This window comes from Odocoileus virginianus, chromosome 32, assembly GCF_023699985.2.
Source record: "Odocoileus virginianus isolate 20LAN1187 ecotype Illinois chromosome 32, Ovbor_1.2, whole genome shotgun sequence".
In the NCBI taxonomy this organism is placed as follows: Eukaryota; Metazoa; Chordata; class Mammalia; order Artiodactyla; family Cervidae; genus Odocoileus; species Odocoileus virginianus.
Genome location: NC_069705.1, coordinates 32697040 through 32841218, shown reverse-complemented (window position 1 = coordinate 32841218; position 144179 = coordinate 32697040). Strand labels below are relative to the sequence as shown.

General features: G+C 37.1%; 1 long non-coding RNA gene across 1 annotated transcript; it reads left to right on the top strand.

Moving 5' to 3' along the window:
• The first annotated feature begins 46415 nt into the window (after nt 1–46415).
• On the top strand, nt 46416–137323 carry LOC110133430 (uncharacterized). Its single transcript, XR_011485175.1, has 3 exons — nt 46416–46572; nt 125129–125234; nt 137113–137323. It is a non-coding gene; the product is annotated as an uncharacterized lncRNA (long non-coding RNA).
• Nucleotides 137324–144179: the final 6856 nt, after the last annotated feature.

Genomic DNA, 144179 nt, shown 5'->3' with positions numbered 1-144179 from the left:
AAGTCCTTGTCAAGGAATATATACTTTCTCCTTTACTCTTCCTAGATAAAGTAGCTGTAGTGTATCTTCAATGAACCCTATGTTATTCTGGAATAAGTAGAAATGACTGAAAAAAAAAAACCTATAAAAGGCAGCTTGAAAAAGTGAACTGAAACTAGAACTCTTCAAACCTTTGTACATTACAAGGTCCTTCTTCTCTGGCTAATATTCTGCTTTATATTCAGATTAAATCTAAAGTGATTAGTAGCACTTAAATGAGAGAATCTTCCTGCGATGACACTGTGAGCTTGAGAGAAAATTAGGTTAGTAAAAAGAAGCTTGGTTTGACGAAGTACAGTTGCAAAATTATACGTCAGTGTCTGTATCAGTTTATTACTCTGAAAATGACTGGCAGAAAGCAGTATCATAACAGTATTTTCATTCAAGGCTTTCATACTGGAAATGTTCATTCACTTATACAAACTAGAGCCATAAAATCCTTACACAGCTTGATTTCAGTTCAGACTCCTTTAAAAAAAAAAAAAAAAAAAAAAACCTTTCATTGTGCCTATTTCTGATCCAAATGCAGAGAACCACAGTGTCATTTCTCAAAGGTAACAACCCCACCACTGCTCTGCCTGAGGACTTTATTAGATTTAATACTGAGAGCTCACAGTCAGCCACTGCCAGTGAATCCCTTGAAAGCTGGAAACTTGGATTATCATTTGTCTACATTTCTGTTACACAGACTGTTGTTAACCTTCCATTCCCAACTTGAACCTACTTAATGGCTTGCCAACCAGCAGCTGCACCTCTGAAAGCCTCCAGCAAGAGAAATGCTGTCTTTCACATCTTAGAGGTGGTGTCGATTTCCGAGAAGAAAGACAACCTGATCTTTAACATGTCATTTGTACTTGCAAAATATAGTACATCTGCATGATGATATTCGTTCTGGGAGATCAGCATGTGGATTATTCTGCAACATCGGGAAGTGATTGAAAACTTTCAATTTAGTGTCCTATAAAAGGGATGGTGAGGGGAGTGCCATCACGTCACAGAGTAGAAAATAAGGTTTACTAATTACTAAATCATTAAAATAATATAATTATCTATGAATAACTTAGGCAACCTTTATGGACTCTTTTGTTTTCTTTTTTTCTTTTATTGGCTTGCTTGCTATTTAAAAGATAGTAAGTATGCAAAAGCTTAACTCTTCATATTGGTGTGGGTATGCATGCCCAGTTGTGTCTGACACTTGGTGACCTCCTGGACTGTAGCCTACAGGCTCCGCTGTCCATGGAGTGGGTTGTCATTCCCTTCTACTGGGGATCTTCCCGACCCAGGGCTTGAACCCAAGTCCCCTGTGTCTCCTGCATTGACAGGTGGATTCTTTACACTTGGACCACCTGGGAAGCCCTAACTCTTCATATTACAAGTTAAATTTTCCTGGTTCTTTATATACTGGAAACATAAATAGCAAATGCTCCAGGTTACATCAGGATCGTCATAATTGTCTACCTATGTCACATATTAAAATTAAAACAGATGTTTATTAGTTTTCTCTCCCAGACATATGTGAATTAAGAAAAGAATAGTTCTTCTCAATGTAACAGAAAATAATGAATTTTGTCTATGGATAAAATGACATAAGTCATTTAACAGAATAGCTCTTTATTATGTATCCTAAGGCCATGTACTTTTAATTAAATATGTAAATCAATATTTCATTATTAATAATATTCTGATTAGTTCTCATGAAGGATTATTATTAAGCAAGAGTTTTGTTGCATGGAATTCAACATTCTTATTCCACATTTAGAGATCATGGTTAAGGAATTATTCTATGCAGGACATATACTTAATATGAAGGAAACATAAGCAAGAAAACAAAAAAAGACCAGACTATCCAATTTCCCTATAAGTGCTGAAAGTTTTTCACAGTGACATTCCATGTTACAAATATCTTACCAATGAATAGGACCATTCTCTCCTTTCATATCATGTTATCCCAAAGTACATATTATCTAAAGCCATCATTCACAATGAGGTTGACCTGTCATTCATAGCCTTGCCAAGAGAAGCAGAAGCAGTCTTTATGGACTCTAAAGACTAACTAACTAACCAATCAAAATATTTATAGAATTCATGACATGAAGACTGATGCTTTACAAATACAGAAACACTAAGGCTTGTTGACTGTAGTCAAAATGGCAACCCACCCCAGTATTCTTGCCTGGAAAATCCCATGGACAGCAGAGGCTGGAGGGCTATAGTTCATAGGGTAGCAAAGAGTTGGACACGATTTACGTGACTTAGCACACATGCAAGGTTTGTCAATAATCATGATCAGAGTATAAATGACTAAAATACACATTCACCCTATGTTTAAAATATAATTTTTATAGGAAGCTAATGTTACTCATAAGGCACATTCCCAGCATTCTCAGTGGCCATAGGACAACAAGAAATATTAATGCTTCTTCTACACAGGACATACATCAGTTCAGCTCATTTCAGTCGCTCAGTTGTGTCTGACTCTTTGTGACCCCATGGACTGCAGCATGCCTGTCCTGTGTGTGGAAGGACAGGCTTCTCTGTCCACCATTCCCCAGAGCTTGTGCAAACTCATATCCATCAAGTCAGTGATGCCATCGAACCATCTCACTCCTGTCATTTCCTTCTCCTCCTGCCTTCAATCTTTCCCAGCATCAGGGTCTTTTCTTATAAGTCAGTTCTTTGCATCAGGTGACCAAACCATTGGAACTTCAGCTTCAGCATCAGTCCTTCCAATGAATATTCAGGACTGATTTTCTTTAGGATGGACTGGTTGGAACTCCTTGCAGTCCAAGGGAATCTCAAGAGCCTTCTCCAACATCACAGTTCAAAAGATCAATTCTTTGGCACTCAGCTTTCTTTATGGTACAACTCTCACATCCATACATGACTACTGGAAAAACCATAGCTTTGACTATATGAACATTTGTCAGCAAAATAATGTCTCCACTTTTTAGTATATTGTCTATGTTTGTCATAGCTTTTCTTCCACGGAGCAAACATTTTATTTCATGGCTGCAGTCACCATCCGCAGTGATTTTGGAGCCCCAGAAAATAAAATCTCTCACTATTTCCATTCTTTCCCCATCTATTGCCATCAAGTGATGGCACCAGATGCCATGATCTTTATTTTTGAAATGTTGAGTTCTAAGCCAGTTTTTTCATTCCGATTTTTCACTTTCATCAAGAGGCTATTTAGTTCTTCTTCACTTTCTGCCATAAGCGTGGTGTCATCTGCATATCTGAGGTTATTGATATTTCTGCCAGGGATCTTGATTCCAGCTTGTGCTTCATCCAGCCCAGCATTTCAGATGATATACTCTGCATGTAAGTTAAATAAGCAAGGTGACAACATACAGTCTTGACATACTCCTTTCCCAATTTGGAACCAGTCCATTGTTCCATGTCCAGTTCTAACTGTTGCTTCTTGACCTGCATACAGGTTTCTCAGGAGGCAGGTAAGGTGGTCTGGTATTCCTATATGACATACATAATAAATCTTAAAACAATGGAACAACAAATACGAAATTTAAAGCCAGAAGGAACAAAAATCAGATCATGGACCCCCCCACATTTTGTGCATAAAGAGGCTGAAGATGGGGAGGTCAGTGTTTTGCAAGCTTACTAAAGGCCATAACTGAGCCTGACTTCTAACTCACAATCAAATATTGTTCTGCTGTATGATTAAAAATATAAAATTACTGTGTAACATCTGAGCCTTATTAGAATTGTTGAGTTTTGCTAATTACTCAGATAAGGTCATATGGAAAAAGTTTGTCCCATCCAAGAATCTCATTTAATGAGTGAATACTATTGTATTTATTTAAATACTTAGTCAATTTAATTGCTTCTATGAAACATGTTATATGACAGTGGGTGTTGGATAAGTTATGGGTCACTTCTATGACTGCTATATTTGGAGGAGAGTTGATTTGGGAGAACACTGTTGATAAGTCAGTATTTCTATTTGTACTGCATTAGAAAGAAGCATCATTTTTTTTCCAGGTTAGAGATACTTAAGACAATTTTACCTAATAATTATAACACTGTGTACTGACTTCATGTTGAAGTGAAAGAATTTGGAAATATTTTCAAAATTGAATTGTCAATCCTACTTTTGAAAATTTGCAAATGTCATCTTGTGATTTTTTTTTTAAAATGTCTTATATAGAGTTTGGTACATATCATCCAGCTTAAAATATGTTGACACTGAAATTCTAAGAATGTATTGAGAATATTTCTAATCTGTTTCATTAAGTAGTGTGCAAAAATTTTGCATTATCTATGAACACTCTCCATTATAAGTACATTTACCTTATTTTTAAAATTTGTTATAAAAGAGTGTTTTCAAAACTTTAGAGGGCATTGAAATCACCAAGAAAGTTTGTTAAAATACAAATTGTCATCAGTAGGTCAGGTTTGGAGTCAAAGAAATATCATTTCTAACGAGCTCCCACATGATGTTGATATTGTGGTCTCAGAGCACAGTTTCAGAACCACTGGAAAGTTAATTCCCCACAAGAGTATATGTGGCAATAAATATTTATGATCATAACATTATTTTTTAATTATCATTCAAAATGAGATACTTTGATTTCTCATATTAGCTATATCACATTAGTTATTGAATTGAATACTGACATGGTATTTAAAATGGAAAATTTTAGATCACCTCAAACTCCCCACTACTTCTCATACTAAAGAATCAGTGAATTTTTAATATTTTAATATTTGGGAAATGGTACACCTAAAATTAATTCTGTAATTAGGGTGGAAGATATGTTTAATAAACCATAAGTTCCAAAACATAAAATATGACACTGGTCTCCCCAGGATAGATTAGTGATGATAGAATACCTAGAATTTTTACCAGATGTCTTGGTCCACTCACCTGTTTATACCATCCTGTGTGTTATAGAAAAGAAAAAGAAAGCGGTTAAGTTATTAACCATATAGACAAACTTCTCAAATCAAATAATATTTCTTGGTATATGATCAGGAAGGACAAATTACAGTGGAAAGGTTCAGAAGTACTTGATTCTGTTTCTCAATGTTTTATTACTGTGCATGGAGACAAATTATGTTCTCTATGCCTAAATCTTCTGTTTGTGAGATGAAAAGATCTGGTTGAGCACTAAAATCTCTTGTATTTCGGTAATACACTGATCCTATGCTTTTGCTCCTATAAATACTTTTCAACTCACTTGCTCAGAACACCCTGGTGTTCTGACACTGGTCATGCTCACTTTTACTTATTTAGTAAAATAAATTAATTAGGTGCTCTCTAATTGAGGTAGCCATAACAAAAATCAATTGGAAGTTATTAAGAGATCATAATTACATTTGAGCGAGCTCTACAATAATTCAAAATTCATGTTGCTTAAGTAAATGGGAACTTCAATAAACTCTCTTCCATTAATTTTAGAAAGATTTAGCAATTAAAATGATCATAGTTGTATCCACATATTTGCCACAAGAATGCAGGGAAACAGCAAGCACAATGATTAAGCAGACAAGAGCAGAAGAACTAAATATAAACTTCTGAATATTTTATATACATGTGCACATATCTAATTTTTTAGGTTGCAAAACGTAACACTCAGATGAAGCAATCAGAGAGAGAAAATTGTCCTCTCAAATGTCACTTAATGTTTGATCAAGTGTAAAGTTGATCTATATGTGAGGAAGAGTCATTGGAGACCCAGAAGGCAACCAAATCATAAGCATATTCAGGTGACTGACCATGTAAGATGTTTTAGATTAGGGTCAGAACCACAAGTCTAAATTAAAGATTTTGCTTAAAGAAACACTTATCAATTTTCAGTTAGTGTGAATATGACCCAGAATCTAGGAAAAATCTGCTGATGTGAGTATGGAACATAAGTCTAAAAATGACATTTACTGAAAGAGCGAAATGACAACACAGATAAAAGAAATTACAAGAGTAAAGAGACGGGATTTTTAAAAACTCAAGTCATTCTATGTAGAGCAATAATTTCAAGATCCACAGGCAAAAAAAAAACCAGTTTATCAAACTGGAAGACTTGGGAGAAACATTCTGATTTTCCTGCCTATTGCATTTTTAAGGATGAAACAAGGGTTACTGGAAGAATATATCTTTTTTTTTTTAGGTAGAGCAAGCTTATTAGCATCACAAAGGATTCCCTTTCCCCCACCCTATCCAAGCATCCAGTTCTGGGGTCCTTGGTCTTTTAGTAGGTTCAACATGGAGGTCATTGGAGCTGTGGCCCCAGGTACCTGAATGTGTAGGTGATACACAGATTGTACCCCCAACTGCCCACCGTTGTTCACAAGATTGATCCATCTCCCAGCCACTCATCCTTCGGTGTCTTCTTGGCCACAAAGAGAAGGTGTCCTAGAAGCTACAGGGAAAGGGGAGGGAGACGGGTGGCTATTGGTTGTCTTCAACCTGGCTAACCTGAGAAATGGACTTCTTAGGAATTACCAGAAAGATCGCAGGAGCCTAAGGGGCCACATCACAGAACATGAGATACAGCTGGTCCTCATATAAAACGCCAGCTGGGAGGCTTTGCTCCAAGATCCGGGAGAAGAAGGTTGGGGCTACTGCCCCAGGGCCTGTGTGCCGGCCCTCGGCCACTTGACTGTGGCGAGTCACACCTGCGGCTCCTCCGACGGGCGCCCCCTCCCCACCCCTGGCCCCAAGACTGCCACTGCCCAGGGCAGTGATGCAGGGCCCGGAGGCCAGCACCGTCCAGCCAGCAGCCAGCTCCAGGGTCTCTGCCATGGTCTCCTCTGCCCACCCCCGCGACTATAGCTATTACTTTGTTCCAACCTTCCAGTCATTTGATTTTGAGATATTCTGATAAAAAAATATTAATTCTTTAACTTTAGGTTTTGGTAATATATTACTATTTTCTTGTTATTGGCATTTCGGTTTACCTGGTTTGATTGAGATTAGTAATTTTTTAAAATCATTTAATAAGAAACAACAGATTTAAAACTTGGTTACAATCATAAATCTGAAAATTTGGTTTAAAATGTATCTGAGTGCATACATATCTCCAGTGTGTTTTCCATAAGGAAGTAAATCACAAGCAGTTTCAAAATACTAAAATGTGTGAGAACAGAAAGAGAAGTCTATCATAACCTATTTTAAGAGAGAAAGCTGATTAGTGTCCGTGTTCACTAAATAAAAATGTGTACACTAAATGCATACAAGCAGTGTGCTGTTTTACTGACTGAAATAATTAAGAAATGAAAATGATACAATTTTAAGACAATAAAAATATAAAGCAGTTTATATACCAGCCATAGTCTTATTGATGGAGAACTTTTAGGATTGACATAGATAATGAAAACAAATGGCACAGGTATTGAAACTGACGTAATTTGTGAAGCAAATATGAAGATAGAGATAATGGAGTTAAATGACTGGAAAAGGGATAACAGTGAGCTCATAAATGTGTCCCCATTCCTGTAAAGAAACAACTCAGGTAATGGCATGATTTTATATGACTTAAAAAAATAATACATAGTAAAGAGTAAATAAAGGAGGGTCCCAGTATCTTAAAGAAATTAGACAAGACTAGGATATAAAATCAGAGAAGGCAATGGCACCCCACTCCAGTACACTTGCTTAGAAAATCCCATGGATGGAGGAGCCTGGTGGGCTGCAGTTCATGGAGTCGCTAGGAGTTGGACACGACTGAGCGACTTCACTTTCACTTTTCACTTTCATGCATTGGAGGAGGAAATGGCAACCCACTCCAGTGTTCTTGCCTGGAGGATCCCAGGGACGGGGGAGCCTGGTGGGCTGCCGTCTATGGGGTCGCACAGAGTCGAACACGACTAAAGCGACTTAGCAGCAGCAGCAGGATGTAAAATATAGCCAGGAAGATAGATTCAGAAATATATAACATTATGGGATAAAATGTAATAATTATCTAAACTAGTTATGAAAGGAATTCATGATAATAATTCATTTAAGATAGAGAATAAGATCATTAATTTGAGCACTATTTACTATTTAAATGAATCTTTCAAACTGGAGCGTGTACACTTTCTTTATACAAATTCAGGAAAGGAAAAGAATGTAAAGGACAAATCAGCGAATTTTGAAGCCTAGTGAGCTTCTTGAAGTTTTAATAAGAAATGGACATTTCATGTTTAGGACCTTTTAACTTTTTTCTGCAGGGCTTCCAAGGTGGGTGACTCCGTGGTAAAGACGCCCCCTGCCAGTGTAGGAGAGGCAGGAGCCCTGGGTTAGATCCCTGGGTTGGGAAGACCTCCTGGAGGAGGAAGTGGTAACCCACTCCAGTATTCTTGCCTGGGAAATGCCATGGACAGAGGAGCCTGGTGGGCTGCCGTCCATAGGGTCGCACAGAGTTGGACACGACTGACCAACTAAATATGCACAGCCTTTTTCCACAATGTCATGAATTAGTTGAGAGGTTGTTCTATGTCTTTGCCTTTGTGATTCCTTTGTGTACCACTGATATAAAGTTATCTAAATTACATAGGATTATGTCAGTTGTTCCATGGCTAAAAGTCAGTATGTTCTAAAAGACAGACTAATTACCCTCTACCAAGTATATACTTACATGATTCAAGACCAGTGTTGTTTTAAGTGAAATATGGTAGTTTCTCTTCATTCGGATTAAAAATACCCCTCTGACTTTCATTGGACAATTCATAGACCATCTGGAAACTACATCTGGAGAAAGAGGCTTAACAGATTTTTTTTCTTTTGAAAAGCAAGTGAATATTAATAAACCCTGTTTGTTTTCAGTGAATTTAAAACTTCAATCTTTAAAATATAAAACAAAACAAAAACTGGGTTTGAACTGAGATGACTTGTTTCTTAGGTAAATTTTCAGGGAAATAATCATTCCATTAATTATGTCAAAGGCAAGAGTAGTTTCATAGGGATTTCAGGAAGTGTAAAAGGGAAACTAAATGTTTTTATATCCAAACTTCTTAATATGATTTATATTGAAAAAAGAGTAAATGATCTTTGTAAACATATTCAAATATTGTAAATACATTTAAGTTTTTGTATTTGTGTACTGAAAAATACTCTAATCCAGTAAAGATTTATTATGACAAATCTATTTCTTTTATCAAAATATTTAGATATTTTAAAAATCACATGCTCCTACTAGTATCTATATTATTTCAGCACAATTAAGAAACTTGGAAATTAACTTTAAGAGCTATTCACCTTGCATTCACAAATTAAAATAATAGGACAATCAAATTATAAAAAATAAAGTGAGTAAAATTTGTTATTCTTCATCTGAAATGTACACTATTTTGATTTTTTAATTAGTTAAAATTAATAAACATAGGAAAAAATTCTCAAAAAAGATAATATTTTTGGTAAAGCATAAGTCAGAATCAATTTGAATAATAGAGAATATCTGATTCGAGCAAAGAAATTCCACTGGTTTTAAAACTATTCATTTCCATTGAACATATTCTCACTATCTATTACATGTAAGGAAATATGTTAATCATTATAAGGAATATAGATAAAGATGAAGTAGAGCCCCTACACTACTCTAGTTTTCTTTTATTCAGTGAAAACAACAAAATATTTGCAAACGTCAATCATAGAATCCCACTAATTATAACACATTGCCAACAAAAATGAAGATAGCAGTGATATCATGTTTCATAGTGTTAACACATAAATTTCACATGAAGACCATGAAAAAGGAGATGGTGAAAGGAAAGTCATAAAAATACAAAATATTCATGAATTTATATAAGATAAAATCCAAGGTACATTTTTGTTTTTATAAGCTATTGAGTTTATTTAAGGCAGGTATAACATATTCAACAACTTATTAAAAGAACTCAATGTCAAAATGCTTAATTATAAAAGTGAAAGAACACTACATTATATGTGTTGTTTTCATACAGATTCTTTACAGTGTAATTTTGTCCTAAGGAAACTTTAAAGAGATTAAATAATAATTGCTGAACCCCTGATTACTTTCCTCCTTCACTTTTATAGGCTATAATGATTCAAATATAGATGACTGTAATGGGTAAAATAGCCTCATTACTAAAATTAGTAATACTATATTCAAATAGTATTATATATTTTTAAATATATTCATATTCTCTAATAATATGTTATTAAATAATATCCCTGAACATAATTGTATTAAAAAAATACATTTTCTCCAAGTAAATAATACCCTTGAGCATAATTTTATTAGAATAATAAATTTTCTGTAGATTAACATTTAAACCACATATATGACATATATATGTATTATTGTTTAGTCTCTTGAGTCCAACTCCTTTGCAACCCCTGGACTGTAGACTGCCAAGCTCCTCTGTTCATAGAATTCTCCAGGCAAGAATACTGGAGTGGGTTGCCATTTCCTACTACATCCTTTGTTGTTTTAGGACACTTAACATGGTCAGCAATTTCTTTCATTTTTATGTATGAATATGAATGCAGGAGCTATCTCTCTGTCTTATCACTGTGCACGCACGCTGAAAGCACTTACCTACATTTAGTGAGTAAATTTGTTGCTGTTATTTGAAAGATCCATGCCTAGTCATACCTTTGAGCAATTATGCATTTCCTGAAGAAAATAATTGTATTTTCTGAGAGCAAAATTGTTTCTGAGAGCAAAATCAGTATGACAAGTCTGTTTCAAGGGTCTTTGGGAGCATTCTGGAGGGACACCTGAACCAATTTAAGTAAAACAAGAAAGGTGTCATGAGAAAAGTGAGCTGTAAGTAAAAACAAAGTTAGCACCACAGGGAAATGGGAAGTAAGAAATGTTTCAAGTTGGGAAATGGAATAGACAAGGAGAGAGGCAGGTCCCTACAGATAATGTAGCATATATTGTAAGGAGAAGAGTGCAGGGATCGGAAATGACAATAAGTCTGCCCCAAAGTAGCAAAAGCAAGCCATGGCACTAGGGTACATATTTTAGCAAAGAGAATATGGACTAGATAAATGACTATATATTGGCCATTTCAATTATAATCAAAGGCATAACTACTCTCACTATTACCATGTTTGAAAATGAAAGACATAATATATCATCAATTTCACTTCCTTCAAATCTGTTGGGGATGCTATTTTTCTTAGATAAAGAGGATTTTGAGCCACTTGCTTTTCAAGACAAACTATAAAATACTGTAGTTCAAAACTGTGGTGCTATTTTTAAATATCATTTATTTTATACCTGATTTTAAAAAATGATCCTCTAAAGCATTGTTTTACCATATACACAGCAAATAAGTTAATTTATCAAGGATAACATTCTGAAGATTCTGCCATATTTCAATACTCTATCTGAAAAATAAAAAAATTTACAGTCTTTCACGCTGCCTTAGGAGATTTACTCTGAGTTAACTGGTATACGGAAGCATTTTGAACAGAAAAGAAAGCGTCATTGTCCTAATATACAGTTGATAATCATTCTAGCTTTTGGATTATTGAAAATTCTGATACATTAATGCTCAGAAAAATAACATTATAGTTGCACTATAGAATATTACTATGGGATTTTTATGTATTTATAGTCTGCTTGGAAAGATATAATAAGTACTGCAAAGACCTAATGGATGGTCTTGGTGACACATTTATGTGTCTACTTGGCTGGGCTTATGGTGCCCAAACACTAGTGTTTGTCAAACACTAGGATGGGTGTTGTTGTGAAGGTATTTTTTTAAGTGTAAAGCAGATTATCTGTCATAATGTTAATGGGTTTTACCTAATCGGTTGAGGCCCTGAATTTAAAAGACTGAAAAAGAAGGAATTCTGTTTCCAGACTGCCTTTGGACTCAAGACTGCAACATCAACACTTCTCTGGGGTCTCTAACCTGACAGCTTGCACTGCAGATTTTGGACTTAACCTTCCCTCAACTGTGTGAGCCAATTCCTTCAGCCTCTGACTGTCTCTCTCTTTCTCTCTCTCAGTGTGTTGGTTCTAGTTCCTTTTGAGAGCAGTGGCTAATACAGTCTCTCCTATAAAATCCTTGTTTATTATTGTCTATTTGACAGATGTTTACTGACCTTCTACCGTATACTTTGCCCTGTACTTAATCTTGAAAATACAATAAGAAGAGAAAGCTAACACTGACTTCACCCATATGGAGTTTAAACATGGTGGTTAGTCAGCATCTCACAACTAGTCATTATCAAAAAAAAAAAAAAAAAAACCTAATTGTAACGTGGGCTCCCAACTCTCCTGACTTCAAGCAGATCAGTCCTTATTTTCCACAAATATCATTGTGAATTCCCAGGTTAGAGTCTATCTATGGAGAACTGACAATTCTTCACATTCACACATTATCTTCTTCTGGGAAATCAAGAACACACTTCTTGGTGGTGAGTGCTGTTGGAATCCTAACCAGATCACCTTCACCCAGCTGCAAACATATTTCCAAGCATTACCCTTCAAGCAAGCCTAAAGGAAATCACTTTCCTTCCCAGACACACTCTTTGTAAGTCAACAACAGCTGAAAAATCATGACACAAGAACACAAAAGTACAGCCCCCTTTACTTGGTGAAATCAGTGTTTTGGATGAAGGTCATGCTGCAGAACTCACTGTGAGAGGAGGCTGGAGCTTTCAGACACGTTTGTTTGATGTTCTTCCACTTCCCTCTCTTGTGTCCCCCATTTTTCTTTTCGCCAAAGTACTCCCTCAATAAGTCATTTTAATAAAAATTTGCACTTCAGTTCTACTTATAGGGGTCATAACCTAAGATGCCCCTTCTTGAGAAGAATTTTTCATACTGTTGGACAAGTGCCAGGACACATATTCTAAAAACCTGGGTGTCCATTAGAGATGGTTCCTGTCTGTACCACATGTTCTTAGGAACACTTCAAGTATGAAGGAGGAGACTGTCCCTCACGGTGATTTTTCATCAAGGACTTGTAATGGAGAAATGTATAGATTTCAATAGCTACAGCTTTAATTACAGCATATATAACTTACCCACATACTGTGCTTTCCCTTAAATATTCACTTGTGACCAGGGCACCAGGGACATAATCAATACTTCTCTGCTAAGATCTAAACTTTGGAGTGGAGGCTTGGCCCCCATCCAAATGTCCCCTTTATGTGTGATCCTATCTTGTTACCTCAGTGAACTGCTCCTAACCAGTTTCACTCTTTTTTGTCCTATGTATTTTGATTAATGAATTTCAAACAGAAGGGATCACAATGTGGATGCACAATTATCCATGTATCTAGTTCGTGATTTGTAACATATGGCTATAATTAACACATGAGGGAGGCACACAACCATAGTACATTCAGTAGAACAAAGACCCAAGGATCCATGATATATTGGAATACCAGTGGTATGCCATTGCCATGCTAAAAAATGTTATATCACATTTCATCAAAAATGTTAAATCAGGACTAATTTTAAAGCTCTTATTCAACACTAGTCACCTCAGCTGATGATGAAAGTGAAAATAGCAAGCAAGGTCTATTATAGACATATTAGCGAGTAAATTTAAGAAGTAACTCTAAAAGACTGCAATGTTTACATGAAAATTTATGAATTAAAACTGTCATATAATTTTCAAAAGATAAAAATACCAAATGAAAAATTATAAATTGAGTAGCTAGCTGGAAATTTTATTTGTAAGGAGCTTCAGGCATTTTTAGCATCAAGGTGATAATACTGTGCATATTTATACTTAGATGCATTGACGTGGGTAAAAAAAAAAAAAGGAGATTGTGTTGCAAGTTATAAGGTCACAGAGTTTATTATACAAATCAATCAACCAATCAAAAAATATTGAGTTCTAAGAGGAGAGAAAGAAAGCATATAAAAGATGACCTTTTAGTAAATTTCTGAATTATTCTAGTTGCAGATTGATAAAATGACTTGTATTTTATGGACGTGAAGCTTATTGCCTCAGTGTTCAAGTATCATAAATTTTAGTCTGAGTTCTTCTGAGAGGCTTGAGAAATGACTCACAGTCAGATTAATCGTTAACTAAATCTGAAAGGGAATGTTATGTGCAACAATAAGGATGTATGAGAGAACAGATTTCCTTAGGAAAAGAGAAATAATTTAATATGACTGCAATAGGGAATGTAGGGACATCCTGAGAGGAGATGAGGCACAGAAGTGACACATTATAAAAGGTATACATGCCTTCTGAGAAGATTTGTCAGTTGATTAATATTTCTTCAAAGTGGCATAAGAATCATATTGGGATTTCTTTAAGAATGCAAATTGTCCCAACGAGAGACTTTGTGGTCACTAATGATCAAAAATCATTAGGTAAATGTTGAAGAACCTAGAGGGGTTTCAAGAAGTATATTACAGAACTGAAGGAAAAAATAAGAGATAAGGAAGAATGGAAGAGACATTAACAAATGCAAAGAAATATAGCATATATGGAATATAATTAAGTTCTAAGTTGGAGGATACGGATTCATTATTGGAATTGTAGATATATTTCATCCCTTTTTTCTAATCTGTGTTGGATTAAAAAACTACAAAAATAAGGCCAGAAAAGCATATTTGGAAAAATTCCCCTAATGAAATGAAGAATCACATCAGTAACTTTTCTGCTTTCAAATAGCCCTCTCAGGAGGCATATTATCTTCTAGCCAATTTTGATTTTATAAAATTGCAACTTGATTGAAATTAATGTTTACTTCCCTTTTGTTGACCAGAGGAGGCAGTTATACTGCCAATATATTTTTGGAGGTGTGATTAGGAATAGAGAATTAAGTTTTGGTTATTCAATAGCTAATACTCTGAGCATACAAGATGAAATTAACTTTTGGAGGATTTTATCTTTTTAAGATTGATTTTTAGAAATCCCAAAAGAACAAATGTAATAAATCTCAGTGTGTTCCTAGTGGAACAAATAGCTACTAAAAATACACTTTTAATTGTCATAGAAAACATACATTGCAAAACCTTTGTCTCAGATGGAGGCCAAGTTAAAACTAGAACTAAACAGAGAATTTCTGTACACAAAACATCTTTCCAGCAAATAATATCAGTTCTTTAGTTTCAAGAAATTTGGGGATATCTGGGCAGCTATGTTTCCAATATTTAAATATATATATTTGGTTAATATGATATAAAGTGTACTTCAATTTGTCTTATTAAGTTTCTACTAGTGTCAGATGATCTGTAGAGTGTCAAGATTGCATAAAAGCACTACATTTTAACAAGAACCATGAAAATCAAATGTGTAATAGTATATTTTCAAGGGAATTAAACTTAGTACTCCATTGCTTAAGAATGTTTAAAAATGACTTGGGCAGCTATTTTTCCTGATAAAAGGAGTTGGTAAAATGCATTTCTTGAAATTCCTTACTATGAATTAATTTGACTTTTCATCTAATATGGTATGCAGACTCTAAGATTACTCTCTACAATTCATATCTCCTTTTAGTCACACCTTGTACTTTCTTCTCTTGAGTGTAGTCTGTACTTACTGGTTTTGTTAGTATATGTTAGAAGAAAGCAACCAAAGTTTAAGAAATATGTTGCTTTTCTTTGCTGCCACAACAAATTAGCACAAACTTGATAGTTAAAACAATTCAAGTGTATTATCTGTATTTCCATGGGTCAGAAGTCCTTGGGTCTCACCAGACTGCAATCATGGTGATATTCAGACTACAGTTCTCAACTGGTCCTCATTCAACTGGTTGGCAAAATTCAATTTCTTGCAGCTTATGGCTGAAGGTTCCTGTTTTCTCCATAATAATTGATTTAGCAAAGTCTTACCAGAGCATCTTAGGAATTCTAAAGTCATTCTTTCATTATCAAAACTCAAGAACACTTTCCAAAATATGAAGAATAGCATGATCCTACAATTTCAATCTTCTAAGTAGCCATTCTCTTATTTTGACATAATTTAAAATGTACATATATTTACCAAAGGAAACTAAAGAAGGACTTTGATTTTGCTTAATAGAAAAGCCCTTACTTTTCAAAAATATAAATTCACATAACTTTACAATAAATTTAGGGTAAATACTTTTTTATTTCCTAAAAATATAAAGGAATTTTACTTAGAGGAAAGTAACTACTTCTTACTAAATCCAGTAATATGCATACATCTGTATATTTGTGGTTTACTACAGTAAAATTACAGATTTATATATAAATTAGGAGTGAGTAATTACAAGTGATTACAGTATTCTCTGGTCAAACTCTTACCCTGAAAATAAAGCCGGTCTGATTTAGCCAGATGTGTCCTTGCATTCAGCTACCTAGATAACTAGAATGTTAGAATACCAGCTAGGCAAGTGTGACTAAGAAAGCAGATGTGCTGACTCCTTGCCTAATGACTTCTTAAAAGTCCCTCTTGGATGTGATACTATCATTAGTGGTCTTGTCACTTTACTTTCTTATTGATTTTCTGAATATTATTTTCTTTAATTTAAAAGGTCAGTGAGAAACACAGATTACAGATAATACTGAATGAGTTAGTGGGTGTGCCCATGTGTGTGTGTTGGTCATACAGCATGTAACTATTTGAACAAAATGCCAAAAATGTTTTCTTAATTTGAATCTATCATTTGGCCAAAATAAAACACTTCTCCTTGTCTTTGAATTGGTATTGCTCATAGGAGTTTGAATTTAAATCTAGTATCAGGGAAGACAATAATAAGGCTCATGAATGTTTCTACAAATTAGTGGGGGGTGGGAAGCAGAGTTTGACTTATTTAAGCCATAATTAGCTTATGTCTCTGATTAAATGTTTCTGTACATAAAGAAAATTAATCCTTTGTAACCAAAGCAGTTTCAGTATTGATCACATGTGAGAACATCTTGGCTTGTGGAGTGAACATCATTTCTGTCATAGAGCTCAATACTTCTAATCCCAAGCTTGCTTGTTAAAAATTGAATTAAAAAGTTGACACAACTTTTATTTTTAGCACCTATTCTTTCAACTTACCTTCACAATTTGAGCATTGTGCAAAAAAGCACAAAAAAATTTACCTGAATAAATGAAATTTTTCAGTAAATCAGTTAGGAGGGCTGTTTCCTAGTCTCCTTCTATGCACAATGACACCTAAGTCCTGGTGTCAATAATATAGTAGTCCCCTCAATAAAACCTTAATAGTATAGAATGACTAGGGAGAGGAAGTGAGTATATATTCTTCTGAGCTGATACTGGTTGTCATATGACATGAATGTCATGCAGACCTTTCTATTTCCCTCCAAAGGGAAGGTGCAGGTTAGCTGAGATTTTTGGCTAGTGATTATGCCAGAAAGGGGCAAATACACTTTGTGACCTATAGTTGGAAGTAATCTACCAAAGCTAGGATCAGGCATGGCTTCTTAGGTAGTCCGCGGCATGGGCAAGGGCAGAGGTAGGCTGATTCAGCTGAGAAATTTCTTGAACCCTGTACAAGGTGTCAGATAGGGCTGTGCATAATTCACCTATTTCCGTGAACTTTATTCTCATTTCCTACGCAAGGTTGAGGGATGTCAATCACTGATAAGACTGGGAAGACAATGTTTGTGTGGGTCCAGTCTAAACATCTTGGCTGTCTTTGTGCAATGGGCTTGCTCCAGATTGTATTGCTTTCTCTTCACTTGATTTTCTTTATGAAATATACCAGAGAAGGAGGCTCTGCCTCATAGAAGAATCTGTTTGTCCATGATTCCAGGGAACTTCAACTAAAGAGGTTAAAGAGTCAAAAATTTGACCCTTGGACAAAAAGTCTCACTGGATAATCCATTTTCCCACAATTTGCTGGTCTTATTCCACTCCTGGCATATATTATTTTCTTGTTTCATAATCTAGGAATCTAGGGTAGAAGCAAGAAGTGGTTATCAGTCTAAAACACCAAAGCTCAGTAATGGATAGCTATTGATTCATTCATTGATTCACTCAACAAATTTTTATTAAGCACTTAATACTTCCTGGAGATAAAATAATAAACAAAAACTTACATGATTTTCAATCTCATCCTGTCTATGGCTTAGTAGAGAGGATTGATATTAATTAGTAAAATTGCCACAATAACACATGAGTTTCAAATTGAGATCATATATTGTCAGCACATTATGAAGGAAATTGACCTTGATTGATTCTTAAGGGAGAAGAGTGTAATTTCAGGGAAGATTTTTTTTTTTTAATAAACAAATGATCCTTGAGGGTATTCCCTGGTGGTCCAGTGTTTAGGACTATAGGCTTACTTACACTGCATGGGGCACAGGTGTGATCCCTGATCCAGAAACTAAGGTCCCACAAACTGAGGGGCATAGTCAAAAAAGAAAATGAGCCCTGAGGAAATTTTCAAGATGGGTAGGAAAAAAAGTAAGAGACTGGAGGGACAGAATTCTAGTGAAAAAGATCAGCAAGAGTTGGGTCCTGGAAATAGCTCCTGTTTACAGGTTTTAGGCAGTTTGTGTTTACTAGGGGCCTTGAAAATATTGGTTTTCAGTGGAACCCAAAGCTGTGTTCTGTGGCCCTATGATTTGAAAATAACAGGATTCTCAAGGAACACAGAGATGGCTGATATGGCTGAAAACCAGAGACTTAGCAAGAAAGTGGGAAAGAGATATGAGAGTTAGAAATAGCAGAGATGAGCAACGCCTTCATGAGAAATATGTTTTTTTTTTTAATTATGTGAACAGTTGGAGGTAGTTGAAGAATTTTATTATCAGAAATGTGTTCTGAAAATGTCATTCTAATTGCAGTGTGTACACCAATATGGGAGGTGAAGAGTCATAGTTGTTTAAACACTAAGAGATTAGGGTACAGTCCACATGAGAGATGATAACAAACTAAGATTATAGCATATATTTTAGAGAGATATTTAGAACTTAAGGAGCTTCAAGATTGGGAGACAGCTATACCATGTATAATAACAATGCATCTGATTTGGGCAATTTAAGTAATGATTTTAGCTATTAATTCAGAATCTTAGCTATAGACATGATTTAAAGGAAATGATGTCAATATGGTTTTGAATATATTTAGATTTAATTGTATCTATGATATGTAAGATCAAATTTTATAGAGAGCCAAAGCTCACAGGAGAATATAGGAGTTTGCATATAAAACTGAGTTATCATATAACAATACAAATGAATATGAATGTACATATGAGTTTTCTTATGGAAATTCCTTCAAGTCAAAAACTGAGTACTTCCAAAATTTAGTGGTCAGGAGATGACGGAATGCAAAGGAGAAAGAAGGATTCAGCAGAAAAAAATGCAGGAAGAAAGTAAGGGACACGTGGATGGAAAGTGCTTCAAAAGGGTTATGGTCAATATATTTGAATGATTTTAGATTTAAAAGATGAGAAGTGAAAAATCTTCATTGAATGTAATGGCATGAAAGTCATAGGAATTCTTAGTAAAAATTACTCTTGGAGAAATTCTAGAGGGTATAGAAGACTGAGAGGGTGAAGAAGTGAGACATCAACAAGAGGTAAAAACTCATATACAGTGAGTACAGACAACTCTTTAAAAAAAGATTGGCTAAAAATTGGAGGAGAGTAATGACGGGGTGATAGCTAGAGGGCAAGGCAGAGTGAAGTTGGAGTAGTTGCTTTATTATTGTTGTTGAAGATGTAGTGTGGATTAATTTCACAAAAGGGAACATACATTTGATTCAATGTTGAAGAGAAAGATTGATTTCCCAAGTGGTTGTTGACTATTGAGATAAAGAGAAAAGGAAGTACAATTCCAAGAGGAATGAGTCACATAATCATTTTCTCAGACATTAAATGAGCACCTACTTAATAAGCATATCTGAGAAATGGGACCCCCAGGTATTGGTGAACATTTCTACTGATAGTAAGCTTGACTGAGGCCACAGAAAAATAATCTGTCATCTGAGAACAAACTTTATAACCTTTTCACATTCAACTTTTAGAAGTTGCATGTTTATTATTCTAAAGCTATTTACTAAAGTTAACTCATCTTTCATTTATAATCAGATTCATTTGAAACATAAAACCCTATGTGATATAGCCTTTGCTAAAATGTTTCTTCAAAACAGCAGACGAGCCAAATGTATAAACAGACACCTAATTGAACTGTGAAATTTTACTATCGCTGTTGTGCTCAATTTACTTTGTTGAATTTTAATATTAGAAGACTATCAAAGCATAGCCACAGGAAAATGCCCTGCATTACAAATGTATATATGGAATTCCATGAATGTTCATTATTTTATTCATGCCAAATTCTCTATTCAGTGAAATGCTTGACTTTTTTATCTTCATAACTGTTTTCTATAAAAATGTATTAAAGCACTATAGATATTTACTCTGATCTCAAATTGTAATACAATTATCTTTGTATCTTACTGAAGGATTAAAATGACATTATTGCTCAATTTATTAACCAAAAAAAAAAAACCTCTAAGTAACAATAAAGTTTAGATTTTTTTTTTTAATTTCAAGTGCATTTAGACTTATCTGTCAGTAGAAAATCCAGTCGATATTCACAGAAACTGCTGTCCATTATATACTGAGAATTATGATGAAAGATCTGGCTTTTAGCAAGTGCAAAAGGGAAAATTTAAATACCACAAAATGTATGAAACTTGAAGAATATGAATTCTAGCTTCATTTGACAAGGGAAATTTGTCAAACTCTCTATTATGCTTATTATCCGTGTGACTTCATAGTATGCGACTTTATCTCTTCTTCTAAGTTACATAATAAATTTGTCTTTTTGTTGCAGGGAGGGGCACCCCTTCCAGGGCCCGAAACTGGGCTCTTGTCTAACACTCAGAAATGAATTGTCCAAGGAGACACATGTGCTGACAAAGCAAGAGATTTTATTGGGAAAGGGCGCCCAGGTGGAGAGCAGGCGGGTAAGGGGACCCAAGAGAACTCCTCTGTCTCATGGCTTGCAGTCTTGGGTTTTATGGTGATGGGATTAGTTTCCGGGTTGTTCTTAGCCAATCGTTCTGACTCAGAGTCCTTCCTGGTGGTGCACGCCTTGTTCAGCCAAGATGGATGCCAGAGAGAAGGATTCTGGGAGGTGGTCGGACAGGTGGTGTCTCCTTTTGACCTTTTTCAAACTCTTCTGGTTGGTGGAGGCTTATTAGTGTCCTGTTCTTACCAGGACCTCCTGTCGTAAAACAAATGGTTACTATGATGGCTGGCCAGGGTGGGCGGTTTCAGGCAGTGTGCTTCCCCTAACATTTTATTTAAGAAAATATCTTGACACAATAAAATTGTACACTTTTCACTTACTAGTTAAGACTCACTTTAAGTATTTAGCTTTAATTAGTATTATTCTTATTATACTTACAAGTTACTGAAAACAAGCTTAGTTCCTAAGGCTAGAGTTAGTTAGGTGTCATCTAGATACTCATTTTTGAACTGTGTGTCATAACTGGGAAATCTGGAAATGCCAACAGAAACAGGTGGTATTTTCAAACGGAAAACAGCCACCACTGAATTCATTTATATTAGGTAATTACGCTTCTCATTAACTTTTCCTGTTGATGCCAGATTGGTTGTTACTCTACAGGGAATACATAAGTAAAAACTGCATTTTCACAATTACCTGACACATATTTGGTGGCAAAATTGAAGCCAGGATATAAAAATTTGCAGATTGTGATCAGATATGGTTTTCTTGCATCTAAAACTGTGCGTGAAAATTTAAATATTCTTACTCAACATGTGATCACTCTTTTTTTCCCTTAAGCAATAAGAATGCTCTTAAGTAGTAAGAAACAGCAAATTCTAAAGAACCGAACATGTTTCTAATACAAATTATGTGCTGTTTTCTTAAAATGAAACTTTGAATAGCACAAGCAAATATTACACTTTTTGATAGAGATAGATCGATATTTTGATTGATCTATCAATAGATATTCAACTTCAGCTAGTTAGTGACTCTGAGCTTTTCTCTTCACTAACAATAATATAAGGTATTTTCTTTTGAAAGAGCAAAGTGATGGAGATCCATTATATTGAGAGTGGATAGACATGTTTCAGGAAATAATATGAGACCGAACTGGGCTTTACCTTAGACACATACAGACTCATCATCAGTTAATGTGTTGTTCTCCATTTAAAAGCTATTGAACTAAAGATTATTGTTATTCTTAAATTTCATTCTTATATTATCATTGTATATTCGGTTTTTATGAGAAAATCTAGTATATTTAATTTGAAACATTGTGGAAAATAATCAAGAGAGAAAGCACACAAAAAGAGAGGATATATATGCTGGCAAAAATATCATTTCCCTCTCCCACATAAAAATGCCAACTCTTTCCCATTTCTAACTCCTTCCAATACTCAAACTCGGTTAGATTAGCTCTGTAACTAATTAACCAATTGCAGGAATCATAATTTTTCTCCCTTAACACAAATTTCCTCATATCGCTCACATTTCTATTTCAGATAGGCATGCATTTCTTACACATCCAGACAGCTCACAGAATTAATGCTTTCAGTATTTAAGGAAGGCTTTTTGTCCTGATGTCTAGCAGTCTTGACTACTTCATGTCCAAAGGCAGCAGCTTTCATCCATAAAGCATCATTTTGCCAGCAGTACTGCTCTTTGTTCAAAGTTATGCACACTCATTCTCTCTTCAAACTTAATTATAACTATTTTGTTTACCTTTCACAGAAATTTGGAAAAAAAAAATAAAAGATTTTCCATTGTATGACTTTTTCCCCTCTTCCTAGCAAACTGTTTTTCAAATGTTCTACCCCATAGGCGCTTTCCTTCATTTCTATTTCTATTCTTGCTTAAGTCACCTGTCAGTTCATTTAATATTTTCTATTATCTCTTCAACAAAGGGGCCTCAGGCTGTATAGCTTGGCAAAGGTACCCAAAGGTATTGAAGTCTCAAGGAGGCTCCAGCTGTCACCACCTCCCCAGTTCTCTTGTTCTAAACAGGAAATGATTGAAGTGTTTGGTCTAATGATGTTTTAACATTTATTTAGGGCTCATTTTGTGTCAGGTCTTTAACATGTAAAAGATACAGGTCCTCCCTCCAAGGAGCTTACATTCCAAGGCATTCAAAGAAGAGGAATATGAAAAGGGACTCTTTGTGAAATGTATTTTCCCCAAGTGTAAGAGAACACAAATGAAGAATAAAAAAAGAGGGAAACATTAAAGGAGAACTTTTCACAGAGCAGAACAGATTACTCTCTCTCTGTTGCCATTTTAATTTTAATGACACATAGCCTTAAACAACAGAAATGAATTTATGTTAGAGAATCAAACTGGTTAAAATAAAACTCTACTTCAAGTTTGTATTCTTATTTCTCTATAATTCTCAGTGTAAATATTGATTTGGAGATAACATATGATGGCTTATTTCAGGACAAATCTAGGTTGGAAGCAATTTGTTTTTTGAGCAGTTGGGAAGATTTCAATGTTGTTTCACTTTGGAACGAATCTTTAAAAAAGATAAATATTGGGATTTCTGGTGGCTTTGAAGTCTGGAAAGCAAAACAGGGGTGGATTTTAACTCTTACTTAACTTGTATTCAGATTATAGAACAGAAGGCAGTATGAAGAGCTTTGGCTCTTAAGATAGCATTGAAGAGCAAGCCTCTGTTGTGTTCAGGGCTCATGATTTATGATAACAGATTTATAGGTAATATACAAGATTTTTCCCCTACACCAGGGGAGAATAGTTGTCAGAAAACTCTACTATCTGTAAAGAGAGCTAGAAAAGAAAATATGAAGTACAGGGAAAAAAATCTTGATAAAAACCATAAGAAGAGAGAGTATGAAAAAAAAATGTATTGTGATAAAATATAATTCTTGGGGTTAAAATAAACAAAAGAGGAGGAATGAAATTAGTTCCTATAGCCTACTATATTTATAGATATATATATATAGAGAGAGACTCAAGTCTCAAGTAGGCTTCAGCTGTCACCACCTGCCCAGTCCTCTTGTTCTAGACAGGAAATAATTGAAGTGTTTGGTCTAATTGTTAGCAGAAGCACACTGATTGAAACCGCCCACCCTGGCCAGGCACCATATTAACTATTTGCATGAGTTGTTTTACAACAGGAGGTCCTGGTAAGGAACTGGGAACTAATAAGCCTTCACCAACCAGAAGAGTTTGAAAAAGGTCAAAAGAAGACACCACCTGTCCGACCACCTCCCAGAATCCTTCTCTCTGGCATCCATCTTGGCTGAACAAGGCCTGCACCACCAGGAAAGGCTCTTGAGTCAGAACGATTGGCTAAGAACAACCCGGAAACTAATCCCATCACCATAAAACCCGAGACCGTGAGCCATGTGACAGAGGAGTTCTCTTGGGTTCCCTTCCCTTCCTGCTCTGCACCAGGTGCCCTTCCCTTTCCCAATAAAATCTCTTGCTTTGTCACCACATGTATCTCCTCAGACAATTCATTTCCGGGTGTTAGACAAGAGCCCAGTTTCGGGTCCTGGAAGGGGTCCCCCTTCCTACAACATAATGAAGTTTTAACATTTATAGGGCTTATTTTGTGTCAGATCTTTAATATGTAAAAGACACAGGTCCAGCCTGATAGATATATATATATATATATATATGTGTGTGTGTGTTGTGTGTGTGTGTGTGTGTGTGTGTGAACACACAATTTTTGTTTAAAAATCCTCCAAAGATAGAATTTTAATCTAGGGAAGAAAATATGATGAGGTTATCTAGAACAGAGATTAAGAAAAATTTTCCCCTTTGTGGCCAGATTGTGTATTTTTAAGATTTGCTAAACATAGAGGTCTCTTTAGCAAATCCTCAGTTCTTCCCTTAGAGCATGAAACAGTTATAAACAAAACATAAATGAAAGTGACTGTACCAAACTCAATCAATTCCTTGACTCATTTATCCCCCATTGTGAGAAGAGGTTATTAGGATACACAGGCCAATAAGTCTGCTTGCCTTAGTCTGGCATTCCTTCCAAAGTCATGGACAAATACTTAAACAAAAAACATGCACAAAATTTATCAGTAACAGACAAGGTATTTAAAACTCTTCACAGGCTAAAATCATATTTAAGAGAGAAAAATAGATCCCCAATATTTCAGAGGCATGGGTCTATTATTAAACCTGATTTGAGTTACTAAATTCAGTTTAATGGTGACCTTACACTTTCATGTAAGAACAATGAAGCTACTGATTTTTCTATCTTTGCAACAAAAGGAACCCTAATTTGAGATTTTCCTCAAACAAAAGGAAATCTGTCAAAGATACATTGACTCTTTCTCTGCCTCCAAAGACAGAAACTGTGGCAACTTTTAAATACATGTGGTTTAGCTCCATAAAGATTAAGACTCAGTATTCACCAGGCACCCAGTTCCAATACAATTAGAATAAACAAGTATTGACAGCAGATTTCCTAATGTAATCTCCGACGACAAGCAGAAAGCTTTCAAGGGAAGCTAGAATCGAAGCATCTGGAAGCAATCACTGTAGTAATTCCTTTAAAAGATGAAAATGCCTTACAGAAAGCCAAATGGAACTAATAAATAGTTTAAACACCTTTTCAAACAAAATCTCATGTTTACCCTTGCTGTTCCCTTTGCTTGAAATTCCCTCCATCCCATGATATCTGCAGGGTTCACTCTCTCACATCCTCCAGGTCTCAAGTGACTCCCTGGTGAAACCCTATCTATATGCTTCTGAGCTGAAATCCTCCTCTCACTTTTCCTCCACACTCCATTCCTCGGCCTTATTTTTCTTATTAGCATTTATCATCATCAAGTTTTACTTTGTTTAGTATGTGGTTTCTCCCACAACCCTGCAGGAAAGCAAGGATTTCCATCTTACACATAACAGATGTGCAATAATTATCAGTAAATAAATAAATGATAGAGTGAATGAATGCATAAATAAGTAACTCTTTTTCACACAGAATCTAAACCATTCCATTTCCCTTCACCAAAATTTAATTGAAATTTAGAATTTGTGTAGACATGCAATTAAGAAATAGACGTTTCTTCCACTACAAGTTCATATGCTGTTTTCTTCTCTTGGCTGATTCAGATTTTTCTGAAGCTTTCTTTAGCATTTAGTGCTTGATAATGATACTACAGACCACCACTCAGATATAGTGGTATTATATCGGAGGTCCACAAAAGTTATGTAAAAATCAGCTTTGCCTAATGGCATGGAGAGAAAGAAGAAAATATTTTATTATCCTAAGTCATTCTACCAACATTACCTTACTCTATCTCAATCTTTGCACTGCCTATAATATATGTATCTCATCTTTAAGTGCAGAGGGTATTGGCAATATATCTAGCTATATCTGTATATCTGTTCTGTTACATATTATGTGTAACAATATCTTAATATAACCTAGAAATGAGAAAAAGCATTGCAATAAAATGCTTTAAAAATATAAAACACTTCAGGATACATTTAGTATGAAAGATCAGGAACTATATTATAAAAGTATATTGAATATCTCAAAATATCTGAAGAAATGGAAAAGTATTATGTGTCTTTTTTGATGGAAAGACTTAAAATAATAAAAATGTCAGTTCTCTCAAAATTAATATAGGAATGTGATCCAAGTTTAATTAGCACCCCAATAGTTTTTAATTGGATAAAGTAATCTGAAAAGTTGTATAAAAAATTAATGCCTAAAATTGTCAGGGAAATGTATAAATGAAGAACAGTGAGAAAGAATTTCCTCTGCTTTTTCTGTTGAGGAAAAGATGTCTTCATATATTATTATCTGAAATATACAGTGCTATAGCTTTGGAAAGAGAATAGACAGTATCTGTTAAAATTAAAAATATGTGCCCTTTGATTCAACTATACTTTCCTGGAACTCAGCCTGTATAAGGACTTTGGTATATGGAATATATGTACAAGGATAGTTATTATAGTATCATGCAAAAGAAAAATAATTAATACTCTTTCTCACATCTATAGATAAGGCAATGTGTGGGAAAATTATGGTAAATTCAAACTATGAAACATCATGAAGAGACTAAAAATAATGGGCTTATTCTATATCAATTGACTTGGAGAGGTTTATGTTAGGAATCATTTAGTAAAGAAAGTAATATGCAGAAAAGCATATATACACGTGTTTGTATATAATCATACAAACAAATATGTATGTATATATACTTTTATGTGGACATATCAACAGTTAATAAATATGGAAGGATATATTCTAATAGGCAAAGCTGAGCTATCTGACACTGGGCAGGATGAGTAGGCATGGATTTGAGGGCAGAAATAGGGGAATAGTGGAACAATGTAAAGGGGAAAACAAGATGGTATCAAAAGTGAAACATCTATAACATGAATGCCGTCACACATTCATATAAAATTGCATGCACACTCATTAGCTACCAGGGAAATGCAAATCAAAACCATAATGAAATAGCACTTCATACCCTCTGTGTGTGAGCATAGTTGTTCAGTCATGTCCAGCTCTTTGTGACCCCATGGACTGTCACTCACCAGACTCCTCTGTCCCTGGAATTTTCCAGGCAAGAATACTGGAGTGGGTTGCCATTTCCTCCTCCAGGGGATCTTCCCCACCCAGGGATTGAACCTGCATCTCTCGCATTTCCTGCATTGGCAAGCAGATTCTTTACCACTGAGCCACCTGGGAAGGTTGGCTATGTTCAGAAAGACTGACAACAAAATGCATCGTCAAGGACATGGAGAAATTAGAACCCTCACATACTGCTGATAGGAATGCAAAATAGTATAGCTGTTTTGAAAAACATCTCAATGGTTTCTCAAATAGTTAAACATATAGTTAAACATATAGGTCCAATTTTACTGCTGAGTACATACCCATAAAAAATGAAAATATGTCCCCCTAAAAAAGTTCATAGTGCATTATTCATAGTAGCCAAAAGTTGAAACAAGATGAATGTTCATCAACTGATAAATGGATAAATAAAATGTGATATAGCCACACAATGGAATATTATTCAGCTTTAAAAAGGAACAGAACTGACACATGCCACAACATGTATAAGCTTTGAAAGCATGCTGAGTGGAAGCAGTCAGTCACAAAGGAACATCTTGTATAATTTCATTTATATTTTTAATGTCCACAATAGGAAAATATAGAGAGACAGAAAGTGGATTAGTGGCTGCCAAAGGTTAGGGGAGATGGGGAGATTGGGGTTATCACTAGGGGAACAGAGTTTGCTCTAATATAATGAAAATATGCTAAAATTGATTGTCGTGATGGGTGCACAAGTTTAGATATGCTAAAAGCCATTGAACTGCATTTTAAATGGCTGAATTGTATGGTATATGAATTCTAACTCAATAAAAGCTATTCCATTACACACATAGCATGTATAAATCTTTGTTAGGCCAACCACAGGCACAGATTATGTTAAATTACTATTAACCAACTGTAGAATTCTTTGTTTTACTCGCAAGAAAATAAAAAAAAAAATTGCTGTTCAATCTTCAAATTGTTTTTAGTTTTAAGTAAAGAAATGCTAATCGAAAACTTTAAGATCCTAAGCCATGAGCAAACACAATATTAGTGTCATTGAATGAAACATCTTGGTTTGTTCATTGGAATCATTTTTCACTGGACATGTAATATAACTGCACATTTTTGCTGTCCCACGGCTGCAGGCAATTGTAAAATAGCGTTGGCAATTTCTGGCTTCTAAAGCCAATTGTGCATCTCTTTCCCCAACTCTGTTTGGTGACATCAACTTGATAGCCCCAAATAGGCTATATATATATATATACCACAAAAATCCACAAATACTACAAGGCTTTTCCCCATACTGGTTTATCAGCACAGCACTGGGTGTAATTAAAGAGGCCCAGGGTTAAGAAAGAAAAGCCATCGAGGGCCATGAAGAAACCAGTTGCATGTGCAGTCCCCTGGATCGGTTTGCTGAACTCACTCATTTCTCCAACTCTCACTCCACCACTTCCTTCCAGCGGAAGGAGACAATGGCAGTCTTTTAGGAAAAGGCAGAGGGCCTCACTCTTCTCAGAAATCAACTGAAGGAAGTCCCTAGAGAACCACTGGAACACTGGCTGTGCCTCTGCTAAAAGAGGAGACACAAGGCTTGTTCTATGGTGAGAGCTGGCAGACCACGGGGTGCTCATGGCCATCCTAGCACCACCACTTGAGCAGAGTGTGTGCAGAGGATCTCGGGAAGGTGTTCTGGAAGGCTCTGAGTCTGGCACAGCTTCCTTTCAGGCATTCCCTGAATATAAGACAGATGCGGGGTATTAGTCCCTGGATCTCCTAAATTTTGGGTGCATACTTGAACATAAGAATGGAAGCCTATTTTGGTGGAGATGTCTGAATTCAAGCAGCCTTGTGCTATCATAACTGCCAGCTGACCTTTAAGGCTTCAGGACTAAATGCTTGGAAGGAGTTAGGCCAATCGCTGCGCCATCTTCCTCCTATGTAACCATCTAAGAGTGCAGGTGAAGAGCTCAGAGTTGCTTCCCATTTCCTGGACTAGGACAATGAGCAACAGGTGACCATGGGCCCAAATGATGGCATGCCCAACCAAGGAGGGGTTGAGAGCATATCTTTAGCAGGTTAAGGGGAGTCGTGACTGGTCCTCTGCAGGGATCCTCAATATTTAGGGTGAGGAAAGTTGAATACCACTCCAAGACCACATGGACACGACCTAAATAAGACACATCCATACAAGCACAGTCCTCTAGCACCGACTAGAAGGATGCCTCCCCACTACTGTAATAGCATGTAGGAGTCCTGTAAGGGGACAGTGTCTCTTCTATGCCTCCTGACTTCCCGCCCCTTAGCAATAACAGAACTAAATGAAGGAGGAGACGACGGCAGCAACAACCAGCCCACAGATGAGCTTGGCCAGGAGGAAAGCAAAGGCCAGAATTTGTCAAGTTTGTAATTGAAGTTTGAGAAATGAATAGGACTGAGGTTTAATAGTAACTGAAAGTGGCAGGAAATGTATAGGACCTCTCTGAGAAAGTTACCTAAGTTAAGTAACCTTCGACCCAGTGGGACACCTAGATTCCTCATAGTTTAGTAAAAACAGGCATTGCCTGGGCAAAATAAAATGAATTCCTATTTATATCCCAGTGAGGTTTTCAATAAACTGACCACATTGTTTGTTATTATTCTCTTTCCCTGTTGGATCCTTTCCATCAGCCCTTAAAGGTGCTTGATTCTTTTTTCTTCTTTTACTAAAAACACAACAAAATGAACAAAACCTTTATTTTTTTCTTCTTTGGCGCTGAGAGTTTTATTGAGAGTTTAAGTCTACTTGTCATTTTTAGTTATTTTTTCTTTTCATTTTTTTCCTCCTACTCCAACATCTTTCTCTTCTCTCTCATCATTCCACCAAATCAGATCTTGAGCTCTCTGTTGTTGAACGCAAAAGACACTATTCAACAATCACTTAACTCAGACTTACAGCAGAGTATGATGTAACAGTGCATCCCCTTAATTTAACTTGTTTATTTTATAATATAATGTCCTAAAATACCTTAAAGCACTCATACCAAGATATTCCATAGTCGAATCCTTAAGCATGATTCTTTTTTGGGGGGCGAATTTTTTTAATTAAAATATAAATTGATTTATAATGTTCTGTTAGTTTCTGCTGAATGCTGTTAGTTTCAGCAAAATGACTCAATTATTTATACATATTATTTTTCATATTCTTTTCCATTATGCTTTATTACCGGAGAGTGAATAAAATCCCTTGTTCTTTATAAGAGGCCTTGTTTTTATCCATTCTTTTCTATTGGAATAGAATTGCTTTACAATATTCTGTTAGTTTCTGTTGGAAAACGTTGTGAATGAGCTATTCACCAAGTTATTGTATTCACAAGGTGTAAGTTGCTCAGTCATGTCTGACTCTTTGTGACTCCATCAACTGTAGCCCACCAGGCTCTTCTGCCCATGTAATTCTCTCGGCAAGATACTGGAGTGGGTTGCCATTTCCTTCTCCAGGGGATCTTCCCAACCCAGGGACTGAACCTGGATCTCCCACACTGCAGGTATATTCTTTACTATCTGGGCCACCAGGAATCAGCTGTACATACACATATATCCTCTCCCTGCTGAGTCCTCCTCCCACTCCCACATCCTACCCACGTAGGTAATCACAGAGCAATATTACTAATTATATGGAGTGCTACAATCTTGTTTTAGTTTTGTAAGGATTTGTATGAGTTTGTATGTATAAAAAAATCATGCCGTCTGCTCTGTAATGATCTAGACAGCATGATTCTTTATACATACAAACTCATATAAGTCCTTACAAAGCTAAAACAGGATTGCAACACTCCATACAGTTAGTAATAATGCATGAATTATATAATACTTTGTCTATAATCAAATCTCTACAATTGATCTTAAAATATTCTTTATGATTAAGCTTTTTCTCTAGAAATACTCTTTTCTCAAAACTTTCAGGATTCAAGTTTCCCCTGATATTCCCAAGGTCCCTCAGGCCAGAGTTTTTCCCTAAGTCCTTTCAGGACATTACATGTAAGATTCCTTAATATACTTCCCTCGAGATTTTTTTTTCATCTGGTCTGTGATCTTACCCACATCTATGATTTTATCACCTTATATTATATAACACTACAATTTTCATCTTCCAATATCCAATCCATTGAAATATATGATATTTACTTCCTAAACAATTTTTCCTTTCCCACTTTTCTTATGTCTCCAGTCACTTCATTACATATCAGCTTATATTTCTCCTTGACCTCTGCTATGAAACCATCTCCCTGCCACACTGCCAACTGGCTTTTTAGATTTTGCTTACCTATTTATTTTCATATTTGATATTTATAAACTATATTTTTATTAGCACTTGGACAGTGTTTGCATCTTTTCACCAAGTGGATAAGAAATTGGTAGTTGAGAAACTGCGAGTCTGTGGGTATATGGAGCAGGGCAAGGAAGTTTGAAGAGAAGCCATGTAAATGAGTCTGTTTCATTGCTAAATCCTGTCCAACTCTCTTGCAACCCCATGTACTGTAGCCCACCAGATTCTTCTGTCAATGGGATTTCCCAGGCAAGAATACTGGAGTGGGTTGCCATTTCCTTCTCCAGGGGCTCTTCCTGACCCAGGAACCGAACTTTCGTCTCTTGCGTTGGCAGGCGAATTCTTTACCACTAATCCACCTGGGAAGCCCGTGTAAAGGAGCATGGAAAATAAATGATGCAGGCAAGAACAGACTTAGTAATTCCCCAAGAGTTCAATGCTGAGCAGGAGAATGATGAAAACGGGTGTGGGACTTTCTAGGGGAAGGGGCTTGTCAAAGAGAGGGATAAAGCTTCAGTGACACCCAGCTACTGAGACAGAACAGAAAGATAGAGAAGATTGCTCCTTGAAGATGTAGCAGTGAAAGGAACAAAGGAATAAAGGAGGAAATTAAGAAATCTGCAGAAATCAAAGAAAAGCAAGAACCTCCCAAACTCCTCTTATTTCTATCACCACCATCAACTGCGTCTATTAAGAAGACTGAACACCACTACATCAGATAAAGGGCCTTCTCTCTACCACATGTGTAGAAATGGAAGAAAAATTTAATAAAAATGAAAAGCAGTATAGTGCTACTTTAAAAAGAAAAATAGGAAATATAAGTCATAACATTTCAATTGATAAACATCACCCCATATAACCTTCCAAAGAAATATAACAGGAGTAAAAGAAAATTGTAAGATCACAGACTGAATCAGAACCTCCAAACAAATGTACCAAGATAAAGAAGCCAACACAAATAAAGTCAGATGTACAAAAAAAACAAGATAAAAAATGGGCCAACAGGAAAAATAAATCAATGAAAGCTGATCAAAGTGAGGAAAGAAATTAAAGACAAAATTATCTCAGACAAAGAGCAAATTAAAATTGACCAGGAATGATCAAATATGAGATATATCATTGCAAAATTATCAAATTTAATGACAGATAATATCCTCAGGTGGAGAAGGAAATGGCAACCCACTCCAGTATTCTTGCCTAGAGAATCCTGTGGACAGAGGAGTCTGGTGGGCACGACTGAAGCGACTTAGCAGCAGCAGCAATATCCTCAGGGGCTACAGGAAAATGTTTCAAACCACTTGTAAGGGTAAAATAAACAGGCTTCATCACTACTTCTCTGTTTTCTGCTTCTTCGGTGCTGCTGGGGGTCCAATCCACTGGGAAACTTGTCCTTCTTTGGGCACTCGAAGCTGAAAAGACTGTGATGCTTACCATAGCCGATGGAAAGCAAGGGAGGGCTCAAGACACAGGAAACCATCATATTAATTTACAGGTGTCAGGGTAGAATGGTTCCACGGCACAGTTTAAGACTAAGAGCCACACACCACTTAGTAAACTAATGAGACTATTGTGAATGATAGTTTGCCAGTGAGACAGATCAGATTCAGACTGGATGGGCAGCAAATCAATGACACAGACACACCAATACAGCTGGAAATGGAGGATGAAGAAAAAATTAATATAGCATACTGGAGTGGGCTTCCAGTTCCTTCTCCAGGGGATCTTTTCCATCCAGGGATCAAACCCGGGTCTCCTGTATTGCAGGCAGATTCTTTACCAACTGAGCAACCAGGGAAGCCCGTGTTATAGAAACAGACAGTTTCGGATACTGACAAAACAGGAACCTGATATTTTATACTTTTGTTCCCGCAGACAAGACATATCCTCAATTAGCAAATATTTTTGCACCACTACATCCTTACCACTTTAGTAAATCCCCTCCCAATTATTTATTTCTTACAATGTAACTGATGTATAGGCAAAAGCATAATGATTTTTTATTGTTTTTTACTACATGACCTATGGCATATCTTGATGTACATCACATATAAATTGGATGAGAAGGAAAAGCAACCTGGCTCTATAAAAATGTCTCTCTTTCTCCTTTAGTGCCTTCAATGTGGCCATCAGAGATTGTTCTTCCTTCTCTGTAGTAGATATAGAAGTTGGCAATTTGATTTTCTCTGAAGGGTAGGTCTTGGTATACTCCCAACCACTGGAATGAAGATGACTTTACTGAAGTGACTTTTCTGAATCTTCTTGATCACTACTGTCCTCTGAACTCCTATGTCTTAGCAAGCTTGCAGCAAACAAGCCTCCTCTTCCTCATCCTACACAATCAGCATGATGTCATCAATGTAATGACTCAATATGAAATTCTACATGGTGTCCAGGTGACCTTGACACTTCATGTTTTATTAGAACACAGGAGAGTTGATAAAGATCTGGGTAAAACTCTGAGTAAACATCTTTGTCTATATTCCAGGACATATTCCTGTCTTTTGATTGGAATAGAAAAGAACTTTAAAACATGAAAATGTTAGTCTCTCAGTCATGTCTGACTCTTTGAGACCCCTTGGACTGTAGCCTACAAGGCTCCTCTGTCCATGGAATTCTCCAGGCAAGAAAACTGGAGTGGGTAGCCATTCCCTTCTCTGGGGGAATCTTCCTGACCCAGGGACCGAACCCGGGTCTCCCACATTGCAGACAAATTCTTTACCATCTGAGTCGCCAGGGAAGCCCATAGAAAAGTATATGTTCATTCAGTTGATGATCATAATACCAAGTATCTGAAGCCTTGTGAATTTGCTCCAGCAATGGTACCATATATAGTGTGGTAGCTATAATCAGGAATACTATTTGGTTGAGTTTGCAGTAATCCATAATCATTCGTGATCCATCTAGACTTTTCTTCTGGTGTCAAACAAAAGTGAATTGCACAGATATATAAGGATCACCCACCCATGTAATGCATCCTAGATCTTTAAGGATAGCAATTACCTGTTCCTCTCTATATCTCCATCTGCCAACACACACACACACACACACACACACACACACTGGTTTGCAACATTGATTTTATATTAGTGTTTAGTGTTAGTTGCTCAGTTGTGTCTGACTCTTGGACAAGTACATATACATAGTTATGTTCATACAACCTTCCTCTCATAGTGTCTCTTTTCAGTGAGAACATCTCAGAACAGGTTTATAAAGCAAAAGTTTCCATTTCATTCATATACCTGATAATACCCTTGACTATCTATATATTAGAAATAGCTTATGCTAAAGATACCATTTATTATGCAGTTTCTGTCTTTTTTTAAAAAAAAGAAATAGCAATATGGAGCCTCTGAACAAAAACACCTCAAACATATTGTAAAGATAATTTTTATTTTTTTAAAGATAATTTTTAATGTATGCTGTACCTATAAAGTTGTATCTATATTTATACTACTATACGTACTGATTAGATTAGAGAATCCTCCTGCCAACGCAGGAGACAGAGAGATGCGGGTTCAGTCCCTGGGTTGGGAAGATCCCCTGGAATAGGAAATGACAACCTGCTCTGATATTCTTGCCCGGAAAATTCCAGATGAGCCTGGCGGGCTGCAGTCCACAGGGTCGTAAAGAGTCAGACACGATTGAGTGCACAAGCATCCAAAATATATCCAATAAATGATGTTCTAAAGATATATTAATAACTTCAACATCCCTACATCAGAATAGGATTATATATGTATATAAAGAACACATATATTAAGGTAATCTTATAATTGGTTATACTGTTAGTCCTTCCTTCATGTTTCTATACCCACCTCAAATGTGAGATTAAAAATAGAAATATAAAAATTACACATTGTTAAATATTTGATTATAATAATAAGAAAATGGTATACCATGTTGACATGCAACATTTCAATCACTAGTTTTTATTATTATTCTGAATATGCAAATAAAAGAATGATAATCACAGAAGATTCTTTTGGAAAAACAAATTCCAAAATGAGGAATAAGTGTTTGTCCATCTGTGCATTTTGTAACCATAATGACAAATTGTTGAGTTCATACCATGGGCATTTTTAAACTTCAAATCAAAAAAAAAAAAAAAAAACAAAACTCCAAATCCTGCCAACCCAGCTTTCATACTTAATAGATTATACTAATTATCTATTGGGGCCAAATTCACAGTCTTGCTATTAACTCTTATTTACCTGAGTAGATAAAATCAAGTACATGAACTATAAAAGCAAGTAATGTACAAAAATAAAAATAACTGTAGCAGAAGATGCCATTAACTGATAATATAAGTAAATTGAAACAACATTGGGTGACTCTGAATGAGCTTTTCTGCCACTTTTATCAAATTATTTCTAACACACCTGAAACTGTCTGGATTTAAAAATTTTTACTTCTCCAGTAATATTCTTTCATTTGTTTTGATGATTTTACCCCAGTTAGATTTCTCTGCTTTCTGGGTGAAATTAGAAAAGGATAGATTAAGCATTCTCTCAGGGATCAATTAATGACTCTTTTCCTTTAACAACCATTTACCAGGCATCTACTACTTGTCAGATAATCTCGACTTTATTCTTTACACAATTTATTTAATTATTAATGAAATCAGCCTATCCTGAAGTCCCATGCTCTCTGTTGTAAGAAGTCCATTGTTTCACTATTACTCTTATCCAACTACTTAATATGTTCCATGCATGTTGCATTAAGAAATTACAGAAGGTCCCCAACTTAAAACTGATTTATAATTTTTATGACTTTATGACTGTGTGAAAGTGGTACTCACTTACTAGACACCTTACCTAAAATTCTGAATCTTGATCTTTTCCTCAGCTGATGATACGCAGTAAGATAATTTCTCATGATGCTAATGCAAACCATTGCTCCTGGTCAGCCTCATGATCACAGGGGCAAACAATCGATACTTCAGTGTCCTGTGGCTGGAGCATGATGAAAAAGAGGGTAGAAAAGAGAAGATTAAGGTGATAGGCTTGGACCATATCATGCCAAGTTTCTTAGACCATGAAAAAGAGTAAATCTCCTTCCAACTGAAATGTAAAATTTTGATGTGTTTTAAGTGGAGGCCATCACAAGATAAGAGTTAGACTGTTACTGCTTTTCTTCTGAAGGAAAATAAAAAGTTTAAAAGGACTGAAGAAAAGAAGACAAGTCAAAGGCTATGCAATAATCTAAGAGGATGATAGTTTAGATTAGGATGGTGGCAATGAAAATGTCAAGATGATGGTAGATTTAAAATACATAATAAACAAAGATCTAAGAGTAAACTGAAGCAAAAATCATGTGCTATTGTCTTAAGTGGGGTTCCTTAGAAAGTCTGATATAGAAATTTGTATTCAGGTAATTTTCTTGGAATGTGCACTTGGGAAAAATAACTCTGAGGAAGTAAAGAAATCAGGATTGGACAAAAAGAGAAGTTGAATTTTAATGCAGTTGGCACCACTGATGTTGTTCATTCGCTAAGTCATGTCTGACTCTTTGCCACCCCATGGACTACAGCACGCCAGGCTTCCCTGTTCTTCACTATCTCCCAGAGTTTGCTCAAACTCATTTCCATTGAGTCAATGATGCCATCCAACCACCTCATCCTCTGTCATCCCATTTGCCTCCTGCCTTCAATCTTTCCCAGCATCATGGTCTTTTGCAATGAGTCAGTTCTTCACATCAGGTGGCCAAAGTATTGGAGCTACAGCTTCAGCATCAGTCCTTCCAATGAATATTCACGATTGATTTCCTTTGGGATTGACTGGTTTGATCTCCTCACGGTCCAAGGGACTCTCAAGAGTCTTCTCCATCAGTTGCCACAGAGACCTCAACAGATTTCATGGGTGCCCCCAAGCTGGATAACCCTTTGGAATTGTCCAAATGGAGATGGTTAGAACTGACATGCTTATCTCTGATTGACTGGTCATTTGAAACCCTGCTCTGTGGACAGGGTTTCACCTTGGGTGAAGCAGCTACCTTGGCTGGAAGTCAGTTCACAGAAAGAGATTCATCTGTAGCTGTCAGCAACAAATACTGCAAATAGAAACCAGGGGAACAAGTGACTCAAAAGGGTTTGGAAAAGGGGATCAGGATAGTCCATCACATCATCCACTATATATCGGTAACAAAAAAAAAAAAAAAAAAAAAAAACTGTGGCTAATACAAGCAAGGTCTATCTTTTCAGAAAAATTCTTAAATGTATGTTCTAGCCAATGCTTCTACATGGGTCACCTCGGAGAGATGTCCTTTCATTAGTGGATACAGGAGGAGAGCCTGAAGGTGTCCTGAATCTTTATACTTGGGACAAATTCCTTTGATCATTTTCTCAGAGTCCCTTTCACTCTGAAAATTTCTTTGATTTCCGATATCATTTGTGGCCACACCTAAAATGCGTATTGGAGAATATGCCCTTTTTAAGGGTTTTATAGCTTTCAGAACCTAATTCCTGCTTGGACAAGGTAAAAGTTTAGGTAATGAGGATAGTTTTTAGCCTTGAAGAGTCAAAAGGTTTCTGAGTTCAGGACCATGTCAGTTTAATTTATTCAGAAACAGAATAGACATCTAATTTACTCCACATTGGTGAGTTCTATGTGCTAGTAATCAGCACAAGGTTCATTCCCAGAAATTTTTCTCAAACCTACTTTATTGTACTTCCTGCTTTATTTTACTTTTCTAGTTCTCTCTCTAGTTAGTGGTGATTATCCTGAGACTATATGAAGGAATAGGAAGAAATACCTTATTCTGAACCTGACCTACTGCTTGAGTCACTTTATTTTACTGAAATGTTTTCCTGGGCCCTAGTCACTAAAATCAAAATCCCTATTTTTTAGAATTTATCACCTGTCACCTTTTCCTACTCTGCAAGGCTCTGAATTTCTGGGTTCACTTACAATTCCTTTACATTTCTGCCTGCAAGCTGGCCAATTCTTCTCTAAGCTCCTCTCTTTCTGTTAAAATAGAACCAATAATAACCAAACAATAAGCATACTTTTAAAGTCTTCCTACTTTCGCTTTATAGATGCTAGCAGTAGACGTATGTCCAGAAGTGACAGTTTTATAAAACACTGCTGGTGACCTAATGGTCATCTTTTCAGGTTTTGATATTAGCAGCTACTTTGCCATCTACCACACAGCAAAGTCAGTGTCATATAAGTAGTTTTGTTATATTTACTGTACTAAAGTGAGTACAATAAACTACATTTTCAAGGGACCAACACTAGCTGCTATAATAAACAGCACTCAAATTTTAGTGCCGCAATACATTAAAGGTCTATTTCTTGTTTGTCAATGAATATGCCTGTTTGGATAGAGATCTATCAGAACTTGTATAAATTATAACTGAAAATTCTAGGCAGTTTCCTTTTGGGAGTTTTAATAGTACTGAGATACTGATATTTATTTAATAAATGAATAAATGATTCAGTGAATAAAGTCAAATGAGTGATAAAAACTATATATGTGTGTGTGTATGTGTGGTATACTATATGTACTACATATTTTGGAACAATAAATGGAGACTGGAACAGGAAATGCATCAAAAGCAAAAAAAAAAAAATCTCATTGGTAAATCTTACAAAGAGATGTCACTATAAATTTGATAGATGTGTTGGTATGTTTGACAACTCAATATATACTTATTCCCATGCATCTTCAGGCTTTTTTGGAATTTGTGATTACCAAAAGGGAGGAGGTATTGATCTCATCAAAGCCATTCTCCAAATATATCTGTGAAGCATAGACACCTCGAGTCCATCTAGAGGACTATGATGGATTGGATTCTCTTAAAATCCAGACATATCAGGTCCTTCCAGACATAAGTAAAAAGCAGAGGGAGTTTGAGAGGAAAGATAAATACAATGAACATACAGAAACCAGAATCTTATAGTTTACCTGAACTTTCTTCCTGCTTTTTAAACCTCACTAGACAATGACAAATTGAAAAGAGGTGCATGAAAGGGAGGAAGTGATGGGACAAAGAAGGGAACAATATGGTTTGAATACCATGACTATGAAATTAGACAAGCATTATTTTCATTTTGTGGGACTATTTTCAAAAAGTGTAAGAAAATCATAACAATGTAAATGAAAATGACAATGATGGTGATGATAAAAGTTAACCCTATATAGTACTTACTGCATAATAGGCATTGTTCTAAGTGGTTTAATTTTAGCAATCTATTTAAATTTCACAGTATCGTGAATGAAGTAGACTACTACTGGCTTCACTTTACATGGGCAAAAACTGGATTACAAACATTAGAATTGTGCTTCATCCAGCCTGGCATTTCAATATTGAGAAATATCAATAACCTCGGATACACAGATGACACCACCCTTATGGCAGAAAGTGAAGAAGAACTAAACAGCCTCAGATGAAAGTGAAAGAGGAGAGTGAGAAGGTTGGCTTAAAACTCAACATTCAGAAAACTAAGATCATAACATCTGGTCTCATAACTTCATGGCAGATAGATGGGGAAACAATGGGAATGGTGACAGAATTTATTTATTTTTTTACTCCAAAATCACTATAGATGGTGATTGCAGCCATGAAATTAAAAGATGCTTGCTCCTTGGAAGGAAAGCTATGACCAACCTAGACAGCATATTAAAAAGCAAAGACATTACTTTACCAACAAAGGTCCATCTAGTCAAAGCTATGAATTTTCCAGTAGTCATGTATGGATGTGAGAGCTGGACTATAAAGAAAGCTGAGAGCTGAAGAATTGATGCTTTTGAACTGCAGTGTTGGAGAAGACTCTTGAGAGTCCCTTGGACTGCAAGAAGATCCAACCAGTCCATCCTAAAGGAAATCAGTCCTGAATATTCATTGGAAGGACTGATGCTAAAGCTGAAATTCCAATACTGGCTACCTGATGCAAAAAACCATCTCATTGGAAAAGACCCTGATGCTGGAAAAGTTGAAGGCAAGAGGAGAAGGGAACAACAGAGGATGAGATGGTTGGATGACATCACCGACTCAATGGACATGAGTTTGAGTAGGCTCCTGGAGTTGGTGATGGACAGGGGGGCCTGGCATGCTGCAGTCCATGCGGTCACAAAGAGTTGGACATGTTTGAGCGACTGAAATGAACTGAAACATTAGAATTACTTTACCTAGAGTAAAATAAATAAATAGAATCTTGACAAAGTCAGTCTATGGATCTTGAGCAAACATTTTTAATTGCAAAAATCATAGTATGTTTAAATAAAAATAAATCAAATATAATGAAATTGAAAGTATTAGTCACTCAGTCATGTCCAACACTTCACGACCCCATGGACTGGAGCCTGTCAGGCTCCTCTGTCCATGGAATTCTCCAGACAAGAATACTGGAGTGGGTTTCCATTCCTTTCTCCAGAAATTGAAGTGTGTTCTAGCTGCTCTTTCCCTTTAACACAGAATGTCGTGGAAACTTTACAGTCCCTTGAAAATCTTACTTGGCAAAGGCCGTACGTGTTAAAATACTGCACCTCTAACCTCTCAGAGACAAAGTTATTTAACCTTCTAAATAAATACCAGTATTTTTTTGTAGTACTGGGCATTGACACATCTTTCCTGTGAATGTATAAAATCAGAGAATCTTAGACTTGAGATAATTCAGCTTTCTGCAGGTTTAAAAGGCTAAAGGCATAGAATGATTTAAGTAGCATTTAGAAGGGTAAAGGAGTGATTTCTAAAGCAAAGAAATCACTCTGAGTTATTCAAAGGTTTTCTTCTCCTCAGGGCAGCTTAAATAATTGGATTCATGGGTATCTGAATTACTGGAAGGTGGTAGAAAGTACTCAATGTCACTTCTTATATTCATCTGAAAGTATTTGCTTCATTTGACTATGTCATTTAAGAATAAATTCTTGACATAATTTTTAAACACCAAATATGTGTACAAGGATCTCAGGCAAGCTATTTTGACAACAATGTAAAGGAAACTACATAAATTCATAAACTACATAAACATATTGCTGTTTAACAAGACAAATATCATATTTAACAAAATTCTGAGTTCTCTCTCTTTATGGATGTCCCACTAAGTTAGATGCTAACTAATGAAGAACATTCTAGTTGTCATAAGATATAATGAGAACTGGGTAAACAATTATAAGATTAAGCTGAAATATTTCAATAACAGAATAACAGGGGAAGATATCCAGATTTCTGAGTTGATTCACATAATATGTATTTTTGTAAAGGTTATGTTAATATATTAGGGATTGTTGATGAGATTAAAAAGAAATATGTTGAATATCGACTTTTTCATCAGGAATAAAATCTGTATAAAGAGGTAGTTCGCCTCAGTGACAAGAGATTCTCATTGATTAGTTCAGTAAAATATTAGTTGGTACTAATTGTCAAATGGAAAAGATAGGTTAAATTGATTTTTTAAAAAAGGATAACATGAAAGAGTTTATAAATCCCCCTTAAACTACTGAATAGACCAAGGGCTCCTTTGAGATGAATGTCTGTGCATATTAAGTCATGTCAGTCATGTCTGACTCTTTGCCACCCTAGGAACTATGACCCACCAGGTTCCTCTGTTCATGGGATTCTCTGGGCAAGAATACTGGAGTGGATTGCCATGCCCTCCTCCAGAGGATCTTCCTGACCCAGGGATCGAACCCACATCTCTCATGTCTTCTGCATTGGCAGGCAGGTTTTTTTTTTTTTTTTTTTTTACCACTATTGCCCTCTGGGAACCCCTGGAATGAACATATGGCATAGAATAACTGTTCATCCTATTTTTTGTTATGGTCCAAGATAAAATTACAGAATCAAGTTGACATAGATTGAGATTTGATGCAAAGATTGAAATAGCAAATCCTTTTGGCAAACCCCAGGGAATATGCACTTGGTTCTTAACAGTAAAAAGTCAAAGTATTTGAGCATTATCCAGGGAATACGCTTAGTAGAGAAAGAATCTCTTGGGCTCAATATTCTATGATATAACTTCCACTCATCTAAACATTTGAGAAAAATTTAACTTAAATTTCTTGAGACAAAGCACAGTTTTAAAACTTATGAATACAAGTCAAATATAATTGTAACCCTAAGGATCTTGAGAGAAAAAAAAAATTCCACTCTGTTCAAGATTCCAACCATTAACTTGAAAATTATAATAGTAATTGTCCACAATAGTTAGAAGGAAATTTTGTCAAAATCAACTACTTTGAAGAGTACTACTTTGAGCTGAAGTTAAGTTCAAGAGGTTAGTTAGGGATGTGTAATATATTTGGAAAGCCAAAATGCCTCCAACACAACATATAAGCTAGTTTAAGATCTGTGAGAGATTTTATTCAGAAAAAAAAAAAGAGATGTGTGGGCTGAGAGCCTAGAAATTTGACAGACGACATCAAGGATCAAAGAATTGTTACCAAAAAAATAACAATTTTTTAAACATTGTCTTTATTGCTCATATTTTGGTCTTGTATATATAAAAGTTTACCAAAGTAAAAATTTTAAAAAGACTTAAATAGAAACAAAAGTATAGCTTAAATATTCAAATTTATATTTTGTCCATAAAACATAAATAATTATGGGAATTCTTAACCATACAGCTTGATTTTCAGGATATGGCAATTCATATACTTTTGCGGTTTTTGTTGTCTCTGGATTCCACAACACAGCTCAGTTAAGAAAAGAATATATTATGGAATAATTAACAGATCACAACATAGACAGTAGGCATTAACTGCTAAGATGGCAGACACAAACAAGTTACTTTAAGTTACATTGTATTTTAACTTGTTACTTCAGTTTTATTGATATTAGAGTAACTGTATACTGGTATTCTTCTGCTGATCATTTACTTCCTTGGTTTATATAATGCTATTCTACAAGAGCATTTAAATGTTCTATTCAAGTGAAATGATTCCAATTCTTTAATAATAAATTAACTTTTTCTTTTAAAAAAAGAATTTTTTTCCTGTTCATTATCTTTGAAAGTTTCTAATACTATAATCATAAGTGTGGTTTAATCTCCCACATAGTAACCCGTCCATCCTAAAGGAAATCAATCCTGAATGTTCACTGGAGGACTGATGCTGAAGCTGAAACTCCAATACTTTGGCCACCTGATGGGAAGAACTGACTCATTGGAAAAAACCCTCATTCTGGGAAAGACTGAGGGCGGGAGAAGAAGGGGACGGCAGAGGATGAGATGGTTGCATAGCATCACTGACTTGATGGACATGAGTTTGAATAAACTCTGGGAGTTGGTGATGGACAGGGAAGCCTGGCGTGCTGCAGTCCATGGGGTCACAAAGAGTTGGACACGACTGAGCGTCTAAACTGAATTGAACTGATAGTAACTTAAAATAATATTTTAATCATGATAAGCTTCCTTTTGATCCAGTAGTAGATCTTTATTGGCTCTTATTTTCTTGAAGTCTTTGAAATTGAATACCTATTCAAAAGTAATTTTGTTTTCTAGAAATTGTGAGATTCAAAGATTAAAAATATCTAATTAGATGATGGGCAGCAATCAAAAGTCCTTTTGAGTCTACTAAGCCCTCATTTAAGTACAAGAACTTTCCACCTTTAAATAAAAATATAACTCATTCTGTTTGAAGAAGGATTAGGATTTATAATATTAAATTTTAGAAAAAATAAGAATGGAAGTGACTATAATATTAGAATATGTTATTGTATCATGACATATGGATATAACATGAATATAAGCATTGTTTCAGAATAAAGGTTAAAAGATGTCTATATAATTAAAAATTACAACCTGGAAACAGATTGAAAGTTCAAAAGCAGATGTTAATTTTTGGTGTGTTTGCTGAATGAATTATCAGATAGTCATTAATGAAATTCCATGAAGTTATTATATTTGAATACTGAGTGACATTTTTAATTCCTCTGGATTTAGAGACTAGGAGCTAGAACAAAGCAATATAAAGTCACTTCATATTCTAAATGAGCCTCAGATCAATGGAGCCAGTCCCTAGATGGTGCAGTACAACATTTCTCTGGGATTACAGATGAGGGGAGAAAGACTTGTTTAGAAAGTGGATTCCAGAATGCCAAGACATGACTTGGAATTTGGAATTGATGGTGGGTAACCAACAGTTAGGGCTTACCTGGTAGCTCAGCTGGTAAAGAATCCGTCTGCAATGAAGTAGACCCCAGTTCGATTCCTGGGTTGGAAAGATCCCCTGGAGAAGGGAAAGACTACCCACTTCAGTATTCTTGGGTTTGCCTGGTGGCTCAGATGGTAAAGAGTCTGCCTGCAGTGCAGGAGACCTGGGTTTGATCCCTGAGTTGCAAAGAGGGCATGGCAACCCACTCCAGTATTCTTGCCTGGAGAATCTCCATGGACAGAGGAGTCTGGCAGTCCATGGGGCTGCAAAGAGTCAGACACAACTGAGCGACTAAGCACAGCACAGCAGCACAACCAGCAGTTAAGCCGATTATGCATGGTCTACTCTTTCTAAATTTGAGTACACATGTAGCTTTCTGCACTTAGCATTGAAACATGTATAATTATCATATGTGAAATAGATCGCCAGTCCAGGTTCAATGCATGGGACAGGGTGCTCAGGGCTGGTGCACTGGGATGACCCTGAGGGATGGGATGGGGAGGGAGGTGGGAGGGAGGGTCAGGATGGGGGACACGGGTACACCCATGGCTGATTCATGTCAATGTATAGCAAAAACCACTACAAGATTGTAATTAGCCTCCAATTAAAATAAATAAATTAACTCTTAAAAATGAATAGTTAAATCACTTCACCCTCAGTTTTGCCATTTAAGATGTCCAGTGGCTACTTATTCAAATATTTACCCTCACCACTATTTAAAAATAATGAAAGAAGACAAGATAGGTGATGTGTGCTTAGCCACTCAGTTGTGTCCGACTCTTTGCCACCCCATGGACTGTAGCCCCCCAGGTTCCTCTGTCCATGGGATTTCGCAGGCAAGAATACTGGAGTGGGTTGCCATTTCCTCCTCTAGGGGATCTTCCCAACCCAGAGACTGAACCCACATGTCTGGCGGCTCCTGCCTTAGCAGGCAGATTCTTTACCCTGAGCCACCTGGGAAGCCCAATATAGGTGACGAAGCAAACTTTTTTTTTAATTTTTTTTTTTTTTTGATCTGCTTTCCAAATAATCTTTCTCTCAGTATTTCCTTCTAAGAGTTGGACTCAATTTACAGAACAGTTGTTTTTAATTCCTCAAAGAATTGGGCTGCAATCTGAATGCTATACAAGGTACTGACACACCCATCCAATTATCTTATCTTCAATTGCTTCTTTGTATCAGGGAGAGGATCTTTAGGTAAGATGAAATTGAAAACTTCCCATGTTCTAAATTTAGGATTGTCTGTTTATGGAATGTTTTATTACTTTCCCTCTGAGTTTATAGGGAAGAAGGCCTAAGAAAGTTCCTAACTGGCTCTGAGTGTCTGCTTCTAATTTGGCCAACTTCTGGCCACAGGGCAGCTGCTTTGAAAAAAGGGAAAAAAAAATAGAATAATCCTGTTCAATATCCCATCAGCTTTCAGCTTAAGGACAATCGGTAAGCATTCCTGGTCATACTTACGAATTAAAAAAAAAAAGAAAGAAAACCCCTTGCGTAACACAGAGCGGCTGTGTTGCTGCAGTTAGCCTAAACCCGTTACCAGGCAACAGTTACCAGTGGCCAGTTAGTGGTCCTGCTCAGCCATTGGTTGGTGCCAGTGTAGGCTCCACCCCTAAGTAAGCAACTGCCAAAGGGCTACCGTTAGTTGTCCTGCTCACCCATTGGCCGGCTCTGTAGTAGACCCCTCCCCCAAGCGAGCAACTGTCACTGAGCGACCGTTAGTGGGAGATACAGCCAACTGTCAGTGGAAAGGTGGTTCTCGGGCAGAGAATGAGGTAAGAAGTGGATCCCCGCCTTCGTCCCCCGGCCCTCCAGGCTTGGGCCAGCCAGTGAGCTCACAGACCCAGGCTGAGGGCTGTGTCCTACAGGGCTGCAGAGCCTTCCCCAAGGTGGCTCACTGACCTGGCTCAAGGCCTTGAGGAAGCAATAACCCTCTCCTGCTTTCCCCCGCCTCCGTGGCTTAATGGCAGCAGATGCAGTCTGTGGGGCCTGGGATACCGCTGTCAGGGCAGCCTGAGAAACCTGAGGGCCAGTTGGCTCTTGGACGCCTGGCTACTTCACGGATGACAGCTGGACAGGATTTCTGGGGACCCGGCCCTGAGGGAGCCGCAAACTGAGCTTTGCCTCCTCTCAGCAGGACTTGGACCTCGGAGGATTTGGTTGAGCCTTGGGAACTTACTCTTTTTTATCAGATGGAGAAAAATACTTATTTGATAGAGATTTATAGGAACATGGTTACCTGACCATGACCTGACTGAAGAACAAAGGCTCTGAAACCAAGAAGTTTGCAACAACTCACCACAACCCTCCCTCACCATTCCTAGAAAAGGGCATTGCTGAGAGCTTTTGGGGAGCTTGGGGTTTTTAAGACATGTGCTACCCATCTCTTTGGTTGGCTCTCAATAAACCTTTCTCTGCTCCACACTCTGACATTTTGGTATTGTTTGGCCTGACTGTGCTTCAGGCACGTGGACTTGCATTTCACTAACACTTTGATACAATAGGAGTCCCCAGAGAAGGTGTAAAAAGCCCCGGCAAGATCCACAGCCTCTCCCAAAGGCAAGCAAAGGAAAGAAAGACCCAAACAATTCCTCTGAAAGCTGGCAACCCTGACAGGACCTGAGCTGCAGAAAATGAAGTGGGAGCCTCACTTCTGTCTATCATTTTGAGGCCCCCAACTTCATGATTGCCGAGCCAGGTTCTCAGGATACAAAACAAAACAGACGAGAAGGCAATAGCTATGTATTTTGGGAGAGAAAGGATCAATAACTACTGGGCCAGAATTTGTAAAGAAACAGACAATGCACAATTTCATTTTATGCACTTGATTGAGCACTGCAGACAGAGACCCAGAACTACTCTGATAAGAATTTCACTCTTCAATAGCTCCTGTCCTTTTCCCCAGAATCCTGAGTAAGTGGGGTTTAAAGTAGAGCATGTAGCTCCGGTATCGATCAGAATTTGGAAAGGTTTCCCCTTCATTTTAATTTTCCCTTGGCCCTTGAAGGGAATGGCTGGTGGCACTTGAGTTGGAGAATCCCTTGGTGTCCTGTGGACCCTGGAAAGAGCCCACAGGGGCACTCTCCTTGGAAGGTTGGACCTGGGGGTGTCAGTAAGGCCACTAACTTGGTGGACTTTTGGTGATGGTTTTGTGGTTTATTTAGAGTAGAAAAGCAATTTAGAGAGATGATTAGTACTCTAAGCGCTCAGGTAAAGGAGGACAGAGGGGAGTCAGAGGAGCCATGCCAGTATTACAGTGTTGCACTGGGTTCCTCCTGTCTTTAATTTTTCATTACCTGTTCAATCTTCAATAAAGCTATTTCAGAATTTTGAAGGGTTTTAGATGCTTCTGCATCTTGTCTAGTTAGAACATTCCCCATAATGACCATTGGAATTCTAGTAAGATTTGAGTAAGATTTTGGCCATTTTTATAGATACCTACACAGCTTCCTGGACCACAGTTCTTAAATATAAAGTAAGTGATTACTCTGGAAAGATGGTGTGCTCTATTCTTTGAAACTTCAGGATTCTATTAATTTAGATAAACCTTAGATTTCTCAGAACCAAATTAATACTTGAGAGCTGTGCTTCTTGGTTGTGGATTTTGCATTGCTTTACAGTGTACCTCTTACACAGAAATGTTCTTGAAGTTGGCAGGCAACTTAGTGTCAATCCAACACAATTCATGGCGAACTCATCGTAGCATGGGAGTCTTAGAGTTAGGGGAAGAGCTCTAGAAGCTTTCAAGTGCTTGAGCCAGCCATGCTCATCAATTCTGAGGCTTTGATTTCTGACAGTCTCAGTAGCAACAGATGTATTATTGTTTTCATGAGACCATTTCTTTATAGCTGTCCTCTCTTGATTGTGTTCAACATGAATCAGTAAGTCAGGGTTTTTTTCCTCCTCTTGTGTGTGTGCTCAGTTGCTTCAGCTGTGTCCAACTCTTTGCAGTTCTATGGACTGTAACCGCCAGGCACCTCTGTGTGTGGGATTCTCCAGGCAAGAATACTGGATTGAGTTGCCACACTCTCCTCCAGGATATCTTCCTGACTGAAGGATCAAACTCATGTCTCCTGAATCATCTGCATTGCAGGCAGATTCTTTAACAATGAGTCACTGGGGAAGCCCCCTTTACCTCCTTAGTAAATATATCAAAATTATCCATTTCTCCATGCTGCATTGCCAGCCTCCTCGTTATAGTCACTGTTGCTATTCACCTGGGCTATATTATAGTTTGATGATTTATCACTCACATCTCCTCTTGGTTCTGCTCTAATCATTCTCCACATACACTGAAAGAAGTAATTTCCCCTCAGGAATTTATTCACCATGTCACTTCTACTAGAGCTTGTGATTCCAAGCATTCCCTTTTCCTATGGGCTACTCATCACATATGCAGGTCAAGAAGCAACAGTTAGAACTGGACATGGAACAACAGACAGGTTCCAAATCGGGAAAGGAGTTCGTCAAGAATGTATATTGTCACCCTGATTATTTAACATATGCTGAGTACATCATGTGAAATGCTGGGCTGGATGAAGCACAAGCTGGAATCAAGATTGAATTAGAAATATCAATAACCTCAGATACACAGATGACACCACCCTTATGGCAGAAAGTGAAGAACTAAACAGTTCTTGATGAAAGCGAAAGAAGAGAGTAAAAAACTGGCTTAAAACTCAACATTCAGAAAACTAAGATCATGGCATCCGGTCCCATCACTTCTTGGGAAATAGATGGGGAAACAATGGAAACAGTGACAGACTTTATTTTGGGTGGCTCAAAAATCACTGCAGATGGTGATTGCAGCCGTGAAATTAAAAGAGCACCTATACAGTATACTAACGCATATATATGGAATTTGAAAAGATGGTAACAATAACCCTATATGCAAAACAGAAAAAGAGACACAGATGTATAGAACAGACTTTTGGACTCTGTGGGAGAAGGCGAGGGTGGGATGTGCTGAGAGAATAGAAACAAGTATACTATCATTGAAACATTGAAACAAGTATACTATTAAGTGTGAAACAGATCGCCAGCCCAGGTTGGATGTGAGACAAGTGCTCAGGGCTGGTGCACTGGGAAGACCCAGAGGGATGGGATGGGGAGGGAAGTGGGAGGGAGGCATCGGGATGGGGAACACATGTAAATCCATGGCTGATTCATGTCAGTGTATGGCAAAAACCACTACAGTATTGTAAAGTAATTAGCTTCCAACTAATAAATGAAAAAAAAAATCCTGAAGTGAAAGGAGCTAAAAAATAATAATAAAAATAATTTTAAAATGTATTAAATGATTAATGATTAATGTTATATCCTGTATCTAATATAAAGCCCCATAGGTCTGGCCATTATCTAATATCAGTGCATGTCTCTAGATCCATCCTACTATAGTCACACTGAGCTTCTTTCATTTGCCTGGAAGGTTTTCCCACCTCAAGATATTCCAAAGCATGTTAACTTCTACTTGAAATCCTCTCTCTATAGTTCTTTTTAAATTTTTAATTGAAGTATAGTTGCTTTACAATGTTGTGTTAGTTTCTGCTATCTGGCAAAGTGAATCGGCCACACATATACATGTATCTGCTCTTCCTTGAATTTCCTTCTCATTTAGGTCACCACAGAGGTTTGAGTCAAGTTCCCTGTGTTATACAGTTGGTTCTCATTAGTTATCTATTTTATGCATAGTAGTGTATATATTCCAGTCCCCAATCTATGGTTCCTGATATAATAGCTTCTCCTCATGTTTCAATAGAGGATGAAATGTAACTTTCTCAGATTTCTATCATCTGACCTCCTTTGTGATTTGGTAAGTCTACTTTATGATTCTAAATTATTGATAAATTTTTAAATCTTTTTCATATTATTTTTCATAACAATAATTCATATTTATCTGTTATACATATATAATTCCCACCAGTAAGAATATTTTATTTGCCAACATATATTCAGAATCTAATAGAGTCTCAAGCACAAAAGAATTTAATAAATACTCTAACCAGAAGGTTTCTGCAGTAAAACACCTGCCTACAGTACAGGAGACCTGGGTTCAATCCCTGGGTCAGGAAGAACCATGAGAGAAGAAAATGGCAACCCACTTCAGCATTCTTGCCTGGAAAACCCCATGGACAGAGGAGTCTGGTGGGCTACAGTCCATAGGGTCATTAAAGAGTCAGACATGACTGAGCAACTAAATAACAACAAAAAAGAAATAACAAATGATAATCATGTAAGAACACATGTATTTAGGTTCAGGATTTTCCTCACCAAATAATATAGGATGCACGTTATCTCATGTTTGATTGGTCAAATCTAGATAACAGGTCACAGTTGAAATATTTAAACCCAAATAATTTTCAAAGAAGTTACAGCAAATACATTAGCCATATAAAAAAGTACATCCAACATTAAGGCAAATAAATTCTGTTGAACTTTTCAACACAAGTTGAGTGGGGGGAAAAGTGCATATTTAGTTAACTGAATATGAAAGCTAGCAGTGTAGGGTTTTTAGCTATAAACCAGTTCTGTATTTTGAGAAGTACTATTTATTCTGAATAGTTTATCTGAGGCCTTTCTTTCTAGCAGATTTAGATGACAATACTTGCTATTTCTTAATGCCATTTGGAATCCATAGAATATCCCCTTTTAAGAGCGTTGGCTGTAGATTCAGACATACTAGGGTTTAATCCCATTTCTATACTAAAAATGGGCTTCCCTGGTTGTTCAGACAGTAAAGAATCTGCCTGCAATGCAGGAGACCTGTATTGAATCCCTGGGTTGGGAAGAGCCTTGGAGAAGGGAATGGCTAACTACTCCAGTATTCTTATCTGGTAAATCCCATGGACAGAGGAGCCTGGTGGGCTATAGTCCATGGGGTCACATAGAATCAGACAGGACTGAGCAACTAACACTTTCTTTCAATTTCTGTGAAATAAGTTAAGATTGCTTGCAGCATTTTCATCATCACATCCAATTTCTAACCATAGCTATTGTCCTCTGCATATAGAACACATCTAAACTTTTACTTCTTTGTAAAGACCCAGGTAGAGGAGTAGATTATGAGTCAGTTAAGTTCCTAGAATGCCAGGCTACAAATGGTACTGTTTCTCTGGGTTTCCAAATACTATAGTGTAGATAGTGTAGAAAACTGATTTTATCAGAACACATCTCAAGTCTGAACCCTCTGTGCCAGAAAATGTTAAATTTTTCTTTTTATTTTTATATGTACTATATTGCTTAAATTCCTCTGCCTAAGGAATACAAAAGTGATATACACTTTGCTTAGCCATCTGATGCCTGCCGAAGAGCCTTCTGAATAAAGCGTCCAGCAAATTGCCAGGTTTTGTTGAGGTTGAGGGGAATATGCAAATTTAGGGCGAAAAGGGAATTTCTAGGGACAACAAATTAAGAGAGTACTGACACCAGTGGTCCTATTCTACCCTTCTCTTGCTATGCCATATTGTAAATTTATTATGAAAGCACCATTTATTAAAGTATTATAGCACTGAGGAAATTTTGTAAACTATATTCTTATTTCTAGATATAATGTGTAGTAAATATATTTGTGCTATCAGTTCAGTTCAGTTGCTCAGTTGTGTCCAACTCTTTGTGACCCCATGGACTGCAGCATGCCAGGCTTCCCTATCTGTCACCAACTCCTGGAGCCTACTCAAACTCATGTCTATCAGTGATGCCATCCAACCATCTCATTCTCTGTCATCTCCTTCTCTTCCTGCATTCAATCTTTCCCAGCATCAGTTCTTTACATCAGGTGGCCAAATTATATATAAATATTTATATTACTTTTATTCATATTTACATATCTGATCCTTCTTAGTAATTTTGTTTATTTTATAAGTATGTGCTGCTGCTGCTGCTGCTGCTAAGTTGCTTCAGTCGTGTCCGACTCTGGGCAACCCCATAGACGGCAGCCCACCAGGCTCCGCCGTCCCTAGAATTCTCCAGGCAAGAACACTGGAGTGGGATGCCATTTCCTTCTCCAATGCATGAAAGTGAAAAGTTAAAGTGAAGTCTCTCAGTTGTGTCCAACTCTTTGCGACCCCATGGACTGCAGCCTACCAGACTCCTCTGTCCATGGAATTTTCCAGGCAAGAGTACTGGAGTGGGTTGCCATGCTAAGCACATCCAAACTTCCAGCCACTCTGCTTGTTCTTATTCTCATGCTTTTTGAGAATAAATATATTCTATAAACTCAGAAGATACTTTTTTAAACATTTGCTTGATTAAACTTGTGAAACATTTTTTTAGCAAATACACTGAAACATCATTAAACTATTTGGGTGGTTGTTGTTACAAGGCTGTCTAAGCACGTAAGTTTTGTGGGGAAAAGTATTCACCAAAGTTTCACTGCATATACTATCAGGCCATTTGTTTATTTTTTGCTACTCCTTGTTTGTTTTCATTTATAAGTAACCATCTAAGCAAACTAGAGCAGGCTTATAAGATATGCATTATAAATTAAAGTCATCTGTTTGAATCTCCAAATATTTAGATCAAGGCAATATTCTCTCTTGACATATGCAGATAGAGCAAAATTGTCTTCCTGTGCTCATCATGAGCCCTGCTTTGCAAATGAGAACTGTATGCTTTAAAATAAATACAATTGTGACCTTAAAATTACAAACTGTTAGCATCAAGAGCTATAATTATAACCTCTTTATAAAGGCTCTTGAATAACCTCTTTAAAGTCCTCAGCATTTCTGGGCATTATCCAGATAGCCAACTAAAAATGTCATACGCAGGGGTAGGGAAATAAAATGCTGTTAAAACCTTGGCCATAAGGATGGGAAACATTGGCTACACTGAATAACCTTACATGTCCTTAGTACAATCACCTTAGAAAATCCCCTTCTTAAATGCATAATAAAGAAAATGTTCCATTTTCATTGTTGTTAATTTCTGTTAATTCATCATTGCATTGCTTTTGAGAGTTTTGGTACACTAATTGAAGTCCTAGAATTATAGAAATTAAAATTGTTAAAAGCCCATCAACCCATCTTACTCAATTCATTAGTGAAGGATTACTTGGTGTGACTTATTCTTAGTGTTTAGTCAAATTTTAAATGAGTTCATCAATAGTATTTTTAGGAAATGACCTCAATGATAAGAAAGCTTGGTACATGCATTTTCATCATTATCACTTAAAAAAAAAAAAGTGTTTAGCCACATCCTAGTCATTTTAGCATCAAAAAAGTGAGTCCATTTTTTCCAGTATTTGAAATTCTCCCCTAAAACATGGCAATGCTGTATAGTATGCATGTGTGCTAAGTCACTTCAGTTGTGTCCGACTCTCTGCAACTCTGAACTGTAGCCTGCCAGTCTCCTGTGTCCATAGGATTCTCCTGGCAAGAAGACTGGAGTGGGTTGCCCTGCCCTCCTCCAGGGGGTCTTCCAGACCCAGTGATCCAACCCATGTCTCTTGCATTACAGGCAGATTCTTTACTGCTGAACTACCGGAGAAGTCCCATGCTATAGATATTTAGTACTAAATGCTTAAGACAGGTTAAGAAACATTACTGGAGTGGTGAGGACTATGTACATTTTAATTTACTTCCAGGAAAAAAAAAAAAAGATTCAGTGTTTAGAATGTAGAATATAATATCAAGAAACTTATTGTGGGAGAACTTAAATTTTCTTAGTCCCGCCATGACTTTTTGAAATACCTGACCTAAGTCGAGATCTTTCCATTACTGTTTCCTCACCTTCAGTTAACTAACAATCCCCGTAATCCATCATTTCACTTTTTCATTCAGGCAATTCTTCATGTCTATCTTTGGATTATTTTTTTAAGGTCACAGAATATTCAAAATATTTCAGTGCAATCACCATAGGTTAATTTTCTGTAGATGACATATTCAAGAACATCTTCTTCAGTAAGATGGAAGTTGAATAAATCCCTTGATCCCTCATCAAACTCTAAGTCAGTCTATGTTGATGAATATTCTGTTACAAACAATTGTGTCTGTTTCCTAGATTTAGCATGGTGTCTGAAACAGGGAAAATGAGAATTACTCTTAAATCCAGCTACAATCAATCATCTTAGAATATACTCTGGTCCCTATGAGTGACACAGCAGAATAATTAAAGTACTCCTCTGTCAGAAATTGAATATATTCAGAAACATTTTAGATAGAAATAGACTTTTTAACTTTTAATTTTCAATTGTTCCTAATGAATTCCCATAACTATGATTTAACTCATCTAATTTTTTATTCTTTCTGACAGACGTGAAACCCTTCGAGCAATAAGAAATTCTTTTTTTCCATTTTTATTTCCCCCTGCTCACACATTTTATTATATTTATGTCATGTACTAATGGTTTTGAAAGAATCATGCACTTAGGGATGTTCTTCTCAATGTCTCTCCACTACTCACATGTATCCACCTTTAGATATAAACTAATCTTGATGCTGTTTAAAAATTAATTTGATAGTGTTCATTCCAAAGTAAATTAATTTTTACAAGCATCTTCTATTTAATGCCATCATTCTCATGATCAGTGTATTAAAATTCAAAATCATCTCTGTACCAATTCATTTCTCTCTTACAGTCAGCTACCTCATTCTTTTCATCTGCTCTTTTTCAATGATTCTAAATCTAAACCATTTAGTTGAATAGCTGTTTTTTCCTTTTGATGTAATCTAATTTTCCTTTTTTTTTTTTCCTAAAGCTACTTTGAAGAAATGTAAGAAAAACAATTTCTTACTTTGGTTGAAAATAGGTTCTCTTTCACCTCTCAAATATCCTAAAACCATTAAACAATTAACTCAGTAGTAACCTCATCACAGTATCTGATCACTCACTTCTTTCAAATTTTTAAGTTTAGCTATTCAAGGGAAATTAACATTTAATGAATTTCAGATAAAAGTAAATTTTTGTGAAACGTGGAAACTCAGTGTAAGCGGGAGTGAATGAGAAGTTTTGACAGAGGGTTCTGAATACACCCTTTAATCTGGAGGATGATTTAGATCGCCTAAGAACAAAGAAGCAGAGGAAAATGCCTGAAATGCAACTGCTGACAAAGGAAAATGTTGTTTAATTCACACATGTCCTTAAGGATGCTCATTAGTACCCTTTAAATATTTCATTAAGTGGTGCCTGAGCAGTTAGTATATGTAACAGACTAAGCTATTATACAAAACCATTTCCTTTAACATTAAGTGAATGCGTATATAAGGTTTCTGCTGAGATATTCAATAGTTTCTATGCAATGAATAGTTCCTTCAAATTTTTACAATCTATTTAAAGAAGGAAGCAGTAAACACCAAGAGCACAATTGTAATTCAAGAGTTTAATAATAGAATATCTCATAAAGAAGACTGTGACTAAGTCAGAAGTGATTTACATAGACACTGTGATCCCATGGACTGTAGCCTGCCAGGCTCCTCTGTCCATGGATTTCCCAGTCAAGAATACTGGACTGGGTTGCCGTTTCCTTCTCCGGGGATCTTCCCCACCCAGGGATCAAACACAGGCTGTCTGCATTGCAGGCAGATTCTTTACCAACTGAGCTACTAGGGAAGCCCATTTTCATACACTATTGAGGGCTTCCCTGGTGGCTAAGTTATAAAAAATCTGTCTGCAATGCAGGAGACCTGGGTTCAAACCCTGGGTCGGGAATACCCCCTGGAGGAGGACATAGCAACCCACTCTGGTACTCTTGCTTAGAGAAGTCCGTGGATGGAGCAGCCTCCCGGGTTATAGTCCGCAGGCTCACATAGAATCGAACACGACTAAAACGAGTAAGCAGCAGCAGCCTACACCATTGAGTGATACAAGCAGCATAAGGCTAGCCATCTACTGAATTTTATGTCCTTGAATCTCTCATCTATAAAATCCTAATAATAAACAATACAGAGTTAGGGGATAATTTTAGGGAATAAATACCTTACATTATTATAACTTGTATGTATAATTAAAAAAAAAAAGCCTCAGAAAATATTCGGAGCTATACAAAAGCAGTGAACTTGTTTTTTCAAAAGACTATTATTGTTTTGAGCAGTGATTCCCACCAAGGACAACTTAATCCCCCAGAGAACATTTAGCAACATCTAAAAGTAATTTTCATCTTCACAGCTTGGGAGAGGAGAAGCTACTGGTATCTCATGGATAGAGATTGGGGATACTATAAAACATCCAAGGTACAAAAACAGCCCCTTCCCACAGCATTGAATTGTCTAGCCCCAAATTGGCTCTTCTACTGAGGCTGAGAAACCTTGGTTGACAGCATTTAGGAAGTGACTCATGAGTGATATATACAAGTGCACAAATCTTAAAGAATGGACCTTAAAGTGGAGGTGTTCTTAGAGGGAGAGAAAAAGCAAGTGATAATGTACAGTAGTCCACGCTTATCCATAGTTTCACTTTCTGTGGTTGAATTGCCTGTATTCAATCACAGTCTGAAAATATTAAATAGGAAACTCCAGAAATAGACAATTTGTAAGATTTGAACAGCACACCATTCTGAGTGCCATGATGAAATCTCCTGTAGCTTCATTTGGCTCCACCCAGGAAGTGAGTCACCTCTTAATCCCCGAATCACTCCGATTAGTCACTTAGTAGCTGCCTTGGTTATCAGATTGCCTGTCACGGTATCTCAGTGCTTGGGTTCAAGAGACCCTTATTTTACTTCATAGTGGCCCCAAAGCTCAAGAAAAGTGATATTGGCAATTCAGAGATGTCAGAGACAGGCTGTAAAAGGCAAAGGTAAAAGTTTTCCTCTTAATAAGGAAAGAAAAAATTATATTCTGAGGTTGTTTGTTTCTACATAAGAATAGATCTTCATTCACATAAAATTATGAAGGAAAAAAATTTGCAAAAGTTGTAGCTGCAGTGTTGTAAGTGTTTAAAGATTGAAAAGGCATTAAATTTAAACAATAAGATATTTTGGAAGAGGAAGACAACATTCACATAACTATCATTACAGCATATTGCTATCACTGTTCTATTTTTATTAGTTATGGTTGTTAGTCTTTTGTTGCACCTAATGCTGCAGTCCATTGGGTTGCAAAGAGTCGGACATGATTAGCAACTGAACAATAACAAAAATTTATAAATTAAACTTTATCACAGGTATATGATAGTTATATATCACAGGTATGTATATAAACTTTATCATGTGTGTGCCGAGTCACCTCAGTCATATCTCTTTGCTGCCCTTTGGACTGTAGCCCACCAGGCTCCTGGAATTTTCCAGGCAAGAATACTGGAGTGGATTGCCATGTCCTCCTCCAGGGGATCTTCCTGACCCAGGGATCTAACTCGGGTCTCCCATGTCTCCTGCATTGGCAGGTGGGTTCTTTAATTAGTGTCTCCAGGGAAACTTTATCATAGGCATAGGGAAAACACAGTATAAAAACCAGTTTGACCATATCCATGGTTTCAAGCATTCACTGGGGGTCCTAGGAAGTATCCTCAACAGATATGGGGGAACTACTGTAGTTTCTAGAAGGAATCTTGTTTTCAAAAATGGATTTGAAAGGCAACAATAGAGCAATGAGGTAAAGCACGTTTGTTGGTTTAAATGTAAGCAGGTCTTTAATAAACAAACTGTGATTGAGAGAATAATTATATAGTTAACATGGAGAAATTTAAGACTAGTAGAATTGGGGAAATTTTATACATGTAAAGGTAAGCAAATATTGAGACAGAAAAGAAGAAAAATAAGGAAAATAGAAGACTGTTAGAGTATATCCTATAATAAAAACCTAGCAATGAAAAAACTGAATGGAAAAAGTAATTGAAAATATGAAATTGCCAAAGATTGTAGGATGGGTGGACTGAGCCCCAAAGGAAAATATCACTAGTTTACTTCAGAAAAGAATATTCACTACTTTGGGCACTAAAACACTGTAATATGTATTGATTGTCTAGGAAATTCCACATATTACAACTATCTTGCTGAGGAACTGACACTTTACTTCTCAGAGATTTTCATTTCAATAAGGTAAACAATGCATAATATCTATTCTATAATGTGCATGATACCATAAGAGTTAAAAGAACTCCATGGTTAAGTAAGTATTTTTGAGAGGAAAGAAAATTAAAACTGCCTTAAATTAGCAAGAATTCATTAACTCTAAGACTCATATAGATAACTATTTCTAACACTTTTGGCTAACTTCTGCCTCCCCAGGGGTAAAGAAACTGTAGGATTTTCTCTCCTCTGATGGTAGGCTGCAGAATATTTGGGGTTGGTGCATTAATTTTTCTTTTTCCCTTGGCAGTTCAAACAACCATGTTATTCCTGCCTTACATCCCACAACCCAGACAAGAGCTGGGACTAAGCATTCTTGGCTCTCATATTCTCACAATACTCTGAAAATAATATCCTCACCCTTGGCCGTTCAAATCTACAACCCTACCCCATCCCACAGTCCTGAAACACTTGCTTTCTTGCCAGACACTACTCTTCTCAAACCACAGCTTAAAGGATTTTTATCTTGGCAGTGAAAAATATTATGTGGGAGGCAAGGAGAAAATTGTTCTGTCACATAATATGTACTTTCAAATCTTCCAGTCTTCACCAATTAAAGGCTTTGATATTAAAGCCCCATATAAAAAGGGGCAACCTCTTGCTCTGTGAGAGATTCTGTATACCTCCTAAGACAAAAGGAGACAGGTGTTCTTGGCGAGGAGATGACAGGGGTGATAACTGTGAATACCTCATACACCACCTCACCCAAACACCTATACCATCAATTTGAATGAGATCCAGCATTCCTGACTCCTTTTAGGAATGCTATCATAAAGGTCAGGGGAAAAGACATTTAAGTTATTAAATGCTTTGCTGCTTCCTGGTAGGTTCTGTCAGAGAAAGTCATTTAGTAAGAGTTTAAATAGTTTATCTCGGTTTCTTTATATTACCATTTATGCCAATCACCTTGTCATTCTTCCATTTTACCAAGTTGGGAATGTGTTAAGTCTTTCATAATTTTTATCTTACTCCATTGTGTAATTTTCATGTCCTTCTGGTACTTTCCTTATATCTTTGTTTTGTTCTAATTCCTCCAGTTTTTTATATCCCTACTCAAGATAAAGATTTTTCAATCTTTGGTCTCTCCTAGTCTACCATGCAAAATAGGAACCAACCAATAAAGTGGATGTAATTTGAACGTTCTTCATGGTAAATAGATGGAGAAACAGTGGAAACAGTGGCTGACTTTATTATTTTGGGCTCCAAAATCACTGCAGATGGTGACTGCATCCATGAAATTAAAACACGCTTGCTCCTTAGAAGAAAAGTTATGACCAACATAGACAGCATATTAAAAAGCAGAGACATTACTTTGCTAACAAAGGTCAATCTAATCAAAGCTTTGGTTTCTCCAGTAGTAATGTATGGATGTGAGAGTTGGGCTATAAAGAAAGCTGAGCACCAAAGAATTGATGCTTTTGAACTGTTGTGTTGGAGAGGACTCTTGAGAGTCCCTTTGACTGCAAGGAGATCCAACCAGTCCATCCTAAAAGAAATTAGACCTGAATATTCATTGGAAGGACTGATATTGAAGCTGAAACTCCAATACTTTGGCCGCCTGATGCGAAGAACTGACTCACTTGAAAAGACCCTGATGCTGGGCAAGATTGAAGGTGGTAGGAGAAAGGGATAACAGAGAATGAGATCGTTGGATGACATCACTGACTTAATGGACATGAGTTTGAGTAAGCTCCGGGAGCTGGTGATGGACAGGGAGGCCTGGCATGCTGCAGTCCATGGGGTCGTAGAGTCAGACACAACTGAGCAACTGAACTGAACTGAACTGAATATTAATATATTCTTATTTATGATGTTTCCAATCAGTACACAGTAGATTTGTTGTTGTTGTTCAGACACTAAGTTGCATCCAACTCTTAGCAACCCTATGGAATGCAGCATGGCAGTCTCCTCTCTCCTTCACTCACTCCTGGAGTTTGCTCAGATGCCTGTCCATTGAGTCAATGGTGCTGTCTAACCACACCATCCTCTGCTGCCCCCTTCTTTTTGGGTTTCAGTCTTTCCCAGCATCAGGCTCTTTTCCAATGAGTTGGCTCTTTGTATCAGGTGGCCAAAGTATTCGAGCTTCAGCTTCAGCATCAATCCTTCTAATGAATATTCAGTGTTACTTTTCTTTAGCATTGACTAGTTTGATTCCTTGCAGTCCATTGGACTCTCACGAGTCTTCTACAGCACCACAGATTAGTGAATATAATTAAATGTGTGTGTAAAACACTATTTTTGTAAGAGTAAAAGCAATTAAATAAACAGAAAATTTCTTCTTTACTTGACAGAAAAAGCTTTAATTAACATGTATTCAAAGAAATTTGCTACTTCAAGAGGATATTTGTAATTCTTCGTAGTGACATCCTTCCTTATAAATTCTTCTTACAGAGAATTTCCCATATTGCTAGTCTGCACTTTTCCAGGCTCTCTTGTTGCTAGGGTAGGGGAAGGGACTTTGCGCTTCAGCCACAAAGGTTTGTTGACACCTGGGTATGGAGTGGCAGTCGTTTTAGCAGCAGAATTCCGTGGCCAACTCAGCAGCAGCGACAGAGACACAAGCTTCAGTGAACTGCACTGTGGTGACTCCATGTGAGACTGCAGCCTGCAGGGTGTCCTGGGCTATTATTACTGGCGATGTGGCCTTCATCATCAGATTGTGAGCCTTCTCAGAGGTGACGTGGGCTATCTGTAATTACTTATTAGATTGATTTTCTGTGCTGCCAACAGTGATGGATGCAGTAACTCATCAAACTCAGTTCACTGGCAGCAACAAATAATCCAATATGTCGATATGAATTAAAAAATTGACTAGGAGGCCCAGGGAATGGAAAGGGATAAGAACTTAATGGCTTCTTATAGCACAAAAAAGTGAGCAAAAATCCTTATTTCTTAATCAAAACTTCATTTATATAAAACATACTTTTATAATGTATTTATAATGTATAATCTATTTCCCATCTTCCTGACATCTAAAACTTGTCCAGATATAAAAAGAATATCTTTATTTTTGTAGTCTATTAATCTGTATGGAAAATACTAAAATAATAAAGAAACCAAAATGTATCTTTCTGTGATAAAAATGTATATACACATAGATATATAGAGAAATTAGGTACAAGACTAATACCATTGCCCTTGTTACTGCTTTTATTCTTATCATTAAGTATAAAACCTCCTGGTGATCTCTCATCCTAAATAAAATTTTGTTCATTTTAAGTCCTTTTTCACAATAATACACAAAACCAGCATAAACATTTTTTTTTAATTTCTCTCTAGGAAGTTCTTTATTTTGTTATCAGTGTTGTAAAAAACAACAACCATTTTAAGAATCTAGTATCACATAACATGAATTTAATAAACTTTATAAAAACCAACCAAAAACAACTTTTTTTTTAACATTTGAAATAATTGTTTTAGTTCCAAACAACCAACTCGTATGTGAATTTTTGTAACATAAGTATTTGAAAGCTGAATTTATTAATTTTCTTTTGAAATAATATGAAGCAAATGTGATTAGAAAATGTCCTAATTGAAGATGAGAAATAAATTTTAAATAGTAGAAAGAGTGAATGTTTAAAAATAGATTTTCAGATGGAAAAATTTGCTTCCATTTTACTTGGTGGTTTTTGAGAAACATCATGCAAGTTGCTTTCATAAAAACTATGGAAATAAAATAGTAAAATATCAAGTAATTTTTTCAACCAGTTCAGTTCGGTTCAGTTCAATTGCTCAGTCATGTCCGACTCTTTGCAAACCCATGGACTGCAGCAGGTCAGGCCTCCCTGTCTGTCACCAACTCCCAAAGTTAACTCAAACGCATGTCCATTGAGTAAAAAAAAATAAACTTCTATTTAATTTAAAACAAAGAAAATAAGTTATGTGATGAAATCAGCAAAGAAAAATCATGCCTCTGAATCTATCCATAAACCTATAGTGTCAGCAGATATACGAGTCTACTCTGCATCTATCTGAATCAATGACTCATTAAGAACCTTTTAAGAAGAAATCAATGTATTTTAAACTCCCTCTACACTGAAAATACATAGGGACTCAACAGGCACTTAGAATAAATTTCCTCCATAAACACTCTTATTTACATATTTGCTGGGCACCATGTCATTTATTTCAATCTTTTCCTACTGCCAATTCTTAATGAAGAGAAAAATTCCACAGATTCTGTATTTGGATATACTTTTCTTACTTATTTTTCATATTTTTTAACCTTGATTTTTGAAGAGGGTTGGACTAAAAAAGATTGATATGTATTCACATGTTAAGAGATGAAACAATAATTTTGCTTAATCAAACATTTAAGAGTAAATCTTATCTTTTATAGATACAAAAAGAGAAAATGCATCTATGGTTGATATAAATGAAGGCTTTTAAATTTAAAAATATTTCTGGAATTTAAATAATTTATAAATTCTAAGTTAAAATTTTATCTCTTGGATACTACTTTTCAAAAATTTCTAAAATAAATGATGAAATTTCAAAGTGAATATGAAAGTGAAGGTCTCTCAGTCATGTCCGACTCTTTGCGACCCCATGGACTATAGAGTCCATGGACTTCTCCAGGCCAGAATACTGGAGTGGATAGCCTTTCCCTTCTCCAGGGGACCTTCCCAAACCAGGGCTTGAATCGGAGTCTCCTGCATTGCAGCTGGATTCTTTACCAACTGAGCTATGGGGGAAATTTCAAACTCTACTACTAAAAGCAATTTGATGTTTATTTATTGATATATAAAGATATTCCATGCAAATAAAATTACTGAAGAAATAATCCTGATTAATGCTTTATTGTTTCTGAAATATTAATAGTTAAGAAAAGGCAGAATGTAAAAGCTTAATTACAAATAATGTGGGTAATTTTATTAAATTTGTACAAAGTTGAGTCACAGGCTAGAAGAAAATGGCTAATAACAACTATATCTCAAAAACATGTTTTTAAAACAAATATCGACAAAGTAATTAGTAATTCAATAATTAAATGAAATTTAAGGAAATAAATTATAAGAAGGGGGTATAGAATATGTAGATACAGAGGTATAAGATGGTATGTTTTGAACTACAGATCCTTTACTAGTGCTAATGTGAGACAAATACACCACATTGTATTTATGCTAATTTTTTATTGATGTAAGTTTAATGTATCATAAAACTCACCATTTTAACCATTTTAATATGTAAAAACTTAATGGGCTCTGTATGTTCAAATATTGTGCAGCCATCATCACTAATTCTTGAACATTTCATTAACTCCTAAAAGAAACTCATACATATTAGCAGTCAATCCCAGTTCCTCATTCAGCTCCTGGCAACTAGTTATCTATTTTCTGCCTCTAGTTTTGCTTATACTGGACATTTCATATAGATGGAATCATACCATATTTGACCTTTTGTTTCTGGCTTCTTTCACTTACCATAATGTATTAAACACCCATCTATGTTGTAGCATGTATCAATACTTCATTCCTTTTTTTCTAATTAACGTTTCATTGTATGGCTATACCACCTTTGTTTATCCATTCATCAATTGATGTATGTTTGAGGTATTTCCACTTTTTGTCTATTGTGAATCATGTTTCTTCCTTAGGCACAGTTACCAGAAATGCAAATTATTATTTTCAAGTCTACTGCTGATCCAAGTAGTAGAGAATGGGAATAGAGTAAATTAAGACACCATAAAGTTTACTCTTAAAGAGAATCATCTATTTTTTTAATCTAAATTTTTGAATGTATAGACTTTGAATTGTTCATAAATTATTATTCAATTAATATCTGAAGGATCTATATTTAAATTTTTCACTCATGATGTTGATAACTTGTGTGTTCAATTATTTTTCTTGATGAATATGACTAGAGGTTGATCAAATTTATTATAAATTTTCTTGAAAAATAACATTGTTTCAATTATTTTATATTATTTTCTATCTTGCATATATTTTGACATTTTAAAACCAGTATTGTTTATTTTTGCTCACTCTGCTTTTAATTTGTTCTTTTTCTAGTTTCTTAAAATAGAAGCTTAGACTCCTGATTTAAGACCTTTCTCATTTTTTAAATTTTAGCTAAATGCTAAATGCTACTCTGTCTCACAAATTTGACATATTTTCATCTTCATTTGGTGAGAAACAATTTTTAATTTCCCACTGACTTCTTCTTTAACCCATGGGGTTTTTTAGAATGTGTTACTTAATTTCAAATTGGAAACTTCTAAATATCTCTCCACTATTTAGGAGTTTCCAAATATCTTTCCACTGTTGGTTCCTAGTTTAGTTCCTTTATGAGCCAATGACATAGTTGATGCTATTTATAGATTTTTCAAGTTTTTTTTTTATGGCCTAGATTGTAGTCATATTTGATGAGTGGTCCATGCACTTGAAAACTATGTATATTCTACTGCTGTTGAGCATTCTATTAATATAAATATCAATCAGGAGAAGTTATTTGTTGGCATGTTCATATCTTCCAATATCCATACTAATTTTCCACCTACTCATTATACTGATTATTGATAGGAATGTGAATTCTCTCATCTTAAGTGTGGAATTGTCTATCTTTTCAGCATTGTCAGTCTTTGTCCTCTTGTATTTTGAATATTTATTATTAGATATGTATATACTTAGGATGTTTAAATCTTTATTGAAGAACTGTTTTTCATTTTGCAATGTTCTTTTTCATCACTATTAATATTCCTTGCTTTGGAATCTGCTTTATCTATATTTCTTTGGGTTAGTCTTTGCATCATATACCTTTATCCATCCTTTCACTTTTAATCAATGCTTATCTGTATATTTAAAGTGAGTTTCTTATAGATAGCACATACTTGGGTTTTACTTCTTTATCCCATGCATCTCATTTATCTCATGTTTTCTCTGTTGTTTCTCACTGAGATGTCCTTACTTATTTGCATATATTTTTATAATTATGGAATGCAGGTTACTGAGAATATGAATTCTGTAATTCTGAACTATCCTTAAATGTGGAGAATACTTTTTTTGATAATTTAAATGCATTGCTGCATTTGTTTTATCAATATTTTGCTTGAAATGTCACTAGTAAATAGTTTTATAACTATCATTTGCTTAGTTTAAGCTTTCATTTTACTCTATTTTAGGATGCCTTAACATCATAAGGTTTATCTTTTTAATTGAAATATAGTTGATTTATAATATTACATTAGTTACAGGTATATGCATAATGATTTAGTATTTTTATAGATTATACTCCATTTAAAGTTATAACAAACAATGGCTAGATTTCCCTGTGATGTACAGTATATCATTGCTCTTTATTCTATACACAGTAGTTTGTATCTTTTAATTTCAGGTATTTATATTATCCCTCCCCATCATAAGATTTATCTTCTTTATAATAGATGTTATAATAAGCCAATAAAAACCTCCGATTCTGCTTTTAAGCATAGGTATTTAACCAATCTTAGAATTTATTTTTAGTTATTAAAATATTCACTTTTTCTACGTTTTGCTTAGTACCTTATGTTAGTTTCCATTTCAAAAGATCTTGAAATCTAATTTTACTATGCTTTTACATATTTGTATATTATCTAATCATAGTTCTAAAAAATACATCTACAAATGTTCTTTCCTCTTTCATTAAATTGCTTATCAGTTCAGTTCAGTTCAGTTGCTCAGTTATGTCCGACTGTTTGCAACCCCATGAATCACAGCACACCAGGCCTCCCTGTCCATCACCAACTCCCGGAGTTTACTCAAACCCATGTCCATCGAGTCGGTGATGCCATCCAGCCATCTCATCTTCTGTCTTCCCCTTCTCCTCCTGCCCCCTTAAGTCAGGGTCTTTTCCAATGAGTCAACTCTTCGCATGAGGTGGCCAAAGTATTGGAGTTTCAGCTTCAGGGTCAGTCCTTCCAATGAACACCCAGGACTGATCTCCTTTAGGATGGACTGGTTGGATCTCCTTGCAGTCCAAGGGACTCTCAAGAGTCTTCTCCAACACCACACTTCAAAAGCATCAATTTTTCGGCACTCAGCTTTCTTCACAGTCCAACTCTCACATCCATACACGACCACTGGAAAAACCATAGCCTTGACTAGACAGACATTTGTTGGCAAAGTAATGTCTCTGCTTTTTAATATGCTGTCTGGGTTGGTCATAACTTACCTTCCAAGGAAAAAGCGTCTTTTAATTTTACGGCTGCAATCACCATCTGCAGTTATTTTGGAGCCCCCCCAAAATAAAGTCTGACACTGCTTCCACTGTTTCCCCTTCTATTTCCCATGAAGTGATGGACCAGATGCCATGATCTTAGTTTTCTGAATGTCGAACTTTAAGCCAACTTTTTCACTCTCCTCTTTCACTTTCTTTATTTCTTCTAGGTCCTTGTTAAACATTTCTTGCATCTTCTCAATCTTTGTCTCCAGGCTATTTATTTGTAACTCCATTTTGTTTTCAAGATTTTGGATCATTTTTATTATCATTATTCTAAATTATTTTTCAGGTAGATTCCCTATTTCCTCCTCTTTTGTTTGACTTGGTGGACTTTTTTCATGTTCCTTTAGCTGTTGGGTATTTCTCTGCCTTTTCATCTTGTTTAGATTGCTGTGTCTGGAGTGGGCTTTCTGTATTCTTGTGGTCTGAGGTTCCTTTTTATTGTGGAGGTTTCACCCAATGGGTGGGGTTGGACGATTGGTTTGTCAAGGTTTCCTGGTTAGGGAAGCTTGTGTCAGCGTTCTGGTGCGTGGAATTGGATTTTTTCTCTCTGGAGTGCAATGGAGTGTCCAGTAATGAGTTTTGTGATGGGTCTCTGTGTTAGGTGTGACTTTGGAGAGCCTGTATGTTGACACTCAGGTCTATGTTCCTGCGTTGCTAAAGAATTTGCGTGGTATGTCTTGTACTGGAGCTTATTGGCTCTTGGGTAGTGGTTGATTTTGGTGTAGGTATGGAAGCTTTTGGATGGTCTCTTATTCCTTAATGTTCCATGTAGTCAGGAGTTTTCTGGTTTTCTCAGGATTTGGGCTTAAGTCTCCTGCCTCTGGATTTCAGTTTTATTCTTCCAATAGTCTCAAGACTTCTCCAACTATACAGCACTGATAATAAAACTTCTAGGTTAATGGTGAAAAGATTCTCCACTGTGAGAGACAACCAGAGAGGTTCACAAAGTTACATGAAGAATAGGAGAGGGAGGAAGGAGATAGAGGTGAGCAGGAGAAAAAGGGGACTCAAGAGGAGAGACAGATCTACGCAGTTATCTGTTCCCAAAGTGTTCTCCATAGCCCAGACACCCACAAAGATTCACAGAGTTGGATTGGGAAGAGAAGGGGAATGGAGGAAATAGAGGTGTTCTGAGGTAGAAAACAGAGAGTCAAAAGTGGGAGAGTATCACCACACTCCTGAATAGAAATGGGAACTGAATATCGGATTCTTAAATGACCAAAATTTATATCACATACTACTGAAAAACAAAGATTGAAAATCTAGTGTAGAGGTTAGACTCTTTGAAATACAATATTTAAAAACAAAAACACAAAAAATTTAGAACTGTATATGAAGTTCGGTTTAAAAATAGGGTTTCTCTTTTTTTTTTTTTTTTGGCAAGGTTATAGTGAAATGAAAATGAAAATTAAGGAATAATAGAGGAGTATTAGAGGACTTTAAAAGGAAATAGGAGAGAAAAACAAGAAAAAGAAAAAAAAAGAAAAAAAAATTTTTTTCCCTAATTAAAAAAATCATCAAAATATATGAAAATGAAAGTTGAGGAGTAATGGGGGAGTAATAGGGAATTTTAAAAGAAAATAAAAGAGAAAAAATAAAAAATAAAAAAAAGAAAGAAAAATTTTTTTTTAAATTAAAAAAATATATGTACATATATATCTAGGAATTTCTCTGGGGTTGTTGCGGTCAGCGTAGGTTCAGTTCAATTTCTGATAGCTCCTCTTTCCAGCTTACACTTCTCGATATCTATAGGCCCCTTCCGGTGTAGTCGGTGTTACCTTCAGGGATTTTAATCTGTTGCACCGGTCCTTTCTGAAGCGGTTCCCTTTGTTTATTTGGCTTCTGTTTTCCGTCCCTTCGGTGTCTAATTTCTGCCCTGACACAGGCGGGCGGAGGTGATCTCTTATTTAGGTTCTCTAGTTCAGTTCAGTCCTGCTACGGGGAGGGCAGGGCGCTGCAGACAGATACCGCTCTGTGTGGATAGCGCCCACCGTGTTCCGGCCACACTGGGTTTGCCCCGCTCACGGGTGTCTGTGCTTTCGCCGTCTACACTGCTCAGGCTCCCGGCTGCTCCACATGGAGCGGGCCCTGCGTTGAGTGCGGTTCCAGTTTTCGGGTACTCCACAAAAGCGTGGATTCGGTTGCGCCTGCGTTTTGTGCCTTCTCCAGCCTGAGCGGTTCAGGCAGCCAGAGGCTTGGGCGTACTCTCCCGGGTGCAGCACGCCTTATCCCTCCGCGGCGAGCGGCCCAGGCAGCCAGAGGATTGGGCGCACTCTGCCCGGATGCGGTGCACCTTTTCCCTCCTCGTCGAGCGGCCCAGGCAGCCAGAGGCTTGGGCGCCGTCTGTCCAGGTACGGCGCACTTTTTCCCTCCGCGGCCCCAGCGCGCGCCGCCAGTCGGGTCTCAGGAAGTCTTTAGATAGGAACTGGGGGCCTGTTTGCAGTGTGGGAGGGGGTGGCTTCTCAGGGGCTGAGTTTGCCCTTTTCCCCTCCCCCCTGCCTCCTACCTCCAGCGGGGGTGGGCCTGCTCTTCTCAGGAGTTTCTCAGTCCCTTTGTTTTGCGAACCACCGGCAGTGTGTTCGGGCCAGTTAATTTTGTCCCTTGCTATCCCACAGTTTAAAAAAGCTCCCTCCGATTGCTCTCAGGGTCTTCGGGCCGGACCTCACCCCAAAAATGCCGCCCGCTCCTCTCCGTTCCGCCCCGCTTGTTGCTGGCGGGTACGGGCGTCTGGGGTACTTTTCTGCTGGGAGTTGCTTTTAGGCACGTAATCTGTGGGCCTTATTTAATTTTTCCTCCCAGTTAGATTGCCGAAAACTTCCCCCAGTCCCGCCAGTGGTTTCCTGGTGATTGGAAACTTCCTCTATTAAGACTCCCTTCCCGGGACGGGTCTCCGTCTTTAGCTCTTTTGACTCCCTTTTTATCGTTTATATTTTGTCCTACCTCCTTTCGAAGACAATGGGCTGCTTTTCTGGGCGCCTGATGTCCTCTGCTAGCGATCAGAAGTTGTTTTGTGAAATTTGCTCAGCGTTCAACTGTTCTTTCGATGAATTTGTAGGAGAGAAAGTGGTCTCTCCGTCCTATTCCTCCGCCATCTTGGCTCCTCCTCTCTTCTTTCACTTTCATCAAGAGACTTTTTAGCTCCTCTTCACTTTCTGCCATAAGGGTGGTGTCATCTGCATATCTGAGTTTACTGATATTTCTCCTGGCAATCTTGATTCCAGCTTGTGCTTCTTCCAGCCCAGCGTTTCTCATACTATTTACTTATTATTTTTCTTTAGTTAAAACATTTAAAAATTTAGACTTGTTAACTAATTATATCAATCTAGACTTAAGCTCTGGTATTACTTTTATGAAGGTGTATTTTATTTATTTTCTATTTTGTTAGTTGTTGGGGAGTTATCTTTACTAATTCATTTTTGTAGATTTGTTTTGTTGTCCTTTACTAAATATATAATGTACTTTACTAAAAAATATATAATACTAAATAGACAATTCTACTTGAATAAATAATGGTGTTCATGTCAACATTCATAATTTAATTATTAAAGTACATTTTACATGTCCCTAATAAAATAATAATACCCATTTGACCCAATGTAATGGATGCATACATATGGTACATTGATTTAGAGAGAATTTTTTTTTCTCATTTTGCTAGAATCTTTATTAAAGACATATTATACATAATAAAACGGGAAATACAATGCCTACAAAGAGAAATATGGAGTGGTCTTGACCTCAGTTTCTGTGATCTTAAAGGCACTTCAGATTGAGCTTCAGGACACCAGCCTTAGGCACTTTGTAGAGGTTTAGTGTGAGTAAGGAGACCCTTTAGGAAGGATTTTGATAAGTAAACATAAGATAAAAGGCAACAAGTTTATTTTAGATGAAGTAGTGGAAATACTGGGAAAAGGTTAGACATAAGGGTCATTTTAAATGGAAGACGATATTACATGCATTTGGTTTCTTATTCCAAGAAAGCTAATATAGATAATGTCTAGTCTGAGATTTCAAACTCAGTGATGTAATTCATTATGAGCATTTCAAAAGGAAGTTTAATCACTTCCTAAATCATACTGAATTTGAATTTCCCTCTTCAAAGTTTAAATTATACTTGAGATGTGAACATAAAAACAAAAAAGAAAATGGAAACATTTAGGCAACATATTTTTTATCTCTAGTTTATCCTCTTAGAAAATCTTTTCCCCAGAAAATTTATTAAATACTTAAGATTTTTATAAGAGCTTCCCTTGTGTCTTTCCCTTGGTAAAGTATTTTCCTGCAATGCTGTAGACCTGGGTTCGATCCCTGGATCATGAAGATCCCCTGGAGGAGGGCATAGCAACCCACTCCAGTATTTTGCCTGGAGAATTCCATGGACAGAGGAGCCTGGAGGCCTCACAAGGAGTTAGACATGACTGAGCAACTAACACTACACACACTAAGATTTTTATGTGTATTATCCTCTTGCTCATATGTTCTCAGAATGTATTTGGAAAATAGCACTGCATTATACTGTCCAAAATCATTTTAAGGAGCTTATGCACCAACCCAAAGAACCCTGAGAAAATGTTATAAGCCAATTCTAAGAGCAAGGCACAAATCTTTACCTTGAGAGAGGGGGACAGATAATAGATAAAACAACATAGATTTAATTTAAAGGTAAAACATACTAACTGAATATAGAATATTAAATATTTTAAAGATATTTCTGTAGTTACATAATTTATTGTTTTGATTTTATTCTATTCCAAATATCAGTTGTAAAATATCTTCGCTAAATTTATCTCTAGCATGAGTATGTGAGAATTAAATGTGAGCTGTTGTCAGTGATAAACTTCAGTTCAGTTCACTTCAGTTGCTCAGCCATGTCTGACTCTTTGCAACCCCATGAACCACAGCATGCCAGGCCTCCCTGTCCATCAGCAACTCCCACAGTTTACCCAAACTCATGTCCACTGAGTTGGTGATGCCATCCAACCACCTCATCCCCTGTTGCCCCATAATTTGACTCTAGGGACCTTTGTCATTAAAGTGATGCCTCTAATTTTTAAAATACTATCTAGGTTTGCCATAGCTTTTCTTTCAAGAAGCAGACTTTCTTATTTTTTTTAATTTCATAGCTGCAGTCACCATCCACAGTGATTTTGGAGCCCAAGAAAATAATATCTACCATTGTTTCTATTTTTCCCCATCTATTTGCCATGAAGTGATGGGACCAGATGCCATCATCTTAGTTTTTTCAGTGCTGAGTTTTAAACTAGATTTTTCACTCTCCTCTTTCACCCTTACTACGAGGCTCTTTAGTTCCTCTTCACTTTCTGCCATTAAAGTGGTATCATCTGCATATCTGAGACTGTTGATATTTCTCCCAGCAATCTTTTCCAGCTTGTGAGTCATCCAGGCTGGCATTTTGCATGATGTACTCTATATATAAATTAAATAAACAGGGTGACAATATACAGCCTTGAGGTACTCCTATCCCAGTTGTGAACCAGTCTGTTGTTCCATGTCTTGTTCTTATTGTTGCTTCTTGACCTGCATGTAAGTTTCTCAGGAGGCAGGTAAGGTGGTCTGGTAAGGTCCCATCTCTTTAAGAATTTCCCACAGCTTGTTGTGATCCACACAGTCAAAGGCTTTAGCATAGTCAATGAAGCAGAGGTGGATGTTTTTCTGGAATTCCCTTGCTTTTTCTTTGATCCAGCAGATGCTGCCGATTTGATCTCTAGTTCCTCTGCCATTTCTACATCCACCTGTACATCTGAAAGTTCTTGGTTCACATACTGCATAAATACACATAAATTGAGGTTTAAAAAACTCAAGAACTCTTGCTACTCTTGAGGAATATTCTCTCCTTGAGCAAACTCTAATGAAGTGCCTCTGACTTCTCAACTAAGCCCGTGTTTGTGTCTGTATTATACAGTTTTGACAATAATTCTCCTAAGTCTGTGTAGCCAGGATCTTCCACCCTCAACATCTGATCACCTTCTCTATCTGATCAACTTCTTCACCCTCCAGCATCTCTCAGGGGGTAGCCAAGCACCCTGACCTGCCTTCAGCATGCCCCCTGTTGGGTCATTTTAACCAGAATCTCTCCTCCTTTGTAGTTTTCCATCCACCAACAGCTTCTTCCCCACACCTGCTCCTTCAATATAAATTTATACTTTCCTTATAGTTTTCAAATGTAAGCCAAATCTCTCTCTCCTAGGACAAAACACCAAATGCAGCAGTCTCAGTCTCAGTCACAATGTCTTTTAAATAACATCTGCATTACCGTTCTTTAACAAGTGTCATGAATAAAATTTCCTTTAATGTTACATTACTCAAATATATAGAGATTCAGTTCAGTTCAGTCGCTCAGTTGTGTCCAACTCTTTGCGACCCCATGAATCGCAGCATGTCAGGCCTCCCTGTCCATCACCAACTGCCAGAGTTTACTCAAACCCATGTCCATTGAGTCGGTGATGCCATCCAGCCATCTCATCTTCTGTCTTCCCCTTCTCCTCCTGCCCTCAATCTTTCCCAGCATCAGGGTCTTTTCCAATGAGTCAACTCTTCGCATGAGGTGGCCAAAGTATTGGAGTTTCAGCTTCAGGGTCAATCCTTCCAATGAACACCCAGGACTGATCTCCTTTAGGATGGACTGGTTGGATCTCCTTGCAGTCCAAGGGACTCTCAAGAGTCTTCTCCAACACCACACTTCAAAAGCATCAATTTTTTGGTGCTCAACTTTCTTCATAGTCCAACTCTCACATCCATACATGACCACTGGAAAAACCATAGCCTTGACCAGACGGACCTTTATTGGCAAAGTAATGTCTCTGCTTTTTAATATGCTATTTAGGTTGGTCATAACTTTCCTTCCAAGGAGAAAGCGTCTTTTAATTTCATGGCTGCAATCATCATCTGCAGTGATTTTGGAGCACCAAAAAAATAAAGTCTGACACTGTTTCCACTGTTTCCCCATCTATTTCCCATAAAGTGATGGAACCAGATGCCATATATAGATTAGAAATCTTTAAATGTTCAGATTCATTGTATTCAGGGTCTAGGAGATATCATTTTTTAATAAGAGTTTGAAATGTGATTCAGTACATCAAAAGAAGAATTAATGAAGCACCCTGTCATGTTATCTTATGATAGGACTATCCCAATGCTGAAACAAACTCATTAATTTTGTACAACACATTTATACCTATTAGTTTAGAGCTAGAGAATCCCAAAAGAAAAACTCACTGCATGGTATACCATTTGCAAAGTAGAATATATTTTATAGAAGACAAGGAACAATGAAATGCTTGCTTCATGTTGACTAAGTTAAATCAACATGAAAACTGTCACTATTTAACATATTTTAAAATGTCTCTCAATGAAAAGAAAACTGTCCTGATACAGATATCTTGAGGTTGCCAACACTTAAAAGCAAAACAGGTCAAATGTGTTATGAGAGTCATTACTGCTTTTGGCAAATATTTAATTCTTTTCTAAATATGTGACAACAGTTAGCTTCTGGCTCCCCTGAGGTTTAGAATGGGATTAGAGGTTTAGAATGGGAAAGACTAGAGATTTCCTCAAGAAAATTAGAGATACCAAGGGAATATTTCATGCAAAGTTGAGCACAATAAAGGACAGAAATGGTTTGGACCTAACAGAAGCAAAAGATATTAAGAAAAGGTGGCAAGAATAAATAGAAGAACTATACAAAAAAGATCCTCATGACCCAGATAAGCATGATGGTATGATCACTCATCTAGAGCCAGACATCCTGGAATAAAATGCCAAATGTGTCTTAGGATGCATGACTAGGAACAAAGCTAGAGGAGGTGATGGAATTCCAGTTGAGCTATTTCAAATCCTAAAAGATGATGCTGTGAAAGTGCTGCACTCAATATACCACTAAATATGCAAAACTCAGCAGCAGCCACAGGCCTAGAAATGGTCAATTTTCATCCCAATCCCAAAGAAAGGCAATGCTAAAGAATGTTCAAATTACTGCACAACTGGACTCATCTCACACGCTAACAAAGTAATGCTCAAAATTCTCCAAGCAGGCTTCATGAGTATGTGAACCAGGAACTTCCAGATGTTCAAGCTGGATTTAGAAAAGGCAGAGGAATCAGAGATCAAATTGCCAACATCTGTTGGATCATCAAAAAAGCGAGAGTTCCAGAAAAAGCATCTACTTCTGCTTTACTTACTACACCAAAGCCTTTCACTGTGTGGATCACAACAAACCGAGAAAAATTTCTTAGGGAGATGGGATTACCAGACCACCTTACTTGCCTACTGAGAAATCTGATTGCAGGTCAAGAAGCAACAGTTAGAACTGGACATGGAACAACAGACTGGTTCCAAGTCAGGACAGGAGTATGTCAAGGCTGTATATTGTCACCCTGCTTATTTAACTTAGAGTACATCTATCTTGTGAAGTGCTGGGCTGGATGAAGCACAAGCTGGAATCAAGATCATTGGGAGAAATATCAATAACCTCAGATATGCAGATGACACCACCCTTATGGCAGAAAGCGAAGAACTAAAGAACTTCTTGAAAGTGAATGAAGAGAGTGAACACGTTGGCTTAAAACTCAACATTCAGAGAACCAAGATCATGGCATCTGGTACCATCACTGCGTAGCAAGTGGATGGGGAAACAGGGGAAACAGTGAGAGATTATTTTTTGGGGGGAGGGGCTCCAAAATCACTGCAGATGGTGATTGCAGCCATGAAATTAAAAGACACTTACTCCTTGGAAGAAAAGCTATGAGCAACCTAGACAGCATATTAAAAAGCAGAGACATTACTTTGCCAACAAACGTCTGTCTAGTCAAAGCTAAGGTTTTTCCAGTAGTCATGTATGGATGTGAGACTTGGACTATAAAGAGAGCTGAGAACTGAAGAATTGATGCTTTTGACTCTGGTGCTGGAGAAGAGTCTTGAGAGTCCCTTGGACTGAAAGAAGATCCAATCAGTGCATCCTAAAGATCAGTCCTGAATATTCATTGGAAGGACTGATGCTGAAGCTGAAACTCCAATACTTTGGCCACCTGATGCAAAGAAATGACTCATTTGAAAAGACTCTGATGTTGGGAAAGATTGGTGGCGGGAGGAGAAGGGGAAGACAGAGGTTGAGATTGTTGGATGGCATCACCAACTCAATGGACATGAGTTTAGGCGAGTTAGTGATGGACAGGGAAGCCTGGCGTGCTGCAGTCCATGGGGTCACAAAGAACTGGACTGACTGACTGAAATGAACTGAACCCCTGAGGTTACAGAGGAATGTATGACTCAATCTGGTTAGACAGTTGTGACCATAAGTGAAATTTGCCACTTCCAGGCTGGTGCACCTAATTGCTGGTCTGAGACTTTCTTAAACTCACTATTCTCTCTGTAATAGCTGCCAACAGCAATTGAAATTTTGGATGTTCTTTCAGCCCCAAATGTCCCTAAATGAGCAGAACTTCTCTGCTTACCAGAGATAGACGTGTAGTTCTCCTACAAGAATGACTAACGATACTTAGATTTTGTATTTATAACCACAGCATAATACAGCCTGTCTGCACTAGTAGTCATATCACCTCTGCTCCTATGGTAATTACCATTCTTTAGAAAAATATATAATAAAATGCATAGTATGGTGATGTAATCATTTGTTTTAGCCTTTAAAAAAAATGGAAAAGTGGCTGATTTTGTCATGCATAGAATTGTACAGGATAAAGGGTAACCATTTAGGATATTCTTTGGAGTGTAGTTTCTAGGATTCTTAGATATAAAGTCAGTTTTGATTATTCCATCTAATTTGTCTAGCAGCATTTAGTTGAGAGTTCCTTACTTAACAATACAAATAAATATTCATCTGTTTTTTGAAAGATTAAGTATACTTAATAGTCTAGCTTGATTTCTGGCTTCTTTGCAGTGTTTTCACCTTGAAATGAGGGACTTTTACTTTCTTGTGAGTTCAGAATTTGAAATATTTGAGATATCTGAGAAATTTTCTTGTACTAAATTTTTTGTTCAGGTTTTCTAGTTTTCCATACTATTGAAATGTTAGTGTAAGTATATTAAAAGCTGTGTTTATCTCTGTATCTGTATATCTATATTTCCACCTATACAAATACTTTGTTTAGGACTGAGATCTGTGTGTATATCATATACATATCAAACAAATGAAGAAAAATTTCAAAAGGCAACCTCAAAATCACTTTGTTCTTGACTGAGTTTAGAGATTCATTGTTATAATCTATCTATATGCAGTATCCACTGTGTTGAGTCTCCGAGAAAGATATCTTCCCTGTAGTCTAAATTTTCACATTGTAAAATTAGGTTTTACAATGTAGTTGTTTCTGTGTAAACCTCAGCTTTAGAAAGGGAGGGATGGAGACTTAAATTCATATATTGGTCAGAAAAGATTACAGACCAAATAAGTACTTGAATTGAGTTACCCATTGATTTTTGTCACTAGATCATGACTTATTTTTAAGGGGGAAGAAAAAAGGAAAGAGTATAGCTGTCACCTGTAAACCTACCACCCAAATGAGCAAATGTGGGGATTTTTGCATTTGGTTTCCTGCTCTTGCCCGAGTTGCCTCCAGCTGCCTGAGCCCATCACAGGAGCCAGGTCTCAGCGGGCTGTGGCACGGGTCCTGATTACTGCTGGGTCTTTCTGTTCTGCCTCTGACCCACAGTGATTTTTTTTTAAAAATAGCTTGGATAGGTTTTAAGCTTTTAAAAAAATCATTTAAACCATCACTATGGTATTTGGGTTTGGAATGAGTAACATAAGAAAGGTCCAACTTAACTGGCAATTTCGTGTTTGGAAAATGTATCTGTTGTACACAATGTAAAATGGAGAACAAGAATCCATCTTCTTACCATCCATGCAAGAAAGTTGTTGCTTACTAAGTTATCATTAATATGACATATTATCAAACTTTAAAAATATTGCAATCTTATTTCGTCTAAATGACAGATTTCTCTCTGTACTATTGTTTTGAACATGGTGAGATTAATCAACTTTCATGGCTTACTGGCCATTTGTATTACTAATTTTTTCCATCATTTGAGGATGATGGCTTCTCTTTATTGGTGTTTGGGAATTCATTTTAAATTATGGCTATAAATCTATATGTTGCATAGATTACAGATATGCCAATATGTAACCTAAGCATTAATTCCAAATATGCTTTTGCACTGACAGAAGTATATGTGTTTGCATCTGTCTACTTTTTCTTTTCTAACCTCTGGGGTTCCTCATTATGTAAAGCTCATAAGCATAGTACCTGGCACTACATAGGCAATGCAAAATCATTTGCAGCTATTATCCTCTTCTTTGCTTTCAATGAAATTATCTTGAATTAGAGTTGAGGACTTCATTCTGGTAGCAACTCTTTCTAAAGTCAGTTTCTCTATAAACACAAGGGAAGGAGAACTTTCTACACACATGTATGTTATAATCAAAATAATGAGCAATTAGATTCCCATGATTATTTCTGCTTATTTTAATCTGGTGAAGGCATGTTTGGAGTTTCTCTGTCTCTACTAAGAAAAATTACTATTATCCAAAATGGCCTTTAATTTTATAAGGTGTGTATGGAAGATTCTCTACCAATATTGCTTTTCAATCAAATCTCAAGTAAAATTTCCTCTCTTTTCCAATTCCATTAGTGGTATATTTTTGGATGCTCTGGCACTGTTACAGATTTATTCATTTTCTAATTATTATAAATTTACTACATTCTTATTATTTTATTATACTATGGCATTTCAGAGAAATTCAAGGGAAACATTTTGGTAGAAATGCTCAATCTGCAATCTTGAACTAGAGGTTTAATTTCTTGTCTTGGTTTAAAAAAATCTCACTTTAGAATTTTTTTATAAACATGAGAAGTTGTAAAATGTAGAAGCATGTCTTGATAATAACAAATTTCAAAATGTGTGATTCATAAGATAAAGTAAAGCAAAGGTTGGTTGAAAGAACACCAAGAAAATGCAAATAAAAAGAAAAAAATTTTGACAATGGTAGCTACATATTTATATATACATTTATATACAAGAATATATATAAATATATATGTACCTATATATACCTGTATGTATATACATATATATGTATATAAAGTAATAGTATAAATAAATACAAAAAGCCATAAAATAGGTTTAATTCTTTATTGTAGTTATGTAACATTCACAAAAATAAAATGTATAACAATTTTTCTTTTACACAGTATAATTCTGAGCAGTGGAGGTCATATCTCTTTTGAGTTTTGATTTTCAGTTCTCAAACTTTTAGCAACGTGGAGCATCTTCTCATTGGTTAAAAAAAAAATACCACGTACATTCAATTGGCCTCTTAAGTTTGGACCTTGACCATAGTCCTGTTTTGAATTCTTTTTCAATAACCTACTCCAGGACATTTCTTGAGGAGCAGTCTCTTTTACAGACCCACAAGCCTTGTGAATACAAACTATCCATAAACCATGATTTAAAGGTGTTGTTACAGGAAATGTCCACAGTTCATTCTGTCAGTCCTGTCTGACTCTTGAGACCCCATGGACGTCCTGCAGCATGTCAGGCTTCCCTGTCCATCACCAACTCCCAGATCTTGCTCAAACACATGTCCATTGAGTCAGTGATGCCACCCAATCATCTCATCCTCTGTCGTCCCCTTCTCCTCCCACCTTCAATCTTTCCTGGCATCAGGGTCTTTTCCAATGAGCCAGTTCTTCACATCAGGTGGCCAAAGGAGGCCAAAGTATTGGAGTTTCAGCTTCAACATCAATCCTTCCAATGGATAATATTCAGGACTGATTTCCTTTAGGATTGATTGGGTTGATCTCCTGGCAGTCCAAGGGACTCTCTAGTCTTCTCCAACACCACAGTTCAAAAGCATTAATTTTTTGGCTCTCAGCTTTCTTTATAGTCCAACTCTCACATCCATACATGACTACTGGAGAAATCATAGTTTTGACTTGATGGACCTTTGTTGGCAAAGTTGGCAAAGTCTCTGCTTTCTAATGTGCTGTCTAGGTTGGTCATAGCTTTTCTTCCAAGGAGCAAGTGTCTTAATTTCAAGGCTATAGTCACCATTTGCAGTGATTTTGGAGCCCCCCCAAAATAAAGTCAGCCACTGTTTCCATTGTTTCCCATCTATTTGCCATGAAGTGATGGGACCAGATACCATGATCTTTATTTCTTGAATGTTGAGTTTTAACCCAACTTTTTCACTGTCCTTTTTCACTTTCATCAAGAACTCTAATTCTTCTTTGCTTTTTGCCATAAGGGTGGTGTCATCTGCCTAGCTGAAGTCATTGATATTTCTCCCAGCCATCTTGATTCCAGCTTGTGCTTCATCCAGTCCAGCACTTCTCATGATGTACTCTGTATATAAGTTAAATAAGTAGGGTGACAATATACAGCCTTGATGTACTCCTGTCCCAATTTGGAACCAGTCCATTGTTCCATGTCCGGTTCTAACTGTGGCTTCTTGACCTGCATACAGATTTCTCAGGAAGCAGGTAAGGTGGTCTGGTATTCCCATCTCTCTAAGAATTTTCCACAGTTTATTATGATCCACACTCAAAGGCTTCGGCATAGTCAATAAAGCACAAGTAAATGTTTTTCTGGAAATGGCTACAAGGCAGCAGCATTTCTTCTTGCCCCTCTCAGCTTCCTAAGGTAAACCGAGTCGTAGAGAAATTCATCTTCTGGTGATAATCATATCCCCTTCCGGGGTTAAGTGTGGAATGTGCCAGGGCTGGTGTATCCTTACCTCTTCCCCCTTACTTTTACCGCCCCCTCCCCCCAACCTCACGAACAAATCTTAAACCCTGCCCAAACTACAATGCTGAGGGTGCTCTAGTACTGAGTTGGGAGGACTTCAAGGAAGGAGACTGTTGGTGAGAAACCAACCACCAAAGGAGAATAACTACCGCTTTAGAATCCTGTGCCAGCTCAGATAGCACACTGTTCTTTGGGTGTAGTAGGCTCTGTTGTATTGTGGGATGGACTCTGAATCTGTATTGAGGGCCCATCCACAGGGTCCCTAGAACTCCTGGCCTAAGCAGAGATCAACTTCTGGCACATCTTTCCCAGCTCCCTGAGGTCCCCCACAGCCCAGTCTTCAGACAAGACTGCCCAGACTTCAGAAATGTGACACCAGCCCCCGGCACCCAGGCTGAGTAGAATACCATTGGTATTCCTTTCTTCCTTTTTCTCTTGAAATTTAGTTGGTATTTTATGTTATATAATTTGATTCAGTTATACATATTCAGATACCTTTTCTTTCTTGAGATTCTTTTGCCGTATAGGACTTCCCAGGTGGCACTAGTGGCAAAGAACCTGCTTGCCAATGCAGACTTGAGAAACATGGGTTCAATTCTTGGGCTCAGAAGATGCCCTGGAGGAAGGAATAGCAACCCACTCTAATATACTTGCCTGGAGAATACCATGGACAGAGGAGCCTGGCAGGCTATGGTCCATAGTGTCTCAGATGGTTGGACCCGACTCAAGCAACTTGGCATGCATGTGTAAATTTTAATATGTATATTCTAACTACAACCTCCTAATTTATGTTGCCCTGACCCACCTATTCCCTGTGGTAATCATAACTTGGTTTCTGAAGTTGTTGCATTTGTTTCTGATTGGAAAAGAGTTCATTTTTTCTGATTTGTAGTTTCCACCTATGAGTGTTATCCTAGGATATTTGTCCTTACCTCTCTGATTTTCTACATTTAGCGTCAGTTCAGTTCAGTAGCTCATTCATATCTGACTCTTTGAGACCCCTTGGACTGCAGCACACCAGGCTTCCCTGTCCTTCACCAACTTCTGAGGCTTGCTGAAAATCATGTCCATTGAGTCAGTGATACCTTCTAACCATCTCATCATCTGTCTTCCCTTCCTCCTCCTGCCTTCAATCTTTCCGAGCTCAAGATCTTTTCCAAGGAGTCAGTTCTTCGCATCAGGTGGCCAAAGTATTGGAGTTTCAGCTTCAGCATCAGTCCTTCCAATGAATATTCGGGACTGATTTCCTTTAGGATTGACAGGTTGGACCTCCTTGCAGTCCAAGGAACTCTCAAGAGTCTTCTCCAACACCACAGTTCAAAACATCAATTCTTCGGTGCTCAGCTTCCTTTATAGTTCAATTCTCACACCCATACATAATTACTGGAAAGACCATAGCCTTGACTAGATGAACATTTGTTGGCAATGTCTCTACTTTTTAACATGCTGTCTAGGTTGGTCATAGCATTTCTTCCAAGGAGCAGATAAGTGTCTTTTAATTTTGTGGCTGCAGTCACCATCTGCAGTGATTTTGGAGTCCAAAAAATAAAGTCTCTCACTGCTTCCAATGTTTTCCCCATCTATTTGCCATGAAGTGATGGGACTGGATGCTATGATCCTAAGTCTTCTGAATGTTGAGTTTTAGGCCAATTTTTTCACTATCCTCTTTCACTTTCATCAGTAACTCTTTAGGTCTTCACTTTCTGCCATAAGGGTGGTGTCATCTGCATATCTGAGGTTATTTAGATTTCTCCCTACAATGTTGATTCCAGCTTGTGCTTCATCCAGCCCAGCATTTTGCAATGATGTACTCTGCATATGAGTTAAATAAACAGGATGACAATATACAGCTTTGATGTACTCCTTTCCCAATTTTGAATTGGTCTGTTGTTCCATGTCCAGTTCTAACTATGGCTCCTTGACCGGCATACAGATTTCTCAGGAAGCAGGTAAGGTGGTCTGGTATTCCCATCTCTTTAAGAATTTTCCACAGTTTGTTGTGATCCACACAGTCAAAGGTTTTGGTGTAGTCAACAAAGCAGAAGTAGGTGTTTTCTGGAACTCTATTACTTTCTCAAATTGTCAAACTGTTGGCAATTTGGTCTCTGGTTCCTCTGCCTTTTCTAAATCCAGATTGATCATCTGGAAGTTACAGTTCACATACTGTTGAAGCCTTGCATGGAGAATTTTGAGCATTACTTTGCTAGCATGTGAGATGAGTACAATTGTGCAGCAGCTTAAGCATTCTTTGGCATTGCCTTTCTTTGGGATTGGAATGAAAATTCACCTTTTCCAGCCCTGTGGCCACTGCTGAGTTTTCCAAATTTACTGGCATATTGAGTGCAGCAATTTCACACCATCATCTTTTAGGATTTGAAATAGCTCAACTGGAATTCCATCACCTCCACTAGCTTTGTTCATAGTGATGTTTCCTAAGGCCCACTTAACTTTGCATTCAAGGATGTCTGACTCTAGGTGGGTGATCACACCATCGTGGCTATCTGGGTCATGAAGATCTTTTATGTATAGTTTTTCTGTGTGTTCTTGCTACAGTTTCTTAATATCTTCTGTTTCTATTAGGTTCATAACATTTATGTCCTTTATTGTGTCCATCAATGATTGAAATGGTCCCTTAGTATCTCTAATTTTTTTGAAGAGAGCTCTATTCTTTCCCATTCTATTGTTTTTCTCTATTTCTTTGCCTTGATCACTGAGGAAGGCTTTCTTATGTCTCCTTGCTAGTGTTTGAAACTCTGCATTCAAATGGGTGTATCTCTCCTTTTCTCCTTTGCTTTTCATTTCTCTTTTTTTTTTCAGCTATTTAAGTCTTCCTCGGACAACCATTTTGCCTTTTTGCATTTCTTTTTCTTGGGGATGTTCATGATCAATGCTTCCTGTACAATGTCATGCACCACCATCAATAGTTCTTCAAGCACTCTGTCTACCAGATCTAATCCCTTAAATTTATTTGTTGCTTCCATTGTATAATCATAAGGGATTTGATTTAGGTTATACCTGAATGGTCTAGTGGTTTTCCCTACTTTCTTCAATTTCAGTCTGAATTTGGCAATAAGGAGTTCATGATCTGAACCACAGTCAGTTCCCGGTCTTCTTTGCTGACTGTATAGAGCTTCTCCATCTTTGGCTGCAAAGAATGTAATCAATCTGATGTTGGTATTGACCATCTGGTGTTGTACATGTGTAGAGTCTTCTCTTGTGTTGTTGGAAGAGGGTCTTTGCTATGACCAGTGTGTTCTCTTGGAAAAACCCTGTTAGCCTTTTCTCTGCTTCATTTTGTATTTCAAGGCCAAATTTCCCTGTTACTCAAGGTACTTCCTTCCTACTTGGAAGAACTAGGTACTTCTTGACTTCCTACATTTCATTCCAGTCCCCTATGATGAAAAGGACATCTTTTTTGAGCGCTAGTTCTAAAAGGTCTTGTAAGCCTTCATAGAACTGTTCAACTTCAGCTTCTTCAGCACTACTGGTTGGGGCATAGAGTTGGTTTACTGTGATATTGAATGCCTTGTCGTGGAAATGAATAGAGACCATTCTGTCATTTTTGAGACTGCACTCAAGAACTGCATTTTAGACTCTTGTTGACTTTGAGGGCTACTCCATTTTTTCTAAGGGATTCTTGCCCACAGTAGTAGATATAATGGTTATCTGAGTTAAATTCACCCATTCCAGTCCATTTATGTTCACTGATTCCTAAAATGTTGATGTTCACCCTTGCCATCTCCTATTTGACCACTTCCAATTTACCTTGATTCATGGACCTAACATTCCAGGTTCCTATGCGATATTGTTCTTTATAGTATTGGACTTCCATCACCAGTCACATCAACAACTGGGCATTGTTTTTGCTTTGGGTCTGTCTCTTCATTCTTTCTGGAGTTATTTCTCCATGGATCTCCAGTAGCATATTGTGCACCTACCAACCTGGGGAGTTCATCTTTCAGTGTCATTTAGCATAGTCATATACAGTCTTGTGTATATTATTGGAAAATGCAGTATTTAATTATTTTTAATGTAAAAGTCATATTCTATTTTGCATATGTATTTTGTTGTTCAATCACAAAGTTGTGCCCCACTCTTTGCCACCCCCATAGACTGCAGCATGCCAGGCTTCCCTGTCCTTCACTATCTCCTGGAATTGCTCAGACTCATGTCCATTGAGTCCGTGATATCATCCAACCATCTCATCCACTGTCTCCCCCTTCCTGCCCTGCCCTCAGTCTTTCCTAACAGCAGGGTATTTTCCAGTGAGTCACCTTTTTGCATCATGTGGCCAAATTTTTGGAGCTTCAGATCAGTAACTGTCCTTCCAGGGAATATTCAGGGCTGATTTCCTTTAGAACTGATGGGTTTAATCTCTCTGCAATCCAAAGAACTCTCAAGAGTCTTCTCTAGCACCACAGTCTGAAAGCATCAGTTCCTTGATACTCAGTCTTCTGTATCATACAACTCTCACACCCATATATGACCACTGGAAAAACCATAACTTTGACCAAATGGTCCTTTGTTAACAAAATGATGTCTCTGCGTTTTGATATACTCTCTAGGTTTGTCATAGTTTTCTACCAAGGAGCAAGTGTCCTCTAATTTCATGGATGCAGTCACCATTAACAGTGATTTTACAGCCCCAGAAAAGAAAATCTTTCAGTTTCCACTTTTCCCCCATCTGTTTGCCATGAAGTGATGGGACTGGATGTCATGATCTTAGTTTTTTGAATATTGAGATTTAAACTACCTTTTTCCAGTTTCCTCTTTCACCCTCATCTAGAGATGTTTTAGTTCCTCTTCACTCTCTGCTATTAGAGTGATATATTCTGCACATCTGAGGTTGTTGCTATTTCTTCCAGTTATCTAGATCTCAGTTTGTGATTCATCAAGCCTGGCATTTTGCATGATGTACTTGGCAAAGAAGTTAAATAAGCAGGATGACAATATATAGCTTTCAGGTACTTCTTTTCCAATTTTGAACCAGTTTGTTGTTCCATGTCTGGTTTTAACTCTTGTTTTTTTGGCCTGCATACAGGTTTCTCAGGAGCCAGGCAAGGTGGTCTGGCATTCCCATCTCTTTAAGAATTTTCCACAGTTTGTTTGATCCACACAAATGTTTCATCTTAGTTTTTGAAACAGAATTAGATATTTTTTTGTAATTCTCTGTTTTTTCTATGATCTAACTAATGTTGGCAATTTAATCTCTGGTTAATCCGACTCTTCTAAACCCACTTTAAACACACATCTGGAAGTTCTTGGTTCATGTACTTCTAAAACCTAGCTTGAAGGATTGTTAGCTTTACCTTGCTAGCATGTGATATGAGCACAATTGTACAACACTTTGAACATGCTTTGGCATCACCCTTCTTTGGGATTGAAATGAAAACTGATCTTTTCCAGTCCTATGGCCACTGCTGAGTTTTCCAAATACCTGACATACTAAGCACTTTAACAGAGTGAACTTTTAGGATTTGAAATAGCTCAGCTGTAATTCCATCATCTTCACTAGATTTATAAAGTGCTTTCTAAAGCCCACTGACTTCACAGTCCAAGATGTCTGGCTCTAGGTGTGTGACCACACCATCATGGTTATCCAGGTCATTAACACTTTTTGTAATTTTAAGTTTGTTTCCTTTTTAATTGAAGGATAATAGTTTTTATTGAATTGTGTTGACTTCTGCCAAACACCAGTTCTTCTGTATATCCTTGCCACCTCTTCTTAACATCTTCTCCTTCTGGTGGGTCATTACTATTTCTTTTACCATGCCCATGCTTGCATGAAATGTTCCCTTGATATCACCAATATTCTTGAAGAGACATCTAGTCTTTCCCATTCTATTGTTTCCTCTATTTCTTTGCAATGTTCACTTAAGAAGACTTTCTTATCTCTCTTTGCTATTCTTTGGAACTCGCCATTCAGATGGGTGTATCTTTCCTTTCCCCCTTTGCCTTTCACTTCTCTTATTTTCTCAGTTATTTGTAAAGCCTCCTCAGACAACCACTTTGCCTTCTTGCATTTTTTTTTCTTTTGGATGATTTTGGTCACTGCCTCCTATACAATGGTTCTTTAGACACTCTGTCTACCAGACCTAATCCCTTGAATCTACTTGTCATCTCCAGTTTGTAATCATAAGGGATTTGATTTAGGTCATACCTAACTGGCCTAGTGATTTTCCTTACTTCATTTTAAACCTGAATTATATAATAAGGGATTTGATTTAGGTCATACCTAACTGGCCTAGTGATTTTCCTTACTTCATTTTAAACCTGAATTATATAATAAGTAGCTAATGATCCAAGCCACAGTCAGCTCCAGGTCTTGTTTTTGCTGAATGTATAGAGCTTCTCCCTCTTTGGCTGCAAAGACTATACTTAGTCTGATTTACTTACTGACTGGTGATGTCCATGTGTAGAGTATCTCTTGTGTTAGGAGAGGGTGTTTGCTATTACAGCTATATTCTCTTGACAGAACTCTCTATATAGATCTATACTCTTTATATCTATGTGTATATATGTTTGTATATCTCTCTATATAGATATAACTGTGTATATCTCTGTATATCAGATCAGTTCAATTCAGTTGCTCAGTTGCATCTGAATCTTTGCAACCCCACGGACTGCAGCACACCAGGGCTTCCCTGTCCATCACCAACTCCCAGAGCCTACTCAAACTCATGTCCATCGCGTCGGTGATGCCATCCAACCATCTCATCCTGTGTCACCCCCTTCTCCTCCCTCCTTCAATCTTTCCCAGCATCAGGGTCTTTTCAAATGAGTTAGTTCTTCGCATTAGGTGGCCAAAATATTGAAGTTTCAGCATCAACATCAGTCCTTCCAATGAATATTCAGGACTGATTTCCTTTAGGATGGACTGGTCTGATCTCTTTGCAGTCCAAGGGACTCTCAAGAGTCTTCTCCAACACCACAGTTCAAAAGCATCAATTCTTCGGCACTCAGCTTTCTTTATAGTCCAACTCTTATATCCATACATGACTACTGGAAAAACCATAGCCTTGGCTAGATGGACCTTTGTTTACAAAGTAATGTCTCTGCTTTTTTAATATGCTGTCTAGGTTGGTCATAGCTTTTCTTCCAAGGAGCAAGTGTCTTTTAATTTCATGGCTTCTGTCACCATCTGCAGTGATTTTGGAGCCTATAAAAATAAAGTCTGTCACTGTTTCCACTGTTTCTCCATCTATTTGTCATGAAGTGATGGGTAAAACAGGGTGATGATCAGGAAGCCAATCTCAAGAGGTGAATTGAACAAACGTGTCTTATTTTAAACACAGGAAAAGTTGCTTGACATTGCTATAGGTAATTGTGAGACAATTGCAAATCAAAACTCTAAGGTATGACCTACCCTCCCACTGCTCAGAATGGGCATCATCAAAAAGAATATAAAAAATATAGACTGGATAGAACTTGGGGAAAAGGGAACCCTCCTACACTGATTTGGGGAATGTAAATTGGAAAGAGACACAGTAGAAAGCAGTGTGACAGTTCCTTTAAACATCACACCACCCAGCAATCTGACTCCTGGGCCTGTTCACACAGAGAAAGCATTATCTGAAAATATTCTTGTACCCCAACTTTATATATATATATATATATATATATATATATATATATATATACACACACCTATTTATAGTTTTGATGTATATAGATACATATATAGTTTTGATATAGATACAGATATATATATATATATGTATGTGTGTATATATATATACCAAATCTTTACCCATCCTTATCACAGCAAACATTTTGGTTTCTTCTACATCTTGGTTATTCTAGAGTGTTGCACTGAACCTTGGGGTACAAGAATCTTTTCAAATAATGGTTTCTCTGTGTGAACAGGCCCAGGAGTGGGAATGCCGGATCATATGGTGCTCTATTTGAAGGTTTAAAGGAACCGTCACACTGCTTTCCATTTCCCCCCATTCCAATTTGTATTCCCCAAATCAGTGTAGGTGGGTTCCCTTTTTTCCAAGTTCTATCTGGTCTATATTTTTTAATTTTCTTTTTGATGATGTTCATTCTGAATGGTGGGAGGGTAGTCATACCATGTGAGAGTTTTGATTTGCAGTTGTCTAACAATTACCTATAGCAATGTCAAGCAACTTTTCCTGAATTAAAAAAAAAAGACACGTTTGTTCAATTCAACTCCAGATTGGCTTCTTGAACATCGCCCTGTTTTGAATTAGTTGTGATTACCTACTCCAGTACATTTCTTGAGGGTATGTGTCCATTACAACCCTGCAGACCTTGTGAACAAAGTTCCCCTAAGCCCTGGATTTTAAAAGTGTTGTTACAGGAAGTGTCCACAAGGCGGCAGCATTTCTTCATGACTCACTTAACTGCCCAGGGCAAAAACAGCCCTTAAGAGAAATTCCCCTTCCCAAGTTTTTGCTTAGAGTGGAATATGCCAGAGCTGGCGTCTCCTACTTCTTCCCCCTTACCTTCACCCCCAGACAAATCCCAAACCTGCCCAAACTCAATGCTGAGGATTCTCCTTGAAAGAAAATTATGACAAATCTACACAGAGTATTAAAAAGCCGACATCACTTTGCCAACAAAGGTCTGTATAGTCAAGGGTATGGTTTTTCCAGTATTCACGCATGAATGTGAGAGATGGACCATAAAGAAGGCTGAACACCGAAGAATTGATGCTTTCAAACTGTTGTGCTGGAGAAAACTTCCTGAGAGTAGCTTGGACAGCAAGGAGATCTAACCAGTCAATCCCAAAAGGAAAAAACAAAAACAAAAACCCTGAATATTCATTGGAAGGACTGATACTGAAGCTCACTCACTGGCCACCTGATACTTTCACCATCTGATGAGAAAGTTGACTCATTGAAAAAGACCCTGATGCTGGGAAAAATTGAAAGCAGGAGGAAAAGAGGACGACAGAGGATGAGATGGTTGGATGGCATCACTGATTTAATGGACATGAGTTTGAGCACGCTCTGGGAGATAGTGAAGAACAGGGAAACCTGGCGTGTTGCAGCCCACGCGGTCGCAAAGAGCCAGACACGACTGAGTGACTGAACAACAACAGTAATTATGATAATAACGTGCAGCATCTCGTCCTGTGTTTAAAAAAAAAAAAGTTTGTTCACTTCACCTCTTGAGATTGGCTTCTCGAACATCGCTTTGTTTCAAATTCATTTCCTACCCAGGGCGTTTCTTGAGGGCACGTGTCCCTTACAGCCCTTGGACACCTTGTAAAAAGGAGATCCCCCTAAGCCCTTGAGTTTAAAGGTGTCGTTATAGGAAATGTCCACGAGGCGGCAGCATTTCTTCATGCCCCACTTGGCTGCTAGGGCAAACAGCCCTAGAGAAATTCTCTCTTGGTTGTGGATGAGAGGAAACTCCTCGCCCCTTATCTTCACCCCCAGATATCTGCCAAACCCTGTGCAAAGTGTGATTCTGAGGGTGCATGCTACTGAGGTGGGGGGATTCCAGGGAAAGAGGGTGCTGATGAGAAACAACCCCTGTGAGACTTAAAGACCAGGCCACTTTTCAAACCCTTTCCAGCTCCAAGGGCTTGCCGTTCTTCGTAGGCTTGGTTGAGCTCCAGGAAGGCTTGAGTGAACCAGGAGACTGGAGTCCCATGCAACGGGGACCAGGAGCTCCAGGTCCTTTCTCCCCAGCTCCCTCTGATCCACCACAGTCCCGCCTCAGACCCAAGGCTGCACAGGCTCCAGAAATGTAATACCAGCCCGAGTCACCCAGGCTAAGATGAACACTCTAGGCATTGTTTTTCTTCTTTTTTCTTTATAAGTTTAATTTGTGTTTCATATGGAACATAAGCTGATTCAGTGATACATATTCATATATCTATTCTTTGGATATTTTTCATATAGATTATATATAATAATATGGGGTCAAATAGAGTTTTTTGTACTCTAGTGTATGTCCATGTGGATTACCAATATATGTATATATTTTTACTTATGTAAATATGTGTATATTCTTACGTTTGATTTATTTATATCTGTTTCAAATTGTGTACATACTGATCACATCCTCCAAATTTATGCCCCCCTCATCTTCACTTATACCCTGGGATAACCATAAGTTGGTTTGCTAAGTCCTTGCACCTGTTTCAGTTTGGAAATGAGTTCATGTATTTCAAATGGATCTTTTCAGATTGTGGTTTTTCTGGGTCCCAGTCCTAGGAGTGGCATTGCAGGACTGTGTGGTGCCCCTGCGTCCAGTCCATACAGCTCTGCACAGCTCCTGTTTGCAGTTTATGTTCCCCAAGTCCTCGTGGGAGGGTCGCTTTTCCTCCACGTTCCCTCCAGCCTTTATTGTTTGTATTCTTTTTTAAGATGTCCATTCTGAGCAGGGGGAGGTCATACGTCTTCTGAGTTCTGAATAGCAGTTATCTAACAGAAGCAATGTGGAGCATATTTTAATGTGGTTTTTTTTTTTTTTAAAAGGTACATTCAGTTGACCTCTTGATATAGGTTTATTGAACATCTCCCTATTTTAAATTCTTTTTCGATTATCTACCCCAGGATGTTTCATGAGGGCAGGTGTCCTTTATAGCCCCACAGGCCTTGTGAATACACAGTGCCCATACACTGCAGATTTTAAAGATTACTTTAAAAGTTACTTTAAAGGTTACTTTAAAAGTTACTTTATTACAAGAAAGGTCCAAAAGTTGGCAGTATTTCCTCATGCCCCACTCAGCTTCCTGGGGCAAACAGAGCCCTAGAGAAGTTCTTGTCTCTGTCTGTAGATTAGGGTAGAATATGCCAGGGTGTGTGTCTCCTTACTTCTTCCCCCTTAACCATCACCCCCCAGACAAATCCCAAGCCCTGTGCACCCTGCCATGCTGAGGCTATCTGGTACTGAGGTGATGGGACCCCAACTAGGACGGTGCTGATTAGAAACCAACCACTAGGAGTCTTAAAGACAATTTCACTTTGGAATCCCTTTCCAGTTCCAAGGGCTGACTGTTTCTTGCAGGCTTGGCTGAGCTCTCGGAAGGCTTGAATGAATGCGGAGATTGTGCTCCCATCCTCAGGGGACCAGGAGCTCCGGCTCCAAAGAGGCTCAGCTGCTGGCGCTTCCTCCCCAGCTGCCCCCGGCACCCACCACACTCCCGCCTTCAGGCCCCCGGCTGCCCAGGTTCCAGAAACACAACACCAGCCCAGGCCACCCAGGCTAAGTGGAATGCTGTTGTCATTGCTTTTCATCATTTTTGTTTGTAATTTCAGTTTGTATTTCATTGGGAATATACTCTTATTCAGTGATACATATTCATATGATATATTCTTCAGATTCTTTTCCCATACAGGTTACTACACAGGGTCAAGTAGAGTTTTTTGTGCTATAAAGTATGTCCTTGTGGATTAATTATTACAAGTTTATATGTTTATGTAAATCGATTCAGTTCAGTTAAGTCACTCAGTTGTGTCCGACTCTTTACAACCCCATGAATCGCAGCACACCAAGCCTCCCTGTCCATCACCAACTCCTGGAGTTTACTCAAACTCGTGTCCATTGAGTCAGTGATGTCATCCAACCATCTCATCCTCTGTCGTCCCTTTCTCCTGCCTTCAATCTTTCCAAACATCTGGGTCTTTTCAGTCAGTTCTTCCCATCAGGTGGCCAAAGTATTGGAGCTTCAGCTTCAACATCAGTCCTTCCAATGAACACCCAGGACTGATCTCCTTTAGGATGGACTGGTTGGATCTCCTTGTGGTCCAAGGGACTCTCAAGAGTCTTCTCCAACACCACAGTTCAAAAGCACCAATTCTTTAGCACTCAGCTTTCTTTATAGTCCAACTCTCACATCTGTACATGACCAATGGAAAAAACCATAGCCTTGACTAGACAGACCTTTGCTGGCAAAGTAATGTCTCTGTTTTTTAATATGCTGTCTAGGTTAGTCATAACTTTCCTTCCAAGGAGTAAGTGTCTTTTAATTGCATGGCTGCAGTCACCATCTGCAGTGATTTTGGAGCCCCCAAAAATAAAGTCAACCACTTTTTCCACTGCTTCCCCATCTATTTACCATGAAGTGATGGGACCGGATGCTATGATCTTAGTTTTCTCAATGTTGAGCTTTAAGTCAAATTTTTACTCTCCTCTTTCACTTTCATCAAGAGATTCTTTAGTTCTTCTTGGCTTTCTGCCACAAGGGTCATGTCATCTGCATATCTGAGGTTACTGATACTTCTCCCAGCAATCTTAATTCCAGCTTGTGCCTCATCCATCCCAGCGTTTCTCATGATGTACTCTGCATATAAGTTAAATGAGCAGGGTGACAATATACAGCCTTGACGAACTCCTTTCTGGATTTGGAACCAGTCTGTTGGTCCATGTCCAGTTCTAACTGTTGCTTCCTGACCTGCATACAGATTTCTCAAGAGGCAGGTCAGGTGGTCTGCCATTCCCATCTCTTTCAGAATTTTCCAGTTTTTTTGTGATCCACACATTCAAAGGCTTTGGCATAATCAATAAAGCAGAAAGAGATGTTTTTCTGGAACTCTCTTGCTTTTTCAATGATCCAATGGATGTTGGCAGTTTGATCTCTGGTTCCTCTGCCTTTTCTAAAACGAGCTTGAACATCTGGAAGTTAACGGTTCACATAGTGTTGAAGCATGTCTTGGAGAATTTTGAGCATCGCTTTACTAGCGTGTGAAATGAGTGCAATTGTGTGGTAGTTTGAGCATTCTTTGGCATTGCCTTTCTTTGGGATTGGAATGAAAACTGACCTTTTCCAGTCCTGTGGCCACTGCTGAGTTTTCCTAAATATGCATATATTTATCTGCTTTTATACTTATATATGCATATATTTGGAGAAGGAAATGGCGACCCACTCCAGTATTCTTGCCTGGGAAATCCCATGGACAGAGGAGCGTGGCGGACTATGGTCAATGGGGTCTCAAAGAGTCAGACGTGACTGAGTGACTAAACACGCACACACGTATATATTTATATCTTTCTCTCACTGTGTATGTGCTAATCACATCCTCTGAATTTATGCCTCCTTCATCTTCACCTATTCCCTGTGGTAATCATAACCTAATTTGTTAAGTTGTGGTCCGTTTCGGTTTGAAAATGAGATCATTGTTTTTAATGTGTTTTTTTGAATTTTCGCATGATTCTTTGTGATATACAATTTTCCTGCACTGACATGTCCATGGGTGAGATTGCCAGGTCATGAGGTACCTCTGTTTTCAGTTTAAAGAAACATTCATACTGCTCTCCATTCTGCCTCCTTCCAATTTACATCCCCCAGATCACTGTAGCAGGGTTCCCTCTCCTCCATATTCTTTCAGATATTTATGGTTTGTAGTTTTTTGTTGATGATGTCCATTCTAAGCAGTAGGAGGTCAGACCTCTTTTGAGTTCTGACTTGCAGTTCTGTAACACTTACCAATATGAAGGGTATTTTCATGTGTTTAAAAAAAAATGTGCGTTCAATTGACCTCTTGAGATTGGCTTCTTGAACATCTCCCTGTTTTGAATTCTTTTTCCATTACCTACTGCAGGACATGTCTTGAGTCGGGTTTCCTTACAGCCCCACAGGCCTTGTGAATATCAAATGCCCATAAGCCATGGATTTAAAGTTGTTGTTACAGGCCATGTCCACAAGGAGACAGCATTTCCCCATGCCCCTCTCAGCTTTCCAGGGCAAACGGAGCCCTAGAGAAATTCATCTTCCCGGGACACGGATAAGGGTGGGGTGTACCAGGGCTGGTGTCTCCTTACATCTTCCCCCTTACCTTCACCCCCAGACAAATCCCAGACCCTTCCCAAACTGGGATGCTTGGGGTGCGCTGGTACTGAGGTGGGGGGACCCCGAGCAAGGAAGCTGTTGGTGGGAAACCAACCGCTGGGAGAATTCACGACCTGCCTACTCTGGAAACCTTTTCCAGCTTGGAGAGCACACTGTTCTCTGGGCGCACTCGGCTCCGCTGAGTTATAGGAGCGCCTCCTGAATCTGGATCGGGGTCCCATCCACAGGGGCCCTGGATCTCCAGGTCCTAGTGGAGGTCACCTGCTGGCACCTCCTGCCCAGGTCCCTCAGGCCCCCAAGAGTCCAGTCTGCAGACCCAGGGCCGCTCGGGCTCAGAAATGTGACTCCAGTGCAGGTCACCCAGGCTGAGCGAAATGCTGATGTCACTTTTCTCTTTTTTTAAAAATGTAATTTGTATTTCATGTTATATGACCTGATTCAGTCATACATATTCAGATATCTATTCTTCAGATTCTTTTCCCATCCAGATTATTACACAGTGTTGAGGAGAGTTCCTGTGCTATAAAGTAAGTCATTATGGATTACTAACTATATATATACACACACATATATGGATATTTAAAGATATGTATATTACTTTGTATATTCTAATCACAGCCTCCTAATTTATTGCTTCCACATCCTCACCTGTTCTCTCTGGTAACCATAACTTAACTGGAATTCCATCATCTCCACTAGCTTTTCGTAATGATGCTTCCTTGGAAGTGATGCTTCCTAAGGCCCACTTGACTTCACATTCCAGGATGTCTGGTTCTAAGTGGTGACTGCAGCCATGAAATAAAAAGACACTTATTCCTTGGGAGAAAAGTTATGACCAACCTAGACAGCATGTTAAAAAGCTGTTAAAAGAAACATTACTTTGCCAACAAAGGTCAGTCTAGTCAAGACTATGGTTTTTCCAGTAGTCATTTATGGATGTGAGAGTTGGACTATAAAGAAAGCTGAGCAGCGAAGAATTGATGCTTTTGAACTATGGTGTTGGAGAAGACTCTTGAGAGTCCCTTGGACTGCAAGGAGATCCAACCTGTCCATCCTAAAGGAATTCATTGGAAAGACTGATGTTGAAGCTGAAACTCCTGATTCGAAGAACTGACTCACTGGAAAAGACCCTGATGCTGAGAAAGATTGAGGGCAGGAGGAGAAGGGGACGACAGAGGATGAGATGGTTGTATGGCATCACCAACTCAATGGAGTTTGGGTAAACTCCGGGATTTGGTGATGGACAGAGAGGCCTGGCATGCTGCAGTCCATGAGGTCGCAAAGAGTCAGACATGACTTAGCCACTGAACTGAACTGAACTACCATAACTTGGTTTGTTAATTTGTTGCATTTTTTTCTGTTTGGAAATGAGTTCATTTTTTTTTATTTGTAGATTTTACCCATAAGAGATAACTCTCTGACTTTTTTCATTAAGTATGATCATTTCCAGGTCTATTTATATTACTAGGAAATGCAGTATTTCATTCTTTTGAATGCCTGAGCCGTATGCTATTCTGTATATAAAAACAATGCATCTTCTTTATCCACCCCTCTGATGATGGATGTTTGTTTTCTTCCACGTGTTATTTATTCTAGAGTGCTGCAGTGAAGCTTGGGGTGTATGAATCTTTTCAAATGATGGCTTTTTACATGGACAGGCCCAGGAGTGACATTGCATGATTTTGTGGTACCTCTATTTTCAGTTTTAAAGGAGCCTTCACGCTGATCTCCATTGTGCCTCATTCCAGTTTGAAATCCCCAAATAAGAGTAGGATGTAGAACATCTCCATGTTCTCGTGTGCATTTACTGTTTGCATTCTTTTTCATGATGCCCATTCTGAGCCTTGGGAAGTCACACCTCATTAGAGCTTTGATTTGCAGTCCTTTCACAATCAGCAATAGCAATGTGGAGCTTCCTTTCCTATGCTTTTTTTGTTTTTTTTTTTAAGGTCTATTCAACTGACCTCTGAGATTGGCTTTTTGAACACCTCCCTGTTTTGAATTCTTTTTCGATTACCTGCCCCAGAACATTTCTTGAGGGCATGTGTCCCTACAGCCCCACAGGCTTTGCGAATATAAAGTTCCAGGAAGCTGCAAATTTTAAGTGTTGTTACAGGAAATGTCCACAAGGCCGTAGTATTTCTTCATGCCCCACTTGGCTGCCTAGGCAAACAGTGTGTTCACGCTAAGTTGCTTCAGTCCTGTCTGTGACTCTCTGTGACCCTATGGACGGTAGCCCTCCAGGCTCCTCTGTCCTTGGGATTCTCTAGGCATGGACACTGGAGTGGGTTGCCGTGCCCTCCTCCAGGGGATCTTCCTGACCCAGGGATGCAATGCGTGTTACTTGTGTCTCCTGCATTGGCAGATGGCTTCCTTAGGACTAGTGCCACCTGTGAAGTCCGGGAATGCTGGAATAGGCCATTCCCTTCTCCAGGGAATTTTCCCGACCCAGGGATCAAACCTGGGACTCTTGCATTGCAGGCAGACTGTTTACCGCATGGGCCATCAGGCAAACAGAGCCGTAGAGAAATTCTCTTTTGGGTTGTGGATTAGAGTAGAAGGTGCCACGGCTTGTGTCTCCTTCCTTTTCCCCCTTAACCTTCACCTCCCAGACATATCCCGGAATTGAAGTCTGGTAGTGGGATGGGGAGCTTGAGAGAGGAGGATGCTTGTGACACAGCCACTGGGAGACTTGAGCCCAATCCCACTTTGGAAACTCCCAGCTCCAAGGGCTTAACTGTTCTTTGCATAGTAACCTAGTAGCCCAGGAAGCTGGCTGAGCTCTAGGAGCGCCCGACTGAATCCGCAGACTGGAGTCCCACACACAGACGTCCAGGAGCTCCAAGTCCTGGCGAAGGTCAACTGCTGGCAATTCCGCCCCAGCCCCCGCAGGCCCACCACAGTCGTCGTCGGACTGGAGCCTGCGCAGGCTCCAGAAATGCGAAGCCAGCCCATGGCACCCAGACTGAGTGGAACGCTGTTGCCATTTCTTTTTTTTTTTTAATTAATTGATATTTCATATGGAATATAACCTAATTCATATATATATATATATATATATACACACACATATATTTATTCTCCTTTATAATATTTTTCTTTTCATATATACTTATTTACACAATGTTGAGCATATGTTCCTGTGCTATAATGCAGGTCCTTGTTGATTACTTATCATATGCATATAAATATATGTGCATATATGTATACACATATATTTACTTTGCATATTTTAATCACATCCTCCTAAGTTATGCCCCCTCCATCCTCACCTATTCCCTGTGGCAACCATAACTTGGTTTGCTATATTGTTGTATCTGCTTCTCTTTGAAAATAAGTTCTTTTTCTTTTTTCATTTGTAGATTCTACCCTTAAGTGATATCCTAGGATATCTGTCCTTCCCTTTATATCTTTTGTTCACAGTATGATCATGTTCTGGTTTACATATGTTACTGGAAAATGCAGTAATTCATTTTTTTTATTGTCTGAGTCATATTCTATTCTGTATATATAAATACCACATCTTCTTTATCCATCCCTCTGATGATGGACATTTTAGTTTCTTCAACATGCTGGTTACTCTAAAGAGTGCTGCAGTGAAACCTGGGTGCATGAATCTTCAAATTACGGTTTTTCTGCAGGGACAGGCCCAGGAGTGACTCCACAGGATCCCGTGGTACCCCTAGTGTCCGTTTCTAGTGGACCTTCATGATGCTCTCCATCCTGCCTCGTTCTAATTCATATTCCCCAAATCAGTGCGGGAGGGTTCCCTTTTCTCCATGTTCTCGCCCACATTTACTGTTTCCATTCTTTTTGATGCTGTCCATTCTGAGCAGTGGGAGGTCGTTCCTCCCTAGAGTTTTGATTTGCAGTTCTGTAGTAATCAGTGGGTGGAGAAGGAAATGGCAACCCTCTCCAGTGTTCTTGCCTGGAGACTTCCAGGGACGGGGGAGCCTGGTGGGCTGCCGTCTATGGGGTCGCACAGAGTCGGACACAACTGAAGCGACTTAGCAGCAGCAGCAGCAGTAATCAGTGGTAGTAATGTGGAGCTTCTTTTCCTGTGTTTAAAAAAAAAAAAAAAGCATACACACAAAAATACGTGTGTTCAATTCACCTCGTGAGATCGGCTTCTTGAACATCTCCCTGGTTTGAATTTTTTTCCAGTTACCTACCCCAGGCTATTTCTTGAGGGCAGATGTTCGATAGCCCCGTAGACTTTGTGAATGAATGCTGCTGCTGCTGCCAAGTCACTTCAGTAGAGTCCGACTCTGTACGACCCCACAGACGGCAGCCCACCAGGCCCCCGTCCCTGGGATTCTCCAGGCAAGAACACTGGAGTGGGTTGCCATTGCTTTCTCCAATGCATGAAAGTGAAAAGTGAAAGTGAAGTCGCTCAGTCGTATCCGACTCTTAGCGACCCAATGAACTGCAGCCTACCTGGCTCCCCCGTCCCTGGGATTTTCCAGGCAAGAGTACTGGAGTGGGGTGCCATTGCCTTCTCCGAAATGAATGCTAAATTCCCCTAAATTGCAAACTTTAAAAGTGTTATTACACAAAATGTCCACGAGGCGGCAGCACCTCTTCATGCCCCATTTGTCTTCCCAGCGCCAACAGAGCCCTAGAGGAATTCATCTTCCTGGGTTGTGGATTAGGGTGGAAGGTGCCAGGACTGGTGTTTCCTAATCCTTAAGCCTTATCCTTACCTCCTTATCTCCTTAGGCTTCACCCGCTAACCGCCCCACCTCTCCTTCCCCTGACAAATTCCAAACTGCCCCAGGGAGAGACTGAAGGTGCTCTGGTGAGAAAGCAGAGGAGGGAATCTGAAGAAGCTGCGGGTGAGAAACCAGCCGGTAGAGATCAGTCCACCTCGGAAACCCTTGCCAGCTCCCAGGGCGCACGGTTCCTCGGGGGCACTGGGCTTGGTTCAGCTCCAGGAGGGCCTGCCTGCATCCGAAGGTTAGGGTCCGTTCCACAGGGGACCAGGGATCACGAGCCCAAGGGGGCTCCACGGCTCGCAGGTCCTCCCCGACTTTCTCAGGTCCAGGCCGGCCTCGGCACCCAAGGCTGCTCGGACTCCAGAAACGTGGCCCCAGGCCTGGTGGCCCGGGCCGGGGTGGGGGGGGGGGGGGGGGGGACCGCTGGCATTGTTTTCTCCTTTTGCTTTTTAAATTTAGTTTGTATTTCATACGGAATATAACCTGACTTAGTTATAGGCATTCTTTTATCTGTTCTTTCTTGCATTCTTTTCCCATTTTAAGTTATTACACAGTGTTCATTAAGTTCACTGTGCTACATACTAGGTTCTTGTTGATATCCTAATATATATGTGTGTGTATATTTTTTACCATATATATATATATGAACCATAGCATCCTAATTTTTTCCTTCCTTAGCCCCACCTTTTCTGTGATGTAACTAACCACCAGTTTGCTTGCTGTGTTATTGAGTTAGCTTTTGTTTGGAGAATCATTTTTATTGATTTTTGGTTCTACCCCAAATAGCCTAGGCTATTTGTCCTTCTCTGACTTCCTTCACTTAGTATGATGTCGTGCAAGCCCATGTATATTGCTGGAAAGGTGTTGTTTCTTTGTTTTAATGTCTGAGTCATATTCTATCGTATGTGTATGTATATGACATATCTTCCTTATAGATCCCTCTGATGATGTCTTGATTATTCTAAAACGTGCCGCATTAATGTTTAGGTGCATTTGTCTTTTCAAATTATCATTATTCTCCAGTGACAGGCCTAGGAGTAAGATTGTGGGATCATGTGGTACCTGTATTTTTGATTTTAGAGGAGCTTTCATACTCTTCTCTATCATGCCTGTTTCCAATTTATATTCCCAAGGGTTCCCTTTTCTACAGGCCCTCTCCCGCATTTATTCTTTGCAGTCTTTTTGATGATGGCCATTGCGAAGGGTGTGATCAGAAATCTGCACCAATGATATATATTTTGGAAATCGAATTTTGCCACCATCACTGAGACTGCCCCCTGTCCTGTCTCAGACAGAAATTCCACCAAACATATCTAGTATGCTTACTTCTATCATTATTTTTTTCCCCTTATTTTCAGCTTCAGGAAATGGAATAATAGAGTATGTGTTTTTGGTGGTCACATTTATTTCATTCAACATTTGTTGTTAACTTTCCAACCTATTGTAACAGTAGTTTGTTAACTTGCATTGTGGGCAGTTTTCTCCAGTGTGAAAATATGGACATTTGTTTATCCATTCCCACGTAGATGTATGACTTTACAGATGTATGACTGTAGATGTATCCATTCTCCTTCTCGTGTATGACTTTTCCAAATTGCATTGCTGTTGATCTCCTTTGACATGTCTTTTGGTAAAGTTACATACACATTTATGCTGATTTTATGCTTAGAATTGGAACTGTTTAGCTATACATATATTTTCAGTATTAGTAGATAGTGTCAGTTTCCTAAAATATTTCTGCAAAATTATGCTCTCATCAGCAATGTATGAGAGTGTTTTAGTTTCTGTTAATTGCACTGTATGTTTTTCTCCTTATTTAACCCTTCTGGTGGGTGTATCAGCTTCCTGGTGGCTCTGATGGTGAAGAATCTGCCTGCAATGCAGGAGACCTGGGTCTAATCCGTGGGTCAGGAAGATCCGCTTGAGAAGGGGATGGCTACCAGCTCCAGTATTCTTGCCTGGAGAATCCCGGGGACAGAGGAGCCTGGCGGGCTACAGTCCAGGGGATTTCAAGGAGCGGGACACAGCTGAGTGACTTAGCACACACGGTGCGAAGCGGTGTCTTATTGTATTTTAATTTGTATTCATCTGATAATGAAAGTGGTTCAGCAAATTTTCATGCTTTTTAAACAACTTTTACATCATCTTCAATGAAGTACCTTTTCAAGGCTCTGAGTCATTTAGCTATTGAGTTTTCTTTTGTTTACTTATTGATTCAAAGGTATCTTGTGGCCATGAAGTTTCTAGGAGGTATATACCTTTTTTTTCCCTCAAAATGTGTTTTGCTCTTTTGCTCTCTAGATCGAATCTTTTGAGGTACATGTTTCTTCATTTAAGAAAGTCCAACTCATCATTTTTTTAAAAATAAATAGTGCTTTTGGATTTCTTTTTACAATCTTTCTTTGCTCTGTGATCATATACATATTCTTCTATACTTTCTTCTAGGACCTTTATTAACCTTTTCATTTAAATATGTAATGCCTAGATCTTTAATCTGTTTGAATTAGCTTTTGTTTTTGATACAAAATAGAGATCAAGATTCATTTTTTCCCATATGTATACCAATTAATTCAGCCGATTATATATTTTTGCTTATTTATTTTTATGTAAATTGGTTTACAATATTATATTAGTTTCAGGTATACAACATATTTATTCAGCATTTAAAGTTGTAACAAGATAAGGGTGTTATTCCCCAGAACTGTATAATATATCCATGTGCTTTTCTATTTTATACATAGTAGTTTCTATAATCTCATACTCTTATCTTGTCCCTTCAGCTTTCCCTCTTCCCATGGGTAACCTCTAGTTTGTGCTTTGTATCTGTGAGCCGGCTTCTATTTTGTTATATGCATTCACTTGTTTATTTTTTTAGATTCCACATATAGATGATAACAGAGAATATTTGTTCTTCTCTGTTTGATTCATTTCACTAAAGCATAGTGAAATGCTTGGTCCAGCATTGGTGAAATGCTTAGTCTGTTGGCCCATTCACATTGTTGCAAATGATAGAATTTCATTCTTTTTTATAAGTCATTTAAAAGTATTTATTTTATACACATAGACAGATGTATATATGCATAGGTTATCAATTTATCTATTTATCTATAGGGTATATGTCTATATAAATCTTTATGTTTGTGTATTGTATTAGCATATATACTGGCTTGTTACATACTCATTATGTATAAGATAATATTTTTTCGTTATTGTCGTGGAATGCACATTCTCAATGTGCAAAATATTTATTACTGATTAGTAAATTAAATACCATGAGAGGAAAATATGCACAACTCTGTTACTTTCTCAGGTTTTGAATATTGTGGTCTCTGCAACCACCATGTAAAGTTTATAGGGCAGGTGCACTGAACGCACTGAGAACTTTACTGCATTAGAAGTCCTGTAACATCTAAAGGTCATACTGGAGAAAGAATGGGGGTTGATTTGTTCTGAAGATTCTGATTCCACTGCTTCCAGGCTCACTGGCTTTAAAATGAAAAATTAAATTACTAATTCCATACTAGTAACAGGCAAACTTAGTAATTCAGTCAGGCCAGCGGACAGTGAAGTGAACGCCTGCACACATGGGCCCTATGGCTTTCAAAGGTGTTAATGAGTGAGACTATTGCTGTCTTCATAGTGTTTGACTGTGAAGAACAGTAGTCACAGTCAAGTCAAGGCACGTATTAGTTATCCTGGCAATAGAACAAAGGTTAATATTAGGATTTGGGTCTTAGTTGTTGAACTTAAGTAACTTCTACTGTCTATCAAGTTAAGAAAGTGTCAATAATATTCCATTGAAACATAAGTCTGAAAATTGGAGAATTAGTTAATTTATTGTAACATTACAATTATGTAGGAAATGAGAAGAAAAGGAAAATAAGCATGCTTAAAACATTTATTAGGAACTTAAATAAAAACATAAAAACATTAACAATAAATAACATTAAAAAATTAGTCTCAAATTATCACTAAACTTGTCAAATAATATTATGAACAGTTTATAGTTTTTCTATAATTTTTAAATTTCTCCAGAATTTATTTTTGGGAATGCATTTATTTACCATCTAGCAAAGCAATTGCCTTATAATCATGTAATTAGAGGGCAGATCAATTAAAAAAAATGTTTTGCAATGGTAATTATTTGAATTTTGTATCATAATAATGTTTTTTCTACATTTGTATGTCCCTCAAATAATAGTTTTCAAAATGATACAAGCATAACAAGGTCAAAATAAAAGTGAATATTTTATGTGTAAACTCTTAATTGTTTTTGACTACAATTTAATCTTATTTCAATCTTATTACATTTTGATCAGAATGTACATTTCAAATCCATCCTGAATTTTTTCTTGGACTCAATCACTCCCTTGTGAGTCCTTTTTCTTTCTTTCTTTTAAATAGACTGAATTTTAATTTAAAATGTAGCTATGATGTGAACACACCTACTAAATTTGAAATATGACTTTCTTGACAATATCAGAAAAGAATGGACTATACTTTATCATCTTTCTTCAGTGTCTTAGGAACTTACTCAGCCTGGCCATGACCCAGTTTTCCTTACATAATGACTAAGGTTGTTGTCTGAAATGAAAGGTTTGTCATACATCTTAGCTGGAAGAGGAATATGTTTATTTCTATGATAGGACAGTGTACTTACTTCTGTGTTCAAACATGATTTAAGAGTCATCTTACTTGTTTCTTGTTCTACTATGGTCACAAATGGATCTGTCTAATTATTTTTGATATATTTTAGAAACTGCTTATGATCCAGAGGAAGCATCATGGTTTAGTGGCTGTCATTGGCTAGCTGTTGACTGTCAATATCATTATGATTCTAGTTGTCATTTGGATAGACATACTTTCCATTTTCATTTATTTGTTTATAATGAGTGTTTTCATCTTCCTTGTTTTCTTTTAGATTCCACTCTTTTCCTCTATTCTTAGCACTTAAATTCAGGATATCAGTCCTTATTTCTGTGCTACAAGTTACTTATATTAATAATATGTTGGTATCACACATCTTTGTAAAATTTTACTTTACTGTAACATATTTTTAAGCTTGAAGTATTTTATTGATTACCCAATTTTACTTCTCTGTGACAAAATGTATGCATAAGTTATTTTACATTTTATAGTAAGTTAGAAGATGGTAAAACTTTTGCTTTTTGGATATGTAGCTTATAGTGAGAAGGTAAAGGGAATAGTTAATTATGCCCTAACTAGAAAAAAAACAAAAACAAAAGAGACTTCCTTGCCACAAACAGTTCCAACTATCACTTTGTTTCACATTTGCATTTCTAAGAAAGCTATCTTAATAAGATTCAAAATGCCTCTGTATTCTAAACAGTCAATAAAGGATAATGGTGAAATGAGAAAAGAGAACCACTCTGATCCTCTGTCCATGTGTACCTTCTAAAGCAAATGAACTTCAGAAAACAGTATTAATAAATATAAAATTCAAAGGTCTCAGAAATAATTTCCCTAAAGCTATTTACGTCCCCGTCCCTTTAGGGAAGCCTCTATGAGCTGCCAGAGCTTTACACATCCCCCCAGTGCAGACTACTAGCCTGGTGGGTTAACTGATAAGAAATGAGTTCTGTGGAGGAATCTGAAAGGTTCAGTGTCCCAGGGTGTCAGAGAGTGGCTCAGGCAAGTATCAGAGCAGAGAGAACAAAGAGGAACGGGTCAGGCTGCTCCCACTGATGTTCAGGGGAGCTCACTAGCGGACCAGTCAGACTGCTGCCAGGGTATTGGAATCAGTCCCTCATGAATGCCAGCAGTCATAATTTCCAGGTCACTCAGGGTGACTTTTAATCCTAATGAAAAATTCAATAGAAAATAAGAAGACCCAATTCAATATTAACCAAAATGCTGCGAAGGAAAATTGCTTAAAAAGAAAATATTGTAAAAAAATGTTATAAATTCAGAGCAAGTGAAATTCCAGTACTTGGGTTTAGTGTAGTCTACATTCCTACCAATGGGCTATTTTCCTTTGTATACACTTCGTTGTTGCTGTTGTTCAGTTGCCCAGTCTTATCCTACTCTTCATGACACCATGGACTGCAGCATGCCTGGCTCCCCTGTCCTTCAGTGTCTCCTGGAGCTTGCTCAAATTCATGTCCATTGGGTAGGTGATGCTATCTCACCATCTCATCCTCCGCTGTCCCCTTCTCCTGCCTTCGATCTTTCCCAGCATCAGGGTCTTTTCTAGTGAGCTGGCTCTTCCCATCAGGTGGACAAAGTAGTGGAGTTTCAGCTTTAGCGCCAGTCTTTCCAATGAATATCCAGGGTTGATTTCCTTTAGGATTGTCTGGTTAGACCTCCTTGCAGTCCAAGGGACTCCCTAGAGTCTTCTCTAGCCCCACAGTTCAAAAGCATCGATTCTTCAGCACCCAACCTTCCTTATGGTCCATCTGTCTCATCCATACATGACTACTAGAAAAACTATAACTTTGACTATATGGACCTTTGTCAGCAAAGTGAAGTCTCTGCTTTAAAATATGCTATTTACGTTTGTCATAGCTTTCCTTCCAAGGAGCAAACATCTTTTAGTTTCATGACTGCAGTCACCATCCACAGTGATTTTGAAGCCCCCAAAAATAAAACCTGTCACTGCTTCCACTTTTTCCCTTCTATTTGCCATGAAGTGATGGGACCAGATGTCGTGATCTTAGATTTTAGAATGTTGAGTTTTAAGTCAGCTTTTTCAGTCCTTTCTGTCACCCTCATCAAGAGGTTCTTTAATTCTTCTTTACTTTCTTCCATCTGCATATCTGAGATCATTGATATTTCTCCCAGCAGTCTAGATTCCAGCTTGTGAATCATCCAGCCTGGAATTTCACATGATGTACTCTGCATATAAGTTAAATGACAGGGTGACAATATACAGGCTTGTAGTACTCCTTTTCCAGTTTGACCCAGTTCTTTATTCCATGTCTGGTTCTGACTGTTGCTTCTTGACCTGCATAGTTTCTCAGGAGACTAGTCAGGTGGTCTGGTATTCCCATCCCTTTAAGAATTTTCCAGTTTGTTGTGATCCACACAGTCAAAGGCTTTTGCATAGTCCATGAAGCAGAAGTAGATGTTTTTATGGAATTTTCTTGCTTTCTCGATGATCCAACGAATGTCGGCAATTTGATCTCTGTTCCTCCGCCTTGTCTATGCAGCGTGTACATCTGGAAGCTCTTGGTTCCCCTACTGCTGAAGCCTAGCTTGGAGAATTTTGAGCATAATCTTACTGGCAAGCCAATTGAGTGCAAACGTATGGTAGTTTGAACATTCTTTGGCATTGCCTTTCTTAGGGATTAGAATGAAAACTGACCTTTTCCCGTCCTGTGGCCACTGAGTTTTCCAAATTTGCTGACATATCAAGTGTAACACTTTAACAGCATCATCTTTTAAGATATTATATATCTCAACTGGAATTCCATCACTTCCATTATCTTTATTTCATGCTCTATACACTCTTACCAACACTAAATATTGAGATTTTAGTTGCACAGGGAGCTTCTATTAACATCTGTTGTAGCTCAGTTCTAGTAGCTAATTAGGGTCTGCAGGCTAATGACACTATAAAAAAAAGAATTAAAAGAAGTAAATATTTAGACAAAAAGTAAAAGGACAAACAAAAATACCCCAAAGAAACCACTTATAATTTGTGCATTACAAAACTATTAAATATGAATTGATTTCCATTTTATTGCTATTAAAAAGGCAACTATATTTGTGTTTATTAATGTTTCTGGGAAATTACTTCTATTTTACCTTTTATATATAATTAAGGAAATTTTTTTTTGTCTCCTAAAGGCATTGTTTTAAAATATCAAATAGTGTTTCTTAGACACCTGTTGAAAACATCCCTGCCTTGCTATTGGTAGTGTATGAAGGCACAAAAATGTTTCCTTTGAGAGTTCATGTTCATGAAAAGTCATAAGTATCTGAAACCTTATTTCACACAACTACACACCAAATATTATAATTTAAAGTGGTACTAGAATAATATTGCTCCTAAGCCTATAGTAGAAGCAGAAGAAAATAACCTTTGATATAATTCTACTTCAATAAGATTTCCATGCTAGTACAAAAAAATTCTAAGTAACACTTGTTCACAGAAAAAAAGACTAACAAATTTCACAAACAATTAAGATACCATCAGTGACAAACACTGGAAACACCAGACAAAAGCTTAGTGTTACAGGCAAGCAATGACTCGCATATAAAAATTATCATACACTAAAATATGATAATAATCAGAAGCTAGCATTATCTGATTTTAAAATATATTTAATATGAATAACAAATGAAAGTACATTTTAGAAAGATGAGTGATAAAAATGGACTGGTCTAACACAAATTTTATATATATATATATATGTATATATATATATATACCCACACATACATATATGGGAAAGATTAAAGGCACAGAAGAAGGGGGCAACAGAGGATGAGATGGTTGGATGGCATCACTGACACTATGGACATGAGTTTGAGCAAACTCCGGGAATTGGTGATGGACAGGGAGGCCTGGCGTGCTGCAGTCCATGGGGTCGCAAAGACTGGGACACAACTGAGTGACTGAACTAAATTGTAAACATAAATAATTTGAATTTAAAAATAAGATATTAGAAGGGATAGAACCCGGAATACCACTTATTCAAGTTGATGTTGAAAAAGAGAAAAAGAAAGAAATTACTGACCTAGGCAAAACATGGTAAAGCTGCTAAACCAAAGAGGAAGAGAAAGCCTTAAAAGCAGATGGAGGTGAAAGGAGACTGCCGATGAAAGAACTTCAATTACTTTAACAGATGAATTTTCAAGGGCAAGAAAAGAAGTGAAGGAAATTGTTGTATCTTTAATGTGCTGAAAGAAAACACATTTCAACCTAGAATGTTATAATCAGTGAAGCCACCTTTCAGAACATGAACAGAACAAGGACAGAACAGACTAAGGACATATCTCACAAACAAAAGCAGATTTCTCCCCTTCAAACAGCCAATCAAAATTAGCAAGAACAATTAATTACTTAATCAGATGAAACTGAATTGAGAAACAATAATAAACTCAAGGTTAGACAGACTGAAGAAGGAAAAACAGAAAACACAAACGAAATATTCAAAAAAATTAAAATGCTAAATTCAATTAACTTGTCGGGAAAAAAAATTGAAATTAATTCCAAATAATACCACACTCAGTACATGTTAATTAATGCTGATAAAAAATTATTAATATCAGATAAACCAGCAAGTAAAGCAAAAGTGTTAGCGTTATATAGACCACCACCAGAGGATTAAACAATTCAAAAAATCAAGGAAGATACATGAATTAAAGCTGCTGGTATCATACAGAAAATAAACCCCTAACAAACACAAAACTAGAGAAATCATATTCCTTTGAAATACAAAAAAATACTTCTAGTTCATGGATAAAAATAAAATTATTATTTTATTCCAAATTAAAAAGAGTTTTAATTAATCATGAAGGCATGTTCTTTGCTTTCTGAAGCACCAGAGAAGTACAAAACGTGTGGCGGTGGACAAGGCCATGGTGTCCCATGGGTCATCGCTGAATGAAGAATGTACTGCCCATCAAATCTTACAGAAGGCTTATCTGAATGGCAGTTCTTGTTTGTTTGTTTTTTTAAGGACAATACTTAGTGACAGTAAGAATCCAGAAACAACGTGACAAACCATGTATGAAAGAAGCCAGGCACAGAAGAATCTTCGGAATTCCTTGGCTAGTAAGTCCCAAAGTAAGTAATGGTGTCTATCAGGCAGTGGGGAATGGCCTTGACAGACCCAGAGAGAGCTTGTGGGGTAAAGGACTTGTGTTTTACCCTCATTTGTGTAGTGGTTACCTAGCTGAGAACATTCCTAAATATTCATCAAACTCTGAACCTTAACATTACACACTTTGCTTTATGACATGGCTGTTTTGCAGTTGCCAAATCACATCATGGCCAACTCTTCAAAATCCCATGGACTGCAGCATGCCAGGCTTCCCTGTCCCTCACCATTTCCCAGAATTGCCCAAGTTATGCCCTTTGAGTGGGTGAAGCCATCCAACCATCTCATCCTCTGTTGTCCCCTTCTCCTCCTGCCTTCAATCTTTCCCAGAATCAAGGTCTTTTCCAATGAGTCAGTTTTTCGCATCAGGTGGCCAAAGTATTGGAGCTTCAGCTTCAACATCAGTCCTTTCAATGAATATTCAGGGTTGATTTCCTTTAAGATTGGCTAAGGGACTCTCAAGAGTCTTCTCCAACACCACGGTTCAAAAGCATAAATTCTTCAGCACTCTGCCTTCTTTATTGTCCAGCTCTCATATCCATACATGACCACTGGAAAGATCATATCCTTGACTATATGGACCTTTGTCGCCAAAATGATGCCTTTGCTTTATGATATTATGCCTCAATAAGGAAAAATTAAACCAGTTAAATATAATGAACTTAAACAAAAGTTGTGAGAAAAATCTAAAGCAAAACATAAAGAAAAATTTAAGAAACTTATATGACAAGAATTAAATACATAATTATAAGTATCTCATTCTAACAAAAAGTAGAAAAGAGAACAACTGGGAGAACTGAAGAAATTGAAAGAAAATAATTATTGTTTCAGTTCAGTTCAGTTGCTCAGTGATGTCTGACTCTTTGCAACCCCATCAACTACAGCACGCCAGGCCTCCTTGTGCATCACCAACTCCCAGAGTTTACTCGAACTCGTCCATAGAGTCAGTGATGCCATCCAGCCATCTCATCCTCTGTCGTCCCCTTCTCCTTCCACCCTGACTTTCCCAGCATCAGGGTCTTTTCAAATGAGTCACTTCTCCAATACTTTGGCCACCTGATGTGAAGAACTGACTCATTTGAAAATAATTATGGTGGGTCAAATTAATGAAAACAAGTGGAAAATAAAAATACAGATTTCTTTTTTGTGAAGACTATGAAAATATTGAAACAACACTCCAAGGTTTAAAACATTGAAAGGAGAATAAGATATAAGAAATTTCTTTCAAATAATATGGGAGGCCTTACTATGGATTTAAAATTATTCTAGTCTTAAATAGTATTGTTTCAAATAATTGATGAAAAAAACTGAAAAGCTAAAATGGGAAAAAAACATGTCAATCAGCATGACTCAAGAAAAGCAGAATAATTCTGTAATCATTCAGAAAATTGAACTTTTAATCAAAGTCTCTTCACAAAGAAGGTTAAGAGACCAAACAATTTTAAGGACAAGTTTTACCACTTATCCAAGTAACAGATGATTCTGATATTATATATTCCAAAGACATTATATTACAATATAATATATTATAATATATTATATAATCCAAAGTTTAAAGAAAACACACATCCTGGATACATGAACCAGATAAGAACATTAGAACACAAAAATTAAGGCCAATCTCATCCATGGATATAGAAGCAAAAATACTAAATTAGGTAATAAAAAATGAACACATCAACATATTCAGGTATTGCCTTCTGAGCAATATAGAGACATACCAAAAATGCAAGTTTGGTTTCAAAATAAAATGATATAAGCAGGCAGATTTAAAAATTAAAGAGAAAAACATAGTTATCGTGTGTGTGTGTGTGTGTTGTGTTTAGTCGCTCAGTCATGTCCAGCTTTTTGTGGCTCTATGGACTATAGCTTGCCAGGCTTCTCCACCCTTGGAATTTTCCAGGCAAGAATATTGGAGTAGGATGCCATTTCCTACTGTGGGATATCTTCTTGACTCAGGGATTCAACCTGTGACTCTTGTGTCTTCTGCATAAGTAGGTAGATTCTTTCCCACTAGCACAAACTGAGATAATAGATACCAAAAGAGCATAATGAATTCTAATATCTCATCTTTATAAAAATCTATCAACAAACAAGGAATAAAAGTTCATTACTTACAAACTAAAGGTTGTATTGCAGAATTTACTACAAATATTTTCCTTAGTACTTAGAGTTTTATTACATTACTTGAAGATTAGGAATAAAATATAGATGCAAACTATTTATCTTTTTTTTAGTTTAGGCAGCCTACGAAAAGATTTTAAAAGGTGAAATGAAATTGTAATTTCTTGTAAGTGGAATTTTTGTGTATATATAGCACATGCAAGGAATTTACAGGTAAAATATTTACATTAATAAGAGAGTTTATTACATGGTTGATTTACAAAAAATCAATACATACAAACAGTAATTTTTTTTATTTTCTAACATTTTCAAAGCATGTCTTCATAACTTGTCAATATCAATATTCTTTACAACAGAAATAAAAATAGAAATATCTAATAGTAAATGTAACAAAACAAATGTAGTGAAGCCCTTTAGAAACAAAATTATAAAATGTTATTGAACAATATGGATGAGATACCATTTAGCATAATAAAGATGACAACTCTTGTCAATTGAATCAAAAGATAAAATGAATAACTAGTGTAACATATTTATACTATGGACTAGCACATGGTAATAAAAGTGGAAGAACTGTAGATGATTGCATGCTCTTGTTCAGTTGCTCAGTCTTGTCCAACTCTTTGCGACCCCATGTTCGCAGCATGCCAGGCTTCACTGTCTTTCAGTCTCTCAGAGCTTGCTCAAACTCATGTCCATTCAGTCGGTGATGCCATCCAACCATCTCACCCTCTATCACCCCCTTTTCTTCCTGGCCTCAATCTTTTCCAGCATCAGAGTCTTTTCCAGTGAGTCATCTCTTCACATCAGGTGGCCAAAGTATTGGAGCTTCAGTCTTAGCATCAGTCCTTCCAATGAGTATTCAAGGTAGATTTTTTTTTTTTTTTTTTTTTTTTTTTTAGGATTGACTGGTTTGACCTCCTTGGGACTCTCAAGTCTTCTCCAGCACCACAGTTAGAAAGCATCAATACTTTGGCGCTCAGTCTTCTTTGTGGTCCAGCTCTCACACCCATACATGACTACTGGAATAAACATAGCTTTGACTATATGGACCTTTGTTAGCAAAGTGATGTCTCTGCTGTGTAATATACTGTCTAGGTTTGTCTTATCTTTTCTTCCAAGGAACAAGTATCTTTTCATTTCATAGGTGAACTATATCAAATAGCAAAGATATAATTTGAAAGAATAAAAGCAAGTTGCAGAATGATACATATTGCAACTATTTTTGTCAAGTGAAAAAAAGAGGCAAAAATTGGAAAAAATAAACATTTGATTGCTAATATAGACCTTTATTAATTAGCTTATTTTTAGTAGCCCTTGATGTCTAAAACCCAAAATTCCAGAGCTCAGTTCTTTCTCACGAAGCTGTCTGAAGCACACGTTCCTCTTGGATGGGTAGCTTTATTTTGCATGGCTTCACTCCATTGCAGTGGCTTCTCTCGTTGCAGAGCACGAGTTCTAGGCTCATGGGCTTTGGTAGCTGTGGTACACAGGCTCCGTAGTTGTGGCTTCTGGACTCTTGGGCACAGGCTCAGTGTATTGTGGTGCATGCTCCTTGGTTGCCCAGCATCGAGTGAGATCTTCCCGGACCAGGGATCGAACCTGTGTCGTCACTTGTGTTAACAGACGGATTCTCAACCACTGGACCATCTAGGAAGTCCTCTTGTATATTTTAATCAACTTTCTTATAGGATACAAATGAAAAACTATAAAGGAAAGCATAGGAATGAATAATATAAATAACAGTTATTGAGACAAGGTAGAGAATGCAGTCACAGAGAATACAGTGAAGTTTTCAAAGATACAGACTCTATTATACTTTATGCATTTAGTGAAAGTACATAAATCTATAATACTATTATTAAAATGTGCATATTTTCTATGAATATTGTATATACATAGTTAACATATGTGAACAACAAAAGACAAAAAATAGGATAGAAGCAAAGATGATAATATTAATAATAATAAATAGCATTTATTAAGGACTTACTGTAGACTAGGAATTGTTTAAAGCACTTTGAATGTTAAAGATCTTTACAACAAATATATAATACTAACACTATAATCCCACTGTATTAAATAAAAACTCATTCAGAAGGACAATAACTTGTCAAAGTCACATAGCGTGAATGAGTCAAAAGTTACAAAACTAACTTTTGGCTTGTCAGTAGGAAAGAGATACAGCATTAACTACGACAAAGATGACAATTTTTCTAAATGTGCATTAATGAACAGACGGCTCTTCTCTAAACTAAAGGCTCTTTACATCAGGTTTGGAATCTCATTTCTGTTTTCACTTCACTCTACTCCTCTGAGAGCTTGATTATACACACTCCCCTGCATGATTTATCACCTCTTAGTCATCCTTTCACTCTATCATATGGAATTCTTTACCTTGAACAAATGCAAGTTGTTTTCCGTTTTTTAACTTTGAATCTTTTTCTACTATGCATTACAAAATGGAAATAATGCTCATTTAGAAATAAAAAAAACTATAGGGCTCTCTGGAAACTCAGCTGGTAAAGAACCTGCCTGCAGTGCAGGAGACCCCAGTTCCATGCCTGGGTCGGGAAGCTCCCCTGGAGATGGGAAGGCTACGCACTCCAGTATTCGGTGGACAAGGAGTCCACCTGCATTCCCTCAGTTGGGAAGCCTCCCTGGTGGAGAGCATGGCAACCCATGGCATCTCCAGGCAGTATTCCTGCCTGGAGAATCTCTAAGGTCAGAGGATCTTGGCAGGCTGCAGTCCATGGGGTTGTAAAGAGTTGGAGATGACTGAGTAAATAAGATTTAATTAGTTACCACAAAAGATCATAAAAAACTGTTGTATTCTTTAGCTGGACAGAATCAAATTTCTGGCCAATCCATTAGCTATTCTGGACAGTGTTGTTCAATCAAACATGATTGTGATGAAAGTTGCTATGTTCAGACAGCACTTGTACACGTGCAGGTGAAAATTGGGGAAGATCTACCATACTTTGGTTTCTATGAACAGCCACTAAGGCATTTAACTAGGTGCCCAGAAAACAGAAGCTGTAATCTTTCTGAAACCCCAGCCTAGTTATATCACCATTGTTGGCAGAGTTAAGAAAATTATACTTAACTCTTGAAAAGTTAATGTTATTTCCAATGGCTTTGTCTTTTGGGATAACAAACTGAAATACATAAGTAGTTGACCAAAGACAAACCTGGGAAGCCCTCTCTCATTTGTCATGGGATTAATGAAAATGTAATCACTTTGTTGATGGTAATTTTTGGTTGTTTCCTTTGTTCTACCATTCAATTTCTGTTTTCCTTCAAGACACAATATTTAAACAAAGATAACTGTTACTAACTATGTCTTTATAAAATCCTCCAAACATTTTTCTGTTTAATTAGAATGATATCAGTGAATACAAAGTCATTTATAAAATAAATTAGACTTCAGAGGTTTCCAAAAAATATTGAATTTATTTCTTAGTGTGCTAGTACTATTTTAGGCATTATAATATGTATAATCATTCTTATTAACCTTCCCTTTCCTATTCAAAAATCTTTCCAAAACTCTGCTCATGATTATGGATTGAGACAGAGGAAATTATGAGCCCAGATTGAATAATCTCATTGCTGAAAAGCCTTCATGATTTAAGCTGTCTGGCATCACTAACTTATTTTATTAACACAAAAACTTATTTTTCAAACATAGAAAATATCTATTCAAATATTTCCAGCCATCCATGAATGCTACTCTGATTATTTAACAAAAGAAAGTTAGAGTTTAGAATTTTACTAATGAATAATCTGTAAAAGATGTTTTACCATTGATGATAACACTTGTTAACTTTCCATAATGAGAAACAGCCCTGCATGTGTGTAGGAAAGCTTTTAGGAACAAAAAGTGTATATTACTGAAGCAAGGTGTGTTTCTACAAAAGATTTTTAAAAAGCTCTTTGAATCTCTAAAACATTAACCAAAATGAATATCTCAAGAAATAAAAACATGGAAAAATCATGAGCAAATTTTAGCCCATTAAAAGCTTTAAATTCTTTCCTATGATTAACATTGTCCTTTAAATATTGAGATTTTACCAACTATTTAAAATGTATCCAGATTTCATGCGGCAAGATAGATAATTTCTTCCTCTCATTTATTGAAACTTTTTTATAAACCAGTTATAAATAATGTAATACAACTATGACGTGGGCAAAATCTCTGCAAGACTCTGCAAAATCTCTGCAAATCACTTAATCTTTTAAATACTTATATATTTTTCAATAGCTCCATTGTATATTTTATAAATCCAAACTTTAAGATAAATGTGTGTTTTTGAGAATTTGAAGAATATCAAATATAAATGCTTTAGTTTTATGGATAAACTGCAAAAACTTTTGCTATGAAATTCTTTATATGAAATATTATAGTCATGATTTAAGAAAGTGTAGGCACTTCCCCGGTGGCTCAGACAGTAAAGAATTTGCCTGCAATGCGGGAGACCTGGGTTTGATCCCTGGGTTGGGAAGATCCCCTGGAGGAGGGCCTGGCAATCCACTCCAGTATTCTTGGCTAGAGAATCCCCATGGACAGAGCAGCCTGGCAGATTACAGTTCATGGGGTCGCAAAGAGTCAGACACAAATGAGTGACTCAGCACAACACAACATAAATATTAAGGATAAACAGTTTTATAAGTATAATTAAATTTCAACAAATATTGTAGAGAAAAAAGTTATGACCAGATGATATATTGGATTATGTTTTTAAACCTTAAATAGCTCAATTTCACATTTGTGAGAGCATGTAATCCCCAACCAATATAAATACTCCCTTTAATGAGCTAATATTATAAATTTAGTTAAAATGTCTCATCCAGATGAAAAAATGCTCTTCAAAATTATCTATTATCTATCTATTATCTATCCATCTACATTCGGATGATAAGATATACCAGTGTTTCCTATATTCTCTTTTTCAAAACATATTTTAAAAATAAAAATAAAAAAATATGTGAGTAGCAACTCTCTATGCCCATTAACCAACTATAACAAATCTGATCATATTCAATATTTCTTTAAGATTTTAAAAGGAAACAAGACAGAACAAATAAAACCAATCCCTTCCCCTTCTGTGTTCTGTAATTTCACTGGATCCACTTTCAGAGGAAGTCTCCATTTTGTATTAGTGTGTAGACGGTACACCAATGTGCAGACATACCCAAAAACACATATCATGCTTAGGAATTTCATGTAAATGACATTCTACTGAACCTATATTCTTGTTGCTTTTTTAGAGAGTTATTGTTGTCGATATTTGTAGGTTTATTTTAAATATACTGCTTTTATTCTAATCCATCCGCGTAATAAGAAAACCTCAATTTATTTAATTATTCCCTTATTGATGGGTATTATGGTTTCTGCTACATTGTACCTAATATTACAACGACTATTATAGTCGCTCAGTCGAGTCTGACTCTTTGTGACCCCATGGACTGCTGCATGCCAGGCTTCCCTGTCCATCACCAACTCCCAGAGTACACTCAAACTCATGTCCATTGAGTCAGTGACGCCATCCAACCATCCCCTTCTCATTCTGTCTTCAATCTTTCCTAGCATCAGGGTCTTTTCCAATGAGTCAGCTCTTCGCATGGTGTGGCCAAAGTATTGTAGTTTCAGCTTCAGCACCAGTCCTTTCAATGAACACCCAGGACTGATCTCCTTTAGGATGGACTGGTTGGATCTCCTTTCAGTTCAAGGGACTCTCAAGAGTCTTCTCCAACACCATAGTTCAAACGCATCAATTCTTCAGCATTCAGCATTCTTTGTAGTCCAGTTCTCATCTCCATACATGACAACTGGAAAAACAATAGCTTTGACTAGATGGACCTTTTTTAGCAAAGTAATGTCTCTGCTTTTTAAAATGCTATGTTGATCATAGCTCCTCATTCATGTCTGAGTGCTTATCCAAAATTGGAATTGCTGGATTATATCCCATGCACATCTTCAACTTCCCTAGATTTTGCCAGATTGCTTTCCAAAATTATTGGTTGACCAATTCATATTCCAACTGTTGTGCGAATTCTCATGTCTCTACATAATGGGATGAATCATCTTTTTGAATTATTGTGTGTGAGATGGATTTCATCTTCTTAAATATGCATTTCTTTGATCAGTAACAAGGTTAGGCATCATTTATGTGCTATGACCATTCAGGTTCATTACTTTGAGCAGCTTTGTATTATTTGTCTGTATTTCTGTGGGTTTGTTTGCATCTCTTATTACCTTTTGGGGGCTCTTATTCAGGTTCCTGCTTCTTTATCATTTACATGTGTTGTAAATACATTCTTCCCATATCTTCTTATCTTTCTCTTTTTTATTGTCTGAATTTTAAATATTATTCCCTAGATTTCCACCTTTCCTCTTTCTGAATTTATGTGTTTATCATTCTGAATTTTTTTTAAATTTGAACAGTTGACACTAGTGGTAACTGCAGACAATCCATAATATAAATTTCAAGAATCACACTTTGACGACTCCATCCATGTTTTCAGTCCCATCCCCAATTTCAGGGATTCATTATTCTCGGTGAAGTTTATCTCCACCTCTTTTCCTTTATGTGTTGTCTTTTCCTTTTCATATTAATTTCTAAAGTCCTCCCTTATAATAAGTCTCTGTATATATCCTTAACAATTTTGTTCCTTTCTCACTTCCTGTGAATGTCTTGGGTAAAATTCAATCAGGTTTAAGATCCAATTCTCCACCTTAGTGTGGCTAGAGAAAAATGGAAAATCATGCTAAATATTCTTTATTTTTAATTTGTGGCAAATAACCTTAAGTTGACACTCTCTCAACTTCAAGTTGAGTGTTATGTTTCCAGATATTTGCTGACTTTCTAAGTATCTTTGCATTATTGTAACTTAACTCAATTGCAGTCAGAGCATATAGTTTGTAAAAAATATATATATATTCTCTTAGAAATAATGGTTTTATGGCCCAGAGTACAGCCCTCTCTTGGCAAATTTTCTGTACATGCCTAAGAAGAAAGTGTATTTTGTGATTGTTGAGTGGAGTATTGTATAAAATATTAATTAGGAAGTATTAGTTGATAGTATTTTTCAAATATTTTATATCCTTACTGATTTTATGTCTGTGTGTTCTGTTGTTTTGGGAGTGGTGTCATAAACTACTTATTTCTTTCAGTTTTTTCTATGTTTGCTTCATATTTTTTAAGTATCTGTTACTTGGTACATAAATAATTAGGACTGTTACATTTACCTGAGGAATTGAACATACTTGCATTATCCTCTTTATATGCATTATTATTTCATTTGAAATCTGCTTGTTACCAATAGATTCAACTGAAATTTTATTTTCATTGATATTAGCATGTTACACCTATTTACATATATATGCTTTTAACCTGTTTTTGTCTCTATAGTTAGATTTCTTATAGGCAGCATGTAGTTGGTGCTAATTTTTTATTTCAGTATAACAATCTCCATTAATTGAGATGATCAGACCATTTACATGTAATGCGATTGTTCATATGATTGTGTTTAAAACTACAATATTGTTATTTATTTTCTCTTTGTCCTATCTAGTCTTTGTTCTGTTTTCTTTTTTTTTTCTGCCTTCCTTTGAATTAACTAGTATTTTTATCATTTCCTTTTATTTCCTATATTGAGTTATCACCCGTAACTTTCTTTTGGTGTTATTTTAATGGTTGCTCTAATGTTTATAGTATACATTTTAACTGCTCACAGTTTATACTTACTTTATTTTTTTAGTTTACTTTCAAATGATAGTATGCCAATTAATGTATAATAAAATATCCTTTGAATGTACTTCCACTTATCTCTTTCTAGCCTTCATATTCTGTCATATATTTAACTTCAACAGCTGCTGTAAATGCTACAACATGCATAAATAGTGAGTTAGCTTTTAATTATTTAAATAATAATAATACTACTTTACAGTTATTTATGGATTTACTATTTCTGATGCTTTTTGTCTCTTGTATAGATTCTGGTTTCCATATGGTATCATTTTCCTTCTACTTACAGCTCTTTCTCAAATATATTGTTACTTCTGTATGTCTGAATAAAATCTATACTTCACTTTCAATTTCTCAAAAATATTTTCCCTTGGTAGTAGTTGTTCAGTCACCCAGTCATATCTGATTCCTTGCAACCCCATGGACTGTAGCACGCCCGGCTTCCCTGTCCATCACCATCTCCCGGAGCTTAGTAAAATGCATGTCCATTGAGTCGATGATGCCATCCTACCATCTCATCCTCTGTCATCCCCTTCTCCTCCTGCCTTCAATCTTTCCCAGCATCAGGGTCTTTTCTAATCAGTCAGCTCTTTGTATCAGGTGGCCAAAGTACTGGAGCTTCAGCCTAGTCCTTCCAATGAATATTTAGGGTTGATTTCCTTTAGGACTGACTTGTTTGATCTCATTGCAGTTCAAGGGACTCTCAAGAGTCTTCTCCAACACCACAGTTCAAAAGCAATTCTTTGGTGCTCAGCTTTCTTCACAGTTCAACTCTCACATCCATACATGACTACTGGAAAAATCATACCTTTGACTAGACAGACCTTTGTTGGCAAAGTGATGTCTCTGCTTTCTAATATGCTGTCTAGGTTTGTCACAGCTTTTCTTCGAAGGAGCAAGCATCTTTTAATTTCATGGCTTCAGTCACCATCTGCAGTGATTTTGGAAGCCAAGAAAATAAAGTCTGTCACTGTTTCCATATTTCCCCATATATTTGCCATGAAGTGATGGGACCAGATGCCATGATCTTAGTTTTGTTTTTGAATGTTGAATTTTAAGCCAGCCTTTTCACTCTCCTCTTTTACCTACCATCATCAAGACGCTCTTTAGTTCCCTTTGCTTTCTGCCATAAGGGTGGTGTCATCTGCATATCTGAGGTTACTAATATTCCTCCTGGCAATTTTGATTCCAGTCAGTGCTTCATCCTACTGGCATTTCTCATGATATACTCTGCATAGAACTTAAATAAGCAGGGTGACAATATCCAGCCTTGACATACTCCTTTACCAATTTGTAATCAGTCTGTTGTTCCATTTCCAGTTCTAACTGTTGTTTTTTGACCTGCAAACAGATTTCTCAGGAGCCAGATAAGGTGGTATGGTATTCGCATCTCTTTAAGAATTTCCCTTAGTAAATGATTGTATATAAGGTGACTTTTCCTTTCTCTCCCGGTAGTTGAAAAATGTTGCTCTACTCTTTTTCTACTTACACTGGAAATTTTGTTCCATTATAGTTTTAAATATTTTTTTTCACCCCAATCTCAGCTCTATGGAGCTCCAAATAGCCACATACTTGGCTGCTTGAAGTTGTTCCACATTTCACTGATGCTCTGTTCATTTCTTCCATTCAATCTTTTCCTCTCTTGTTCACTCATGGTTTAATGTCTTTGTTATGCCTTCAAGTTTACTAATTTTTGCTTCTGAATTATCTCATCTAACATTTATCACCTTTAGTATATTTTTTTCATGAGATGTAGTTTTCATGCTTAGAATCTCAGCTTGGGTCCTTTGCTATTTCTTTCATCTCTCTCCCTATCATGTTCAATATTTGATCTGTCTTCTTGATGGAGTATCCAAAAGAGTTATAATCCACTTTTTAAAATCATTGTCTCATAATCCTATCATTTGTACCACTTTTGAGTCAATTTTGTTTGATTTCTCTCCCTGCCATGAGTTATAATTTTCTGTTACTGTTGGCCGATACATAATTTTTGATTAGATGCCAGACACTACAAATTTTATGTTGTGTATCCTCCAAATTTTTGTATCCAGTGAAGATTATTGAGCTTTATTTATTAATTTACTTGGAAAAAATTTCACTCTTTTGGTCTTGCCTATGAGTATTCTTAGTTAGATCAAAGCACTATTTAATGTTTTCCCCCATTACTGAATCAAGATCTTCTTAGCACTGTCTTCAGTGACCCACTAATTTGAGGTTTTGCTCTCTGGTTGGTGGCAAAAGTCATTCATTCAAGCTTTATTTGATGCTTATATCAGGCACTATTTCCCTTCATCTTCTCATGTGGTTCACTTGCCAACCATTGTTAGTTACCTCATCCATTTTTGCTAATCAGTAAATTTGGAAAAGACCCTGATGCTGGGAGGGGTTGGGGGAAGGAGAAGGGGACAACAGAGGATGAGATGGCTGGATGGATTCACCAACTCGATAGACACAAGTTTGGGTAAACTCCGGGAGTTGGTGATGGACAGGGAGGCCTGGCGTGCTGCGATTCGTGGGGTCGCAAAGAGTCGGACACAACTGAACAACTGAACTGAACTGACATGATTCTATACTTGAAGTGGACCCTCTGCAGACTTCTGGAGTTCTTTGCCCACCTCTCTTCTTCTGGTGCTTGACCTACAAACTACTGATGCCTTGCCCTGGCCACCCACTCTCTGCTCTATCACTGTGTCCATGGGTCTACCCCATGACCTCAGTATCTCCAGCCAGAGACCTAGAGCAGCAGAATGAATCACCTCATCTGATAATTTCCCATCTCCAAGGGATCACTATACTTCATTGTCTGATACTGAATTCCTTGACAGCCATTAACTATATGGAAATTATGGATTTTTCAAGACAGAGGATGGAGTGCAAATTCTATTCCAGTTTGTTGTGGAAGGATGGAAGCTGCTGTACCCCTTGAATGACTGTTTAGCAAATCAGTTTTCCTCATTACTTTCACATGTAACTCCGTTATCTTCCACCATTAATTGCTACAGGAAAAACATTATTGTAAGCCTTATTATTATTATACTAGTTAACATTTTTCCTGATATTTGTTTAAAAACTTAAAAAGACTTCTTTATTCCTGTGTTCAGTGTCTCAACATGGAACTGCCTATGTGTAATTTTTCCCTGTGAATACACTGAGGTCTGTTTTAACATTATGCTTTTCAAAGAAAAATATTCCCATTAAAAATATTGTTTTAACTCAATGTCACTTCTTTGCTGTTTCCTCCATCCTCTATCCTCAAACTTACCAGAAAAATTTTAGCTTCTGAATTTATCCTTCTGCTTACCTGCTTTTCTACATTTTTAATCATTTTTATCTTGTGATGCTTAATTCTGTGTGATTTTTCTCAATTTTATATTCTAATTTACTATTTTTATGCAGTCTAGGGTCTATTCCTTTATACATCTTTAAGTTTTAAAAGTTGAATTTTTCATGTCAAAGAAACTGAATTAATTCACTTTCATATTCCAATTAACTAATTTCATTTGATTGAGTTTTATTTCACAATTTTCTTTTTTATTGATGTGATTTTTTAATTTATTTCTTTGAAGATAAATCTAAAACATTTCCTAAAAAATAAAATAAATAAAAATATTTCCTAAAATTTTCTTTATAATTCATGAACAAAAGTATGTTAGTGCTTTGTCATAATTATATCACTTATCTTTCATAAATCTGATTTTTTTTCCTGCTTTCTATTGGTTTTTATATGCTCATTTCAAATGGGAGGCATTTATTTTTTGTTTCACTTTTATTTTTCTTACTGTCTCCTTCTGTGCTCACCCCTTCTTAAATAGGGACTGGTGTTGCTTGCTCAAGGATAACTAACTTCTGGTAAACTACACTTTGCCAGCCTCACGATTCAGCTGTAGGTTATAGACAGAATGTTTGTGACAGCTGATAATGATTACTTATTACAGGCTACTTATTGAGAACTGATGCAACTACCTTGAAACTGCTTCCCACCTTGAACTACGTGTGGTTCCAAATTTAATTCAAACCCTTCTATTCCTCTAAAACATCTAGAGTCAGACCGCAGTCATCCTTTCCTAATTTATAGCATAGTAGGCTCAACACTTAGTCACCACTTTACTGATTCCTTCTTTTTCTAATCTACAAAAATACCACTTCTAAATCTGTATATACACACCTTTAATTATGTTGACCATAATTGATGGCTGAAAGTAGGAACCAAAGCATACATTTATTATGCCACTATTTTGGTAAAATCTTTAATCAGATTGTTTATCATCATGAAACCAATATATCAATTAAGAGCTATATGAACAACACTTTCATTTATTCTAACATTTTTTTCTAAAAACATCAGGAAAAAAATCCTCAGTGAAATTCACAACAAAGATGATTTTCTAGGTTCTCATGTCTTTTTGATATGAGTTAATTTTGTAAATCAGGAGACAAATATTAGTAATTTTTCTTAATTGAAATGGTATGATTTCTAAAAATCAATTTTTTTTTTCAGAGAAAAAGCCATGAAGAAGGTCAGCTATTTATAATATGAAACACAGGAATTAGACTAAAATACCTTAGTCAAATATAGATACCTACTTCCAAAGAATTAGTCATAAAAATACTTTTTCAAACTTCTAACTTAGAGAGCATGTATCCAATTAACCATTGCCTTGAAGGCTTTTCTACTTGGACCTCTTGAGGTAGAGGTCAAACAGAAGAGTTAATTGCAAATTTCAAAGTGGAATTTTAGGACAAATTAAAGTATTGCTCTCAGAAATCTGATTTGTCATAGATACCTTGTAATTTGCCTAAAGATATACTCCACCAATGTCTTCATGTAAAGTAGTTTTGTATTGGCTAACAATGCAGGATAGTAAAAGATAAATTAGTTTAATTACTTCATTGAATGTATGGTCTCAATTTGGCAGGCCTGTTTAATGATAGATTAAAAGTGGAAAGATATATGTTGTTAAGAAAAGCAGCATAAGGGTTACTTAACCTTAACAACAGCATAATCTCAACCCCAAGCACAAAGTTAACCATATTTTGATATGCAGCTCAGCTAGGGGGTACTATTTAAACAGATAGCTCATGCATGCCCTAAGACTATTATTATCTTGAATAATTTATTATCACCAACCTCCTCTATCCCATCAAATTTCACTAGAAAAATTCCTCTTTCTAAGGAAGGCAGCAGCATTAGCTTGCTCCCTATCATTTAGCCTCTTGGAGAATCTCTCTGGGATCATCACACCACCAAACAAACACCAGATATTAAATTAGCTTGTTCAATGTGTGTTTAGGTCAAGTTGGAATAAACAAAAACTAGATCGTAACTCCATACATAGTATGGTTCCTTTGCTCTTTGGCATACATCTTCCTTTTTCTTGAAAGGAATGGAAAACAAACAAACAAACAACCTGGAAAAGAGTCCTTTATTCATCTACTAGTTTTCTGCTGTAATCATCTTTACAGAGTATGGTTGATAAGATTTGCAGTGACTTATGCTCAGGAAGTATTGCCTTTAAACAAAGATCAAGAAAATCCCACATATCAAACTATCAAGTGCACACACATAAAAATGTAGTTCAAAAAATCACATGGATAGCTATGTTTCTGGGGATTCAGTACTCAGAGAAACTTCAGTACAACCTGAGGTACTTCAGGCCCAGGTAAATGCTTCCCAAATCTCTTGCCATTTGTACTCTTGTTTTAAGAGTTTACTCTGTTCAAATGCCATGGTCTTCTGTGGCTTGTGCCTCTATACTTTTGAAGATGAACTATGATTTGGAGTATAGAGAGGGACTGAGCAACTAAAAAGCATAGGATGCTCATCTTTTCCTTTGAATGAATGAAATAAATATTTTGTAATAAAGTATTTTTCTTAGAATTGTTGAAAGTTCATTTTTCACCCATATTTGTGTTCCAATTTGTGACCTTGAGAATATTCACAAATTATTGCAATATTCTTCCCTTTTGAAACTGGCAGTTGAGCAAAATTTAGTAAATTGAGCAATCTAATTTCTACTTTTTAGATGAGTGTAAGTTAAATTAATTGAAAGCAATCCTGGTATCCACATGCCATATTAGTCCACTCACTTTGCTATGTAGTCTTGCATTATATCTGATTTACTCATGCACTCGCTTGTTTGAAGTGTTTACATGTCTTATTTTGTGAAGTGCGGCTGTTATCATTCTTGTACATGTCCCCTTTTTATATGGGCAGATTTCTCCTGGGTATCTACCTGTGATCGGGATTGCTGAACTAAAATGTGAAATGCGACACCAGTTCTTGATCTTGGCAACTAGATGGGCTATTGAATGCTAGGAGGGTGAGTAGCAATTTTTTTTTAATGTAGTAAATGGAATTAAATTTCAATTTATTTAATTAGAATTTGCTAGATATGTCAGTGTATTAGAAAATGATTCATTTATGGCCAGTAATAAAGCTAAGCAAGAAGTTCCTGGAGTCCTGGAGATGGGGGAAAGAGTGCATTTAAAAAGAGAAGGTAAGAGTGTTAAGATGCTACACGGTCCTATACTTGAAGAAAGGGTGGAAGTAACCATGAGAAGGAAGCCATGAGGAATCTGGAGGAAGAGGTTATAGACACTAAGGCTATGTCATGCCTGAATGTTTGGGGAAGTGTAGAGAAGTTCATGTGCCTCAGTGATATGAATCAGAAGAAAACGATAGAGATGAGCTCTCAGAGGTGACCAGAGTGCAGTGTGGGTAGCTCAGGGAAAGGCCATTGTGAGTAGGTTGGTTTTCACCCTGTGAAAGGAGGTGCAATCACATGTTTTTAATTAGAGGAGTGGTATCATCTGACATGATTTTTCAAGGACCACTCTGGGGTCACACTTGAGAGTGGAACACAGAATGGCGCATGTGAGCCCAAACCTGAAAATGAGTCTAAGAGTATGTCTTTTCTCTGTATTGTTTATGGTGTGTGTCTTTGGGGAGGAAGCAGGCATGTTTATTAACTTGATCTGCTGGTAGAAAGGAGACAATGGGCTTTCACTTCACTTCATCAGTGAAAATAGTGTATAGCAACATCTATCTGTCAAATAAATGAAGCCCCTAACTTCATCAACCCTTAAAACAGTATTCCACACATGAAATGGTTTCACTAAGAGTCCTGCTTGGTCATAAAATGATTTTTCCAACCTAAAAGATGACTGATGGGGATTAAGAGTTAAAATGGTATTGCTGTCTGACAGCTAAGTGGAGATGTCATGGGCCATGAGAAAGTGAACACTGAGCTGGGGAAAATTTGGTCTAATCTTCAAGGCATCTGAATTTATTATTGTCATATAAAAGAAACTCTGTTCTGCTTCTGAATCTAGATGAGATAGTTCTCCAAAGTCTGAGGAGAAAAGTTTTTCCTAGACACTAATACTTTTCCTAAAGATTTGGTTTAAATTTTTTTGCAGAGGTCATTAGAAAAGTTTTTGTCCTGGAAAGGATACTGGGTCAATAGAGTTTTATTTGAAGTTGCAAGTGCTCTGAGTGCTTCAGAAGCAGATGCTTATTTCTGCAGAGGTACCAGACATTGTTCTTGTAAAACTATTACCCTATATGGTAGAAAATAAGAAACAAATTTTATAGAGTGCTTTACTTTCTGCCAAAGGTTATTTGGAAACTTCTAAATGATGAGGTCAGTTCTTTGAACAGTTAATGTCATTCTCAGGATTCTATTTGATACAAGTTAAAATTACAATAGACAAAGTTTAAAAATCAGTTCAAGAAGCTGAAATGCGTGAATCTGTTATTTTTATGACTTTGTGTAAAATGAAAAGCATGCATAAAACTGTAGACAGTTTCATGAAACATTAGAAAGTGGGAAAGAATATTCTTATTTTGAACATATATGAGGAATTCATGGAGAGGATTCTTTAGGATATATTAGGAAAGATTTGAAAAAATTAATATCATTCTAATAAATATCAAATATTTTGTGACATAAGATGGTTTTCAAGTCTGCTGCTTGCCTATCTATCTACCTACCTATCCAGTTTCTTTGTCTTACATTTAGAATGTAAAGTTTTGGAAAATTAAGGAGAGTTAAGGAACTCCAGAAGTAAAATATCCAGAGAAATAAGCAAGACTTTGCAATTCTGAAAGGGTTGGTCATTAAGATATTATCCATATTAAAAAGCAAGGAGCTAAATAGATGACTAGAAAATATGCATATGATGCAAGAGACCACCTGGGACCCTCCCTTCTCCTCTTGCATACTCAGAGCACTGCTTAGACACAGAACATAATAGAGCGGTTCTGTTCAGACAGGGAAGTCATGAAGCAACTGCTGTGACTTACCAAGAATAATGGATTTAAAGGTCAAAAACAATTCCCGGCCCTGTCTGTTTTCCTATTTACCAATGTTAAATAACTCAAATACAAATTGGATGAAGGTGTGAAGGAATGATCCCACTGTAGTTTCTGGCCACCTAACTTAACCAAAAGCTTACCAAGGTTGATTCCTCTAGTCTGTGTGTTAAGAAAAAAAAAAAAAAAAGGTTGTTCTGGAGAAGACATCATTTGCCAGCATGTGAAGGCTATTTTTGTTATGAAAAAGCCTCACGATGAAATTTGGTTGGTGGCAAGATTATAGAAATCTTCAAAGCCAGGCGTGTCGTCTCACCTGGGGCCCTGGCATATGGCATAGGCAGAGCTAGTAAGAGGCCATCACCCACAGGGATGAGCCAGAGAGGGCACAGGGAGACAGCATCAGGTTTCTTCTGGCAGCTCTGGTGGGACTGAGGACTGGAGTATCCTGGTGGACTGAGGACTGAGGATCCTGGTGGACTGAGGACTGAGGATCCTGGTGGACTGAGGACTGAGTATCCTGGTGGGACTGAGGACTGAGTATCCTGGTGGGATTGAGGACTGGGGATCCTGGTGGACTGAGGACTGAGTATCCTGGTGGAATGAGGACTGGAGTATCCTGGTGGGATTGAGGACTGAGTATCCTGGTGGACTGAGGACTGAGGATCCTGGTGGACTGAGAACTGAGTATCCTGGTGGAATGAGGACTGGAGCATCCTGGTGGACTGAGGACTGAATATCCTGGTGGACTGAGGACTGAGGATCCTGGTGGAATGAGGACTGGAGAGTCCTGGTGGACTGAGGACTGAGGATCCTGGTGGACTGAGGACTGAGGATCCTGGTGGACTGAGGACTAGAGTGTCCTGGTGGACTGAGGACTGAGGATCCTGGTGGACTGAGGACTGAGGATCCTGGTGGACTGAGGACTGGAGTATCCTGGTGGGATTGAGGACTGAGTATCCTGGTGGACTGAGGAATGAGTATCCTGGTGGACTGAGGACTGAGTATCCTGGTGGGACTGAGGACTGAGCATCCTGGTGGGATTGAGGACTGGGGATCTTGGTGGACTGAGGACTGAGTATCCTGGTGGAATGAGGACTGGAGTATCCTGGTGGGATTGAGGACTGAGTATCCTGGTGGACTGAGGACTGAGGATCCTGGTGGACTGAGGACTGAGTATCCTGGTGGAATGAGGACTGGAGCGTCCTGGTGGACTGAGGACTGAATATCCTGGTGGACTGAGGACTGAGGATCCTGGTGGACTGAGGACTGGAGTATCCTGGTGGGATTGAGGACTGGAGCATCCTGGTGGACTGAGGACTGAGGATCCTGGTGGACTGAGGACTAGAGCGTCCTGGTGGACTGAGGACTGGAGTATCCTGGTGGACTGAGGACTGAGTATCCTGGTGGACTGAGGACTGGAGTATCCTGGTGGGATTGAGGACTGAGTATCCTGGTGGACTGAAGACTGAGTATCCTGGTGGGACTGAGGACTTGGTTATCAGTGTCTAGGTTCAGTAGTGCCAGTAGTGGTGAGAGCATTCTAGTCATACTGGTGCTCAGTGGCCAAGCCTCTGGTTTCTTGATGCTTCTGATTCCAGGGAGATTTCAGAATCTGCTTCCCTGAGTTTCTCTTTCAACGGGCCAGTTTATATATTTCTAAATTCCTTTTCTTCCTGTGTGGCTGCATTGCGTTTCCAAGGTCTGCAGCCAGCAACCAATAACGCTGACTGAGGCAAGCGTTGAGAAATGTTTCCTAGATTTCAACAACCTTTGCTTTATAATTTGATAATATTAATAGCGTTTCACTTTTTATGTAAATAAATATCTGGTGATTTGATAATTTACATGGTATTCTCCTTAAGGATTGGACGTGGGGTTGTGATTGAATGACATGAGTGAAAGGTAGATCCTATTAGTTAATAGTGTGTTTTTTTAACTTAGTGATTTTGGAGGGATTGATCCTAAATTGCTTTTTCTCAATCAATAGTTAATCTTGTTAATTGTTTCATAATAACACATAATTTCACTTCTATGACTTGGAAATATTTATTCCAGTCTTGAGCATTCAATAAGCAAAAATCATCTGTACTTTGAGACAAATTTACTTTTTAAAGGATACAAAGAAAAGAGCCATCTTATAAGAAAAACATAATATTTCCATCTTCTGTCTCTTCTTTGATTTCTAAACTCTTTAAGTGGAACCAAGTAACCACAAACACTAGGGAGACCTGACCTTTCTGTGACAAGTTTAGAAATAAGTGGATGAACCTCAGGGGGCAAATTTGAAAGGAAATATCCTAAAGATAATTAAGTACATTTTTCAAACTAAGGGAAAATGCCTATGTGGGGCATATTTTTGTTGAGACTCATTTTTTAACCTGAAACTACAGGATAAAGATTATTGTTACAGGTTTTCAATAGAAATTGCCTTGAGAATCCTTCTCTTTGAAGCTTGTCCCAGAGCTGCATATAAAATTTGCAATAACAAAGTGATTATTATCACTGTATTCATTTTTTTTTTCATATTTAACATACCTTGTAAGTGAATCTGTACCAAATGAAATACAGTTCCCCATTAGCTAAACTTATACTTTCACCATTACTTCAACCAGAATGGACAATTTAAGTTAATGGAATGTTGAGATGTGTATGGATAAAAGAAAAGGTTGAAAACTAGGGCCTCCTGGATTTTCTTAGTTCAAATCCCACCTGATCTCTTCTTTTGCTGTGATACAAAAGTTGGCCTTTGTGTGACCAACTATAAAACTGGCCTAAATCTAAGCAGAATCTCATTTTTAAAATGAATACTAAACTAAAACCCTTCAGCATATGAATTGCAAAGATGCCCTTATGGCCACAGGTTTCATGGATGGGGACAGTGCAGTGATTTGGAATAGAAATAGTTACATGTGACATACTTTGCTCATCTCATGCACAGTTTGCTGGTAACACATTCAGACACGTTCAATGTCAAGATGCTCTTTATAGAATGTTGTAAACACAGCTGTAAATATGCACTATTTCTTTTAAATCTTCATTTTTATTGCCATTATGCATAGTAGAGTTGTGAGAGTTTCACCAGGGATTTGTGTCAGGTTTGAAACATGTCCTTGAAAGATTTTAGTAAAGAAAGGAGATATCCAGATTCATGATCCTGAGGTGTTTCATCAAAATCTACATTGAATACAAGTAGATTATAATGTGACCTATGATTCAGAAATGCAGTAAATAAGGTAACAAGAAAAAATACAATTGAAGAGATAGTGATCTAGCGCTAAATATTCAGATGGGTATCATATAAATGCAAATAGTTATTTCAATTAACTATTTGCATCAGTCAAACAGAACTTTTTTTTGAGCTCTTCATTAACAAAACAATGAAAGACCTGACATTTCCTATCAACTTCCATACATTTGCTTATTCAAATTATATGCATCGATTTCCTATTATATGCAAAGTGAGATATTCATTACAAAGTTGAATTAAGTGTGAGATCTGACTCAGCATGGTAGGCTGATGTGACACCATAAGTTAAAAGTCAATTTTTTGTTTAATTATTCCCAGACATTGCCACTTTTAGCCAATAAATAATTATTTAAATATTCAAAGTTAAGCAATTATGATTCCAAAACAAATTGTATCTTGAGTAGGAAAAATAAAGCCTGAAATGTGCTGCATTATATAATAATTCACTACAAAATTTAAAATTTATAGACATAAAAATGATGTTTTGCTTTCTTTATGACACACAAAGGCCAGTAAACTTGAGTTAACATATGAATAATTTAGTATACAAGTTTTAAAAATTGGGTGAATGCTACATTAAATATAGGAACTTATTTTGAAAACATTTATAACCAAAATATGTATACTGAGAACATAACAAAGTTTGTTATTATAGACATACTATTTCCAGTTTGTATATTCTGATGTTCTTGAAATAATTTGAACATCTAAAGGAAAAATATAACAGGCAAAGTTGTTTTGATTTTATTAGTATGTATTTTTTCCTTCATTTTTAAAATAAGTATATGATTCCTTTTCTCACCACCTGTGAAGCAGGTATTATTATTTTCATAATTCAGATGACAAATAGAGAGGTCCAGAGGTTATGACTGAGGCTACTGAAATAATCAGCAGTGGATTCACAGTAATGATACATATTCATAAGCAACTTTATTCAAAAGCCACAGGGCAAAAGTATGTGATACTCAATCTCTTTTCTTACTCTTGTATTTTGCTACTCCTTCCTGCTCTTTCCAAAGCTTTAAAGGAGAGTTGTATAATTATATCTCAAAATAGCTCTTTAAAATTAACAATGTAAAAATAAATAAAATTTGGAAAAGTAAAAACTACTGAATATAATATACTTTATTAAGTTGCTGGAGCATCTGCACTTGAATATATTTTTAGTTGAAATCTCAGTGAAATAAAATAACTCAAACATAATGCTTTAGAATGATATTTTTAATAGGAAAAATACAGTAAAAAATTCAATTTATTTAGACTAGATATACTAAAATTGATATGTAAATGCTCACACACACATTTGAAGAAGATAATGGAATATGTGAAAAAATTTTGAAATCTGCATAATAACTAAAGATGTGGAAAAATTCATACTGGTTTTGGATGTCTAATATTTTTAAGTAGCCTAAGAAATTGAGACAGGATAATATTCTATTTGAAAAAAAAATTACATTATTTTCCTTTTTGACAAATGATTATTTTTCATATAATGTTAACAATATAAATTATGTTATGACAGACATTACATCAGTTATTCAAAGCTCAATTTTTAATTAAAATTCTCATGAGCTACAGGCAAAGTGAAAATTAGTGCCTTGGAAAATTGAGGTGAGAAATTCTCCCAGAAATGTTTAAGAAAGCTAGGAACAAAATATGAGAAAAAAAATCAATATAAACAATAGAATTAGAAGCACTGCTTTCTCTCTGAGGAAACTTTAAAGAAATGGATACTGAGAAGGAAAGAACATACCTTCATAGTAATAATATAGTAATAATATCAAGTGTCTGATTCCAGAGATAAAGAAAAGCATATATTTACCCTGAAATGGCTGGCTCACAAAGCTCCAAAAAAGGAAAAATAAGAAATAACTTGCTAGGGAGTTTTAAGAAAGAATATCAGTGACAGTCTCCCAGAAAGAAAACAGAGATCACATAAAAAGAAAGAATATGAGATCAGCATCATGTTTGTCAAGTACAGCACTGAATGACAGAATAATACGAGGCAATCTCCCTGAATTGCTCTAAGGAAAGCACTTTACCCAGTCGTTTAAATGCATAAGTGCTAAATAAAGAGATGCCAAGCATTCAAGTCCTTAGAAAACTTACTGTATAAAGAACATATCTAGAAGAAAAACTTTCTTTAATAAATAGGCAGTGATTCACAAATATAAACACAAGACAGGACTGTTTGAGAGTACAGGAAAAACAAAAGATACACTAAGTTTTTAAAGTTACTGGGAGAGTAAACATAGTGATTAAGTTTTAACACTGATAAGGAGAAAAGTAGAAACATGGGCCTCAAAAAAATTAGGAGAAAATTATAGTAAGTATAAATTTACCTCTAAATGTAAAAATGGCTAACATTCTAAAGTCATCACATTTTTAAAAGAACATATATTGCATCCAAATGCAAATATGCACACAGTTTAAAGAATAATAAAAACATGAGCACCCTTGTTCTCCACTCCCAGATTAAGGAATAGAACCTCAATAGAATGTTAATGGGGGTTTCCCTTGTAGCTCAGGCGGTAGAGTCTGCCTACAATGCAGGAGACCTGGGTGTGATTCCTGGGTGGGGAAGATCCCCTGGAGAAGGAAATGGCAACCCACTCCAGTATCCTTGCCTGGAGAATCCCATGGACAGAGCAGCCTGGCGGGCTACAGTTTATGGGGTCACAAGAGTCAGACACAACTAAGTACAGCGCACACACAGAATGTTAATTGTCCTTTGAATTTGAGTCATATTTTTTCCTTCTCTCTGAAAGTAATCATAACCAGGAATTCTTAATATTTTTGGTTTGGTTTTATGGTTTTACTACGTATGCCTCCCACTATCTATTATCTATCTATAATTTTGCTGCTTTTTTGTATAAATAGAATCATATATTTTAATTATTTTTGATTTTATATTAATAGTACATTTTGAGAATCAATCATACTTATGCATCCAGATTTATTTCACTATTTAAATTGCTTTATAGTCTAATATTCTGTGGTAGGATTATACCACATAATCATCCATTCTACTATTCTATTAATGGAAATTTAGGCCACTGTTTTTTTGTTTTCCTATTCTGACAAATGCACCTATGGAGAAAAGTCTTCTAGTGCAAGGGCTTTGTTTGTGTGGGGGTTTATTTTGGTCTTTTTTTTTCTTTTGGTTTGTTTGTTTTTTGGTAGGGTTTGATTCCTGGATCAGGAAGATCCCCTGGAGAAGGGACAGGCTACCCACTCCAGTATTCTTGGCCTTCCTTGGTGGCTCAGATAGTAAAGAATCTGCTCGCAATGTGGAAAACCTGGGTTGAAGACCTGGGTTAGATCCCTGGGTTGGGAAGATAGCATGGCAACCCACTCCAGTATTCTTTTTTTTTTATTATTTTTTTTTATTTTTTTATTTTTTTAATTTTTATTAGTTGGAGGCTAATTACTTTACATCATTACAGTAGTTTTTGTTATACATTGATATGAATTAGCCATGGATTTACATGTACTCCCCATCCCAGTCCCCCCTCCCACCTCCCTCTCCACCCGATCCCTCTGGGTCTTCCCAGTGCACTAGGCCCGAGCACTTGTCTCATGTACCCAACCTGGGCTGGTTATCCGTTTCACCCTAGATAATATACATGTTTCAATGCTGTTCCCCTGAAACATCCCACCCTCGCCTTCTCCCAGAGTCCACAAGTCTGTTCCATACATCTGAGTCTCTTTTTCTGTTTTGCATATAGGGTTATCATTACCATCTTTCTAAAGTCCATATATATGTGTTAGTATACTGTAATGGTCTTTATCTTTCTGGCTTACTTCGCTCTGTATAATGGGCTCCAGTTTCATCCATCTCATTAGAACTGATTCAAATGAATTCTTTTTAATGGCTGAGTAATATTCCATGGTGTATATGTGCCACAGCTTCCTCATCCATTCGTCTGCTGATGGGCATCTGGGTTGCTTCCATGTCCTGGCTATTATAAACAGTGCTGCGATGAACATTGGGGTGCATGTGTCTCTTTCAGATCTGGTTTCCTTGGTGTGTATGCCCAGAAGTGGGATTGCTGGGTCATATGGCAGTTCTATTTCCAGCTTTTTAAGAAATCTCCACACTGTTTTCCATAGTGGCTGTACTAATTTGCATTCCCACCAACAGTGTAAGAGGGTTCCCTTTTCTCCACACCCTCTCCAGCATTTATTGCTTGTAGACTTTTGGATAGCAGCCATCCTGACTGGCGTATAATGGTACCTCATTGTGGTTTTGATTTGCATTTCTCTGATAATGAGTGATGTTGAGCATCTTTTCATGTGCTTGTTAGCCATCTGTATGTCTTCCTTGCCACTCCAGTATTCTTGCCTAGAGAATCCGCATGGACAGAGGAGGCTGGCAGGGTACAGTCCATGGGGTCACAAAGAGACCAACATGTCTGAAGGACTAAGCACAGCACACAGCAAAATTTAAATCTTGCTTCTTCCATGAACATATGGGAAAGTTAACTTAGGTAGTTCTTGTAGACACCCCTGAGAATCATAGGAGAGACTTAAATCATCTTCCTAAAGTGGTGTATAGCAGTTTAAACCAACCTCCTGTTATCTGACAACTCCCATTGTAATAACCAATCATTATCAAGGTTAAACTGCCTTCTCATTTCCACTTTATAAGCCAACCTGCAATGTCTTGCCTCTGAGCTTCATATCAGCTTTAGATCTGAAGACTTCCACTTCTCAGTCTATTATTCCATGCAATAAATTCTTACTAATACTATGTTACTGATCTGATGTTATTTTTTATGGTTTCTGGATTTTTTATTATGCACAGAGTTTCAGCTTCACTAAGATTGCTGAATTGTTTTACAATGCACTTGTACAAGATTACATTTCAAAACCGCTAGTGTGTAATGAGAATATCTCTTATATCACATCCCATTCCTTCTGTATATTGTCATGTTCTGCCTTATTTTATTTTTAAAGAAAAGAAGTTGTAAATTTTACTACAGATAGTGTAATCAATACTTTCCATTATGGTCAGTACCATTTATTGGATTTAAGAAATCCTTAACCACTGGGGGAGGAGAAAGTACATTCCTGTAGTATCTTGTAAACATATTTTGTCTGCTTTTTCTTGCCACAATGACCCAGAGTCTTAAGACTGTTGGTGACTCTTACTCTATTTTTCAGGAAAGTCTTGGCTATTTCTTGCCCTTTGTCCTTTCATATAAATTTTAGAATCAGGTTATTGAGTTTTAAAAAATATGAGATTGAGATTTTGATAATGATTGCATTCAACTTCTCTAAAGATCAACATGGGAAGAATTGGCAGTTTCACACTATTGAACCTTGCAATCAAACTCATGGTAAATTCTCCCTTTATTTACATCTACATTCAGTGTCTTTTAATGAAGTTTTATTCTCTAAGGAAATATTTTCCTATAAAATTTTGTATATCTTAATTTGTATATAGTGATAAGCATTTTTTAGATTACATTAAAAATACTATTGCTAGTGTATAATACTGCAATTGACTTAATATTGTTGATCCAAAAAGCTTGGTACCTTTACTAATTCTAAAATTTCCATTGGTTTCTTTGGGGTTTTCTGTACAGATAATTATGTGATCTGAAAACAATGATGCTTTCATTTTCAATTTTTTTTTTTCTTCTCTTGTCTCAATGTCAAGAGTATTTACTACAATGTAGAAGAGAAGTGGTGATAGTGTATGGTCTAAAAGTAACTGCTATATATTTTTTTAATATTATATTTTCTTTATTTTGTGATGCTCTTCATTAAGGCACTGTATTTTAAATTTGTAATAATTTATTTTACTCACAACTGGATATGGATATTTATCAAAACCTTTTTTGGTCTATTGAAATAATTACATGTTTTATTGTTTTTCCTTTTATCCATTAAACGAGAATCAACCCAACTATGTCAGGCTTACCTTTTTTTAATTCATTACTAGATTCATTTTGCTAATATAGTACTATGTGTTAAAGACTAGGATGGTAAGTAATTTTCTTTGCTCCTATTACTTTCCTTGTCAGATCTTGGTATTAAGGTTTTGTTAATCTAGTAAAACAAGATGACAAATACTCCTTCTTTTTCTATTCTCTGTAAGAGTATATGTAAGATTGGGATCATCTATGTTTTTAATATTTGGTAAGATTTGCTCCTACGGCCACTTGAGTCTAGCATTTCATTCATGGAAAGATCTTAAGGTACTGGCTGAGTTCTTTAATTGGTAGCGAACTATTATGGCTTTCAAGTCAATCATGACTATATCTTGGTAGGCCATTTCTAAACTTAATTTTATTTTATCAGTGTATTAGCATGAAAGTTGTCATATCTTATAATGCTAATTTAATCTCTGTAACACCTATATTATTTCTTCTTTTTCATTTGAAATATATGCATATATTCTTTGTATATATGTGTTTGTGTATTCATATTTGCATGCATGTGAGTAGCCAAGTTTTTTTTTTTTAATCTATTTTATTCTTATTTTCACAGAACCAACTGTATAGGCTAGGTTATGCTGTGGGTATAACAATCCCAGATTTTTAGTGTTTTAAACTTACTTGATTCATTATACTTAATTTCTATTGCAATTCAGCATCCTTCTTTTTTGTTTGTTTTTAAATTATAGATCCTCTCACCAGGTTGTAGGCTGAAAGAGCACCCTCCATCAGGTACATCCTCACTGGTCACCAGTGCCACCAGCACATAAGTTGAATGCACGCTCAAACGCTAAGTCACTGCTATACAATTCCTTGGCCAGAATGAGCTGCAAGGCCATCTTTGAGTTCAATATCATAGAAAGGAATTGGAAGGAGAATAAAGATAAAAGGTGAAAAGTTCTTAAGATGTCCATGCAGACTTTTGACTTTATTGATACTCTCTTTTCATTGATTTCAGCTTTATATCTATATAAACATATCTGTATCTATATATCACATCTTCTTCATCCATTCATTTCTTTGTGGACCCTTGGTTGTTCCCATGTCTTGGCTATTGTGAATAATGATACTGTGAACTTGCTAGTGCTTATTTTCATTCCCTTTGGACAATAACTCAGAAATGAGATTACTGGATCATGTAGTATTTTTATTTTTTAATTTTTTGAGGAACCTTTATATTATTATCCATAGTGACCTTACCAATTTATATTCCCACTATTAGTGCATGAGGGTCCCCTTTTTTTCCACATCCTTGCCAACACTTATTATCTCTTGTCTTTTTGATGGTAGCCATTCTAACAAGTGTGAGTAATACCTCGGTGTGGCTTTGATTTGCATTTTCCTGATGATTAATGATATTGAACACCTCTTCCTGTCCCTGTTGGCTGTTTGTATGTCTTTTTTGGATAAATGTTTATTTAGATACTCTGCCCACTTTTAAATTGGGTTTGGGTTATATGATCTCTTTAGGTATTTTTGATATTAACCCCTTATCAGATACATGTTTTGAAAATATTTTCTCCCATTCCATGGGTGGCTTTTTCATTTTGTTGATGGCTTCTTTTGCTATACAGAAGCTGTTTACATCTTCTGAACACAGTTAGGTTCTTTATAAAACCCTTTAAATTTGATGTCACTTCTAGTATGAAATTTTTGTATCCTTCCACCTTTTTAATCACAAAATCAAACATTAACTTTACTGTTTGCACACCCAATATTAATTTGAGATTATTCACCTTTATATTTTTCCATCTGTATTGAAAAATAATTGAAATATATCACTATAAAGTTAAGGTGTACAGCACGACTTATTTACACATATTGTGGAATGATTATCACAATAGATTGAGTAAAGATACAGTAAAAAGAAAGGGAACAGACATTTTTCCTTGTGATGGGAGCTCTTAGGATTTACTCTATTAATAACTTTCCTATATATCATAGAGCAGTGTAAACTGTGATCATCATGCACTTTATATCATAGTAATTATTTATCTTAAATGTGGGTTATTTGTACCTTTTAGTTGTTTCCTCAGATTCCTCCTCCTACCCACTTTCCTTCTATAAACACAAGTCTGATCTCTTTTTCTATGAGTTTTGTGTTTGTTTGTTTGTTTTAAATTTGATTCTACTTATAAGCAAGATCATACAACATATGCCTTTTTCTTACTGGTTTATTTCACTTAGCATAATGCCTTTAAGTTAAAAATATTCATACATATTAGAATTACACCCGGCCACAGTATTCTTAATACATTAACCCTCACAATGCAATGGGACAACACCTTTTATATAACCCAGAAATTTCTATACTAAACAAATAAGACCAACAGAAAAGAGTTTTAAAGAAATTCAAGGGCTAATAGCCTATTTTTACACACATAGGCTTCAAACCATATAAACACATATTCATGTTCTCTTTTTCTTACATACCAAGATTTCCAATTAAAAATATAAAGAATAATAATTGAAGATTAATAGAAAACACGAGAAATGTATATAACATATATAATGAAAGTTTCAACAATTGTATTGAGAGAGTTAAAAAATGTGAAAGATAATAGATCCTATCCTACATGGAAAGACTTAGATATTTTGGAGAAAGATAGCCATTCTCTCCAAATTAAGCTATTGCTGTAAAGCAAGTGAATGACAACAATGTTTTATTTCATATTAATGTTTTAGGTTCATTGTGGATCAGCTGCGGTCTTACTAAATATATCTTTACACTGGAGTCTAGGAGAATGAAGCTGTCTCTATCTGGTACATTTCTATTTTTGTGGCAGAGGAAATAAAAAGCATAGCAGAAATATGATGGCTGTTTCTCCTTGGAAGTGTCATATTACTTCGTCTCATGATTCATTAATTAAAACAAGTTACATTGGCAAGAATGATGTCAGTGTGGTAGGAAAGTATAATTTCCCACTGAATGTGTTTTTATTAGTTTCCTATTACTATGGTAACAAATTAGTACAATTTGTTATCTTATAGATTTATTATCTTGTTCTAGAGGCCAAAAGTCTTAAAATCAAAGTATCAACAGGGCTGCATTCCCAATGGATGATGTAGGACAGAACCCTTTTCCTTGGTTATTCAGCTTCTGGAGGCCGCCTATTTCTTGGTTCATGGCCCCTTCCTCTATTTCAAAACCAGTAGCACAGTTTCTTCAAATTGTTCCCTCTCCTTCTGTCTCTCACCTTTGTCTCTGTCTTTGTCATTCCTCTTTCACATTTACTCTCCTGTTACTCTTTGACAAGTATCTTTGTGATTACATTGGGCTCGATAGAAAATCTAAAATAATCTCTCCATCTCAAGATTCAAAAACTAATCATATCTGCAGAGTTCCTTTTGCCATGTAAAATAACATATTCACAGTCCCTAGGCATTTTGGGAGATTAGTTTTCACCCTGAATAACAGTAGAAAAGAGGTAAATAACTGAAAATTAAGCAATTTATATGGGTTGTCCTCTTGATTATAAAATTTACATCTCTACTATTTACATAGAATATGCTTGGCCCCTTTGTCCCCAGAAGTATATGGAAAGGTCCAACTTAGCATCAGAACCCATGTCCAGGGTCACAAATTTTCTATGTCAGATTTGTATATAGCCTTTCTTGGAGCAGAGATCAAGGAATTTAAAGGGCACACTTAATAAGTGCAGTGAGATTAAGCTAGGTGTCAGCAGTCTGTGAGAATTTCCAGATGTATAAGCTGGACTTAGAAAAGGCGAATGAACCAGACATCAAATTGCCAACATCCACTGGATCACAGAAAAAGCAAGGGAATTCCAGAAAAACAACCACTTCTGCTTCATTGACTATGCTAAAGCCTTTGACTGTGTGGATCACAACAAACTGGAATATTCTTCAAGAGTTGTGAATAACAGACCACCTTACTTGCCTCCTGAGAAACCTGTATGCAGGACAAGAAGCAACAATTAGAACCAGACACAGAACAAGAACTGGTTCAAAACTGAGAGAGGAGTATGTCAAAGTTGTGTATTATAATCTTGCCTATTTAACTTACATGCGGAGTACATCATGCAAACTGTTAGGCTGGATGACTCACAAGCTGGAAATAAGATTTCTGGGAGAGACATCAACAACCTCAGATATGCAGATGATACCACTCTAATGGCAGAAAGTGAAGAAGAATTAAAGAACCTCTTGATGAAAGTGAAGTCAGAAAGTCAGCATGAAAAAGGTGACGAAAACTCAACTTTCAGAAAACTAAGATCATGTCACCTGGTCCCATCGTTTCATGGCAAGCACATGGGAAACAATAGAAACAGTGACAGATTTAATTTTCTTGGGCTCCAAAATCACTGCAGGCCAAGATGCTTGCTCCTTGGAAGAAAACCTATGACAAAGCTAGTGCAGTTCAGTTCAGTTCAGTCCCTCAGTCATGTCCTACTCTTCGCAACCCCATGGACTACAGCACACCAGGCTTCCCTGTCCATCACCAACTCCTGGAGTTTACTCAAACTCATGTCCATCGAGTTGGTGCTGCCATCTAAACATCTCATCCTCTGTTGTCCCATTCTCTTCCGGCCTTCAATCGAAAAACCAGCATCAGTGTCTTTTCAAAGGAGTCAGTTCTTCCCATCAGGTGGCCAAAGTATTGGAGTTTTAGCTTCAGCATCAATCCTTTCAATGAATATTCAGGACTGATTTCCTTTAGGATGGACTGGTTGGATCTCCTTGCAGTTCAGGGGACTCTCAAGAGTCTTCTCCAACACCACAGTTCAAAAGCATCAATTCTTCAGCACTCAGCTTTCTTTATAGTCCAACTCTCACATCCATACATGATTACTAGAAAAACCATAGCTTTGACTAAATGAAACTTTGTTGGCAATGTAATATCTCTGCTTTTTAATATGCTGTCTAGGTTGGTCATAACTTTCCTTCCAAGGAGTAAGTGTCTTTTAATTTCATGGCTGCAATCACCATCTGCAGTGATTTTGGAGCCCAAAAAATAAAGTCTGACACTGTTTCCACTGTTTCCCCATCTATTTGCCATGAAGTGATGGGACTGGATGCCATGATCTTAGTTTTCTGAATGTCGAGTTTTGAGCCAACTTTTTCACTCTCTTCTTTCACTTTCATCAAGAGGCTCTTTAGTTCTTCATTTTCTGCCATAAGGGTGGTGTCATCTACATATCTGAGGTTATTGATATTCCTTCCAGCAATCTTGATTCCAGCTTGTGCTTCATCCAGCCCAGCATTTCTCATGATGTACTCTGCATATAAGTTAAATAAGTAGAGTGACAATATACATGACATACTCCTTTCTCAATTTGGAACCAGTCTGTTGTTCCATGTCCAGTTCTAACTGTTGCTTCCTGACCAGCATACAGATTTCTCAGGAGGCAGATCAGGTGGTCTGGTATTCCCATCTCTTTCAGAATTTTCCACAGTTTACTGTGATCCACATAGTCAAAGGCTTTGGTCTAGTCAATAAAGCAGAAATAGATGTTTTTCTAGAACTTACTTGGTTTTTCGATGATCCATGGATGTTGGCAATTTGATCTCTGGTTCCTCTGCCTTTTCTAAATCCAACTTGAACATCTGGAAGTTCATGGTTCACATACTCTTGAAGCCTAACTTGGAGAATTTTGAGCATTACTTTCTGCAGTAGTTTGAGCATTCTATGTCATTGCCTAGACAGCATATTAAAAAGCAGAGACATCAAATGCTGACAGAGGTCATATAGTCAAAGCTATGGTTTGATAGACTTCCCTGATAGGTCAGTTGCTAAAGATCTACCGGCTATGTGTGAGACCACAATTTGATTCCTGGATAAGAAAGTCCCACTGGAGAAGGGATAGGCTACCCACTCCAGTATTCCTGGACTTTTCCTGTGGATCAGCTGGTAAGAATCTGCTTGTAATGTGGGAGAGATGGATTCAGTCCCTGAATTGGGAAGATCCCCTGGACAAGGGAAAGGCTACCCACTCCAGTATTCTGACCTGGGGAATTCCATGGACTGTATAGTCCATGGGGTGGCAAAGAGTCGGACACAGCTGAGAGCCTTTCACTTTCATGTATGCATGTGCTAGTAGAACCATAAAAAAGACTGAGTGAGGAAGAACTGATGCTCTCAAACTGTTATGCTAGAGAAGACTCTTGAGAGTCCCTTGGAGAGAAGGAGATCAAACCAGTCAATCCTAAAGGAAATCAACTCCGATTGTTCATTGGAAGGACTGATGCTGTAGCTGAAGGTCCAATACTTTGGCCACCTGATGTGAAGTGGTGACTCATTAGAAAAGTCCCTGATGCAGGGAAAGATCGAGGGCAAGAAGAGAAGAGATTGAGATGGTTGGATGAGATCACTGACTTAATGGACATGAGTTTGAGCAAACTCTGGGAGATCATGAAAACCAAGAAACCTGGCTTTCTGCAGTTCATGGGGTCACAAAGAGTTGGATGTGACTTAGTGACTGAATAACAGCAAAACCACCACAGTAAAATCTCAGTAACTTACAACTATGTTATGTTTATGCTTAGCTTATTTAATGTGTCCATTGTGGGTCCATTTTTCCATTCCATATTCCTTGATTCTACAGCCAGATTGTAGAACTCACCAAGTTATAAATTACTTAATTACAAGGATCTCATTTGTTATGTGGTACAGGTTTTAGATACAGTAGGCCAATGGGTGAGTTTAACTCAGATGACCATTATATCTACTACTGTGGGCAGGAATCCCTTAGAAGAAATGGAGTAGCCATCATAGTCAACAAAAGAGTCTGAAATGCAGTACTTGGATGCAATCTCAAAAATGACAGAATGATCTCTGTTTGTTTCCAAGGCAAACCATTCAATATCACGTTAATCCAAGCCTATGGCCCAACCAGTAACACTGAAGAAGGTGAAGTTGAACAGTTCTATGAAGACCTACAAGACCTTTTAGAACTAACACCCCCAAAAGATATCCTTTTCATTATAGGGGGCTGGAATGCAAAAGTAGGAAATCAAGAAACACCTGGAGTAACAGGCAAATTTGGCCTTGGATTATGGAATGAAACTGGGCAAAGGTTAATAGAGTTCTGCCAAGAGAATGCACTGGTCACAGCAAACACTCTCTTCCAACAACACAAGAGAAGACTCTACACATGGACATCACCAGATGGTCAACATCGAAATCAGATTGATTATATTCTTTGCAGCCAAAGATAGAGAAGCTCTATACAGTCAGCAAAAAAAGACCAGGAGTTGACTGTGGCTCAGATCATGAACACTTTATTGCCAAATTCAGACTTAAACTGGAAAAAGTAGGGATAACCACTAGACCATTCAGGTATGACCTAAATCAAATCCCTTATGCCTATACAGTGGAAGTGAGAAATAGATTTAAGGGACTAGATCTGATAGACAGAGAGCCTGATGAACTATGGACAGAGGTTAGTGACATTGTACAGGAGACAGGGATCATGACCATACCCATGGAAAAGAAATGCAAAGAGGCAAAATGGTTGTCTGAGGAGGCCTTACAAATAGCTGTGATAAGAAGAGAAGTGAAAAGCAAAGGAGAAAAGGAAAGATATTCCCATTTGAATGCAGAGTTCCAAAGAATAGCCAGGAGAGATAAGAAAGACTTCCTCAGTGATCAATGCAAAGAAATAGAGCAAAACAACAGAATGGGAAAGACTAGAGATCTCTTCAAGAAAATTAGAGATATCAAGGGAAGATTTCATGCAAAAATGGGCTCAAGAAACGACAGAAATGGTACGGACCTAACAGAAGCAGAAGACAT